Source organism: Eleutherodactylus coqui, chromosome 1 (genome assembly GCF_035609145.1).
Source record: "Eleutherodactylus coqui strain aEleCoq1 chromosome 1, aEleCoq1.hap1, whole genome shotgun sequence".
NCBI lineage: Eukaryota > Metazoa > Chordata > Amphibia > Anura > Eleutherodactylidae > Eleutherodactylus > Eleutherodactylus coqui.
The window spans coordinates 513,651,938-513,796,116 of NC_089837.1; the positions used below are offsets into that span (position 1 = coordinate 513,651,938).

Genomic DNA, 144,179 nt, shown 5'->3' on the forward strand with positions numbered 1-144,179 from the left:
ACAGCAGCGCCTGCGTGCAGCCTTCATGTAAATATTTTTCTGTCCGCAGTTAGTGTAACATCAGCGCTGTCTGCCTCTAAGTCTACGCCAAGAAACCACAAATATTTTACACCGCTCAGTGATACACGCGTGCTGTCTCAGAAGTGTACGGTGTGTCAGACGCCCATAGATTGAAAGTGAAATACACACTGCATAGCCTCAGCCTGCATTGCATCGAAAAAAAAGAAAATTTTAAAAAGAAATCCTTTTTACGGCTGACGGTGACCCAATGCATTTGCCTGCGTGGCCTGTGGGATTTCACGTCCATCCAAACTGCATAGTGCACAGCAAGGCCTGTGTGCAGCCTTCATTTAAATATTTTGTGTTCACAGTTATTTTAACGTCTGCGCTGTCTGCCTCCAAGTGTACGCCAAGAAACCACAAATTTTTTACACCGCTCTGTGTTATACGCCAGCTGCCTCAGAATTGTATGGTGTGTCAGACGGCCATAGATTGAAAGTGCAATACACACTGCATAGCCTCAGCCTGCATTGCATAGAAAAAAAAGGAAATTTAAAAAAGAAATCCTTTTTACGGCTACCGGTGACCCAGTGCATTTGCTTGCGTGGCCTGTGGGATTTCACGTCCATCCAAACTGAATAGTGCACAGCAAGACCTGCATGCAGCCTTCCTTATAATTTATCTCTAGCTTTATTTTGCGTTATATTACCGCTGGCAGCCACCAACTGCACGGCAATAATTCACAAACATTTTTACACCGCTCTGTCTCTGCTCGATTCTTAATCCAGCATGCTGAGGGGTCGGGGGAAGGGTAGAGGACGTACACACGGTCACGGTCGAGGACGCGGAGTTCTAAGTCAGGGTGTGGGCATAGGCCGAGTTCCTGGTCCAGGTGAATCGCAGTCGCTGCTGCGGGAGTAGGAGAGAGGACAGTTTCTGGGGTCCCCAGCTTCATATCACAATTTTTGGGTCCACGTCGTAGACCTTTATTAAAAACCGAGCAGTGTGTGCAGGTCCTGTCGTGGATGGCAGAAAGTGCATCCAGCAATCTATCGACCACCCAGTCTTCTACGCCGTCCACTGCTGCAACTCTGAATCCTCTGGCTGCTGCTCCTCCTTCCTCCCAGCCTCTTCACTCCATGAAAATGACACATTCTGAGGAGCAGGTAGACTCCCAGGAACTGTTCTCAGGCCCCTGCCCAGATTGAAAACAATCACAGAAAATGGCCGTTACTTACTGACTTAGGAGTGCATATGGATGCATCCTTCTCTCACCATGCAGGTAGCTGACTAACAAATGGAGGAGCCAATAACACCTGTGAGGGCACCGACGAACACCCACTCACACTGCCTCCTGATAATGAGGGGGGTGGATGCTTGGTGTACACTCCCACACATAGTGGATACAGGGTGTCAGACCATTCTGATATATGTAGCTCACCATGCAGACCAGCAACCTATTAATGACACCATGATAATTCGGCAGGTTGCCCTGCATATCCATCAGTGAACCACATTGGTACTGCCACTCTGGGCTCCCCCTGGAGTCTTAATGCCACACTGCATGTGAATGATAGATAATGAATGCAAAGCATTGGTTGGATGTTGGCCATCATACATGAGCCCACTAACCACTTCACGGTTCCTTGCGTTGTAGTGGGTCCCTACACTAATATAAATGCATCACAGAAGGGGAAATCAAGAATTAAAAACAATCACAGAAAATGGCCGTTACTTACTGACTGAGGAGTGCATATGGATGCATCCTTCTCTCACCCAGGGGGAGCCCAGGGTGGCAGTACCAATGTGGTTCACTGATGGATATGCAGGGCAACCTGCCGAATTATCATGGTGTCATTAATAGGTTGCTGGTCTGCATGGTGAGCTACATATATCAGAATGGTCTGACACCCTGTATCCACTATGTGTGGGAGTGTACACCAAGCATCCACCCACCTCATTATCAGGAGGCAGTGTGAGTGGGTGTTTGTCGGTGCCCTCACAGGTGTTATTGGCTCCCCTGCCCAGATTGGGCAGCAATGGTTCCTCTCCCACCGGAGGAGTTTGTCGTGACCGATGCCCAACCTTTGGAAAGTTCCCGGGGTCCGGGGGATGAGGCTGGGGACTTCCGGCAATTGTTTCAAGAGCATTCAGTGGGTGAGGAGGACGATGACGATGAGACACAGTTGTCTATCAGTGAGGTAGTAGTAAGGGCAGTAAGTCTGAGGAAGGAGAGCACAGAGGATTCGGAGGAAGAGCCGCTGGACGATGAGGTGACTGACCCCACCTGGTGTGATAAGCCAACTGAGGACAAGTCTTCAGAGGGGGAGGCAATTGCAGCTGCAGGACTGTTTGGAAGAGGCAGTGGGGTGGCCAGGGGTAGAGGCAGGGCAAGAGCGAATAATCCACCAGCTGTTTCCCAAGGCACCCCCTCGCGCCAAGCCACCGTGCAGAGGCCAAGGTGCTCTAAGGTGTGGCAGTTTTTCACTGAGATGGCAGACAACCGACGAACAGTGGTGTGCAACCTTTGTCGTGCCAAGATCAGCCGGGGAGCCACCACCACCAGCCTCACCACCACCAGAATGCGCAGGCATATGATGGCCAAGCTCCCCACAAGGTGGGATGAAGGCCGTTCACCGCCTCCAGCTTGCGCCACTGCCTCTCCCCCTGGGCCCCAACCTGCCACTGAGATCCAACCCACCTTTGACGACACAGGCACGACCGTCTCCTGGCCTGGACCAACACCCTCACCTCCGTTGTCCACGGCCCCAGCGTCCAGCAGTTGCTAAGAGAATCGTTGGAGCGAAAGCTCAAATACGCCGCCACGCTCCCGCACGCTCAAGCTTTAAATGTCCACATAGCCAAATTGATCAGCCTGGAGATGCTCCCCTACAGGCTGATGAAAACTGAGGTGTTCAAAAACAGGATGGCTGTGGCAGCCCCACGCTACTCTGTCCCCAGTCGCCACTATTTTTCACGGTGTGCCGTCCCAGCCCTGCACGACCACGTCTCACGCAACATTGTACATACCCTCACCAACTCGGTTACTGGCAAGGTCAACTTAACAACGGATACGTGGACAAGCACAGGCGGGCAGGGCCACTATATCTCCCTGACGGCACATTGGGTGAATTTAGTGGAGGCTGGGACCGAGTCAGAGCCTGGGACCACTCATGTACTACACACACCCAGAATTGCGGGCCCCAGATCGGTGCTGGTATCTGCGGCAGTGTATGCCACCTCCACTAAACCACCCTCCTCCTCCAACGCAATCTCTACCTCGCAAGCAAGACTTGTCACCAGCAGCACGTCGCCAGCAGCTGGTGTCGCGCGGCGCGGCAGCACAGCGGTGGGCAAGCGTCAGCAGGCCGTGCTGAAACTACTCAGCTTAGGAGAGAAGAGGCACACGGCCCACAAACTGTTGCACGGTCTGACAGAGCAGAACGACCGCTGGCTTTCACCACTGAGCCTCCAATCGGGCATGGTCGTGTGTGATAACGGCCGTAACCTGGTGGCAGCTCTGCAGCTCGGCAGCCTCACGCACATGTCGCTGTCACCCTGCGCACCATGCAACATCGGTTTAATCTGCCAGTGCACTGACTTTCCGACCCTGCGCTTCACATGTTGTCCCAGCTGTATGAGCAGCGTAGAGCTATAGTAGAATACCAACTCCAACATGGGCGGCGAAGTCGGAGTCAGCCTCCTCAATTCTTTACAGAGGAGTGGGCCTGGATGGCAGATATCTTCCAGGTCCTTGAAAACTTTGAGGAGTCCACCCTGATGGTGAGCGGCGATGCTGCCTTCATTAGCCTCACCATTCCCCTGCTATGCCTGTTGAGAAGTTCCCTGCAAAGGATAAAGGCTGATGCTTTGCGGGCGGAAACGGAGGCGGGAGAAGACAGTATGTCGCTGGATAGTCAGAGCACCCTCATGTCTATATCTCAGTGCGTGGAGGAGGAGGAGCCTGAGGAGGAAGAGACAGCTGGGCCCACTGCAAAGGGTACCCATGCTGCTTGCCTCTAATTTATTCAGCATGTATGGCCTGAGGAGGAGGAGGCAGATCCTCAAAGTGATCTTGCTAGTGAGGACAGCCATATGTTGCGTACAGGTACCCTGGCACACATCGCAGACTTTATGTTAGCATGCCTTTCTCGTGACCCTCGCGTTAGACGCATTCTGGCCACTAAGGATTACTGGGTGTACACACTGCTTGGCCCAAGGTATAAGGAGAACCTTTCCACTCTCATTCCTGAAGAGGAAAGGAGTTTGAGAGTGATGCAATACCACAGGGCCCTGGTGGACAAACTGATGGTAAACTTCCCATCCGACAGCGCTAGTGGCAGAAGGCGTAGTTCCGAGGGCCAAGTAGAAGGGGAGGCGCGGAGATCAGGCAGCATGTTCAGCGCAGGCAGGGGAAAACTCTCCAAGGCCTTTGCTAGCTTTATGGCTCCTCAGCAAGACTGTGTCACACCTCCCCAGTCCAGGCTGAGTCAGAGGGAGCACTGTAAGAAGATGGTAAGGGAGTACGTAGCCGATCGTACCACCATCCTCAGTGACGTCTCTGCTGCGTACAACTACTGGGTGTCAAAGCTGGACACGTGGCCCAAACTCGCTTTGTATGCCCTGGAGGTGCTGACTTGCCCTGCGGCTAGCGTCTTGTCAGAGAGGGTGTTTAGTGCAGCTGGGGGAATCATCACAGACAAGCGTACCCGCCTGTCAACTGACAGCGCCGACAGGCTTACACTCATAAAGATGAGCAAAGCCTGGATTTCCCAGACTTCTCTTCTCCACCAGCGGACAGCAGCGCTACCTAAAGACCTTTGTGAATCTGTGTATGATATTCGTCCTCCTCCTCCGACTCCTCCTCCTGAAACCTCACGTAATCACCTTGAATGGGCAATTTTTCGGTGGGCCAAAAGGCTTATAACTTTTCAAAATAATATTTATTTGTTTCAATTCTCATTAAAGCATTGAAACTTCCACCTGAACCAATTTTTATTTTGACTGGGCTGCCTCCAGGCCTGGTTACAAATTAAGCCACAGTAAGCTAAGCGATTAATGAGTTTCACCTGCCCTCTGGGGTGGGCATGGGCAATTTTTCTGGGGTACATTTGTACTGTCGGTACACTAATTTTTCGGGCCCTCGCCTACAATGTAATCCATGTAATTTTTATGGGCTTCGCCTGAACTCATGGTACACCACTGTGTCTGGGGTTGGCCTACACTTGTGCTACAGAAATGTAACTCTGCTCTGCCTACCTATACTTCTGCCACTGTAACGCTAGAGGGGTCTGAGTAGACTTCTGCAACAGAAATGTTACTGTGGTCTGTCGGGACTTCTGCTCCTGAAATTTTACCTTGGTTGGTGTATACTGTTACTGCTAGAATTCTACTAATACTGGGCTCTGCCCATAATGCCTCAACGGAAATGTTACTGGGGCATGTCTATACTGCTATACCAGAAATGTAACTAATAGTGGGCTCTGCCCATACTGCTTCTACGTAAATGTTACTGGGGCCTGTCTATACTGCTACTACTGAAATGTTACAAATACTATGCTCTCCCTACACTGCTGCCAGGGAAATGTGAATCTGCTGCTTTGCCTATACTGCATCTACGTAAATGTTACTGGGGTCTGACTATACTGCTACTACTGAAATGTTACAAATACTATGCTCTCCCTACACTGCTGCCAGGGAAATGTTTATCTGCTGCTTTGCCCATACTGCTTTGACGTAAATGTTACTGGGGCCTATCTATACTGCTACTACTGAAATGTTACAAATGTTGTGCTCTCCCTACACTGCTGCCAGGGAAATGTAAATCTGCTGCTTTGCCCATACTGCTTCTACGTTAATGTTACTGGGGTCTGAATGCACTGCTGGAACTGAAATGTGACTGGGGCATGTCGCAACTGATACTACTGAAATGTTACTGGGGTCTGTCTACACTGCTGGAACTGAAATGTTACTGTGGTCTGTCTACACTGCTGGAACTGAAATGTTACTGAGGTCTGTCTAGACTTATACTACTGAACTGTTACTGGGGTCTGTCTATACTGCTGCAAATGAAATGTTAGTGGGGTCTGTCCTCACTGCTGCCAATATAATGTTACAGGGGTCTGTCCATACTCTTACCACTGAAGTGTTACTAATTCTCGGCTCTGCCTATACTGCTGCTACTGCTATGTTAAAGGGTTGTGGAAATGGAGGCTTCCCAAAGACAAGATGGTGGCGAGGTCGCGCTACTAGGTCCCCAGGCGCGACAACTTTTCAGCGACGCGGTCACTGGGAAGGTGCATATAACCACGGACATGGGGACAGGAGACGTACTGCCTCAAAAACATCCCCCCCTCCTCCTCCAACAATGAAAACATTCTTGGCAAATGCTTTTGCAGTGGTCCGTCAGGCGGCAGTCCAAGAATTTCACCTTAAGCGACACAATAAGAAAGCCCCCTACCACGGCCCACTTAATCCTGGCCACATTCCAAAAACCAATGAAATAAAACCGCGCTAATAGGTCCACAGTTGCGACCACTATCCCACCAAAGCGGTTACTGTTAAGGTGCATATAACCACGGACACGGGGACAGGACACGTACTGCCTCAAAAACATCCCCCTCCTCCTCCTCCAGCAATGAAAAACATTCTTGGCCGAAGCCCAGCTGTATTTAATCAGACGTTAGATCTGCTGTCCAGGGCACTGCAATGGGATGTATTTTTGTACCGCCGGTGGGTTCCAGGGAGCCACCCATGCTGTGGGTCCACAGGGACTTCACATAGGGGAGTTGTTCCTGCCTGTGTCTATGTATTAAAAACCCCAGTCTGACTAGGGCATGCAGTGTGGGCCGAAGCCCACCTGCATTTTATCTGACGTCAGCTTTGCTGTCCAGGGCACTGCAATGGGATTTATTTTTGTACCGCCAGTGGGTTCCAGGGAGCCACCCATGCTGTCGGTCCACGCGGATTTCACATTAGTGAGTTGTACCTGCCTGTGTCTATGTATTAAAAACCCCGGTTTGACTGGGGCATGCAGTGTGGGCCAAAGCCCACCTATATTTTATCTGACGTTACCTCAGCTGTTTAGGGCAATGCAATGGGATTTATTTATGTACCAATGGTGGCTTCCTGGGACCAACCCATGCTGTCCGTCCACACGGACTTCACATTAGGGAGATGTACCTGCCTGTGTATATTTATAAGAAACCCCAGTCTGACTGGGGCATGCAGTGTGGGCCGAAGCCCACCTGTATTTTATCTGACGTTAGCTCAGCTGTGCAGGGCACTGCAATAGGATTTATTAATGTACCGCCGGTGGCTTCCTGGGACCCACCCATGCTGTGGGTGCACATGGAATTCCCATTGCGGAGTTGTACCTTCCTGTGACTACTTATAGAAAACCCGTGTCTGACTGGGGTATGCAGTGTGGGCCGAAGCCCACCTGTATGTCATCTGACGTTAGCTCTACTATCCGGGGCACTGCATTGGGACAAACTACAGGAGCAATACAGCGCTAATGAGACGTTCACAGCTCCGCTAGCATTGGAGTCCGCTGTAGGCCCGCGATTGCTGAGGGTTTGTGCAGAGGCCTATGTCCTGGGCGCAGTGAAAGTCAGCTTCCTGCCTACAATTGCTGAAGCTGTAAGCCGAGGCCTATGTCTTGGGCGTGGTGCAAGTCTGCCATGTTTGGCCGCTCAGATTTATTTTTTGTTCATGTCTTGGGTTGCCTAGGACCCTCCTATGGTGTTGGTGCCCACTTAGTTCCCATCGCGGTGTTTGACCTGTCTGGCACAAAGACACTGACTGACTTGGGTAGGGGGCAGAGTGCAGATGGCTTTTCCCTTGCGGTGTCGATTGAGCTACGCGACACCTTGAAAGAATGAATACTGTGTGGGCACATGGATTCCCCATTGCTATGCCCACGTTTGCAGCTCCTGACGGAGGTGGCACAGGATTGGATTTCTCATTGCTTCTGTCCATCATTATAGGCTATCGCCCCGCCCCTTTTAAAGAGGGTCGCTGCCTGGCCCTGCCAACCCTCTGCATTGTGTGCCTTCGGTTTCTCCTCATCGTAGATGTACTGAGAAATAGACATGAGGGTGGTGTGGCTATGCAGCCAGTGTGTTGCATGAGGGCAGCTGAAGGCTGAGCAGGGACACTTTTGTGAGCGGTGTGGACGCTGGGTTGTTTGGGGGGGTTGGGCACCATGTAACCCAGGAGAAGAGGCAGCGTTGTGTCCCGCAGGCAGTGCTTGTGCTTAGTTGAAGGCAGTGTGGTGCTTAGCTAAGGTGTGCCTTGCTAATGTGGGTTTGTCCGAAGTAAAAATTGTTGGGGGGGGGGGGCGCTCTTGCCGCTATTGTGGCTTAATAGTGGGACCAGGGAACCTGAAATGTAGCCCAGCATGTTGCCCCTCGCCTGCCCTATCTGTTTCTGTGTCATTTCCAGCACTTTCTTGGGTTTTCCAGATTTTCACCAATGAAAACCTTAGCGGAGCATGGGTGATATACAAAAATGCTCGAGTTGCCCATTGACTTCAGTGGGGTTTGTTACTCGAAACGAACCCTCGAGAATCGCGGAAGGTTCGACTCGAGCAACGAGCACCCGAGCATTTTGGTGCTCGCTCATCTCTACAGTTCAGTGAACCCTACTGCATATGAATGGTCACTGCACCTATGCTAAAAAAGGTGCATAGGAAGACAAGGCTTCAATTTGCATGGCGGTACTGGAATAGGACCACCACAGATTGGCAAAGGGTTTCCTTCTCCAAAAAGTTATGTTTTCTGGTGCATTGAACGGATGGACATTGACGTGTCAGGCAAGAAACATCAGAAAACAAATACCCTGCAACCATTGCTGGTAGAAAGCAAGCTGGTTAGCAGAGTTATGGTCTGGGGAATTATTTCATGGCATTCTCTGGTTTTGCTCGTCCATGTGGAAGGCATTCTGAACTGATTTAGTTGTGAATCCATCCTTGCAAATTCTGTTTACCCATACATGCTGTTTTTCTTGTCTGGGGCAGATAGCATCCTCCAGGAAGACAATGCAACACATCACACAACTAGAAATGTACAACAGTTTTTAGAAGAGCACAACCAAGACTTCCAGGCACTTCCCCGACCCCTAAATCCCCAGACTTGAAACTTATTAAGCCTCTGAGGGAGGCCTTCCCCACACACCCTCCGGCAACTGTGGGATGCAGTCAGCATGGCTCCAGACACCTGAGATCACCTGCCAGTACCTTATTGAGTCCATGCATGCCATGTTGCTGCTACCCGTGCAGCACACAGTGGTTACTCTGGATATTAGCTGCTGGTCATAATAATGTGACTTAACTCTGTATTATAACTCGTGTAGCTTTCAGCAGGTCAATGTATCACATATAATCTGTACCTATACAGTCCTGTATCCAACTCTTTTATATATATATACTAGCTGATATACCCGGCTTCGCCCGAGTTAATTTGGTACTGGTGCTTATCTGGTGTTCACACGGAAAAGCTTATGAAGTCGTGGTTACTGAGGAAAAAAATATGTTCACCATTTTGCATAGTTCTCTGCGTTACCCAGGAAATACCACGGGGAGGCAACCATGCGACGTTTCCTTTATATAAAATGACATCAGGAAGTGAGAGAATTAGATTACATATGTAAAATTTGGACACTAATTCTTTTGCGCTTAGAATTGAATAATCAAGTTGGGACCCATTAGCTTTTCCTATGTATGACATAATCAATGCTCGTGCCAAATTTCACGTTTCTATGACACCGGAAAGTGAAAAAAATTACATTCCACACGTAAAATTTGGACGCTAATTCTTTTGCGCATAGAATTATAGAATATATATACCACTGAGTATTGTGGAAGTGATGTAGAGTCTACTATCTACAACTTTCAGCAGCTGGAAGATCCTGTGATGTGCTATGGATGGCAGAATAGAGACAAATTCTCACTGAACACAAAAATACAGGAGCCCAAAAAAATGGTGACAGACTTGACATTGTTCTTACATCAAAAATATCCTGTGCTGCAGATAAAGGGGGATCGTGGATATATTTGGATGTCCTTTTTCTAAAAGCTGCTCAGTATGAAGAACAAACATGGAAAAATATATACTCCCTTGTCGCTAACTCTTCTGCTGGCATTTAGTGTATGCTAGACTTCACTTTGGGGTGTAAGAAGCGCACTGACACCAGGACCATGTGACTGCTGCAGCCAATCACCAGCTCACTTCTGTCAGTGATTAGCTGCAGTGGTAACATGACCTGAGGATCAGCGGTTTGTGGGAGTAGAAGGGATGCGGAGAAAGTTAGTATGTCTTTTTTTATGCTAGCTCTGCATCCTGAGGAACCAAGGAAAACCTGACCCGGGTATAACGGAGTCATCGCTACTGTGACCCTCTCACTCAATCACCCCCCTCCCCCCCCCCCCCCCCAACCTCCCATTACTTGAAATAACCACGGACAATATCTCTTGGATTAAATTTGGCCACAGCAACTATATTTATTAGCAAACACAACATTAATACAATTTTAACATTTTACCCCCGTAGAAAAAAAAACTAAGAAGCGGTCCTTGGAGCCCCCAAAACTACTGTCTCACCAAACACGGGAAATAGTTGTACCTGTCACCCATCACATTCTACCCGACTCGGGCAACACTATTTCCCTAACCACTCCTCCCGCCGCAAGTCGACAACCACTCCCACCGTCTATCCAGGGCACAACCCTGCAAAGCCAAGAGGCGAAAGCCCATGTACTACCAAATTAAAGGGAAAGGTAGCCATGTAGCCCCTGCCTTCCCCCCACTATACTTCTATGTTGACTCCAAGGACCCCTTCTCCCCCTGCCACAGCCAGCACAGCTTGACTCCCTCAAGCCTGCGCTGCCCGCCACAACACCAAGGCTCATTCGATGCCCTCCTGCACTCCTTCCAACCATAGATCTGTCCCTATTTCATTTAAATGAACGCCATCCGATCTCCAATAATTCCCTACCCCCTTTTATATCAATGTGCCTGACTGCAATTCCACCCTTCTGCCACACAAAACGCGACACCTCTCTGTTCAGCTTGACCCACGCTCTATTTAAACCTTTTTTCTGAGCGCATGCCCCTCCACACCTTCCTCGACACTATCTCCGAGCAGACTATAACAAACTCAGGGTATGACGCTAACAACCTAAGTATGTCATACCGGATAACTCTCAAAAGGTCCCTGAATGGCCTCTTTCCTAAATCATTTCCCTCCACATGAAGAACCAACACGTCTGATACGCTATGCAATCTAACCCCTCTTTCAACTTCAGCTAACACACTGCACCATGATATCCCCTTAATTCCCATCCACTGCAGTAATGCCTCACTCCACGCTAACCTTAACTGCCTGCCATTAGGCCGCACCCCTGCCTGCTCAGCTCCCCAAAAAACATACAAATGACCCAAGATCCAGACTAACGCCGGGCGACGACCTGCAAAACAAAAAACACAATTCAGTCATCCCCTTAACAATGCAAAAAACCCAACCTAAACACTCCCCCCGACCTCTAAAGCAAGTGAGGCCACACATACAATTTAAAACGCCCCGAATCCCGCCAACCTATTCTCTTAACCGGTTCTTTTTCCATACCCTACCCTGAACGAATGCGAGCCAAACTGCGAACTGTCTAACCCAGCTGCCTCCTGCGCCTTTTTAAATACCGCTTGAAAACGCAATAAAAACTACCCATCAGCATGACGCAACAATTGGCCTGCGCCAGTGCCTAACACCCGGCTGTACCTCTCCCAGGATCTCAGCGGGCACATACTGGCCCCCGAAACCTCTCCAAGCTGGATCACCTGACCTCCCCCCACCCCCCCTCCCATTGATCCATCTTGGATCGACTAATAAACAGTTCCAACCTCCCCTCCATCAACCTCCCATCCTCCCTCTGCAAACCCCCCCACCCCCCAGTGGACTTGCTTGGAAAAACTAACTCCCCTACCCGTAATGCCCTAAAAAACGCTAGCAAAAAAGCCACTCTAAAAAGCAGGCGTTCAAAATTTTTGCTGCAGATACCATCAACTGCCCCTCCCAATATGTCCAAAATACTAAAGGATACCGGCCACCTAGTGTTCAATCTACCCATACGTCTCCTAAAACCCTTCAATGCCTGTCTCACCAGAAAACTCTTTGTCACATCCCCAACACCTCTCAGCTTACAGCCGAAAGCCCCCCCCCGCTATAAACTGATTAACCCTCGCAACCAACCGCCCCTCCCTTGCACTCCTCCCCAACCAACTCAACAACAACCCTACTCTATCCTGCTCTGACTTGACCCCCCCGCACTGCCTAATCCAGTCCTCCCACTCTCTCCACGCTGCGCAATACACTACCCCGAACCAGTGACTGCTCAATCAGGTCCCCCACTGCTCACTTACCACATTCCAGAGCCGATCCGGGCACTTCCTCCCCTCTTTCTCCGCACCCGCTGGCAGCGGGCAAATATTCAGTGACAATGCCTCCAGCACCAAATGACGCAGCAAGTTAGCAACCAGGGGAGATGATGCTGACAGGTTGTTAATGACCTGCACCACCCCCATATTATCATAATGAAACCTCATCTTTCTATCTCGAAAGTGAGCCCCCATAGTGCGATAGCCACTACTATCGGAAAAAACTCAGATAGCACCAAATTTTGCACTAGGCCATCCTGCTTCCACTGCTCCGGCCACTCCCCCATGCACCATCTGCCCTGAAAGTAAGTTTTAAACCCGGTACTCCCTGCTGCAGCTGTCTTAAACTCCCAGTCAGCATTGTCACTGACCTCCGCCATGATCACTGACCTGCCGTTGTACTTTTCCAAGAAGGTGTCCCACACTGCCAGGTCATCCTTGTGACTTGTTCCCAGCCATATAAAATGGTGGGGGTCACGCACCCCAGCTGTCGCCAAACACCTACAAAACGATTGACCCATCGGCATTACCAGGCAGGCAAAATTCAGCTTGCCCAATAATGACTGCAGACCCCTCAGTGTGATCTTTTTTTGCAGCACATGCAAAAACCAACTCCTGCAGATTCCACAATTTTTCCTCTGGCAGACAGCATAGCATTACCTCAGTGTCATTAGCGATGCCCCAAAAACTCAGGCAGGTTGTGGGCCCCTCGAGCTTTTTGGGAGCCAATGGCACCCTGAAATGCCCAGCCACCCATTGCAACATCCCCAGTAAGGCCACACAAACTGGCGACCCCCCAGGGCCCACACACAAGAAATCGGCAAGGTAGTGGATAATCAACTGAATCGCAGCGGTATTCTTCACTACCCACTCTAAAAACTAACTGAATGCTTCAAAGTAGGCACATGAGATGGAACATCCAATGGACAAACAACGATCCGCAAACTTCCTTCCCAAAAACGCCCCAGCAACCTAATTCTCTCTGGTGCCACCGCAACAGGCGAAAGGCCAATTCAATATCGCCTTTGCCAACAATGGCCCTTCCCATATTTCCTTACAGAGCGAACCGCGGCATCAAACGACGTATACACCACTGAGCAGAGATCAGGGTCTATCCTGTCATTCACCGATGCCCCCTTCGGGTAGGATAGATGGTGAATTAACCAAAACTTGTTCGGTTCCTTCTTCGGTACCACCCCAAGTGGTGATACCACAAAATCCCGCACTGGAGGCTCTTTAAACGGCCCAGCCATGTGGCCTAAACTAACCTCCTTCCTGAGCTTCTCAGTCATGACGCCTGGACAAACCAGCGCCAAACGCAGATTCTTAGTCGAAAAGGGGACCCCATGAACAGGGGGCGGGATGATAAAACCATCCCTAAAACCCTTAAACAACAACTCCGCCTTCTCCCTATCCGGATACCTATTTAGATACGGTACTATCTCTTCCAGTCTCACTGGGGTCATCCCTTTTTGGTAAACCCCCTGTCCCTTTTCCCTTTCCCTTTTTAAAGCACTTGGCTGCTCCATGAGACCCTGCACTGCAATGGGAGCAGGCATGCCTAAACTTGCATGTTGCCCCAAATTTGCATTGGCCCTCGTTGAACTGCCAACAAAGCCGGGCCTATTCCCCCCGCCTGTCCCCCTTGGCCCCCTACTGAACTGGAGGCCGAGCCAGAAGACCCAGCACCTCCCTGAAAGGGATGCCGAAAACGCGCAGGGGCCATTATCCTCAACCACAGCCCAATATCTTTGTGATCACATCTGATCGACGGGCGCACCGCTTTTCGCTGCCTGAACTGCTCATCATAGCGCAGCCAGGTCTGGCCCCCGTATACCCGATAGGCCTCACCTATCGAGTCTAGATAACGGAAAAGCCCGGAACAATTGTCCGGCGCTTTTTCTCCAATTACGCTCGCCAATATGACAAATGCTTGTAGCCAATTTGCGAACGTCTGGGGTATGAGACGCCACCTCCTCTTCTCCTCCTCCTCCTCCTCCTTTTTGAACTCCGTACTCTTCCCCTTGTCCAAATTAAATTTCTCCAAGGGGAGGAGGGAGAATATTTCCACATATTCATCTCTCCAAATTTTTTCCCTAACTTCCTTCTACAAGTGGACCCTATAAGGGTCCCTTGAAGCAAACATAAACTTCACCTTTGGCCCTATCATCCAGGCGATTCCCCTACCCATCTTTCTCTGTTTGCACCGCCACCGTCACACCAGCCGAACGGCTGACCTCTAAACCCCAGTGACGCCTTCATCCTGGGCACTGTCCCTTGTGGATGGCGCTCTCGCCTGCGAACCTCATGTCGAAACCAGCCCCGGAGAGGGCCAAGCCTCTGTTACCTCTACCACCTGTCCTACCCCAGTCCCTCCAGCTAACGTTATGCTCGGAGCGCTGTCTCTGCTGGATGACGCACTACGTGGCATACTCCACGCTGTGACAGGCGACGAGGCATGTGCTACCCCCCGCCTTAACAATTCCCACATAACACCCAGCAGTGCCTCCATCTCACCCCCTACGCCTGGGGGCGGGCAAGAGCTCCTTAGTCGTGGTTGGTGTGTGGGCGCATGCTTGGGGCTCAACCTTGCCGGTGCACGCGCCCTCCGTGGTCTCCGCTCCCCACTGGCCCTGCCGCACCCGATGCTGGCCCTGCCGCTGCTGATCCTGCCACTGCTGCTGGCTATGATCTTGCTCCGGTTGCCTCATATCCCGCTGCACCCAGGGCCTCTCTGGACAGCTGCTCCAGTCAGTTAAACACATCAGGAGTACAGCTATTAGTTCTCATTCCCATCGGCGTATGTGTCTTTCAGTTCGTGGAGCACAAAATGTCACGGACTTAAAATAACCTAGTGCCTATTTTGGTTGCTCTGGTGGGGTTTTGCGAGCGGTTTTAATCATTATCAAACGACCACTTGTCCGTTGGTAGGTAGGTATGTATGTGTGTGCTTATCATGCTCTGCCCCCCTGGTGACATCATTGCAGGTCCTACAACATACATAAAATACAGAGCCTGACAGAAGAACAACAAAATTAGGGCTGTTGGAAGTGGAGGACAAAAATAACAAAATGACAATCCAATAATCCGTTATTATCTCAGACACAACTCAGAGGTCCTGTCAGAAGACACGGACCTACAGCCACCACAGTTATCTGGTGGGCTGAAGGACCTGCAGTGATGCCACTGCTATGGGAGGAACCATTTTGCAGTTTGGTAAAAAGAGATCTGGTGGGCTGAATGACCCGCGGTGATATCATTGCTGTTGGAGAAGCCATTCTGCAGTTTGTTAGAAAGTACTGTATACTGGATAAGCTGATTTCAGCCACCAGAACCAGTGATGATAGGGATCACATGACCAGGGGCTGATCACTGTATTCAGGAGCTGTTGAGCTGGTGATGTCTGGAAATCAGCATGCATGTACCAAAGCTGCGTGTGTGTGATGTGTGTAAATCAGGATGCATGTAGTAGAGCTGTGTGTATAATATGCTGCATGTGTCATGTGGGGTCAGGATGGATTTAACAGAGCTGCGTGTGTTATGTGTGTAATGTGTGGGAATCAGAATGTATGTAGTAGATTTGTTTGTGTAATGGTGTAATGTACTGTGTGTGTAATGTGGGGGTCAGGGTTGATGTAGTAGAGCTGTGTGCGTAATCAGATATGTGTAGGAATCAGGATAGATGTAGTAGAAGTGTGTGTGTAATGTGCTGTGGTTGTAATATGTGAGGTCAGGATGGATGTAGTAGAGCTGTGTGTGTAATGTGCTGTTTGTGTCATGTGTGGGAATCAGGAAGGATGTAGTAGAGGTGTATGTGTGTTATGTGCTGTGTGTGTAATGTGTGTGGTCAGGATAGATGTAGTAGAGCTGTGTGCGTAATGTGCCATGTGTGCCATGTGTAGGAATCAGGATAGATGTAGTAGAAGTGTGTGTGTAATGTGCGGTGTGTGTCATGTGTGGGGTCAGGATGGATGTAGTAGAGCTGTGTGTGTGTAATGTACTGTGTATGTAATGTGTGGGATGAGCACGCATGCTCCATTTCTCTGCATATCATACCCAATACATTGCATATGGGCAGTGTTTCAGTTCTGTTCAGAGCAGGGAATTTAAAAAAAAAGAAAAATCCCACTGCGCATGTGTTTCTCTGCTGGCAGAGCGTATGTGCTGTAATGTGTAAAACTGTGTGGGAGACCTGCAGCACTTTGTGCACACAGCCGTGGGCATGAGCCCTTACTCCTGTTTTAGACTCCTGGCTGATACACTTTGACAAACTGCTGCTGTGTGAGCCAGACAAGGTGACGGCTTCTCAGCCTCTTTCACACGAGCGTGTGTGTCTTCATGTTGGCTACACGCAGCTGGAAATCTAATCCCAAGATTAATTTGTGTTTTCTCATCCATCCACACGGGTGTATTGCGTAAAAAATACGCGGCCGTGCAGAATTCCGTTGATCCGCAAAATGGGTTCAACTAGCTGAAATAGCTTAGAGCCAGCTGTCTTCGTTTCCAAGCGGCAGATGCAGGTAAACTCCACCCCTCCCTTTTTCTTCAGCTCCCATAGGAATATATGGGAGCCTGCAGCGTTTTTTGTCAAAAGATAGGTCAAGACTAGAGATGAGCGAGCATACTCGCTAAAGACAACTGCTCGAGTGAGCATTGTCCTTAGCGAGTACCTGCCCGCTCGTAAGAAAAGTTTCGGGTGCCGGCAGGGGGCGGGGAGCGGCGGGGGAGAGCAGGGAGAACGGAGGGGAGATCTCTCTCCCTCTCTCCCCCCCGCTCACTCCCGCAACTCACCGCTCACCCGCGCCGGCACCCGAACCCTTTCTTCCGAGCGGGCAGGTACTCGCTAAGGACAATGCTCGCTCGAGCAATTGTCCTTAGCAAGTATGCTCGCTCATCTCTAGTCAAGACCTATCTTTTAATGCAGCAAGAAAAATTGGCAACCGATTGGCGGTCGTTGATTTGACGATTTTATGGTGCAATATTTTTCATGTGCCTATAATTCACCCATGTGATTGAAAGCATTAGAATCCAATGCTTCACAGGGTAGCAATTTTTGGCTGACGTTTTATCGTGGCTAAATAGTTGCGATAAAATGCTGGTGTGAAAGAAGACTCTGAATATCAATGTTCTCATTTACTTACAGCAAGCAGAGCTCTTGAAAGCAGAAAGGAAACACAAAACTTAGTAGGAAGTTGTACAAACTTTATTTCCTTAAGGGCTTATTCACATGAGCGTATATCGGCTGCCATTTTAATGGCTGGCCGATATATGCTTCCATCTGATGCACAGGCTCGGTGTGTAGGCCGTCGGGAGGGGAGACAGCTTAGCTCTGCTAAGCTGTCGAACCCTTCCCTCCCCCTTGCCAACTCCTCTCCTCCCCTTTGGCTGTTTGCCAGGGGAGTGGGTGAGATGGGGCGGAGCTAAGCTTCCACTCCCCGCCTCTTGTCCGCAGCCAGCAATGAGAGGTTGCGGAGCTGGGTGGAGCTTAGCTCCACCCCTTTCCCGCCCCCTCCCATTGCAAACAGTGACAAGGGGCAGAGAGGAGAAGGGGGAGGGAGTTTAGCAGTCACGCTGCTAAACTCCCTCCCACCTCCCTTCTCCGAGCGCTGTCATTGGCTCCCATAGGAGTTAATGGTAGTGACCATTGTCCAGCCAGGAAGATAGCTTTTATGCCACGGGAATACGTCTGTGTCATCCAATGCATCAGATGGTAGCCTATATCAGCTGGCCGTGATAACGCTGGCCGATATACGCTCGTGTGAATAAGCCCTAAGACTGACAACATCTTGTAGATCTGTGTAGATACTGGCAGATACTTTCTCAGCTCTTAGATTCAGTTATTTGCTGTGTTTGGCTTCTTGCAGATTCTTCTGCTTGGATCATTTATGATTTGGTTGGTCATGTTTCTAGATGTATCTTTTTCACATACAAGTCCACTCTCACACGGGCAGTAATAATAGAGCTCACCAATAGGCTGAAAGGAGAGATGATAGGGTTAATGAAGACACTCCTGACTCCTAGCCATCTGTTACTAACATATAAGATCAGCGGTGGGAGACGCAGAGTGAGGCCGGGGGTCCCATTACTGAGAACCTCATGTCTGATGCTACACATCCAGTGTGATGTTATTCTGTGAATACTAATGTCACTGTGGGGCGTTTTACATCAGTTTTTGTTTTTAATGCACAAATGTCATCTGATTGCAATCCGGTTTTCAAATGGCTGCAAAAATAATGCGAGGCGACCCAACTGGTAGAATTTAAAACTCTTATTGAATTCAATGAGTGTTAAAAAAACAAGCGCAGAACTCACTCCCCGCCATGCAAGAGCATTGTAAGAGAATCCCACCAGAGCCGGATGTGCCGCAACTATTGTTTCATAAGCACCATTGGTCTGGGACAGAAACTGCTCATGTAAGTGAACCCAGTGACTGCAAGGGTCTGGGAAAAATGCCCCACTATCTCTGTATGTTTGCGCGGGTTCCATACGTTTTTGATGCATGTGTATATTTTTTGCATCCATATTTACTGCATTTTCACGCATGTATAAAACAAAAGTAAGAGCAATTGTTTTAGCGCCCCCCCCCCCATACTGTCTCCTGGCAACATGTATAAAAAAGCAGTGAATGCACATTCCCATTGACTATAATCGATGATAAACACAACAAAAATAGGACACGCCTCAGGGGTTTTCACACATGTAAAATATACCCTTCTGAATCCACCAATGCAAATCAATGGGATTGTATGCCGTCCAGTGAAAATACAGCTGCAATAGGGCTAGATAATATGCCCCTTTGAATTGTTCTAATGGGTCCAAGTCTTGTCCAAATTCTGTCAGTTTTTAAACTGGGATAGAACTTAAATGATAAAATTATCCATGTGAATAAGCCTTTATAGCAGTTTTTGGGCACTCAGCTTGTAGAGATGGAACACAAGATTTTAGGGTGCATCTAAAATTGTGGTAATTTGCAGTAAAAGCTCATGTCACATCAGTGCTGAGTGTACAAGCACCCCACCGTGTATCTATTCATACACTTCCAGGAGGAATAAAGGAGGAACAGCTCCTTGTAGAGTTCCAGTATAAGATACTTCTCGCCTTGCAGCACAAAAAACACACTGAGATATCACTAAATGCTTTTAATGGTTTCAAATAGAGATGAGCGAGCACCAAAATGTTCGGGTGTTCGTTGTTTGGAACGAACTTCCCGCGATGTTCGAGGGTTCGTTTCGAACAACGAACCCCATTGAAGTCAATGGGCGACCAGAGCATTTTTGTATTTCGCCGATGCTCGCTAAGGTTTTCATGTGTGAAAATCTGGGCAATTCAAGAAAGTGATGGGAACGACACAGCAACGGATAGGGCAGGCGAGGGGCTACATGTTGGGCTGCATCTCAAGTTCACAGGTCCCACTATTAAGCCACAATAGTGGCAAGAGTGCGCCCCCCCCCCCCTCCCAACAACTTTTACTTCTGAAAAGCCCTCATTAGCATGGCATACCTTTGCTAAACACCACACTACCTCCAACAAAGCACAATCACTGCCTGGATGACACTCCGCTGCCACTTCTTCTGGGTTACATGCTGACCAACCGCCCCCCCTCCCCCCCACAGCGCACACCAAAGTGTCCCTGCGCAGCCTTCAGCTGCCCTCATGCCACGCCACACTCATGTCTATTTAGAAGTGCGTCTGCCATGAGGAGGAACCGCAGGCACACACTGCAGAGGGTTGGCACGGCTAGGCAGCGACCCTCTTTAAAAGGGGCGGGGCGATAGCCCACAATGCTGTACAGAAGCAATGAGAAATAGAATCCTGTGCCACCGCCATCAGGAGCTGCACACATAGGCATAGCAATGGGGAACCTATGTGCCACACACTATTCATTCTGTCAAAGTGTCTGCATTCCCCAGTTAGACCGGGCTTTTTAATTCATAGACAAAGGCAGGTACAACTCCCTATTGTGAAGTCCCTGTGGACCGACAGCATGGGTGGGTGTCAGGAAGCCACCGGCGGTACATAAAAATATCCCATTGCATTGCCCAACACAGCTGAGGTAGTAATGTCGTGCGTAATACAGGTGGGCTTCGGCCCACACTGCATGCCCCAGTCAGACTGGGGTTCTTTAGAAGTGGACACATGTAGGTTAAACTCCCTGTGGACCCACTGCCTGGGTGGGTGCCAGGAAGCCACCGGCGGTACATAGAAATATCCCATTGCATTGCCCAACACAGCTGAGGTAGTAATGTCGTGCGTAATACAGGTGGGCTTCGGCCCACACTGCATGCCCCAGTCAGACTGGGGTTCTTTAGAAGTGTACAGATGTATTAAAAACTCCGTGTGCACCTACAGCATGGGTGGCTCCCTGGAACCCACCGGCGGTACACAAAAATATCCCATTGCATTGCCCAACACAGCTGAGGTAGTAATGTCGTGCATAATGCAGGTGGGCTTCAGCCCACACTGCATGCCCCAGTCAGACTGGGGTTCTTTACAAGTGTACAGATGTATTAAAAACTCCGTGTGCACCTACAGCATGGGTGGCTCCCTGGAACCCACCGGCGGTACACAAAAATATCCCATTGCATTGCCCAACACAGCTGATGTAGTAATGTCGTGCATAATGCAGGTGGGCTTCCGCCCACACTGCATGCCCCAGTCAGACTGGGGTTCTTTAGAAGTGGACACATGTAGGTTACACTCCCTGTGGACCCACTGCCTGGGTGGGTGCCAGGAAGCCACCGGCGGTACATAGAAATATCCCATTGCATTGCCCAACACAGCTAATGTAGTAATGTCGTGCATAATGCAGGTGGGCTTCGGCCCACACTGCATGCCCCAGTCTGACCGGGGTTCTTTACAAGTGGACACATGTAGGTTACACTCCCTGTGGACCCACTGCCTGGGTGGGTGCCAGGAAGCCACCGGCGGTACACAATAATATCCCATTGCATTGCCCAACACAGCTGAGGTAACGTCAGCTGTAATGCAGGTGGGCTAAAAATTAATTTGATTACACTGTAGGCGAGGGCCCACAAAAATTGCTGTATCAACAGTACTAATGTACATCCCAAAAATTGGCCATGGCCAGCCAAGAGGGCAGGTGAAACCCATTAATCGCTTTGGTTAATGTGGCTTAAGTGGTAACTAGGCCTGGAGGCAGCCCAGTGTAACGAAAAATTGGTTCAAGTTAAAGTTCCAACGCTTTTAAGCGCATTGAAACTTATAAAAATTGTTCAGAAAAATTATTTGAGTGAGCCTTGTGGCCCTAAGAAAAATTGCCCGTTCAGCGTGATTACGTGAGGTTTCAGGAGGAGGAGCAGGAGGAGGAGGATGAATATTATACACAGATTGATGAAGCAGAAATGTCCCCGTTTTGGATGGTGAGAGAGAACGTAGCTTCCATTTGCGGGTGCAGCCTACGTATTGCTTACGTATCGCTGCTGTCCGCTGGTGGAGAACAGAAGTCTGGGGAAATCCAGCCTTTGTTCATCTTGACGAGTGTTAGCCTGTCGGCACTGTCGGTTGACAGGCGGCTACGCTTATCTGTGATGATTCCCCCAGCCGCACTAAACACCCTCTCCGACAAGACGCTAGCCGCAGGACAAGCAAGCACCTCCAGGGCATACAGCGCTAGTTCAGGCCACATGTCCAGCTTCGACACCCAGTAGTTGTAGGGGGCAGAGGCGTCACCGAGGATGGTCGTGCGATCGGCTACGCACTCCCTCACCATCCTTTTACAGTGCTCCCGCCGACTCAGCCTTGACTGGGGAGCGGTGACACAGTCTTGGTGGGGAGCCATAAAGCTGGCCAGGCCCTTAAAGACTGTTGCACTGCCTGGGATGTACATGCTGCTCGATCTCCGCACCTCCCCTGCTACCTTGCCCTCGGTACTGCGCCTTCTGCCACTAGCGCTGTCGGCTGGGAATTTTACCATCAGCTTGTCCGCAAGGGTCCTGTGGTATAGCAACACTCTCGAACCCCTTTCCTCTTCGGGAATGAGAGTGGGCAGGTTCTCCTTATAGCGTGGGTCGAGCAGTGTGTACACCCAGTAATCCGTTGTGGCCAGAATGCGTGCAACGCGAGGGTCACGAGAAAGGCATCCTAACATGAAGTCAGCCATGTGTGCCAGGGTACCAGTACGCAACACATGGCTGTCTTCACTAGGAAGATCACTTTCAGGATCCTCCTCCTCCTCCTCCTCAGGCCATACACGCTGAAAGGATGACAGGCAATCAGCCGGTGTACCGTCAGCAGCGGGCCAAGCTGTCTCTGCCCCCTCCTCCTCATCCTCCTCATGCTCCTCCTCCTCCTCCTGTACGCGCTGAGAAATAGACAGGAGGGTGCCCTGACTATCCAGCGGCATACTGTCTTCCCCCGCCCCCGTTTCCGAGTGCAAAGCAGCTGCCTTTATGGTTTGCAGGGAATTTCTCAAGATGCATAGCAGAGGAATGGTGACGCTAATGATTGTAGCATCGCCGCTCACCACCTGGGTAGACTCCTCAAAATTACCAAGGACATGGCAGATGTCTGCCAACCAGGCCCACTCTTCTGAAAGGAATTGAGGAGGCTGACTCCCACTGCGCCGCCCATGTTGGAGTTGGTATTCGACTATAGCTCTACGTTGTTCATAGAGCCTGGCCAACATGTGGAGCGTAGAGTTCCACCGTGTGGGCACGTCGCACAGCAGTCGGTGCACTGGCAGCTTAAAGTTATGTTGCAGGGTGCGCAGGGTGGCAGCGTCCGTGTGGGACTTGCGGAAATGTGCGCAGAGCCGGCGCGCCTTTACGAGCAGGTCTGACAAGCGTGGGTAGCTTTTCAGAAAGCGCTGAACCACCAAATTAAAGACGTGGGCCAGGCATGGCACGTGCGTGAGGCTGCCGAGCTGCAGAGCCGCCACCAGGTTACGGCCGTTGTCACACACGACCATGCCCGGTTGGAGGCTCAGCGGCGCAAGCCAGCGGTCGGTCTGCTGTGTCAGACCCTGCAGCAGTTCGTGGGCCGTGTGCCTCTTATCGCCTAAGCTGAGTAGTTTCAGCACGGCCTGCTGACGCTTGCCCACCGCTGTGCTGCCACACCGCGCGACACCGACTGCTGGCGATATGCTGCTGCTAACACATCTTGATTGCGAGACAGAGGAGGAGGAGGAGGGTGCTTTAGTGGAGGAAGCATACACCTCCGCAGATACCAGCACCGAGCTGGGGCCCGCAATTCTGGGGGTGGGTAGGACGTGAGCGGTCCCAGGCTCTGACTCTGTCCCAGCCTCCACTAAATTCACCCAATGTGCCGTCAGGGAGATGTAGTGGCCCTGCCCGTCTGTGCTTGTCCACGTGTCCGTAGTTAAGTGGACCGTGGCAGTAACCACGTTGGTGAGGGCGCGTACAATGTTGCGGGAGACGTGGTCGTGCAGGGCTGAGACGGCACATCGGGAAAAGTAGTGGCGACTGGGAACTGAGTAGCGCGGGGCCGCCGCCTCCATGATACTTTTGAAGGACTCAGTTTCCACAACCCTATACGGCAGCATCTCAAGGCTGATGAATTTTGCTATGCGGACGGTTAACGTTTGAGCGTGCGGGTGCGTGGCGGCGTACTTGCGCTTGCGCTCGAACACTTGCGCAAGCGACGGCTGGACGGTGCGCTGAACTACACTGCTGGATGGGGCCGAGGACAGCGGAGATGAGGGTGTGGGTGCAGGCCATGAGGCGGTAGTGCCTGTGTCCTGAGAGGGGGGTTGCATCTCAGTGGCAGGTTGGGGCACAGGGGGAGAGGCAGGGGTGCAAACCGGAGGCGCTGAACGGCCTTCGTCCCACCTTGTGGAGTGCTTGGCCATCATATGTCTGTGCATGGTGGTGGTGGTGAGGCTGTTGGTGTTGGCTCCCCGCCTGAGCTTTGCGCAACAAAGGTTGCACACCACTGTTCGTCGGTCGTCAGGCGTCTCTGTGAAAAACTGCCAGACCTTAGAGCACCTCGGCCTCTGCAGGGTGGCATGGCACGAGGGGGCGCTTTGGGAAACACTTGGTGGATTATTCGGTCTGGCCCTGCCTCTACCCCTGGCCACCGCACTGCCTCTTGCAACCTGCCCTGCTGATGCCCTTGACTCCCCCTCTGAAGACCTGTCCTCCTGAGTAAGCGTTGCACACCAGGTGGGGTCAGTCACCTCATCGTCCTGCTGCTCTTCCTTCGAATCCTCTGTGCGCTGCTCCCTCGGACTTACTGCCCTTACTACTACCTCACTGCAAGACAACTGTGTCTGATCGTCATCGTCCTCCTCACCCACAGAAAGTTCTTGAGACAGTTGGCGGAAGTCCCCAGCCTCATCCCCCGGACCCCGGGAACTTTCGAATGGTTGGGCATCAGTGACTATAAACTCCTCTGGTGGGAGAGGAACCGCTGCTGCCCAATCTGAGCAGGGGCCCGAGAACAGTTCCTGGGAGTGTTCCCGCTCCTGAGCAGGTGTCATTGTAGTGGAGTGAGGAGGCTGGGAGGAAGGAGGAGCAGCAGACAGAGGATTCGGATTTGCAGCAGTGGACGGCGCAGAACTGCGTGTTGACGATAGGTTGCTCGAAGCACTTTCTGCCATCCAGGACAGGACCTGCTCACACTGCTCATTTTCTAATAACCGTCTCCCGCGTGGACCCATTAATTGGGCGATGAATGTGGGGACGCCAGAAACGTGCCTCTCTCCTAATCGCGCAGCAGTCGGCTGCGACACACCGGGATCAGGATCTCGGCCTGTGCCCACACCCTGACTTGGCCCTCCGCGTCCTCGGCCGCGTCCACGTCCTCTAGGCCTACCCCTACCCCTCAGCATGCTGTATTACCAGTGATTTGATTTCACAGGCAGGAAATAAATTGGCGCAAGACTGCAGGCCAAATATAATTTTTTCCCTTTTTGGAAAACGAAAGGCCCCACTGCCTCTAGTGAATGAATAATCTAAGTTTAATAACTGTGCTGTGTCCCTGCTAATGTGTCACAGAACGTGAGGGTAGCAGAGTTATTATAACTCTGGCAGAGCAGGTATTTTTTTCCCAATTAAGGAAAGCAAATGGCGAAGCCAGCAGTAAAGCGTAGCTGGGTGCGTCTGATTTAGCACTGTTCTTCACGCAGCTCGCACGTGTCCACTGCCCTTAGGACGGACAGAGGCTGGACAAATAGATTTGTTTTCAGTTTTTTTCCACCAAAAGGCAGCACTGCGTATATTCAATGAACATGAGAAGTTTAATAACTGTGCTGTGTCCCTGCTTATGTGTCACAGAACGTGAGGGTAGCAGAGTTACTATAACTCTGGCAGAGCAGGTATTTTTTTCCCAATTAAGGAAAGCAAATGGCGAAGCCAGCAGTAAAGCGTAGCTGGGTGCGTATGATTTTTCAATGTTGTTCACGCAGCTCACACGTGTCCACAGCCCTTAGGACGGACAGAGGCTGGACAAATAGATTTGTTTTCAGTTTTTTTCCACCAAAAGGCAGCACTGCGTATATTCAATGAACATGAGAAGTTTAATAACTGTGCTGTGTCCCTGCTTATGTGTCACAGAACGTGAGGGTAGCAGAGTTATTATAACTCTGGCAGAGCAGGTATTTTTTTCCCAATTAAGGAAAGCAAATGGCGAAGCCAGCAGTAAAGCGTAGCTGGGTGCGTCTGATTTTTCAATGTTGTTCACGCAGCTCACACGTGTCCACAGCCCTTTGGACGGACAGAGGCTGGACAAATAGATTTGTTTTCAGTTTTTTTTCCACCAAAAGGCAGCACTGCGTATGTTCAATGAACATGAGTTCCCTGCAGTATCAATGGAGGGTGCAATGCTCTGCAGAGGCGATTTTGAGAAGCAAAAAAAAAGCACAGCTAACAGCAGCCTGGACAGTACTGCACACGGGTAAATATGGCCCTAGAAAGGACCGTTGAGGTTCTTGAAGGCTACACTCACTCCTAACACTCTCCCTGCCTATGCAGCACTTCTGTCCCTAATGCCGGGTGCAACGCTCTGCAGAGCCGATTTTGAGAAAAAAAAAATTTGCCACTGCTAACAGCAGCCAACACACAGCTATCAGTGGCCCTAATAAGGACCTTTGGGGGGTCTTGAAGCCTACACTAACTACCAATTCTTTCCCTACAGCAGCTCCGGTACAAACAGCACTGTCCCTCATCTAACTCACACGGCATCTGAGGCGAACCGTGGGAGGGGCCGACTTTTATGTTCGGGTGACACCTGATCTTCCCAGCCACTCACAGGAGGGGGGTGGTATAGGGCTTGAACGTCACAGGGGGAAGTTGTAATGCCTTCCCTGTCTTTCAATTGGCCAGAAAAGCGCGCAAACGTCTCAGGGAAGTAAGTGAAAGTAACCAGAACACCGCATGGTGTTCGTTACGAATAACGAACATCCCGAACACCCTAATATTCGCACGAATATCAAGCTCGGACGAACGCGTTCGCTCATCTCTAGTTTCAAATCATTGTTATCAGAACCATCACTGTCGCAGCGCAGGGAAAAATATCGCTAGTGGGTAAAAGCCCTTATTTTATGGGCAGTGCAAGTATTTAGTCAATCAGACATGTGAGGAGAGGTGACGGCTCCTCTGTAGGGTTGTCATATGTATAAGGCCGTATTCACACTACTGATACTTCTGTGTAGGTTCTTTCCGTGTCGGAGATGGACACAACATGCACAGAAAATTAACACATTTATTTCAATAGGCTCATTCACATGAGTGAATTTTCTCACAGACTGATGATTCAGGCTAGAAAAATCATTGCGTATCCTACTTTTGTGGAAATCTGGCACAAGAATGAGACCCGTAACCTGCAGTGCACTGCGAGGGGTGTTGCTCCCAAGAATCTCAAGCGTAACTCACTCTCGCCCATTTAAATATGGCCTAACGGCGGCTTCACATGGCAATAAGCATTTTTGCGCATAACTCAGTGCAATACATTTGCGCTATAAATGACTTCTTGTCCGCATATTGGCACATTTTATTGTACTTTTTGCACATGCAGGGATGTTCATCTCCACACGGCAGGCAAACACTGCCCCATTTAAATGGCTATTTATCCTAATGAGTTCCAGAAGTGTTATTTTTTTTCACAGAATTATGCATCTGTGTGCGCGTTGCACATCTTTGATGGACTTCTATGAGGACCCACGGTGCGCAAATAAGCATGTCCTATATTTTTTGTGCGTATGAGAAATGCGTTTAACCCCTTAGTGACGGCCCCATTGCCTTTTTACGTCCTAGATAAGTGGACTTTAATCCTAGAGGACGTTAAAACATGCATCCTCTTTGGATTAAAGCCCTCTTGGCTATGGACGTGACAGCTCCATGCTGTCTGTGTCCGCAGGTAGCCGACAGCATGGAGCTGTCATCCTGGGCTTCGGGCAGTACCCCCCGGCAATGCGATATAGCGCTGATCGCAATAAAGTTAAAAAAAAGTTTTAAAAAGTTAAAGATTCAGCTGCCCTGATGGATCAGATCCATCAGGGCAGCTGAAATTACTCACCCGCCTTGTCTGTTTTGTCCCACGGTGAAGCGGTCCTCCAGGACCCGGCGTCGCTGTTCTGCGCATGCGCGCCAGACGAATGACGCCATGTGCATGGACAGAAGGCCGGGAGCCCCGGTAAATTAAAAATCTCCTGGCTCTCAGCTCATGAAGGTAGCCGGGAACCAGGAGATGTCACCGGGGACCGCGGTGAGTGGTCCCCAGGTCCGTGATCACGCAATCCAATGGATAGCGGCGATCGCGAAAAAGTCTAAAAAAAAGTCTAAACAAAGTTAGTTTCACATCCCCACATGGATAGGATCCATGAGGGGTAGTGAAAATACTCACCCTGGGTCTTCAGTGATGTTCTGGTTCCCTGGAAACTAAAGTCCCCTGCTGCTCATGCGCGCCTGACGTCAATCATTTGGCGTGCACACAGAGGGGCTCAGGACCCAGGAAATTCAAAATCACTCTGCTCCTGGCTACCATGTGTAGCCAGGAGCAGAGAGATGTCACCGGGGATGGTAACACTGTTATCTAACAGATAACAGTGATCATTTAAAATAAAAAAAAAAGTGTAAAAAAGAAAAAAATTTTTTTGGAAAAAGTAAAAAAAAAAGGCTAAAAAGCTGACGTTTCATCTCCCCTCACGGATCATATCCATGAGGGAGGATGAAATTACATACATAAGGCCCCCGGATTTCTCCGCGGACCTTACCACAGCTTATGCACACGAGCCCGTCCCCAAAAGGGCAAACGCATGCGCAAAAGCCGTGTATTGCCAGGGTAATTTAAAATCTCCCTACTCTTGGCTACAAAATTTAGCTGAGAGCCTGGAGCTTTCACAGGCAGCCGCGTTGAGTGGTTCCTGGTCACGTAAAAGTTAAAAAAAACGTTGAAGTTTCATCTCCCCTCACCGATGCGATCAGTGAGAGGAGATGAAACTTTTTACTGGAGGCCTCGGTGTTTGAACCTCGACGCATTCCTCCTCTGCGGACCTCCCGAAATTCTGCGCATGCAACCGCTGGCAAAATGACGGACACATGTACAGGAGGCAGGGAGCGCAGGAAAATCAAAATCTCCTTGCTCCCATCGACCAACGGTTGCCGAGAGCCTGGAGCAGTGAGCGGTCCCCGGTCACATGATAAAATAAGCGATCTACCTCAGGCCGGTCTCCCATGACCAGATAGGAATTACAGATCCCGTATGCGTCTGATCCATGGTAATACGCAGATCAATCGTATTGGATAACACAATTCCGCTCACATTAGCCGGTTGGAATCGCGTAATCCACTCACAGAAAACAGAACACAGCAGGTTCTATTTTACCGCGTATATACCCGCAGACCATACACAACTACATTGTGTACCGCCTGCTGGTACCCATGTGATTGCTAAGCGACGGCGCGGGAAATACAAGCATGAGTGCCAGGCTCACAGCTGGGATTCGCTGCGGCCCTCCACAAGCAGATTCCTCATACGGCCGTGTGAGCCCGGCGTTATTCAGAGCGCTACCTGTAATACTTAATTTACAAGAAGCCCTGGGAACACTCGCCTTCCTGCAGTTCCAGGAGCAGCTTGTTGAGCGCCTTCTGTGTGAGACCACCGCACCTCGGCAAGCTTACGGAGACTCACAGAACGCCACTCTACACCACATCCCCGCCGCTGAGGTCATGAAATACCCTCCAAAACGCATAAGAGGGGGGATACCAGATTTTATTGCCCCATGTATCCATCCCAACCAGGCCCCGTAATCACCCCGGTCTTAAAAAAAAAAAGCACACAGTTTACATTATTACTTTTATCTGAGATTTGGGGAAGGCCAAAAAGACCGCGGAGTGTATATGTGTGTGGGTGGGATTATTTTTAAGGAGTCAATTTTTTTTTTTCCGCACAAGTGGGCAATGGGACCTGGAATTTATTCAGTTGTGCCCTGCAATCCAACGGGTGTTCCTTCCATTATAGGCCTAACCATGTGTCCTGTAAGTAGATTAGGGCAACAGTGGGTATGTTTCTGAACACGGAACAAACAGGGGTATCCATTTTGGGGTGAAAGTCTTCATTCCTATGTACACTGTACAAAAAAAACTGTTTTTAAATTGACACAATTGCCAAAAAAATGAAAATCTTAATTTTTTCCTTCTGCTTTGGTTAGATTCATTCAAAATATGCAGTACACCCCTAGAGGAATTCGTGAAGGGGTCTAGTTTTCAAAATTGGATATTTTGTGGGGTTCTCTATGGTTTTGGCCGCTCAAGGGCTAGTGGGCAATAAGTGGGCAATATTGGCACTTTTAATAAATATACACAAGTTCTAATGGTCTATTTTTACCACCTAAATGAAGTACAATATGTGGCGAAAAAACAATGTCAGAATCACTTGGATACGCAATGCCTTTACGGAGTTATAATATGTTAAAGGGGTTGTCTCGCGAAAGCAAGTGGGTCTATACACTTCTGTATGGCCATATTAATGCACTTTGTAATATACATCGTGCATTAAATATGAGCCATACAGAAGTTATTCACTTACCTGCTCCGTTGCTAGCGTCCCCGTTGCCATGGTTCCGTCTAACTTCGGTGTCTTCTTGCTTTTTTAGACGCGCTTGCGCAGATGCATCTTCTCCCTTCGGCTGGTCTTGGAAGCATCAGCGTTTTGGCTCCGCCCCCTTGTATGCATCATCGCGTAGCTCCGCCCCCATCACGTGCCGATTCCAGCCAATCAGGAGGCTGGAACCGCCACACGTCATGAGGCGGAGCTACGCGATGATGCGTACAAGGGGGCGGAGCCAAAACGCTCCGGTTCTTCTCTTCGGCGCCGCGCCATCCTCTCTCAGCTGCGGCCGGATAATTTTGCTTCGGCCCGGCGCATGCGCGGGGCACGTCACCGACGTCATCGTGCACATCCGCCGAGCCGAAGAATGAAGATGCGGCCGCGACGAGAGAAGATGACGCCGCCGCGAAGAGAAGAAACGGAGCGGATGGGAGGTGAGTTTATTCTCATTTATTCTTATTTTCAGCCCTCATGTCCGCGGGGCAGGAGGGACCCGCTGCAGATTCTACATGTAGAATCCGTAGCGGGCCCGATTTTCCCCGTGGACATGAGGCCTAAGGGGTTAAATCCATTTAAATCTATGGGTTCTGTTTTCCGCATAGTGTGCACACAAATATGCCTGTGAGAGGCTGCCTTGAGGGCTTATTCCGACCTGTGTATATTGGAGGGGCAGGGCGGGGGCGGAGCTAAGTTCTGCCCCATTCCGCCCCCTCCCATTGCAAATAGTGGTAATAGGCGGAAAATGGGAGGGAGCTCAGTGCACTGCTCTGAGCCCACCAACCTCCTCCCTCTGCAGAGAGAGACAGCGTATATTGGCCGGGCGTGAAAACCTAGCCAATATACACAGATCGGAATAAGCCCTAAGGGAGAAACCAGTACAGCAGTCGCTTACAGATACTCACCTCAAGGTTACATTCTTCATTTTCTGCTGCTTTTGGATAACATTTACCAGTCTTGTAAATCAGATAACTGATAGGGCCTCGGCAGCACCCACTCTTACATAGAGTATTTAGAGCACAGTAATCTCCATCGTCCTAAATGTAAAATAGGGGAAATAAGTATTGATATGTGAATTATAATTCTGTGTATAAGGCCTCCTTCACACCACCGTATACAGGATTATGTTTGGCCGTATGCAGTGTTTATTTGCATGAATGAATATTTCACCGGATCTTTGTGTATTTCATGTCATTCATATGGGGTACTGCTGCGTGAATGTTAATAAATACACTGAGGAAGGAAAGACTATTAGGGACAACTCAGACCGTCATTTTTCCCATCTGTGCTGTCCATGTATTTCACGGCACTCGGACACATATTTGCCAATACGGCTATTCACATGAGCGCTATTTCACGTGGACTATGTCCTGTTCTGGTCCGTGTCATGGATGAGGGTAGGATATGTAATGTCCGCTACACGCTGCTCAGACAGTACATGGACCTGCATCTGTGTGCGGTCCGCTGGGAGGCGAGTCCTAGATTGTCACGCACAATTTGCAACTGTCTGTCTGAACGCAGTCTCAGCCCTCATTCACACAGAATGTTTGCCGGTATTTCAAGTGTCCTTTTGCCCCTTTTTTCTGTAGAAGTTCTGTTGAAAGACTGTAAGCGGTGAGAGCTTTATGACAATACCAGACTGATGCTTTTTATTAAAGTTTAAAAATACTTTAACTCATTAGTGTCCACATATACACTTCTTTATGGAGGCTACTAGCAGGTCTTAAGATCCATTTAGACACAATGATTATCGCTCAAAAATCAGTTGAAAGCCGTCTTTTGAGCGATAATCATTGCATCTAAATGCGCGGTCATTGTGCCCTGTTCATTCATTGCTCATTTCTAGCCAGCTATAAATTAGCAATGAGCCTTATCAGCACCACATGCTGATATCTCAGCGGGTAGTACTGATAGCATTCTTTCAGCCAGTATTCTACTGGCAGTTCTTAGCGGGACACCAGCTGAAAGCACTGAGAACAATGCAGCTGTTTGCATAATCAAAACAGCCGTATAGTTCTCCAAGATATCGCTGCATTATCCCACTCTGCCTCCGACCTGAGCCACATCCACACAGGTGTTCACTTATCAATCAGTAGACTTAACCCTATCCCTGCTATCCAGCCCTGCTGGTTATTTGTGATACTGCCTTACCACAGGTGATATTTTTTTATATATATTGAAAAGTATTATAATATTAATGTTATATGGAGAGAAATAATTATGCTTTATAGATTGCATAAAAGGATTAGTGAGGTTTATTATGGATTAATTATATGCTTATTGTAGTTTATATTTTTTTATAAAAAGAAGGCAAAGGAAAAGGAAGGAGAAGGGGAAGAAGGTAAGAGAAAGAGAAGGGAAGAGGAATTGTTTTTCTTTTTTTAATGAAAGCGTAGGGTAATATTATTATTTGCCATAATAGTAAACTAATATGGTTTAAGATAAATTAGGGATAAATCATTCTGGGGTCAACAATAGCCACTAATAAAGTATATGAATATACATGTTTAACTTACTATAAGTATCAATTTTTTAAAACATAGGATAACAAATTTTTCTGTGTTAAACTTTAGAGATAGTAAGAATAAATGTGCAATCTATCTATGATTTGTTGGGAGCGATGGATCTACGTTGCGCATATTTTCTTCAAGTAACGAAGAGGTTAATCATCAGGTAGATTTTAATGATAATTGGTTTAAAGGAAGCAGATTGTATTGTGGCGATGAGGTGAACAAGATCTCTACGGAGATTAAAACGCGTTCTCCATGAACATGTAGCAACTCTGATGTATTGAGCACTATTTATTCTTCCATAAAGCAAAGGAATGTTTTTTCACAAAAGTCCGAGCTCCCGCAACTCTTTTCTATATGTGAATAGAACCACCACTGGGATCGAGTGGTAGTGGACGTGAATTCATTCCTGCACGGCAAAAGAAAACAAGAAAAAAATATAGGAGCGAGCACAACTCAGCGTAAAGGTGGGAACTTTCTTATTTATTCCCAGATATTATTTTTGGAAACTATATGGGATATGAGTTGTACTATAGTTCAGCATCACCCAGATGCTATATAACACAATGAGGGGTCACACAAGAGCAGCATGAGTTGGGCAAAGTTAAGGATGAAGAGCCATAAGGGCATCCAGCGAGCACATGGAACGAGGAGACAGGGAGAAGCGTGTGGGCTTGGTTATTGTCGTTAAGTTTGCCTTTAGAATGGGGGGTAGGCAGTACCTTTCCCCAGCAGATGAAATAATAAGTACAGCTAGGAAGAGTTCAGTGAAGCTTGGACCATCGCTAAGAAACTCTTACCTAGTGAGCATTTAATGGAAACATTATGTGAAAATGAGTTGGAAGTCATGAAGCAGTGGTGAAGTGCTGGCAGAGAGACCATGAAAAGCATGCATAGTCTCAAATCGTAACAGAAAACACGGAGAGCCAAGTAAAGAGACTCCAATGTACAGGGTGGCAAAGGCTGCCATTTAGAGGTGCAGGAAGGAGGACATGGGCACAGGGAATACAGTTTATTCCCACTCGCATTAGCTGAACTTTCTGCCCTCTCACCTATTGTCAACCCTGTAATTGGTCCAAAGTAAGGGCACAGACATAGAGTTCGTGCAAGAAAGGCTGTGCCAGCAGCCAGGTATGGGGTTCCCACATGCACCATTGCAAGGAGCAACCAGGGGGAGGTGGACCAGCCCAGATCTGGAAGAGGAGGATTACCAGCATCAGAATCGTGGCATGACTAGTAATTAACCAGATTTACAGCGGCAATAGGCGTGTTGGGACTATCATCACTGTCTACGACTACAGAGAGAAGGACGAGACTGTTTCAAGCAGATGTGTACCCCACAAGTGCCATTGCAATGCTGGAAGTTGAATTAAAAGTCATTGACTGTGCTTTCATGTACCCTTCGTCACCATGATGAGCCACATCAGAAATGACACCAATGGGAGGTGCCAGGTTGCTGGATAGCATAGAGAGCTCCTGTATGGTGATGGATGCAACTAGCAGGCCAAAACACTTCTTCTTACTCCAGCAAAACCATGACCCAACTCAGACACATCAGACAGGGAAATGATGAGTGCAACCAGGGGAGTTTCCGGCACAAACTAAGACTAAACTTACTAAAAATGCATCACAAAAAGGGGCAATAGCTCATTACATAGTGTTACCCCCAAGAGGGAGGGGAACCATACTCCTGTTTTGGTGGCTATACAGAAATTACGCAATGGAGGAGGATGTATCAAATAGATTATTAGTTGGTCACCACAGAACTCCATCAGCACCAGTATCCTGTGGTGGCAATGAAGGTGCGGAACTAGCCAAAATTACCATTTACATGGGCAGGTGTACAGTTTGCAAAGCCTCTTCCATATACAGTAATCCAATAAACAGGGAATCTGCACTACACGTTCACAACTCACACCCATCTGAATCACAAGGTCTCAATTTAGCACACTGGCTTGTCAACTGCTTATCACAATTCCCAGGGGGGTGCTACTGGTCAATTGCTACCCTGCTGTGTCACTGCTCTCTCGCTAGTAGAATGCAGGAAATATATAACAGGAAGACCCATATACATAACTAAGCGGTATATCACAATAATGGCACTTAGACCTCTTTCACACAACTTAATGCATTTTCTCTCTGGCCACATATCACGTGAAAAGAAGAGAGCCGCCACCAAGTCCCAATCTAAATTAGCATTTTCTCATCCATTTACACAGGCAGCTGCCGTGTATTAGTGAAAATATACTCTGCAGCGCTGAAATCCCTTGGTCGGCATAAATTCTCGGAATAACTTTTAATGCTTTACTAGACCCAGCTGTAATCTTTTCCCAGCTCTGGAGGCTACTAAACTCTCTCACCCTTTTTTTTTAGCTTCCGTTACCTTGCTACTTTTTAGCTGTTGAATTACCTTGTTGGGTTGGGATCTCATCAAAATCCTTTTTTTTCTGGCTGCTTTGGGATGTGATGTATTGCTGAATCTTGGACCATGCGGTTGGAGCTAAAGAATGTCTTATTGTCCAGACCACTAATTTAGAAAAAAAGCCTCATCTGTTAGGAGTGTTAACCATCTGCACTGCAGAGGTGAGCATGTGCAGTAGACTTTTTAGGTGGAGTACACGGTATGCAGTACTTACCCCATCCTTTACACTTGGGATTCATCTGACATGGCCTAACAAGCTAGGACAGTGGCAGTGAGGTCCACAAGTTATAGGTTTTTACATCAGAGTTGTCTTTCTCTTAGGCTTGGTGCCAGACAGGGTGAAAGAGTGCAGTCTTCCTATAATCTGGGTGGATATGCTTAGCCTGGGTCCTTTGTTGAAACCTGTCTGGCATGGGTGGCACTACCAGTAGAATACACTACCACTAGCATAGCTTATAGCCTTATCAGAGCATGTAGACTCCTCCACACAACAATGGGGCATCCATGGAGGGAGTTTCTGCTTCTACTATTAAAGGAAATGCAGTCATTGCTAGACTTATTGAACTTTGCTTGCAGAGTACTTCCAATGGGTAGAGGCTTCTGCAGGTGACTGGAGCAAAGCACCACATGAGTTAGAAAACCATTCTCTAAAGCCAAAAGAACCAAAGCATTGAAAGCGGACCTGTCAGTGAAGGAGGTCTCCCTCAGAAATTTTAATGGGATAATAGTAGGATCAGAAGCCCTGAAATCAAACCGCAATGAGACTTTTCCATGGATGCCTCTGGGGCAATTGTGTTTTGCCATGTATGTGTAGAGTTGTTGATGCATTGGACAGTGGCCAATGATCTGGGAATTCAATGACCTCTGGCACAACATGACACTATGAAAGCCATATCCTATTGTAGAAGCTGGAGATTTATAGACGAGCCACCTAAAGAACCAGCATATAGTTTTCTGGACCGATAACACGAATGCAGTTGATGTGATAAATAACATCCTCAACCTCAGTCCCAGTTATCAATATATTGAAGTATCTGGTAATTAAGTGCATATAGTTCAATATTAGAGATGAGCGAACATACTCGTCCGAGCTTGATGCTCGTTCGAGTATTAGCGTGTTCGAGATGCTCGTTATTCGAAACATTTCTGGCCAATAAAAAGACAGGGAAGGCATTACAACTTCCCCCTGCGACGTTCAAGCCCTATACCACCCCCCTGCTGTGAGTGGCTGGTGAGATCAGGTGTCACCCAAGTATATAAATCGGCCCCTCCCGCGGCTCGCCACAGATGCGTTCTGACATAGCTCAGGGAAAGTGCTGTCTTGCTGGAGTTGCTGTAGGGAGAGTATTAGGAGTATTTTAGGCTTCAAGAACCCCAACGGTCCTTCTTAGGGCCACATCTAACAGTGTGCAGTAGTGTGGAGGCTGCTTTTTGCAGTGTTGCACTTTTTTTTTTTTTGTATATGGGCTGTGCAGAGCATTGCACCCTGCAGTAATTATACATAGTCCAGGGCCAGTAGTGGTGCTGAGGCAGGGACAGAATACATATTTCTTGAATATAGGCAGTGGGTCTTTCCAAAAACTTTTGGGAAAAAAATTCTATTTGGGCTGCCTGTGACCGTCCTCAGTGTACTGGGTCTGTGCTGGGGGTAGTTGTCCTAATTCATACGCAGCCAGCTAAGTGTTACAGCAGGCTTGCGCACAATTATTTCCTGGCTCTGTGTTGGCTGTTACATCCGCGCTGTATTCCCGTCCACAGTGCAACACTCTGCAGTTATTTTACATACTCCAGGGCCAGTAGTGCTGCTGAGGCAGGGACAGAAGACATATTTCTTGAATATAGGCAGTGGGCCTTTTCAAAAACTTTTCGGAAAAAAATTCTATTTGGCCTGCCTGTGACCGTCCTCAGTGTACTGGGTCTGTGCTGGGGGTAGGTGTCCTAATTCATGCGCAGCCAGCTAAGTGTTACAGCACTCTTGCGTTAAATTATTTCCTGGCTCTGCTGTGCGTTCCGTAAGCGAAGTCAGCCTCCAACCACAGGCCAATAAGCGGCACATTTAATTACAGCGTTCTGTTTCTGCACTACTGGTAATACAGCATGCTGAGGGGTAGGGGTAGGCCTAGAGGATGTGGACGCGGGCGAGGACGCATAGGCCCAAGTCAGGGTGTGGGCAGCAGCAGGGCCAGTGCGGTGGCCAGGGGTAGAGGCAGGGCCAGACCGAATAATCCACCAACTGTTTCCCAAAGCGCCCCCTCGCGCCATGCCACCCTGCAGAGGCCAAGGTGCTCTACGGTGTGGCAGTTTTTCACAGAGATGCCTGACGACCGACGAACAGTAGTGTGCAACCTTTGTAGCGCCAAGATCAGCTGGGGAGCCACCACCACCAGCATGCGCAGGCATATGATGGCCAAGCACCCCACAAGGTGGGACGAAGGCCGTTCACCACCTCCGGTTTGCACCACTGCCTCTCCCCCTGTGCCCCAACCTGCCACTGAGATCCAACCCCCCTCTCAGGTCACAAGCACTACCGTCTCCTGGCCAGCACCCACACCCTCACCTCCGCTGTCCTTGGCCCCATCTAGCAATGTCTCTCAGCGCAGCGTCCAGACGTCGCTAGCGCCACTGTTTGAGCGCAAGCGCAAGTACGCCGCCACGCACCCGCACGCTCAAGCGTTAAACGTGCACATTGCCAAATTTATCAGCCTGGAGATGCTGCCGTATAGGCTTGTGGAAACGGAGGCTTTCAAAAACATGATGGCGGCGGCAGCCCCGCGCTACTCGGTTCCCAGTTGCCGCTACTTTTCCAGATGTGCCGTCCCAGCCCTGCACGACCACGTCTCCCGCAACATTGTACGCGCCCTCACCAACGCGGTTACTGGCAAGGTCCACTTAACAACGGACATGTGGACAAGCACAGGCGGGCAGGGCCACTATATCTCCCTGACGGCACATTGGGTGAATGTAGTGGAGGCTGGGACCGAGTCAGAGCCTGGGACTGCTGATGTCCTACCCACCCCCAGAATTGCGGGCCCCAGTTCGGTGCTGGTATCTGCGGCGGTGTATGCTTCCTCCACTAAACTACCCTCCTCCTCCTCCTCCTCGAACGCAACCTCTGTCTCGCAATCAAGATGTGTCAGCAGCAGCAAGTCGCCAGCAGTCGCTGTCGCGCGGTACAGCAGCACAGCGGTGGGCAAGCATCAGCAGGCCGTGCTGAAACTACTCAGCTTAGGAGAGAAGAGGCACATTGCCCACGAATTGTTGCAGGGTCTGACCGACCACTGGCTTTCGCCGCTGGGCCTCCAACCAGGCATGGTCGTGTGTGACAACGGCCGTAACCTGGTGGCGTCTCTGCAGCTCGGCAGCCTCACGCACGTGCCATGCCTGGCCCACGTCTTTAATTTGGTGGTTCAGCGCTTTCTGAAAAGCTACCCACACTTGTCATACCTGCTCGGAAAGGTGCGCCGGGTCAGCGCACATTTCCGCAACTCCAAGACGGACGCTGCCACCCTGCAGACCCTGCAACATCGGTTTAATCTGCCAGTGCACTGACTGCTGTGTGACGTGCCCACACGGTGGAACTCTACGCTCCACATGTTGTCCAGACTCTATGAGCAGCGTAGAGCTATAGTGGAATACCAACTCCAACATGGGCGGCGTAGTGGGAGTCAGCCTCCTCAATTCTTTACAGAAGAGTGGGCCTGGTTGGCAGCCATCTGCCAGGTCCTTGGAAACTTTGAGGAGTCTACCCAGATGGTGAGCGGGGATGCTGCAATCATTAGCGTCACTATTCCTCTGCTATGCCTCTTGAGAAGTTCCCTGCAAAGCATAAAGGCAGACGCTTTGCACTCGGAAACGGAGGCGGGGGAAGACAGTATGTCGCTAGATAGTCAGAGCACCCTCATGTCTATATCTCAGAGAGTTGAGGAGGAGGAGGAGGAGGAGCATGAGGAGCATGAGGAGGAGGGGGAAGAGACAGCTTGGCCCACTGCTGAGGGTACCCATGCTGCTTGCCTGTCATCCTTTCAGCGTGTATGGCAGGAGGAGGAGGATCCTGAAAGTGATCTTCCTAGTGAGGACAGCCATGTGTTGCGTACAGGTACCCTGGCACACATGGCTGACTTTATGTTAGTATGCCTTTCTCCTGACCCTCGCGTTACACGCATTCTGGCCACTAGGGATTACTGGGTGTACACACTGCTCGACCCACGGTATAAGGAGAACCTTTCCACTCTCATACCCGAAGAGGAAAGGGGTTCGAGAGTAATGCTATACCACAGGACCCTGGCGGACAAACTGATGGTAACATTCCCATCCAACAGCGCTAGTGGCAGAAGGCGCAGTTCCGAGGGCCAGGTAGCAGGGGAGGCGCAGAGATCAGGCAGCATGTACAGTGCAGGCAGGGGAACATTCTCCAAGGTCTTTGCCAGCTTTATGGCTCCCCAGCAAGATTGTGTCACCGCTCCCCAGTCAAGGCTGAGTTGGCGGGAGCACTGTAAAAGGATGGTGAGGGAGTACGTAGCCGATCGCACGACTGTCCTTGGTGACGCCACTGCCCCCTACAACTACTGGGTGTCGAAGCTGGATACGTGGCCTGAACTCGCTCTGTATGCCCTGGAGGTGCTTGCTTGTCCTGCGGCTAGCGTCTTGTCAGAGAGGGTGTTTAGTGCGGCTGGGGGAATCATCACGGATAAGCGTACCCGTCTGTCAACCGACAGTGCCGACAGGCTTACACTCATCAAGATGAACAAAGCCTGGATTTCCCCAGACTTCTCTTCTCCACCAGCGGACAGCAGCGATACCTAAGCAATACGTAGTCTGCACCCGCGGATGGAAGCATCGTTCTCTATCACCATCAAAAACAGGGACATTTTTGCTTCATCAATCTGTGTATAATATTCCTCCTCCTCCTCCTGAAACCTCACGTAATCACGCCGAACGGGCAATTTCTCTTTGGGCCACAAGGCTCAGTCATATAGTTTTTCTAAACAATTTTTATACGTTTCAATGCTCATTAAAGCGTTGAAACTTGAACCTGAACCAATTTTTATTTTAACTGGGCTGCCTACAGGCCTAGTTACCAATTAAGCCACATTAACCAAAGCGATTAATGGGTTTCACCTGCCCTCTTGGTTGGGCATGGGCAATTTTTCTGAGGTACATTAGTACGGTTGGTACACCAATTTTTTGGGGCCCTCGCCTACAGTGTAATCCAATTAATTTTTTGCCCACCTGCATTACAGCTGATGTTACATCAGCTGTGCTGGGCACTGCAATGGGATATATTTATGTACCGCCGGTGGGTTCCAGGGAGCCACCCATGCTGTCGGTCCACAGGGACTTCACAATAGGGAGTTGTACCTGCCTGTTTCTATGAATTAAAAAGCCCGATCAGGTTGGGGCATGCAGTGTGGGCCGAAGCCCACCTGCATTTAATCTGACGTTAGCTCTGCTGTCCAGGGCACTGCAATGGGATACATTTATGTACAGCGGGTGGGTTCTAGGGAGCCACCCATGCTGTGTGTGCACACGGAATTCCCATTGCGGAGTTGGGGATTCCCAGTTGTACCTGCCTGTGACTATTTATAAAAAAACGCGGTCTGACTGGGGCATGCAGACACCTTGACAGAATGAATAGTGTGTGGCACATAGGTTCCCCATTGCTATGCCCACGTGTGCAGCTCCTGATGGCGGTGGCACAGGATTATATTTCTCATTGCTTCTGTGCAGCATTGTGGGCTATTGCCCCGCCCCTTTTGAAGAGGGTCGCTGCCTAGCCGTGCCAACCCTCTGCAGTGTGTGCCTGCGGTTCCTCCTCATGGCAGACGCACTTATAAATAGACATGAGGGTGGTGTGGCATGAGGCCAGTGTGTGGCATGAGGGCAGCTGAAGGCTGCGCAGGAACAATTTGGTGTGCGCTGCGGACGCTGTGGAGATGTAGGCCAACATGTAGCCCCTCACCTGCCCTATCCGTTGCTGTGTCGTTCCCATCACTTTCTTGAATTGCCCAGATTTTCACAAATGTAAACCTTAGCGAGCATCGGCGATATACAAAAATGCTCGGGTCGCCCATTGACTTCAATGGGGTTCGTTACTCGAAACGAGCCCTCGAGCATCGCGAAATTTTCGTCCCGAGTAACGAGCACCCGAGCATTTTGGTGCTCGCTCATCTCTATTCAATATCCATTTTAAGCCGAAGCATAATCTTGGGGTAAACAACACTGTAGCTGATGCACTATCCAGAGGAAAGCTAGAGGAATTCTTTTAGCTAGTACCAAATGCTAATGAGGTTGGTGAACATTGGTGTAAGCACTTTTGGCAGGTTGTTACCCCATTATAGGTGACCATGTCAAGAATTCCCTAGCGAGTAGCACATGGACAACATACAGAAGCATTGAGGAAGATGGATAAACTTACAGAAGCACACGACATTCCCTATGGTTTTATTACTATTAGGGCTAATGCCCAAGGCCGGATTTGCCCCGCAGCTATTAGGTTCTATTGAACCTAATAACTGAATATTCACGCTGCGGAATTCCACCATGGAATTCCGCAGCGTAAAATAACCCGCGGAATGTCCTATTTGCCGCGGGAATACGTGCAGCCGGCTTCCATTGTAGTCAATGGAAGCTGGCCATCACGCTATATTTCCGCTGTAGCTCAGCAGAAGTATAGCGTGAATGCGCTTCCCTGCCCACCGCCGGCTGCGTCATATGACACTGCTGGCGCGTCATGTGCTGTACTGTGCATGCGCATCGGCGTGTCATGCAGGACTCCCACAGTGGATCCGGAGGTGAGTATGGGGTCTTTGGGGGGGGGGCGCCATGACGGACTCCACTGGGGTATTCTGCTTGCAGAGCCCATCACAGTCATAGGCATGAGCCCTTGGATTGTAATCCCTAAAATAAAACCTTTATTATGTTTAAATAAAACTACCCGACAATAGAAAAATCTGAATTACAATGAGGGCCCACATGAAAAGCCTAGAGCAACAGACCTAACCATCTCATACCATCCATGTACAATTTATATATATATATACTGATATCTAAGTTATAGAATTAGATTTGATACATCACACAGGGGTGCAAATACTTTTGCACTTAGCATTGCATTTTCGAGTTGTGACCCCTTTACTTTTCCTATATAGGACCTATAGAATACTCCTGCCAAATATCATGCTTGTATGACTTTGGGAAGTTAGAGAATTAGTGGTGAGTCAGTCAGTGAGGACTTTCACCTTTATATACTGTGTATATATATATATATATATATATATATATATATATATATATATATATATATATATATACAGGCTTTTTTTGTACCACACTTTGCCTCACCTTAGGAGGGTGATTTTGCTGTTTTTCGATTTGTTGGATTCTCACCACCGCTGTAAAATCCTAAAATTTGAGCTGGATACACTGAGTGACTCATCGGCCCTGTTAAAGTTCCCCATGTTAAAGTATAGCGGCACTTCAGGATTCAAGCGTTGCTAAGCAACGCTCATAGTCTCACAATATACAGTGGCAGTTCAGGCAATTGAAGCTCACAGGAGGGAGACGGCCACAGCAGAGAGATTCAAGCGACGCACATTGAGGGGGGGATTCAAGCAAGGCCATAGGATGGAGATTCAAACAACACCCATAAGAGGGAGAGTAAATAATCCTACAGGCTTTTTCTTGCACCACTCTTTGACCCTTTTATAAGACCTCTGGTGGCTGATTTTGGTGTCAGTGGTTTTGTAACATCCTCACCACCCCTGTAAAATCCGAAAATTATTCTTTTATACAACAAGTCACCTGTTAGAGGAGGTCAAAGTTCCCAAAGCTAAGTCTATGGGCACGCGGCTAAGCGTGGCGACGTGTTTACGGAGTGTGACGTCATATGAGGAGAACAGCCGATAGCTCTGCTCTCCTCACCAACTAATTCATGCGGACCCACGGATCACTCACCTCCCGGAGCACAGCTGATTCACTGGAGAGGTCAGCATGACCAGAAGAGATCTGGCGAAAGCGCTCCCCAAGCGCTAACAGAGTCCTTCCCTGCACAGGGTTTTGGCGCTCCTCCCTCCTCCTCTGCCAAAGGCACACAGAGCTGACCGCCTGTCAGACTCCCATCAGGTAAGAGCAGGGGATTTGTATGGAAAAAGCTGGCAGGGCTTCCAAGATGGCATCCAGTCAGAGGAAAAATACAGTAAGTGAAGGGTCATGTGCACACACGCACTCAGTACTACTACACTCAGTCACACACACACACAGCACTGCTAAACGCAGGCAAACACACTCAGCACTACTACACACAGGTACACACACTCAGCACTACTACATGCAGGTACACAGCCACTCAGCACTGCTAAACGCAGGCACACACACTCAGCTCTACTACATGCAGGTAACCACACTCAGCACTGCTAAACGCAGGCAAACACACTCAGCTCTACTACATGCAGGTAACCACACTCAGCACTGCTACACGCAGGCACACACAGCCACTCAGCACTACTAAACGCAAGTACACACAATCAGCACTGCTAAACACAGACACACACACTCAGCACTACTACATGCAGGTACGCACACACACACACACACTCAGCACTGCTACATGCAGGCACGCACACACACATTCAGCACTGCTATACGCAGGTACACAAATGCACCCAGCACTACTACATGTAGATACACACACACACACACACACACTCAGCACTGCTAAAGGCAAGTACACACAATCAGCACTGCTAAACACAGACACACACACTCAGCACTACTACATGCAGGTACGCACACACACACACACTCAGCACTGCTACATGCAGGCACGCACACACACATTCAGCACTGCTATACGCAGGTACACAAATGCACCCACCAATACTACATGCAGTTACACACACACACTCAGCACTGCTATACGCAGGTACACAAATGCACCCACCAATACTACATGCAGTTACACACACACACTCAGCACTGCTAAAGGCAGGCACACACACTCAGCACTACTACATGCAGATACACACATCCACACACACATACTCAGCACTGCTACACCCAGGTACACACACTCAGCACTGCTACACGCAGGTACACACACTCAGCACTGCTACACGCAGGTACACACATGCACTCAGAACTGCTACACACAGGCACACAAACACTCAGCAACGCTACATACAGGTACACATGTAATGGCCCAGTACATTATCCTGGTCCCCTCCATAAATGTCAAACATGTAATGTCTTATGTAGATGCACTGTGCAAAAATGTCTTGCCATTCTAGTATGTGTATTGCACAGCTGAAGCAAATGAGTTAAAGGGGTTGTCTCGTGAAATCAAGTGGGGTTCAGTACTTCTGTATGGCAATATTAATGCACTTTGTAATGTACATTGTGCATTAATTATGAGCCATACAGAAGTTATTCACTTACCTGCTCCGTTGCTAACGTCCCCGTTGCCATGGATCCGTCTAAATTCGCTGTCTTCTGGCGTTTTTAGACGCGCTTGCGCAGTCCGGTCTTCTCCCTGGTGAATGGGGCCGCTCGTGCCGGAGAGCTGGTCCTCGTAGCTCCACCCCGTCACGTGTGCCTATTCCAGCCAATCAGGAGGCTGGAATCGGCAATGGACCGCACAGAGCCCATGGTGCACCATGGGAGAAGACCCGTGGTGCATCGTGGGTGAAGATACCGGCGGCCATCTTGGTAAGGGAAGAAAGAAGTCGCCGCAGAGCGGGGATTCGGGTAAGTAATCTATATATTTTTTTTTAACCCATCCCTTTGGTTTGTCTCGCGCCGAACGGGGGGCCTATTGAAAAAAAAAAAACCCCGTTTTGGCGTGAGACAACCCCTTTAATGTCTGCAAACATGAGCTGACTTTCTGTAAATGTATTCATTATGTCTTGTCACGTGGTATAAGAGAGAACCTATGTGAGTCCTTGAGAGCGGGAAAAGATAGTTGGTCCATCTTCTGGAGCTGAGAGAGAGAAAAGCACAGAGGCACATGGAGGCACCTTCAGCCCCCATGTGTTGAAGTATGGAAGAAGAGGAGAGGCTTTCCCAGAGTGCGTGGTTAAGGAATGACGATGGAGTGAGCTCCCAAAGAGAGAGAGAGTGAGCAGCAAGCGAGTGCAGAGGTACTCAATTATTTGTTTCATGTCCGCATGTCCTGAAGCCTTGGACTGCCCAGTGGAGGTACTCTACAGTCATTGTTCCCACTCAAGCATTTGGAAGCCTTGGTCCCACTGAGTGGAGGTACATGTCTTTAGTTAGTCACACACAGGCGGCCTGAAGTCTGGATCTGCCATGTGGAAGTACTCTAGCTTCTTTAATTCCTGCACTTGTCAAACCTGTCATTAATGCCTTATTAAAGTTTATTCTGCAAGTAAAGGTTATTCCAGGCCCTGACCGTTCCTGGGGACCTGAGATACTATATCTCCTGTATGTGGCTCGTTTATTTCCTCGCTGATGTTCATGCCCGGAGGGAAGAGGGTGGACAGGAACGGTGGCATCACCCGTGACAACCACAACCCCTGGTCCCCAGTTTATTGGGCAGGCAATAAGAACAGTTACCCCAGGGTTGGCTACCAGGAGAGTCCTCTATAAGGGTGGGATGTTATATCAATGTGGCTGTGGACAAGAATCTTTCTAAGGGTCTGACCCCTCCTGTATGTAATACTAGGTTGTTTAGTTATGATACTTTCCAATTAAAGAGCCGCTGGCAAAATTGGCCAGTATTTTTTCAGGATTTCCATAATTTTGCTGCTATGTCCATCAAATGTACCAACGCTTCTAATGATCTTCTTACCATCTGCCTCATTTTTGACATAGAATACAACTATAGTTTTGGAACCGTACATGGATCGCTGAGCATTACAAAAACCATTAAAGCTTTAAAATCAAAATAATTTGTAGATAACATGGACAATGACAGTGTTAAATATCTTATTGTAAAGAGGAATTACCAATGCACCTAGCAACAAAAGGCTGACCTCGGTATGACAATATGCAATAGGGCTGCCATCTTGAGGTACTGAAATCACTGTGCCGCACGGCTAAAAATTAGTGTAGCTCTGGACTTCAGCATACTATCATGTCATATGAACTGTTTGATTCATCTCAGTTAGTTCTACATATGGTGAAAACAAGTAAATTGTCAACATTTGAGAAAATTCTGGGGCAAAGCAGTGCAAAAAATATCTTCCGTTTGCAAAATGTGGCTAAGAAATAGCTTCAAAATTAGATGCTAAGCCAGAGCTTTAGCCACAGCCAGAATATAGGTGTCAGGTTGTGCTGCTAGGATCTGTTGTACTACTGGGTTCCAGGAGCACACCTTCACAGGTGGGGTTAATTGAGCTGGCAGGTGTGGTATTCTCCAGCAGCCAATCCTTTTTAATCTGCAGCTTATAAAAAAACAGCATCTCTCAGTAGTTGAGGCTGGTCTTTGGATGTCATCTGTCTTGGATCCACTCAGAGCTGTGTTTCCATGTAAGTCTGTTGTGTCTCTCTGCTTTCCAAAGACATTTTGGACACCTATAGTCCTTGTCTGTATCATATGCAGACCCCCTCTTCCCTTCCCCTGACAGGTGTGGCCTCCAAAGGTCTTATGTCTTGTTGTGTGTCAGATGGGTGAGGTCTGACTCAGTTCTCTATGTCAGCATGGTGGCTGACTGTCTGTCCCCCTGGTATGAGGACCCTTTAGACTTGCTGTGGAGTTTCATCTGTGTGCATGTGAGCTCTGGGTGGAGTCCGTGCTGTAAGCACTACCTGTTGTAGTCTGGTGTGAACAGTAACTAGTGTTGTATGTCTGCTCAAGTGGCCAGACATGTTGTGTGAGCAGTCCTGTTCTGTGTACATGTACAGTGTGTGTGTCTACAGTGTCATGTCAATGTGTGTTGTAGTGTCTTGTTAGAGTAGGGACTGCAAGACACAAGTAGTCTTGAAGTGGCTTGCAGGTTAAGTTCATTGGCCAATGCACAAGCTAATTCCTCGCTTTTTATATTCAGCTTTTCCATCTGCTGTAGAGTGCGAGGTTTGTGTGGTGAGTTTGTGCATTCTGTCAGTTCCACTTGGTTGCGAGTGTCCCCCCTGCAGGGAGAGCAGGACCAAGGTTCCAGCGTGGGGCTGCCTTTATTGAGGTGATCGTCCTGCTTTTTTAGGTAGGGCCATGTCATCCTTGCCAGCAGTATAGGGCCAGTTGTTCCTAAGACCGTGCTTTCGGGTCACGTTCGTTTGGACCCGTTGCTTAGTTGCCCACACGAACATAACAATTGGCCAGCAAGCATTCCATGGGCATTGTTTTGGGGCATAGTGCCACCCTCTGCCTTTCTTTACATATAAAATTTTAAGAAACAAGCTGGGGAGGAAAACAGAATATCTACAAGAGGGACAGAAGAAGCACGAGGCACTCTGCCTAGTTAAGTCTGTGTTTTGATTTCTCTTCTTTGTCATCTTTGTCCGTTTTTTAAAGGGGGAGCATCATTTTGTTGTTTGCATTAAGCTGTCAAACACATGTGGGAAAAAAAAACAAAACAATGTGGAATCTGACACTTTAAAGCCCGTGTGAATGAGGCCTTATACTGTATGTACAGAGGAGAAACCAGTACAGCAGCTGGCAGCAGGTACTCACCGCACCAAAACATTCACCTCCTGATTTTGTTAAACATACAGGAACGTTCCTGACAGTGAACTTATTGAAGCAACACCCGCTATGACACTGGTCACTAGAATAACAGAAATCTTCAAAGTTCTAAATGTAAATCAAAGGAAAGAAAAGTTTTATCAATTCATTTATAAGCTTTCACATTTATGTCACATAAAGAAGTGTGTTTTACAAATATTTTTAACATGTCACACAGACGTGTGAAAAACTTTAATCACAAGGGCTGCAGATAATGAGACCCCACTGATTTGCTAAAAATAAAGCAGCCAAAGCACTCATACAAGCGCTGTCACTGCTTGTCCGCTGAAGGTGAGCCCATAGACTTTGTATTGAGCCAGTCTTCAGTTAAATAGCAAGGACAGCAATCTGATGAGCCCTTTAGCTGATTTGTTCTAGCAATCTTTGGGAGTCTCAGCAGGGGCATATCTAAAGGTCCAGGGTCCTGGGGGCAAAAGTTCAGCTCAAGCCCCTCCCACCTTTACTTGTACCAGGACCAACAGCAAGCTGCATACAACTGCAAAACAAATTTGCATACATGATGTAGCCCCTTGCATAAACTTTGCAAACATGACTCATTTCTTGGACTACTTGAAAATTTGTTTGCAGCCTCTTAAGCTGTGTTCATGATTTTCGTTACATTTTAGAATCATAGTTAAAAAACACATAAAAAAACTGCATGCAGTATTCAAAAACAGAGTTACACCAGTATGCTCCATATTACTACATACAAGGAGCTGTACATACATAATTATTATAGCTTTTACCTGTGACTGTCCACATGAAATTTGTACACTTTCTAGATGATACAAATTGTAACTATCTTCAGAATTATTATGCTGCTAATCCATCACTAATTATATTATGTTATAAACCTTTAGCTTTCATTATCAAATATCTTTGGTGTTTCTAATTATATAAACCCTTCTCATAATATGTGTATTATGTAAGGTGCTTTAGTAATCCAGATTAGTGAAGGACCTCTTTGTAAACTACATTCTCATTATTACATTTGCATTATCTGTAGAACTGAATCTTTAGATTTATATTGCAATTCTTCTCCTTTAAATTAATTCAACAAATGATTATTAGTAGCTGCTTTGTCACTTTTGGGAGTTACAATCCCACGCTCACATAACCAATTTATGGCTTCACTTTGATGTCAGAGATGTCAGGGTACACCTTAGCAGTCCATTCTGTTAGAGATGTCCCCACTATGGCTAAATTTGGTGTTATGATGATCTTACCTTCAAGTGTAAAGTGTTCTCAATCTCCTATTTTAAGTAGCATGTACGAAAAATGGCCATTAAAAGCATGACCTCCTAAAAGAACTCTTATATTTGGTATTATGGTGAGCTTCTGAATATGAGGCCACAAATATGAAGATTTTAAACATAACCATACTCCTTCAGCTTGTGTTCCCCTGGGCATGACTGGTAAAGTTTTCCTAAAGTCTCTAGCTGAGAGAACCGTAACACTCCTCATTAAGTTATCATTTCCCCTTTTATCTTTCAGTGTTCTACTGAGAACTTCAACTCCACCTTTATGAGCCATGGCGCATCCCTCTTATACTATTAGCTTAGTCTCCTTAGCATCTGTGCCATATTACTCCACTTTGATCTGTTGCACAGAGGTATCATTACATGCATCAGATTTAAGGGCAGTTTAAGAGCAGAATAAGCTACATTACCTCCATTTAGTAATGTGGCAGCAATGCCAGAAGAGGCAAAAGCCAAGGCTAACCCACAATCCATATTCTAGCTATTAGTAGATTTAGGAGCATCCAGGGAAACTATAGGACTAATGCCCTTCTAGTGCACTTTCTAAAATCTGGTTGTAAACTTGAAACTGTTCTTCAGTTAACAAACTTTCATTGTTAGACACATCTTGTGCCAAGAAAATTGTGCTGTGACTGATTTCTCTAAGATAATCTCTATTTTGTAAGACTGTATCACATTTTGTTGGTTGAGGTAAGCCATAGTGTTCCAAAAATTGTCCTACGAAAGACAACACAGCTTCTTCAATAGAAATCAGGCATATATGTATATAAATTTATTCCATAATGTGGTTACCATTTTCTTACAATTCTGACCCTATATGATGCTTTATGTCCTCTAACATAATATCCTTGTATTTTTCCCAAAGACATAAAGCATCTGATAGTTGACAAAATATCAACAATACTGAGAAAAGTTCCAGTAGTCTGAATGGAGAATCACAAAGAAAAACTTCTTCCATAGTGGCATTCCAGTGCTTGTCATCCTACAGACTGATATGTCAGGTGAACAATACTATTAACAGTCCTCAAATCCAAGAATGACATTGGGCCTCTAATTTCATGAAGTTCAAGGTGAAGATAATAGCACTCAGCATCATTATGGTGGATGATGTACACTCTGCCCAAAGCTTGATCCCTTTTTACGTCTGGGCAGCCATTGATGTCATTTCCACATTCTTCTCCTCTCAAATCCGTTACTTTTCCATGCATAGTAGGAAGGAACTTCCACATAAAGCGGAGTTTCTGCAAAATCACGTGTTTTGCATAGGTAAAAAAATACTAAAAGTGTAGTTTTCTGGGGGCTGTTAACGTTCTGCAGCAAATTATTGTCGTCATTTGGGTTAAAATAGATATACTGAACATCTTCCAGTTGCACAGCAAAATGGACTGTTGGAAACTAGAGATGAGCGAGCACGCTCGGATACAGCATCGCTCTTCTTAAGTAACTGCTTACTGGTCCGAGCGTGGTCGGGGGGGGGGGGGGGGTGAGCTGCAGGGGGGCGAGGGGGGGAGTGAAAGATCTCTCTCTTCTCCTCGCTATCCCCCACAGCCCGCCGTTCCCCCCCCCCCCCCGAGCACGCTCAGACCAGTAAGCAGTTACTCAAGAAGAGCGATGCTCGCTCGAGTAACTGCTGTATCCGAGTGTGCTCACCCATCTCTATAGGAAACCTTTCGTGTATGAGAAATGCCAGAATCATTCAGATGGCTACAGAAATGCAAATATATCGGTCAGTTTCATATCATTTTGATCTGATCACGATCATTTTCAAGACCAAATGAAGCCTGATCGCTGTTTATTAAGATATTTCTATGTATTTAATAGATTTTACAGAACCGCAATACTCTGTGTTAATATAGGCAACAGGATTATAAGGCATTACCCAGCAGTTATCCAGGCTTACACCATTTTCTCATACAAGTTTTCATTGTCCCATGTTTAAGTTTCTTTTAGGAGTGGTCGATGATACTATTTGCTGAAGCGACCTTCTTTCATACAGGGTGCATTAGTGTTTAACTTCTTAAGGACATAGCCTATTTTAGGCTTAAGGACACAACAATTTTAGGGGGATTTTCATTTCCACTTTTTCATTTTTCCGTCGACACGGCCCTATAAGGGTTTCTTTTATGCATTGTGAAGTATAGTTTTTATTGGTACCATTTTTGGGTGTGTGTAATGTATTGTAAAACTTCTATTATTTATTTTTTTGAGCAGGGGGAGAAAACACATGAATTCTGCAATGTTGTTTATTTTATTTTAGTCAATCAAACAGCATAAATGACACAATACATGTTTCTGCGGGATGGTACTATTATAACAATACTAGAGATGAGCGAACGTACTCGTCCGAGCTTGATACTCGTTCGAGTATTAGCGTGTGCGAGATGCTCGTTACTCGAGGCGAGCGCCACACGATATTCGAGTTACTTTCACTTTCATCTCTGAAACATTAGCGCGCTTTTCTGGCCAATAGAAAGACAGGGAAGGCATTACAACTCCCCCCTGTGACGTTCCAGCCCTATACCACCCCCTGCAGTGAGTGGCTGGCGAGATCAGGTGTCACCCGAGTATATAAATCGGCCCCTCCCGCGGCTCGCCACAGATGCATTCTGACATAGATCAGGGAAAGTGCTGGTGATGCTGGAGCTGCTATAGTGAGAGTGTTAGGAGTTATTTTAGGCTTGAAGAACCCCAACGGTCCTTCTTAGGGCCACATCTGACCGTGTGCAGTACTGTTGAGGCTGCTTTAAGCAGTGTTGCACTTTTTTTTTTTTTTTTTCCGGCTGTGCAGAGCATTGCGTCCTCAGTCTGCAGTCATTGTACATAGTATAGGGCCAGTACTGGTGAGGCAGGGGCAGTGGAAAAGGTGAAACAGATATACTGTCTATATAGGCAGTGGGCTTTTTCAAACAAATTTGGGAAAAAAACTATATTTGGGCTGCCTGTGACCGTCCTCAGTGTACTACGTGTCTGCTGGGGGTAGTAGTCCTAATTAATACGCAGCTAAGCGTTACAGCGTAAGTGTTTCCTGGCTCTGCGGTGCCCGTTACATCACCGCCGTCATCCTGTCCAGAGAGAAACAGTATACATATATACGCTGCCTACAGTATCTGTCTACTGTCTCAGCTCTGCCGTTCAAAAAATAGAAGCAAAATATTTAAGGCCTACTAGTGGCGTTTGCCAACTTGACTGCTTCTAAGCTGTGAATTCCACTATCTCAGTCCTACGCACCTACGTCTCACTACAGGCGTGCGCAAAAGTGTTTCCTGGCTCTGCGGTGCCCGTTAAATCACCGCCGCCATCCTGTCCACATTGAAACAGTACACATATATACGCTGCCTACAGTATCTGTCTACTGTCTCAGCTCTGCCGTTCAAAAAATAGAAGCAAAATACTTAAGGCCTACTAGTGGCGTTTGCCAACTTGACTGCTTCTGCGCTGTGAATTCCACTATCTCAGTCCTACGCACCTACGTCTCACTACAGGCATGCGCAAAATTCTTTCCTGGCTCTGCTGTGTGTTCCGTAAGCAAAGTCAGCCTCCAACCACAGGCCAATAAGCGGCACATTTTATTACAGCGTTCTGTTTCTGCTCTACTCGTAATACACCATGCTGAGGGGTAGGGGTAGGCCTAGAGGACGTGGATGCGGGCGAGGACGCGGAGGCCCAAGTCAGGGTGTGGGCACAGGCCGACCTCCTGATCCAGGTGTATCGCAGCCGACTGCTGCGGGATTAGGAGAGAGGCACGTTTCTGGCGTGCCCAGATTAATCTCACAATTAATGGGTCCACGCGGTAGACCTTTATTAGAAAATGAGCAGTGTGAGCAGGTCCTGTCGTGGATGGCAGAAAGTGCATCCAGCAATCTATCGACCACCCAGAGTTCTACGCCGCCCACTGCTGCAACTCTGAATCCTCTGGCTGCTGCTCCTCCTTCCTCCCAGCCTCCTCACTCCATTACAATGACACATTCTGAGGAGCAGGCAGACTCCCAGGAACTGTTCTCGGGTCCCTGCCCAGAATGGGCAGCAATGGTTCCTCTCCCACCAGAGGAGTTTGTCGTGACCGATGCCCAACCTTTGGAAAGTTCCCTGGGTCCGGGGGATGAGGCTGGGGACTTCCGGCAACTGTCTCAGGAGCTTTCAGTGGGTGAGGAGGATGATGACGATGAGATACAGTTGTCTATCACTCAGGTAGTAGTAATTGCAGTAAGTCCGAGGGAGGAGCGCACAGAGGATTCGGAGGAAGAGCAGCAGCACGATGAGGTGACTGAGACCACCTGGTTTGCTAAGCCTACTGAGGACAGGTCTTCAGAGGGGGAGGCAAGTGCAGCAGCAGAGCAGGTTGGAAAAGGCAGTGCGGTGGCCAGGGGTAGAGGCAGGGCCAGACCGAATAATCCACCAACTGTTTCCCAAAGCGCCCCCTCGCGCCATGCCACCCTGCAGAGGCCGAGGTGCTCAAAGGTCTGGCAGTTTTTCACTGAGAGTGCAGACGACCGACGAACAGTGGTGTGCAACTTGTCGTGCCAAGATCAGCTGGGGAGCCACCACTACCAGCCTCACCACCACCAGCATGCGCAGGCATATGATGGCCAAGCACTCCACAAGGTGGGATGGAGGCCGTTCACCGCCTCCGGTTTGCACCACTGCCTCTCCCCCTGTGCCGCAACCTGCCACTGAGATCCAACCCCCCTCTCAGGACACAGGCACTACCGTCTCCTGGCCTGCACCCACACCCTCACCTCCGCTGTCCTCGGCCCCATCCACCAATGTCTCTCAGCGCACCGTCCAGCCATCGCTAGCGCAAGTGTTTGAGCGCAAGTGCAAGTACGCCGCCACGCACCCGCACGCTCAAGCGTTAAACGTGCACATAGCCAAATTTATCAGCCTGGAGATGCTGCCGTATAGGCTTGTGGAAACGGAGGCTTTCAAAAACATGATGGCGGCGGCGGCCCCGCGCTACTCGGTTCCCAGTCGCCACTACTTTTCCCGATGTGCCGTCCCAGCCCTGCACGACCACGTCTCCCGCAACATTGTACGCGCCCTCACCAACGCGGTTACTGCCAAGGTCCACTTAACAACGGACACGTGGACAAGCACAGGCGGGCAGGGCCACTATATCTCCCTGACGGCACATTGGGTGAATTTAGTGGAGGCTGGGACCGAGTCAGAGCCTGGGACCGCTGACGTCCTACCCACCCCCAGAATTGCGGGCCCCAGTTCGGTGCTGGTATCTGCGGTGGTGTATGCTTCCTCCAATAAACCACCCTCCTCCTCCTCCTACGCAACCTCTGTCTCGCAATCAAGATGTGTCAGCAGCAGCACGTCGCCAGCAGTCGCTGTCGCGCGGTACAGCAGCACAGCGGTGGGCAAGCGTCAGCAGGCCGTGCTGAAAATACTGAGCTGAGGAGAGAAGAGGCACATGGCCCACGAACTGCTGCAGGGTCTGACAGAGCAGACCGACCGCTGGCTTTCGCCGCTGGGCCTCCAACCAGGCATGGTCGTGTGTGACAACGGCCGTAACCTGGTGGCGGCTCTGCAGCTCGGCAGCCTCACGCACGTGCCATGCCTGGCCAGCGTCTTTAATTTGGTAGTTCAGCGCTTTCTGAAAAGCTACCCGCACTTGTCAGACCTGCTCGGAATGGTGCGCCGGGTCAGCACACATTTCCGCAAGTCCAAGACGGACGCTGCCACCCTGCGGACCCTGCAACATTGGTTTAATCTGCCAGTGCACCGACTGCTGTGCGACGTGCCCACATGGTGGAACTCTACGCTCCACATGTTGGCCAGGCTCTATGAGCAGCGTAGAGCTATAGTGGAATACCAACTCCACCATGGGCCGCGTAGTGTGAGTCAGCCTCCTCAATTCTTTACAGAAGAATGAGCCTGGTTGGCAGCCATCTGCCAGGTCCTTGGAAACTTTGAGGAGTCTACCCAGATGGTGAGCGGCGATGCTGCAATCATTAGCGTCACCATTCCTCTGCTATGCCTCTTGAGAAGTTCCCTGCAAAGCATAAAGGCAGACGCTTTGCGCTCGGAAACAGAGGCGGGGGAAGACAGTATGCCGCTGGATAGTCAGAGCACCCTCATGTCTATATCTTAGCGCGTTGAGGAGGAGGAGGAGGAGCATGAGGAGGATGAGGAGGAGGGGGAAGAGACAGCTTGGCCCACTGCTGAGGGTACCCATGCTGCTTGCCTGTCATCCTTTCAGCGTGTATGGCAGGAGGAGGAGGAGGATCCTGAAAGTGATCTTCCTAGTGAGGACAGCCATGTGTCGCGTACAGGTACCCTGGCACACATGGCTGACTTCATGTTAGGATGCCTTTCTTGTGACCTTCGCGTTACATGCATTCTGGCCACTACGGATTACTGGGTGTACACACTGCTCGACCCACAGTATAAGGAGAACCTTTCCACTCTCATACCCGAAGAGGAAAGGGGTTCGAGAGTGATGCTATACCACAGGACCCTGGCGGACAAGCTGATGGTAAAATTCCCATCCGACAGCGCTAGTGGCAGAAGGCGCAGTTCCGTGGGCCAGGTAGCAGGGGAGGCGCAGAGATCAGGCAGCATGTACAGCACAGGCAGAGGAACACTCTCTAACGCCTTTGACAGCTTTCTGGCTCCCCAGCAAGACTGTGTCACCGCTCCCCAGTCAAGGCTGAGTCGGCGGGAGCACTGTAAATGGATGGTGAGGGAGTACGTAGCCGATTGCACGACCGTCCTCCGTGACGCCTCTGCTCCCTACAACTACTGGGTGTCAAAGATGGACACGTGGCCTGAACTCGCGCTGTATGCCCTGGAGGTGCTTGCTTGTCCTGCGGCTAGCGTCTTGTCAGAGAGGGTGTTTAGTGCGGCTGGGGGAATCATCACGGATAAGTGTACCCGCCTGTCAACCGACAGTGCCGACAGGCTTACAATCATCAAGATGAACAAAGCCTGGATTTCCCCAGACTTCTGTTCTCCACCAGCGGACAGCAGCGATACCTAAACAATACGTAGGCTGCACCCGCGGATGGAAGCATCGTTCTCTATCACCATCAAAAACGGGGACCTTTTAGCTTCATCAATCTGTGTATTATATTCATTCTCCTTTTCCTGCTCCTCCTCCTGAAACCTCACGTAATCACGCCGAACGGGCAATTTTTCTTAGGGCCACAAGGCTCAGTCATATAATTTTTCTAAACAATTTTTATACGTTTCAATGCTCATTAAAGCGTTGAAACTTGCACCTGAACCAATTTTTATTTTAACTGGGCTGCCTACAGGCCTAGTTACAAATTAAGCCACACTAACCAAAGCGATTAATGGGTTTCACCTGCTCTCTTGGTTGGGCATGGGCAATTTTTCTGAGGTACATTAGTACTGTTGGTACACCAATTTTTTGGGGCCCTCGCCTACAGTGTAATCCTAGTAATTTTTTGCCCACCTGCATTAAAGCTGACGTTACATCAGCTGTGCTGGGCACTGCAATGGGATATATTTATGTACCGCCGGTGGGTTCCAGGGAGCCACCCATGCTGTCAGTCCACACGGAGTTGTAACTGCATATGTCCACTTCTAAAGAACCCCAGTCTGACTGGGGCATGCAGTGTGGGCCGAAGCCCACCTGCATTAAACATCACATTACCTCAGCTGTGCTGGGCACTGCAATGGGATATATGTATGTACCGCCGGTGGGTTCCAGGGAGCCACCCATGCTGTCGGTCCACACGGAGTTGTAACTGCATGTGTCCACTTCTAAAGAATCCCAGTCTGACTGGGGCATGCAGTGTGGGCCGAAGCCCACCTGCATTAAACATCACATTACCTCAGCTGTGCTGGGCACTGCAATGGGATATATGTATGTACCGCCGGTGGGTTCCAGGGAGCCACCCATGCTGTCGGTCCACACGGAGTTGTAACTGCATGTGTCCACTTCTAAAGAATCCCAGTCTGACTGGGGCATGCAGTGTGGGCCGAAGCCCACCTGCATTTAATCTGACGTTAGCTCTGCTGTCCAGGGCACTGCAATGGGATACATTTATGTACAGCCGGTGGGTTCCAGGGAGCCACCATGCTGTGGGTGCATCCGGAATTCCCATTGCGGAGTTGTACCTGCCTGTGACTATTTATAAAAAAAACGCGGTCTGACTGGGGCATGCAGACACCTTGACAGAATGAATAGTGTGTGGCACATAGATTCCCCATTGCTATGCCCACGTGTGCAGCTCCTGATGGCGGTGGCACAGGATTATATTTCTCATTGCTTCTGTAGAGCATTGTGGGCTATTGCCCCGCCCCTTTTAAAGAAGGTCGCTGCCTAGCTGTGCCAACCCCCTGCAGTGTGTGCCTGCAGTTCCTCCTCATGGCAGATGCACTTATAAATAGACATGAGGGTGGTGTGGCATTAGGGCAGCTGAAGGCTGCGCAGGGACACTTTGGTGTGCGCTGTGAACACTGGGTCATGTGGGGGGGGGGGGGGGTTGGGCAGCATGTAACCCAGGTGAAGTGGCAGCGGAGTGTCATGCAGGCAGTGATTGTGCTTTGTTGGAGGTAGTGTGGTGCTTAGCTAAGGTATGCATTGCTAATGAGGGCTTTTCAGAAGTAAAAATTGTTGGGGGGGGGGGGGCACTCTTGCCACTATTGTGGCTTAATAGTGGGACCTGGGAACTTGAGATGCAGCCCAACATGTAGCCCCTCGCCTGCCCTATCCGTTGCTGTGTCGTTCCCATCACTTTCTTGAATTGCCTAGATTTTCACAAATGGAAACCTTAGCGAGCATCGGCGATATACAAAAATGCTCGGGTCGCCCATTGACTTCAATGGGGTTCGTTATTCGAAACGAACCCTCGAGCATCGCGAAAATTTTGTCCCGAGTAACGAACACCCGAGCATTTTGGTGCTCCCTCATCTCTAAACAATACCAAAAACATTATAATTTTTTCCACTTTTGCAGAATTAAAATCCTTTTTAGGGGGAAATTATATATTTTGCATTGTTGCATTCAAAGTCACATACCTTTTTTATTTTTCCATGGACAGAGCTTTCTGTGGGCTTATTTTTTGCGTCACTACCTGAAGTTTTTATTTGTACCATTTCGGGGTGCATATGGCTTGTTTGATCTTTTTTATTGCACTTTATTGGAGTTAAAATGAATAAAATAAACATTTTACCTCCATTTTTCTTTACGGTCTTTGTTGTGCAGGATAATTAGTGTGCTCAAATTATAGTACAAATTACAGTACAGATTGTTACAGATCCAATGATACCACATATGAGTGGTTTTTCTTCCATTTTTTAACTTTTTTCAAACAAATAGGGGAAAATGAGCAAAAAAGGTTTATTTATTATCTTTTTTTTCTATTGCTTTAGTTGTTTTTTTTTTTGTTTTTTTTTTTACACAATTTATGTCCCTGTAGGAGACATGTACCATAACACCAATGATCGCTATGGTAAGGCATTGCAGGACCTATGTCCTGCAATGCCTTATCGCTGGTTATACCAGCAGGGAAGACACCGGGCTGCCGCTGCATTGAGTGTGCTGGACTTCCAGGGACACTGACAAGGATGAGCACCAGGGAAAGGTGAGGGAGTACACCGCGGACATGTCTCACCTGCCACTGCTATTGCCCCTTCCTGCTGTATCTTGTCTCCCAATCAGAAGCTAGGGGTGCGACAGGGGTGTTCACTCATGCTGACAGCTGTCACACCCCTAGCTTCCGGTGGCATCAAGATACAGTACCATGAGTTGATTTTGTATCAAAAATGTTTTGCATCACTTCAGGGGAGTAGCTGTCAGCCGCGGGATGAGATCAGAGTGCCTCCCCCCCCCCCCCCCTCATTGTATTCTATGGGGAAACCTCACATTGAAAACAATGGGCCATGCAAGAGCACTCCCAAAGATAGGACATGCCGTGATACGGCGGAAAAAAAATCACTTATGTGTACGACCCCATTCAAAAGAATGGGGTTCATATTCGTGTGAGGTTTGTGCGTCTTGCACAATTCTCACGCGACAATCTCGGCCATAGGAAACCGGCCTTAGTGTGCATTTACACATGACTGGTTTGGTATAGATTGTGCAGAGCTAAACATTTACAATTTCTATGTCAAAATTTGCACCTTTGGTGCAGTTTTAACGTTGATTTTGATGCTGACCTGCAGCAAGTTTCACACCTTCAAGTTTTAACCCTTTAGTGACCAAGCCTGTTTGCGCCTTAATGACCAGACCAAATTTTGGAAATCTGACGTGTCACTTTAACACAGAATATCTCTATAAAGGTATTGCATATCCAAGTGATCCTGACATTGTTATTTCGCAACATATTGTACTTCATTTAGGTGGTAAAATATTTATTTTACCACCTAAATATTTATATATATTTATTTATTAAAAGCACCAATATTGGGAAAAAATTTTTAAAAATTGTAATTTATTTCACAATTTTCAGTTGTAATATATCAACTATGTGCAAACATGCTGTACAAATTTTTGATAAGATATATATTTCTATCTGTTTACTTCATTTTGGATGCATATTTTTTTTAACCATTTAGGAGATGTACAAATTTAACATTGATTATCAACATTTTGAGGAACACTTTGTTTTCCTGCACCAAACCAAGGTCGCAAATGCTCATAGGTGTCAGAATGATAAATACTCCCATGCATGACCCCATTTTAAAAACGTCACCCCTTAATGTATTCACTGAGGGGGGGGAGTCATAAGTATTTTGACCCCACAGTTTTTTTTTCAGGAGTTAATGCAATTTAGAGGAGAAAAATACCATTTCATATTTATGCAAACGTGATTATAAAGGATTTTTTTTTCTATAGTGAACATGAAGATGAGAATTTACACACCAAAATGGATACCCCTGTTTGTCCAGTGTTCAGAAACATACCCATTGTGGCACTAATACTATGCCAATATGCACAACGGGACCCAAACCGAAAGGAGCAGCCGATGGCTTTCAGAACAGACCTTTTGGTTGAAGGTGATGTAAGCCCCATTGCTCACTTGTAGAGCCCTTGAGCGGCCAAAATGATGGATAACTCCCACAAATAACACCATTTTGAAAATTAGACCCCTTAACAAATTCATGTAGGGGTGTACTGCGCATTTTGACACCAAAGTATTTGAATGAATCTAAGCAAAGCATAAGGAAAGAAATGCGATTTTCATTTCTTTTGGCAATTATGTCATTTTAAAAACATTGTTTTTGAGCAGCGTATATAGGAACTAAAACTTGCGCACACAACAGTGGATCCCCCTGTTTGTTCTGTGTCCATAAACATACCTACTGTGGCCCTGGGGGGACGAACCTCTTGAGGAGCGATTTTTGGAAAACTCGCCACGTGTCTGATAGTGCCAGCTTGTACACCATAGGACTAATCACTTTAGTGACAGGAAAAGGGCCCACAAATTGGGGAGCCAGCTTCAAAGAAGGCACTTTTAACTTCAGGCTTTTTGAAGACAAGTACACCAACTGGCCCACAAACAAAGGTTTAGAGATAGTGTGCGTACTTCTACTCCTCCTAAGCATGGCATCCCTGAACTGCTCCAAGTTGCCATGCACCTTCACCCACACATCTCGCAGGTCCTGAACCTGAGCGTCTGCAGACGGTTTGTTAGAGGAGGAGGGGAAGGACAATGCAAACCTGGGATTAAATCCAAAATTACAGAAGAACAGAGACATGCCGGACACCGAATATGTATAATTATTGATAGCAAATTCAGCCAACGCTAGATAATTAACCCAGAGACTCTGACAATCACTCACATACATTCTGAGGTACTGAACCAGTTCCTGGTTCATACGTTCCATCTGCCCATTAGACTCCGGGTGGAAGGCAGAGGAAAATGACAACCCGATAGTCTTACAAAAAGCACTCCAAAACCGGGCAACAAATTGGACTCCCCAGTCGGAAACAATATCCTTAGGGACCCCATGCATGGGCAAATCTCCCTGATAAAGATGGTGGCTAACTCAGGAGTAGACAGAAGCTTCTTTAGAGCAGTAAAATGTGCCATCTTGGAAAATCTGTCGACGAGCACCCAGATGACCGAGCACCCCTGGCACTTGGGCGGGTCGGTAATAAAATCCATTGACAGATGGGTCCATGGCCTCTCCAGAATGGGGAGAGGACAAAGCAGACCCTCAGGTTGTCTCCATAGACTCTTCCCTGGAGCACAAATAGGGCAGGACTTGACAAATTTCCTGACATCCCGAGACATTTGTGGCCACCAATACAAATTGCCAAACAGCTCCAAGGTGCCTCCGGGAGGCCTTAGGGAACAGACTGCTGAGCCGACCGGAGTACAACAGAAGTGTCAGACATAAGAGTGACTACAACCATGCCCGGGCCTAGGATACTCTCTCGCTGAGACTCCTCTATCTCAGAAACCCCGAAGCGCATCAGCTTTGACATTCTTGGACCCAGGCACATATGTGACTACAAAATTGAAACGCGAAAAAAAGCAATGCCCACCTTGCCTGACGAGCGTTCAAGCACTTTTCGGACTCCAGATAAACCAGATTCTTTTGGTGCGTGAGGACCGTAATAGTATGACGAGCGCCCTCTAAAAAGTGTCTTCACTCATCAAATACCCATTTTATGGCTAATAAATAGTTGCGTTCTGCCTGATTAAACTTCCTGGAAAAGAATGCCTGGAGATTCTTGAGAGAGGGCTGCCCCCCCCCCCCCCCCCCCATGCTCAAAGGCATCCACTTCCATGATGAACGGGCGATCTAGCTCCGGCTGAGCCAACACCGGCGCTGTGGAGAGAGCCCCTGTGAGAAGTGCTAAGGCCTTCACTGCCTCTTGAGACCAGGAATCAACCCTAGCCCCCTTCCTGGTCAAATCAGTCAAGGATTTGGCCACCACCGAAAAGTTCTTAATGAATCTCTGATAGAAGTTTACAAACCCCAAAAAGCATTGTAACGCCTTTAAGTTGGTGGGTTGCACCCAATCGGTGATGGCCTTGACCTTTGCCTTCCTCTGGATCAACAACATAGGAGGATAAACAGGCTGAACTAGATGGACATTGTCTTCATTCGACCTTACATACTATGTTACTATGTTATTATGTTGTCCGAGTCCATCAGGATGGCCGATGGAGAAATGACATCCCAGAAAAGCAATTTCCTGTACACTAAAATGGCATTTCTCCAACTTAGCATACAATTGATGGGCGCGAAGGTGGGAAAGCACTGTCCGTAAATGCCTGACATGGCTTTCCCAATCAGGAGAGAATATCAGAATGTCATCCAAATATGCAACCATGAACGTGCCCAGTATGTCAGGAAAAATGGTGTTCATAAAACCTTGAAAAATAGCTCGCACGTTACATAACCCAAATGGCATGACTAGACATTCAGAATGCCCCAACGGAGTATTAAACGCTGTTTTCCATTTGTCCCCCTCTCTGATACGGATGAGATTATAACCCCCCTGAAGGTCTAGCTTAGAGAACCAACGGGCCCCAACAACCTGGTTGAGGAGGTCAGGAATCAGGGGTAAAGAGTACTGGTTCTTGATAGTTATCCTATTCAAGGCTCTATAATCAACACAGGCTGGAGGCCACCATCCTTCTTCTGCACAAAAAATAACCCAATCCCTGCGGGTGATTTGGAAGGACGTATATGTCCCTTGGCGAGACTCTCAGTAATATACTTCATTTCAGCGTGTTCAGGAACAGTTACATTATATATTCCTCCCTTAGAGATATTACTCCCGGGAATAAGATCGATCTTGCAATCCCATTCCCGATGCGGAGGTAATGTCTCCGAAAGTTGTTTGGAAAACACGTCAGAAAAATCCTCAATATAGGGAGGTAAGCCCTTTACCTTATACTCTGTGGAATGCACCTGGATGGAAACTAAATGCTCACCACAACCTTGCCCCCACTGTACTAGTTCAGAGGTGGACCAATCAAACTGGGAGTTGTGCTGCCAGAGCCGGAGTAACCCAAAGACTAAATCCAAGGAAAGGCTCTCCATCACCATGAATGAACACACCTCAGAATGTAGCGCCCCCTACGGAAAAAAAACTAGTTCAGGGGTCCTCTTACTGATTAACCCCGTTGACAATGGAGTGGAATCGATACCCGAGACCCGGATGGAGGGATTTACTGGTAAAAGACATGCAGTCATAGACTTGACGAACTCAAAATTAACAAAGTTTGCACCAGCCCCTGAATCAAACAAGGCCCAACTATTAAGGAGATTAGCATTATACAAAATAGAGAACGACACTAACAATTTAAAACATTCCGGAATTTGATTCCTCTGGACATCGCCTAGGAGGAAGTTTTCCCACGGCTGTTTCATGGGGCAGCTGGCAACTGAATGACCTGGACCTCCGCAATAAAGACATAATTGGTTCCTGAGATGAAATTCCTTGTGCTCCTTTAAGGACAAGAAGCCCACTTCCATTGCCTTGACTCCGTTGGTAGCTGAGGTCAAGGGTGGATTCTCGGACCGGGTCACAGTTGGTTTGGTCTGAGTCTTGCCTCGGGGCCTAAGACTACGGTCGACCTTCACCGTGATAGTCATAGCCTGTTCTAACGTCTTGCGTTCTGGGTGCAACAACAACAGATCTTTAACAGACTCAGACAACCCAGTCAGAAACAAATCTTTCAGAGCGCGGTCATTCCATCTAGACTCCACACAAAACTGCCAAAACTGGGAGCAGAACTCTTCTGCAGGACATCTTCCCTGATGACTCAATAACTTACTCATGGCATATCTCGCCCTATCTGGCTCGTCATAAATCTGTCCAAGGGCCATAAAAAAGGCATCAACCAATTGGCGGGGCTGTGAGTCGGAGGGCAGCGAGAATGCCCAGTTTGGGGGGTTGCCTCTCAAGCATGAAATTACAATGCCTACCGTCTGGTGTTCCGGACCCAACGAGTGGTGGTGTGATCAAAATATAACCTGCACGCTTCCCGGAAAATGGAAGAATATCCTAAGGTCACCCGAAAAAAACGTCAGGTAGCGCAATCTTGGGTTCGACTCCCGAGCCCGGGTCAGCAGCAATAGTGACAGAAGTAGCAGCAGTGGTCTGCTCGTAATGCTTGAGCCGAGCGGACAGATCTTGCACCAACCCTGTTAAGGCTTGCACCTGATTAGCAAGGAATGCAACAGCCTCCATATCAGAGTTCAAACGGGAAGGTCGAAACAGGTTCCCAGCAACAATATGGCCAGTGTTTCTGTTAGGGCTGGCCAGGGCAGATGGACATGGAATTCCTACGTCAACCCTCTCCAGTGTCCCTACCTACTTGCCTCACTGGGATAGGCTCCTGGGTGACAACTCGGCGACAGTCCCTGTGCTGCACTAGTGTCAGGGACCCCAAGAAGAAGGGACTGGGAGACTGACAGGTGGGAACCATGAGCTGACTAGGACAATAATGAGCTAACCAGAGAATAGTCAAGACAACAAGCTGGGCCAAACCAAGTCATGAGCGGAGTACAGGAGGACAAAAACAGAGTCAGATGCAAGCCGAGGTCAAACCAAAAAAAAAACCTTTGAGGTACAGGAGGGTAAGGCAGAAGCAGAGCCAAATGCAAGCAGAGGTCATACACACTATGGTCAGGTCAAAGATTGCTGGTGTAGTCAGAAACAAGTCAAAACAAACACTGGCACTGGAGTCTGGTCCAACAGGGTTTATATGCAGACCTCCCCGCCCCTCTGGAGGGAGTCAAAGTCACCTCCCCCTGGCGGCGTGCACCCACCTGAGCACCGCGCGGCTGACCAGGACATGGGACGTGCCTTCGGCAGCCATGACCAACCATCAGGGTGGGGGAACCCCGGACAGAGCCACCAGCCCGGGCCCCAGGCACGCCAGGACGAGCAGCCCATACCAACCAGACCCTGGCGCCCCTAGTGTTAACCCCATCTCTAACAGCTAGGCCTATAAAGGAGGGAACACCCGTTGGATTTCAGGGCACAACTGAATAAATTCCAGGCCCTATTGCCCATTTGTGCAGAAAAAAAATTGACTCCCTACAAATAATCCCCCCTCCCATCTGCACCCTTTTTGGCGTTCCCTAAATCTTAGATAAAAGTAATTATGTAAACTGTGTGTTATGTCTGAAGACAGGGGTAATTACGGGGGCTGGTTGGGATGGGCAAATGGGTCAATAAAACCGGGTATCCCTCCTTTTTTGGGGGGTATTTCTTAACCCCAGTGGCAGAGATGGGGTGTAAAAAGTGGAACTCTGTGATACTTTGTAATCTTGCTGAGGTGGGGCGGTCTCAAACAGAAGGCGCTCAACAAACTGCTCCTGGTACTGCAAGAAGACGAGTGTTTCTGGGGTTCTTGTAAATTACGTATTAAGGTAAAGATTTGAATAACGCCGGGCTCACATGGCCATATGGGGAATCTGCTTGTGGAGGCCTGCAGCAGATCCCAGCTGTGAGCCCGGCCATGGTGCTGCGTATGGCCATGTACTGTGCATAACTACGTAATCACACAGGCAGTCATGCGCAATATACCACATGCTTTTGTTTGTATTTCCCGCGGCATCGCGTACACAATGTAGTTATGTATGGGCTGCTGATATATCTGCGACCATGGAGCACAAAGAGCTCTATGTCGCGAATATCCGCGGTAAAATATAACATGTGCATTTTCTGAGAGTGGATTATGTAATTCCGACCCGCTAATTTGAGCTGAAGTGTGCAATCCAGTGCATTTGATTGATGCGCGGATTACCGCTGATCAAACGCATGCGGAATCTGCAATTTCTATCCAGTCATGTGAGACCGGCCAAATGGTAGATCGCTACCTTTTTATCATGCGACTGGGGACCGCTCCACGAGGCTAACGGTCACTACTCCAGGCTCTCAGAGACTGTTGGTCGCCGGGAGCAAGGAGATTTAACCCCTTAGTGACAAAGCCTGTTTGCGCCTTTGTGACGGAGTCAAATTTTGGAAATCTGACATGTCACTTAACATAGCATAACTTTGCAAAGGCTTCGTATATTCAAGTGATTCTAACATTATTTTTTTGCCACATATTGTACTTCATTTAGGTTGTAAAAATAGACCAATAGAATTTGTGTATATTTATTAAAAGTGCCAATATTGAGAACATTTTGAAAAAATTGTCATTTTTTTCACATTTTCAACTGTAATATCTCAAATATAAATTTAACACCCCAAAATGGATACCCCTGTTCTCCCATGTTCAAAGACCTACCCATTGTGGCCCTAATCCTATGTCTGGATACACCACGGGGCTCAAAATGAAAGGAATAGTTGGTGGCATTTAGAACAGAAATTTTACTTGAAGGTGGTTTAGGCCCATAGCACACCTGTAGAGCCCTTGAGCGTCCAAAACGACAGACAACCCCCACAAATGATCCCATTTTGAAAATTAGACCTCTTAACAAATTCATCTAGGGGTGTACTGTGTATTTTGACCCTAGAATTTTTGAATAAATCTAAGCAAAGCAGTAGGAAAAATTATAATTTTCATTTTTTTGGCAATCGTGTCAATTTAAAGATTTTTTTGTTTCTACAGCACACATATGAATGAATACTTTCATCCCAAAATGGATCCCCCTGTTTGTCCCGTATTCAGAAACATGCCCATTGTGGCCCTAATCTACTTACAGGAGACATGGTTAGGCCTATAAAGGAAAATGCTGAGAGCTAAAAATCCATATCTCCTGTTCTCTAGGCAGGCACCTTAACCAACCAAGCCACCGTGCCACCTCCTCAAAGTCCGCTCAAACATGCCATCCAATTCGCCAACTTGTCGTCCAGAATTGCCACAAATCCTGACCAGAATACCAGTATTAACTAGAGCCACCCCAAACCAGACGGCACCCGCTGCCTATGACAATAATTTTATCTCCATGTTAGCTAACTCCTCTCTGTCACAGAACCTGGCCTTTGGAAGTTCTGAAAATAAATAAATAAAATTCTCTGCAGATGAAGACCGATTAATGTCTGCACTCTGCGCCCACAATCTCCTTGCAAAAACACGCCTCATCATAACCTTGTCTGACTTTCCTTGAACATAAAGAGATTTACTATCTTAAATGTCGATCTGATTCCCAAGAAAAGGAAAACCGGCCCCACTGTATTCTCTTGCAAACAGTAGGGTGCCTCCCATCATACATCAGCCTGTGAAAAACAAACAACTGAAATGCTCGACTACTCCGGGACAGGAAATAAAACTTATACCACTCATGGAATGCCTACTGAGCTGCCACTCTGGCTTGCCCTTTTTACTGGTTCTACGGTATGCCAAAAAAAGCCCCCGATGAGAAAAGACAAACCGTATCAACCTATCTTTACCCTTATATCCTCTGATATCTTCTTCCCCATCAGCTATGACTCCTGTTGGGGAAACAGACAGCGGTCTCCCGCATGACAGATGGGCATACTCTCATTATAAGAACAACAACTGGCAAGAAACACACTACACTAAAATCCCTCTCTCATCACCAAAGGGTTTTTATTAATAATAATAATAATAATAATAAGCCACACTTCAACCTCAAATCGAGCGAAATAACCGAAGGGGCGCGACTGCACTTCACTCATAATTTTCAAGCTTTTGATAACCACCCTCTGTTCCTCTTTCCATTGGGTGCGCCCGAGCCCCCCGGATAACATCCGGGCCACTGAAAGCTGCTCTTTTATACTTAAAACTTATTCCCAGACGACCATAAAATCATCACCAGACTTGATATGCTTTCCGTCGGGCAGGCCTGAGACCCCCAGAGAAGGCTGGATAACCGCAAGGACACTAGAAGCCCATGTTTAATACCAAAAACTGTCAGGTGGACTGACCCCGCCCCCTGGATAACCTCAGGACACTAGAAGCCCTTGTTTAATAACAAAACTGAGGTGGAACCACCATACACTAAAAACTCAATCATCAATACCCAATTATCGAAACCATCATTATTAATAAAAAAACATCAGTAAATAAACCATCACTATCAATAAAATTGATTATCCACGAAACCATCAGGCAGGCTGACCATGCCCCCTGGATAACTGTATTTATTAACAAAAAAAAAAATTGCCACTGCCCATGGACTTTCTTTATTATCATATGTAAGGTTTTATTAATCAAACATCGGGTGTTCTCAAACCATCAGAGAAGCGTGTTTTTTAACCAAAAAACTGAAGGTGTTATTAATCAACCAAATCATCTGTCGGTGCTGACCACATCCCCAGGAAAACCGTATTTACTAACCAGAAAAAAAAGACGTCAGACGGGCTGACCACGCCCCCTGGATGACCCTGGACCTTTTTTTTATTTTCAAGCGTAAAATGTTATTAACCAACCATTCGGTGGGGCTGACCATGCCCCTTGGAAACCGTATTTATTTACCAGAAAAAAAAAATATCAGGTGGGCTGACCACGCCCCATGGATGACTTTTTTAAAATTTATTTTCAAATGTAAGGTGTTATCAACCAACTGGAAAACCGTCTTCATAAGAAAAAGCAACTGCAACTTTAAAAAAAAAAATTTTAAATTATGAGTGTATAGACTTTTAATTTTTTCCTCGCTAGCTGAACAAAATACCCACGTTTTTTGATGCTTTTTTATTTTTTCTCTCCACCAAACCTTCCAACAACACCACAAATAATGAAGAGAACATATAAACTCCATGCAGGTTTTGTCCTTGGTCAGATTTGCACATAGTATTCCAGCATTGAAAAGCAGCGGTCCTAATCAGTAAACTACGCACCCTGCAGAATCAACAATCTTTAGACCTTTGGTGGGATCTCCATCTGCCATGATCATCGTTGCGAAAGAAAAAACTGCCCTATCCATCAAGTCAGGCAGGCCCGCGACTGGTGCCTGGCTGGTCAGTTTTTGATCAATTTGTACAGTAATAATCTTAAGACCGTAACCAAATCTCCGTCACTCGTTTCTCCTGCAGGCTCCAAAAACTTTTTCCAAGCATTCTAACATGATGACTTACCAGCTCGACCGACCTCCGGCGCTGCCAAGGGTAGGATCCTCGCCAACCTGCCCCGTTGACTGCCGCGTTGACTCCTTCTATGTCAGGCTGAGTGCTGCCGCCCGCTCCTAGACAAAGCCCCTCGAGCCCATTCCCTCTGCGATGCTCCTGCCTGGACCTGACCTGGCGACTCCCGTGAGTGTATCTCCCTCCTGCGGCTAACTTGTCCGCAACTTGGAGTATGACGACAAAATCGAAGGCGGACAGTGGCGACCCGACTGGTAATGCCGTTCCTGATGCCTGCTCTCAACATCACCGCTACCAGCCTCGCGTGCCCCTGCATTTCTCCTACTGCTCACCGACCTCCTCCTCCATTCACCTTCAAGCAGAGAGTGTGTTCCCTTGCGACCTCCATCTACCTACTGCCTATGCTGTGTTGGCTAAAAGACTCCTTGCCTTCTGCAAGCCCCCCCCCCCCCCCCCCCCCGCAGGCTCTCAATACCAAACTGGGCTATCTGCCTTGCATGCGGGCAGCCCGTGCAGGGGAGAGTGGGGCAGCATGCCGTATGCTATCAGAAGGCTAAGGCAGGGGCGTAACTGCAGAGGATGCAGGGGATGCGGCTGCACCCGGGCCCTGGAGCCTCAGGCCGCCCTAGAGGTCTCTCTTTTCCATATAGGGAACCCAGTTTTATGAGTAAAGCATTATAGTTGGGGCTCTGTTATAGGTTTTGCATCGGAGCCCGGGAGCTTCAACTTACGCCTCTGGGCTGAGTATGCGTGTCTCAGCACCCCCTGCACGCCCTGCAGCTGAACCTCTGCTTTTTTTAACCCCTTAATGACCGCCCCATCGGGAAACTACGTCCTCAGCAAGTGGGCTTTAATTCTAGAGGACGTAGTTTTATGCATCCTCTTTGGATTAATGCCCCCTTGCCTGAGGACGTGACAGCTCCATGCTGTCGGTGCCCGCAGGTAGCCGACAGCATGGAGCTGTCATCCCAGGAAGCGGGCAGTCCCCCCCGGCATAGCGCCGATCGCAAAAAAAGTAAATAAAACAGCATAAAAAGGCAGATATTCAGCTGCCCTGATGGATCGGATCCATCAGGGCAGCTGAAAATACTCACACGGCTTGTCCGCGGTGTCCCCCGGCGATCTGGTCCTCCCGGACCCGCCGCCGGCCTTCTGCGCATGCGCGCCAGACGATGACGTCAGGCGCATGCGCAGAAGCCCGGGATTCCCCGGCAAATTTGAAATCTCCTGGTTCCTGGCTCCTGAAGGTAGCAGGGAGCCAGAAGGTGTTACCGGGGACCGCGGCAAGCGGTCCCCGGGCACGCGGTCGCCGCTATCCATTGCATAGCGGCGATCGCGAAAAAGTTTAAATTTTTTTTTTTTAAAGTCAGTTTCACCTCCCCTCATGGATCAGATCCATGAGGGGAGGTGAAAATACTCACCCCCGGTCCTCCCCGATGTCCCGAGACCCGAAATCCCCGTCTGCGCATGCGCGCCCGATGATTGACATCGGGTGCGTGCACAGAGGGGCTTGAGCCCCGGGAAATTTAAAATCCCTCTGCTCCTGGCTGCCATGTGTAGCCTAGAGCAGAGGGATGTCACTGGGGACATGATCACTGTTATCCAATGGATAGCAGTGATCATATAAAGTAAAAAAAAGTGTAAAAAGTTTTTAAAAAGTTAAAAAAGGTTGCATTTCATCTCCCCCCACGGATCATATCCCTGAGGGAGGATGAAATGACGTACCTAAGGCCCGCGGATTTATCCATGGACCTTACCCCAGCTTCTGTGCACAATGGCGGACGCATGCGCAAAAGCTGTGGATTGCCAGCATAATTTAAAATCTCCCTGCTCCTGGCTACAAAACTTAGCCGAGAGCCTGGAGATTTCACGGAGAGCCGCAGTGAGTGGTTCCTGATCACGTCTTTGCCGTTATACAATGGATAATGGCGATCACGTAAAAGTAAAAAAAGGTGAAGTTTCATCTCCCCTCACCGATACGATCGGTGAGAGGAGATGAAACTTTTTACCGGAGGCCTCCGTATTTGCACCCTAACGCGATCTTCTTCCGTGAACTTTCCCGGATTCTGCACATGCTACCACTGGCAAAACACCAGACACATGCGCAGGAGTCGGGGAGCCCAAGAAATTTAAAATCTCCTTGCTCCCAGCGACCAACGATCGCCGAGAGCCTGGAGCAGTGACGGGTGGCCTCGTTGAGCGGTCGCCGGTCACGTGATAAAAAAGTAGCGATCTACCTTTGGCCGGTCTCACATGACCGGATAGGAATTAAGGATTCTGCATAGGTAAGATCCGCGGTAATACGCAGATCAATCGCATTGGATTAAACAATTCCGCTCACATTAGCGGGTTGGAATTGTGTAATCCACTCGCAGAAAAGAGAACGCAGCAGGTTCTATTTTACTGAGGATATCCGCAACGTAGAGCCCATTTTGCTCCATGGTCGTGGATATACCCGCAGCCCATACACAACTACCTTGTATACGGGCTGCGGGTACCCGCGTCATCGCTAAGCGAAGGTGCGGGAAATGCAAACAAAAAAAAAGTACTGCGCATGACCGCCTGTGTGAGTAGGCAGTTATGCGCAGTACATTACGCGGCCGTACGCAAGGTCACAGCTGGGCTCACAGCTGGGATCTGCTGCGGGCCTCCACAAGCGGATTCCACCTACGGCTGCGTGAGCACAGCGTTATTCAGAGCGCTACCTGTAATATGTATTTTACAAGAAGCCCCAGGAACGCTTGCCTTCATGCAGTTCCAGGAGCACCTTGTTGAGCGCCTTCTGTGTGATACCGCCGCACCTCCACAAGCTTACGAAGACTCACAGAGCGCCACTTTTTACACCCCATACCCACTACTGAGGTCACGAAATACCCCCAAAAGGCATGAGAGGAGGGGGGATATACGGTTTTATTGCCCCATGTACCCATCCAACCAGCCTCCATAATTACCCCTGTCTTCGGAAATACCACACAGTTCACATTATTACTTTTATCTAAGATTTGGGGAACGCCGAAAAGGGCGCGGAGTGTGTCTGTGTGTATGTGGGGTATATTTTTAGGGAGTCAATTTTTATTCCTTACAAATGAACAATGGGGCCTGGGATTTATTCATTTGTGCCCTGCAATCCAACGGGTGTTCCCTCCATTACAGTCCTTGCCATGTGTCCTTTAAGTAAATTAGGGCCACAAGGGGTATGGTTCTGAATACGGGAAAAACAGGGGCATCCATTTTGGGGTGAAAGTCTTCATTCCTATGTGTGCTGTACAAAAAAAACTGTTTTTAAGTTGATACAACGGCCAAAAAAATGAAAATTTTAATTTTTTCCCTACTGCTTTGCTTAGATTTATTCAAACATTGTAGGGTAAAAATGCACAGTACAGCCCTAGATGAATTTGTTAAGGGGTCTAGTTTTCAAAATGGGGTCATTTGTGGGGGGTTTCTGTCACTTTGGCCGCTCAAGGGCTCTACAAGTGGGCAATGGGGCCTAAATCACCTTCATGCTAAATTTCTGTTCTGAAAGCCACCGACTACTCCTTTCATTTTGGGCCCTGTTGTGCATCCAGACATAAGACTAGGGCCACATTGGGTATGTCTCTAAACACGGGACAAACAGGGGTATCCATTTTGGGGTGCAAGTCTTCATTCATGTGTATGCTGTACAAAAAAAGCAGTTTTTAAAACAACAGAATTGCCAAAAAAACGAAAATCACATTTTTTTCCTTTTGCTTTGCTTGAATTCATTCAAAAACTGTGGGGTCAAAATGGGCAATACACCCCTAGATAAATTCGTTAAGGGGTCTAGTTTTCAAAATGGGGTCATTTGTGAGGCTTCTCTTAGGTTTTGGCCGCTCAAGAGCTCTACAAATGTGCTATAGGACATAAAACGCCTTCAAGGAAAATTTATGTTCTGAAAACCACCGACTACTCCTTTCATTTTGGGCCCCGTTGTGCATCCAGTCATAAGATTAGGGCCACAATGGGTATATTTATGAACACGGGAGAAACGGGGGTATCTATTTTGGGGTGTAAGTCCTCATTTTCATGGGCACTATAGGAAAAAAATATGTCTTTAAAATGACATATTTGCAAAAATATGAAATTTTATTTTTTCTCCTCTAAATTTAATTAATTCCTGAAAAAAAACGATGGAGTCAAAATACTCATGACCCCCCTCAGTGAATACATTAAGGGGTGTAATTTTTAAAATGGGGTCATTTGGGGGGTATCTATTATTCTGACACTCATGAGCCTTTGCAAACTTGGCTTGGTGCAGGAAAACAAAGTGTTCCTCAAAATGCTGAAAAGTAATGTTAAATTTGTACGTCATTTAAATGGTTAAAAAAAAAACCACAAAAGTTTTTCAAATGTGCATTCAGAATAAACTAAGCAGATGGAAATATATATCTTATCAAAAATTTGCACAGTATGTTTGGACATATTTAAGATATTACAGTCGAAAATGTGAAAAAATGACAATTTTTTAAAACATTTTTCCAATTTTGGCGCTTTTAATAAATATACACAAATTATATCAGTCTCTTTTTACAACCAAAATGAAGTACAACATGTGGCGAAAAAACAATGTCAGAATCACTGGGATATGTAAAGCCTTTACGGAGTTATGCTACGTTGAACGACGCATGTCAGATTTCCAAAATTTGGCTCCGTCACTAAGGCGCAAACAGGCTTCGTCACTAAGGGGTTAATGACTGCGGGAGCCTTATAAGCCGGACCTGCAATACCTCCCTCTGCTAAGATCCAACACTGGGCCCAGCATGACCTCATGGTCAAACCTCCCCTCCTTCTTGCTGCACAGTGTGTGTGGCTGGCTCCGCTCCCTGCCCACTGAGCTGCACCCTCTCCCTACCGCCCCCAGCTGCAGACAGCGCTCCTGTGCTCTGTGGTTCGCTGCCACCTTGGATAACGTGGTACTCCCTCTACTCTGACATCCTCTCGCACGCATTGTTCCTCACTTCTGCTGATTCCGGCTGTCCTGTGCGCGCTGCATCGCCCACACAGAGCCGTCCTGTCCTGTTCTGCCTCATGGACTCCTATAACTTTATCTGTAAGTCCTACACTATGTCTGGTTATATACAGGGGTCTGGGGATTTACAGTACACTATGGCTGGTTATATACAGGGGTCTGGGGATTTACAGTACATTATGGTTGGTTATATACAGGGGTCTGGGGATTTACAATCCATAATGGCTGGTTATATACAGTGGTCTGGGGATTTACAGTACACTGTGGCTGGTTATACACAGGGGTCTGGGGATTTACAGTACACTATGGTTGGTTATATACAGGGGTCTGGGGATTTACAGTACATTATGGTTGGTTATATACAGGGGTCTGGGGATTTACAATCCATAATGGCTGGTTATATACAGTGGTCTGGGGATTTACAGTACACTGTGGCTGGTTATACACAGGGGTCTGGGGATTTACAGTACACTATGGCTGGTTATATACAGGGGTCTGGGGATTTACAATATATTATGGCTGGTTATATACAGGGGTCTCTGGATTTACAGTACACTATGGCTGGTTATATACAGGGGTCTGGGGAATTTACAGTACACTATGGCTGGTTATATACAGGGGTCTGGGGATTTACAGTACAGTATGGCTGGTTATACACAGGTGTCTGGGGATTTACAATATATTATGGCTGGTTATATACAGGGGTCTGGTGATTTACAGTACACTATGGTTGGTTATATACAGGGGTCTGGGGATTTACAGTATACTATGGCTGGTTATATACAGGGGTCTGGGGATTTACAGTATACTATGGCTGGTTATATACAGGGGTCTCTGGATTTAGAGTACACTATGGCTGGTTATATACAGGGGCTTGGGGATTTACAGTACACTATGGCTGGTTATATACAGGGGCTTGGGGATTTACAGTACACTATGGCTGGTTATATACATGGGTCTGGGGATTTACAGTACACTATGGCTTGTTATATACAGGGGTCTGGGGATTTACAGTACACTATGGCTGGTTATATACAGGGGTCTGGGGATTTACAGTACACTATGGCTGGTTATATACATGGGTCTGGGGATTTACAGTACATTATGGTTGGTTATATACAGGGGTCTGGGGATTTACAATCCATAATGGCTGGTTATACACAGGGGTCTGGGGATTTACAATATATTATGGCTGATTATATACAGGGGTCTCTGGATTTACAGTACACTATGGCTGGTTATATACAGGAGTCTGGGGATTTACAGTACACTATGGCTGGTTATATACAGGGGTCTGTGGATTTACAGTACACTATGGCTGGTTATATACAGGGGTCTGGGGATTTACAGTACAGTATGGCTGGTTATACACAGGGGTCTGGGGATTTACAATATATTATGGCTGGTTATATACAGGGGTCTGGTGATTTACAGTACACTATGGCTGGTTATATACAGGGGTCTCTGGATTTACAGTACACTATGGCTGGTTATATACAGGGGCTTGGGGATTTACAGTACACTATGGCTGGTTATATACAGGGGCTTGGGGATTTACAGTACATTATGGCTGGTTATTTACAGGGGTCTGGGGATTTACAGTACACTACGGCTGGTTATATACAGGGGTCTGGGGAATTTACAGTAGACTATGGTTGGTTATATACAATGGTCTGGGAATTTACAGTACACTAAGGCTGGCTATATACAGGGGTCTGGGGATTTACAATACACTTTAGATGGTTATATGCAAGGGTCTGTGGATTTACAGTACACTATGGCTGGTTATATACATGGGTCTGGGGATTTACAGTACACTATGGCTGGTTATATACAGGGGCTTGGGGATTTACAGTACATTATGGCTGGTTATATACAGGGGTCTGGGGATTTTTACAGTACAGTATGGCTGGTTATATACAGGGGTCTGGGGATTTACAATGTATTGTGGCAGGTTATATACAGGGGTCTGGGGATTTACAGTACACTGTGGCTGGTTATATACAGGGGTCTGGGGATTTACAGTACACTATAGCTGGTTATATACAGGGGTCTGGGGATTTACAGTACATTATGGCTGGTTATATACAGGGGACTGGGGATTTACAATACATAATGGCTGGTTATATACAGTGGTCTGGGGATTTACAGTACACTATGGCTGGTTATATACAGGGGTCTGGGGATTTACAGTACACTATGGCTGGTTATATACGGGGGTCTGGGGATTTACAGTACACTACGGCTGGTTATATACAGGGGTCTGGGAATTTACAGTACACTATGGCTGGCTATATACAGGGGTCTGGGGATTTACAGTGCACTATGGCTGGTTATATACAGGGGTCTGGGGATTTACAGTACACTATGGCTGGCTATATACAGAGGTCTGGGGAATTTACAGTACACTACGGCTGGTTATATACAGGGGTCTGGGGATTTACAGTACACTATGGCTGGTTATATACAGGGGTCTGGGGATTTACAGTACACTATGGTTGGTTATATACAGGGGTCTGTGGATTTACAGTACACTATGGCTGTTTATATACATGGGTCTGGGGATTTACAGTACACTATGGCTGGTTATATACAGGGGCTTGGGGATTTACAGTACATTATGGCTGGTTATATACAGGAGTCTGGGAATTTACAGTACACTATGGCTGGTTATATACAGGGATCCGGGGAATTACAGTACACTATGGTTGGTTATATACAGGGGTCTGTGGATTTACAGTACACTATGGCTGGTTATATACATGGGTCTGGGGATTTACAGTACACTATGGCTGGTTATATACAGGGGCTTGGGGATTTACAGTACATTATGGCTGGTTATATACAGGGGTCTGGGGATTTACAGTACATTATGGCTGGTTATATACAGGGGACTGGGGATTTACAATACATAATGGCTGGTTATATACAGGGGTCTGGGGATTAACAGTACACTATGGTTGGTTATATACAGGGGTCTGGGGATTTACAATACACTGTGGCTGGTTATATACATGGGTCTGGGGATTTACAGTACACTATGGCTGGTTATATACAGGGGTCTGGGATTTACAGTACACTATGGCTGGTTATATACAGGGGTCTGGGGATTTACAGTACACTATGGCTGGTTATATACATGGGTCTGGGGATTTACAGTACACTATGGCTGGTTATATACAGGGGTCTGGGATTTACAGTACACTATGGCTGGTTATATACAGGGGTCTGGGGATTTACAGTACATTATGGTTGGTCATATACAGGGGTCTGGGGATTTACAATCCATAATGGCTGGTTATATACAGTGGTCTGGGGATTTACAGTACACTGTGGCTGGTTATACACAGGGGTCTGGGGATTTACAATATATTATGGCTGGTTATATACAGGGGTCTCTGGATTTACAGTACACTATGGCTGGTTATATACAGGGGTCTGTGGATTTACCGTACACTTTGGCTGGTTATATACAGGGGTCTGGGGAATTTACAGTACACTATGGCTGGTTATATACAGGGGTCTGGGGATTTACAGTACAGTATGGCTGGTTATACACAGGGGTCTGAGGATTTACAATATATTATGGCTGGTTATATACAGGGGTCTGGTGATTTACAGTACAGTATGGCTGGTTATATACAGGGGTCTGGGGATTTACAGTACACTATGGCTGGTTATATACAGGGGTCTCTGGATTTACACTACACTGTGGCTGGTTATATACAGGGGCTTGGGGATTTACAGTACACTATGGCTGGTTATATACAGGGGCTTGGGGATTTACAGTACACTATGGCTGGTTATATACATGGGTCTGGGGATTTACAGTACACTATGGCTGGTTATATACAGGGGTCTGGGGATTTACAGTACACTATGGCTGGTTATATACATGGGTCTGGGGATTTACAGTACAATATAGCTGGTTATATACAGGGGTCTGGGGATTTACAGTACATTATGGTTCGTTATATACAGGGGTCTGGGGATTTACAGTACACTGGCTGGTTATACACAGGGGTCTGGGGATTTACAATATATTATGGCTGGTTATATACAGGGGTCTCAGGATTTACAATACACTATGGCTGGTTATATACAGGGGTCTGTGGATTTACAGTACACTATGGCTGGTTATATACAGTGGTCTGGGGATTTACAGTACACTATGGCTGGTTATATACAGGGGTCTGGGGATTTACAGTACAGTATGGCTGGTTATACACAGGGGTCTGGGGATTTACAATATATTATGGCTGGTTATATACAGGGGTCTCTGGATTTACAGTACACTATGGCTGCCTATATACAGGGGCTTGGGGATTTACAGTACACTATGGCTGGTTATATACAGGGGCTTGGGGATTTACAGTACACTATGGCTGGTTATATACAGGGGTCTGGGGATTTACAGTACACTACGGCTGGTTATATACAGGGGTCTGGGGATTTACAGTACACTACGGCTGGTTATATACAGGGGTCTGGGGATTTACAGTACACTACGGCTGGCTATATACAGGGGGCTGGGGATTTACAATACACTTTAGATGGTTATATGTAGAGATGAGCGAACACCAAAATGTTCGGGTGCTCGTTATTCGGAATGAACTTCCCTCGATGCTCGAGGGTTCGTTTCGAACAACGAACCCCATTGAAGTCAATGGGCGACCAGAGCATTTTTGTATTTCGCCGATGCTCGCTAAGGTTTTCATGTGTGAAAATCTGGGCAATTCAAGAAAGTGATGGGAATGACACAGAAACGGATAGGGCAGGCGAGGGGCTACATGTTGGGCTGCATCTCAAGTTCACAGGTCCCACTATTAAGCCACAATACCGGCAAGAGTGGGCCCCTCCCCCCCTCTCAACAACAATTTTTTTTTCTGAAAAGCCCTCATTAGCATGGCATACCTTTGCTAAGCACCACACTAGCTACAACAAAGCACAATCACTGCCTGGATGACACTCCGCTGCCACTTCTCCTGGGTTACATGCTGCCCAACCGCCCCCCTCCCCCCCACAGCGCACACCAAAGTGTCCCTGCGCAGCCTTCAGCTGCCCTCATGCCACACCACCCTCATGTCTATTTAGAAGTGCGTCTGCCATGAGGAGGAACCGCAGGCACACACTGCAGAGGGTTGGCACGGCTAGGCAGCGACCCTCTTTAAAAGGGGCGGGGCGATAGCCCACAATGCTGTACAGAAGCAATGAGAAATAGAATCCTGTGCCACCGCCATCAGGAGCTGCTTACGTAGGCATAGCAATAGGGAACCTATGTGCCACACACTATTCATTCTGTCAAGGTGTCTGCATGCCCCAGTCAGACCGGGCTTTTTAATTCATAGACACAGGCAGGTACAACTCCCTATTGTGAAATCCCTGTGGACCGACAGCATGGGTGGGTGCCAGGAAGCCACCGGCGGTACATAGAAATATCCCATTGCATTGCCCAACACAGCTGAGGTAGTAATGTTGTGTGTAATACAGGTGGGCTTCGGCCCACACTGCATGCCCCAGTCAGACTGGGGTTCTTTACAAGTGTACAGATGTGTTAAAAACTCAGTGTGCACCTACAGCATGGGTGGCTCCCTGGAACCCACCGGCGGTACATAAAAATATCCCATTGCATTGCCCAACACAGCTGAGGTAATGTCAGCTGTAATGCAGGTGGGCTAAAAATTAATTGGATTACACTGTAGGCGAGGGCCCACAAAAATTGCTGTATCAACAGTACTAATGTACATCCCAAAAATTGGCCATGGCCAGCCAAGAGGGCAGGTGAAACCCATTAATCGCTTTGGTTAATGTGGCTTAAGTGGTAACTAGGCCTGGAGGCAGCCCAGTGTAACGAAAAATTGGTTCAAGTTAAAGTTCCAACGCTTTTAAGCGCATTGAAACTTATAAAAATTGTTCAGAAAAATTATTTGAGTGAGCCTTGTGGCCCTAAGAAAAATTGCCCGTTCAGCGTGATTACGTGAGGTTTCAGGAGGAGGAGCAGGAGGAGGAGGAGGAATATTAGACACAGATTGATGAAGCAGAAATGTCCCCGTTTTGGATGGTGAGAGAGAACGATGCTTCCATCCGCGGGTGCAGCCTACGTATTGCTTAGGTATCGCTGCTGTCCGCTGGTGCAGCCTACGTATTGCTTACGTATCGCTGCTGTCCGCTGGTGGAGAACAGAAGTCTGGGGAAATCCAGCCTTTGTTCATCTTGATGAGTGTTAGCCTGTCGGCACTGTCGGTTGACAAGCGGCTACGCTTATCTGTGATGATTCCCCCAGCCGCACTAAACACCCTCTCCGACAACACGCTAGCCGCAGGACAAGCAAGCACCTCCAGGGCATACAGCGCTAGTTCAGGCCACGTGTCCAGCTTCGACACCCAGTAGTTGTAGGGGGCAGAGGCGTCACCAAGGATGGTCGTGCGATCCGCTACGTACTCCCTCACCATCCTTTTACAGTGCTCCCGCCGACTCAGCCGTGACTGGGGAGCGGTGACACAGTCTTGGTGGGGAGCCATAAAGCTGGCCAGGCCCTTAAAGACTGTTGCACTGCCTGGGATGTACATGCTGCTCGATCTACGCACATCCCCTGCTACCTTGCCCTCGGTACTGCGCCTTCTGCCACTAGCGCTGTCGGCTGGGAATTTTACCATCAGCTTGTCCGCAAGGGTCCTGTGGTATAGCAACACTCTCGAACCCCTTTCCTCTTCGGGAATCAGAGTGGGCAGGTTCTCCTTATACCGTGGATCGAGCAGTGTGTACACCCAGTAATCCGTCGTGGCCAGAATGCGTGCAACGCGAGGGTCACGAGAAAGGCATCCTAACATGAAGTCAGCCATGTGTGCCAGGGTACCTGTACGCAACACATGGCTGTCTTCACTAGGAAGATCACTTTCAGGATCCTCCTCCTCCTCCTCCTCCTCAGGCCATACACGCTGAAAGGATGACAGGCAATCAGCCGGTGTACCGTCAGCAGCGGCCCAAGCTGTCTCTTCCCCCTCCTCCTCATCCTCCTCATGCTCCTCCTCCTGTACGCGCTGAGAAATAGACAGGAGGGTGCCCTGACTATCCAGCGGCATACTGTCTTCCCCCGCCCCCGTTTCCGAGCACAAAGCAGCTGCCTTTATGGTTTGCAGGGAATTTCTCAAGATGCATAGCAGAGGAATGGTGACGCTAATGATTGTAGCATCACCGCTCACCACCTGGGTAGACTCCTCAAAATTACCAAGGACATGGCAGATGTCTGCCAACCAGGCCCACTCTTCTGAAAGGAATTGAGGAGGCTGACTCCCACTGCGCCGCCCATGTTGGAGTTGGTATTCGACTATAGCTCTACGTTGTTCATAGAGCCTGGCCAACATGTGGAGCGTAGAGTTCCACCGTGTGGGCACGTCACACAGCAGTCGGTGCACTGGCAGCTTAAAGTTATGTTGCAGGGTGCGCAGGGTGGCAGCGTCCGTGTGGGACTTGCGAAAATGTGCGCAGAGGCGGCGCGCCTTTACGAGCAGGTCTGACAAGCGTGGGTAGCTTTTCAGAAACCGCTGAACCACCAAATTAAAGACGTGGGCCAGGCATGGCACGTGCGTGAGGCTGCCGAGCTGCAGAGCCGCCACCAGGTTACGGCCGTTGTCACACACGACCATGCCCGGTTGGAGGCTCAGCGGCGCAAGCCAGCGGTCGGTCTGCTGTGTCAGACCCTGCAGCAGTTCGTGGGCCGTGTGCCTCTTATCGCCTAAGCTGAGTAGTTTCAGCACGGCCTGCTGACGCTTGCCCACCGCTGTGCTGCCACACCGCGCGACACCGACTGCTGGCGACATGCTGCTGCTAACACATCTTGATTGCGAGACAGAGGAGGAGGAGGAGGAGGGTGCTTTAGTGGAGGAAGCATACACCTCCGCAGATACCACCACCGAGCTGGGGCCCGCAATTCTGGGGGTGGGTAGGACATGACCGGTCCCAGGCTCTGACTCTGTCCCAGCCTCCACTAAATTCACCCAATGTGCCGTCAGGGAGATGTAGTGGCCCTGCCCGCCTGTGCTTGTCCACGTGTCTGTAGTTAAGTGGACCGTGGCAGTAACCGCGTTGGTGAGGGCGCGTACAATGTTGCGGGAGACGTGGTCGTGCAGGGCTGGGACGGCACATCGGGAAAAGTAGTGGCGACTGGGAACTGAGTAGCGCGGGGCCGCCGCCTCCATGATACTTTTGAAGGACTCCGTTTCCACGACCCTATACGGCAGCATCTCAAGGCTGATGAATTTTGCTATGCGGACGGTTAACGTTTGAGCGTGCGGGTGCGTGGCGGCGTACTTGCGCTTGCGCTCCAACAGTTGCGCAAGCGACGGCTGGACGGTGCGCTGAACTACACTGCTGGATGGGGCCGAGGACAGCGGAGGTGAGGGTGTGGGTGCAGGCCAGGAGACGGTAGTGCCTGTGTCCTGAGAGGGGGGTTGCATCTCAGTGGCAGGTTGGGGCACAGGGGGAGAGGCAGGGGTGCAAACCGGAGGCGCTGAACGGCCTTCGTCCCACCTTGCGGGGTGCTTGGCCATCATATGTCTGCGCATGGTGGTGGTGGTGAGGCTGTTGGTGTTGGCTCCCCGGCTGAGCTTTGCGCGACAAAGGTTGCACACCACTGTTCGTCGGTCGTCAGGCGTCTCTGTGAAAAACTGCCAGACCTTAGAGCACCTCGGCCTCTGCAGGGTGGCATGGCGCGAGGGGGCGCTTTGGGAAACACTTGGTGGATTATTCGGTCTGGCCCTGCCTCTACCCCTGGCCACCGCACTGCCTCTTGCAACCTGCCCTGCTGATGCCCTTGACTCCCCCTCTGAAGACCTGTCCTCCTGAGTAAGCGTTGCACACCAGGTGGGGTCAGTCACCTCATCGTCCTGCTGCTCTTCCTCCGAATCCTCTGTGCGCTGCTCCCTCGGACTTACTGCCCTTACTACTACCTCACTGCAAGACAACTGTGTCTGATCGTCATCGTCCTCCTCACCCACAGAAAGTTGTTGAGACAGTTGGCGGAAGTCCCCAGCCTCTTCCCCCGGACCCCGGGAACTTTCGAATGGTTGGGCATCAGTGACGATAAACTCCTCTGGTGGGAGAGGAACCGCTGCTGCCCAATCTAAGCAGGGGCCCGAGAACAGTTCCTGGGAGTGTTCCCGCTCCTGAGCAGGTGTTATTGTAGTGGAGTGAGGAGGCTGGGAGGAAGGAGGAGCAGCAGACAGAGGATTCGGATTGGCAGCAGTGGACGGCGCAGAACTGCGGGTAGACGATAGGTTGCTCGAAGCACTTTCTGCCATCCAGGACAGGACCTGCTCACACTGCTCATTTTCTAATAACCGTCTCCCGCGTGGACCCATTAATTGGGCGATGAATGTGGGGACACCAGAAACGTGCCTCTCTCCTAATCGCGCAGCAGTCGGCTGCGACACACCTGGATCAGGAGCTTGGCCTGTGCCCACACCCTGACTTGGCCCTCCGCGTCCTCGGCCGCGTCCACGTCCTCTAGGCCTACCCCTACCCCTCAGCATGCTGTATTACCAGTGATTTGATTTCACAGGCAGCTAATAAATTGGCGCAAGACTGCAGGCCAAATATAATTTTTTCCCTTTTTTGAAAACGAAAGGCCCCACTGCCTCTAGTGAATGAATAATCTAAGTTTAATAACTGTGCTGTTTTCCTGCTAATGTGTCACAGAACGTGAGGGTAGCAGAGTTATTAACTGTGGCAGAGCAGGTATTTTTTTTCCCAATTAAGGAAAGCAAATGGCGAAGCCAGGAGTAAAACGTAGCTGGGTGCGCATGATTTTTACAGGTTGCACACGCAGCCGACACGTGTCCACCGGCGTTAGGACGGACAGAGGCAGGACAAATAGAATTATTTTCCGTTTTTTTGCACCAAAAGGCAGCACTGCGTATATTCTATGAACATGAGAAGTTTAATAACTGTGCTGTTTTCCTGCTAATGTGTCACAGAACGTGAGGGTAGCAGAGTTATTAACTGTGGCAGAGCAGGTATTTTTTTTCCCAATTAAGGAAAGCAAATGGCGAAGCCAGGAGTAAAACGTAGCTGGGTGCGTATGATTTTTACAGGTTGCACACGCAGCCGACATGTGTCCACCGCCCTTAGGACGGACAGAGGCAGGACAAATAGAATTATTTTCCGTTTTTTTGCACCAAAAGGCAGCACTGCGTATATTCTATGAACATGAAAAGTTTAATAACTGTGCTGTTTTCCTGCTAATGTGTCACAGAACGTGAGGGTAGCAGAGTTATTAACTGTGGCAGAGCAGGTATTTTTTTTCCCAATTAAGGAAAGCAAATGGCGAAGCCAGGAGTAAAACGTAGCTGGGTGCGCATGATTTTTACAGGTTGCACACGCAGCCGACACGTGTCCACCGGCGTTAGGACGGACAGAGGCAGGACAAATAGAATTATTTTCACTTGTTTTACAAGCAAAAGGCAGCACTGCGTATATTCAATGAATAATAACTGTGTTGTGGCCCTGCCTATACAATTCTTTCCCTGCAGTATCAATGGAGGGTGCAATGCTCTGCAGAGGCGATTTTGAGAAGCAAAAAAAAATGCAGCACAGCTAACAGCAGCCTGGACAGTACTGCACACGGATAAATATGGCCCTAGAAAGGACCGTTGAGGTTCTTGAAGGCTACACTCACTCCTAACGCTCTCCCTGCCTATGCAGCACTTCTGTCCCTAATGCCGGGTGCAACGCTCTGCAGAGCCGATTTTGAGAAAAAAAAAATGGCACTGCTAACAGCAGCCAACACACAGCTATCAGTGGCCCTAATAAGGACCTTTGGGGGGTCTTGAAGCCTACACTAACTACCAATTCTTTCCCTACAGCAGCTCCGGTACAAACAGCACTGTCCCTCATCTAACTCACACCGCATCTGAGGCGAACCGCGGGAGGGGCCGACTTTTATATTAGGCGGACACCTGATCTTCCCAGCCACTCACAGCAGGGGGGTGGTATAGGGCTTGAACGTCACAGGGGGAAGTTGTAATGCCTTCCCTGTCTTTCAATTGGCCAGAAAAGCGCGCTAACGTCTCAGGGAAGGAAGTGAAAGTAACCAGAACACCGCATGGTGTTCGTTACGAATAACGAACATCCCGAACACCCTAATATTCGCACGAATATCAAGCTCGGAAGAACACGTTCGCTCATCTCTAGTTATATGCAAGGGTCTGTGGATTTACAGTACATTATGGCTGGTTATATACAGGGGTCTGGGGATTTTTACAGTACAGTATGGCTGGTTATACACAGGGGTCTGGGGATTTACAATATATTATGGCTGGTTATATACAGGGGTCTCTGGATTTACAGTACACTATGGCTGGTTATATACAGGGGTCTGGGAATTTACAGTACACTATGGCTGGTTATATACAGGGGTCTGGGGATTTACAGTACACTATGGCTGGTTATATACAGGGGTCTGGGGATTTACAGTACACTATGGCTGATTATATACAGGGGTCTGGGGATTTACAGTACACTATGGCTGGTTATATACAGGGGTGTGGGGATTTACAGTACACTATGGCAGGTTATATACAGGGGTCTGGGGATTTACAGTACACTATGGCTGGTTATATACAGGGGTCTGGGGATTTACAGTACACTATGGCTGGTTATATACAGGGGTCTGGGGATTTACAGTACACTATGGTTGGTTATATACAGGGGTGTGGGGATTTACAGTACACTATGGCTGGTTATATACAGGGGTCTGGGGATTTACAGTACACTATGGATGGTTATATACAGGGGTCTGGGGATTTACAGTACACTATGGCTGGTTATATACAGGGGTCTGGGGATTTACAGTACACTATGGCTGGTTATATACTGGGGTATCGGGATTTACAGCACCCTATGGCTGGCTATATACAGGGGTCTGGGGATATATAGTACACTATAGCTGGTTATATACAGGGGTCTGGGGATTTACAGTACACTATGGCTGGTTATATACAGGGGTCTGGGGATTTACAGTATAGTATGGCTGGTTATATACAGAGGTCTGGGGATTTACAGTACACTATGGCTGGTTATATACAGGGGTCTGGGCATTTACAGTACACTATGGCTGGTTATATACAGGGGTCTGGGGATTTACAGTACACTATGGCTGGTTATATACAGGGGTCTGGATTTACAGTACACTATAGATGGTTATATACAGGGGTCTGGGGATTTACAGTACACTATGGCTGGCTATATACAGGGGTCTGGGGATTTACCGTACACTATAGCTGGTTATATACAGGGGTCTGGGGATTTACAGTACACTATGGTTGGTTATATACAGGGGTCTGGGGATTTACAGTATACTATGGCTGGTTATATACAGGGGTCTGGGGATTTACAGTACACTATGGCTGGTTATATACAGGGGTCTGGGGATTTACAGTACACTATGGCTGGCTATATACAAGGGTCTGGGGATTTACAGTACACTATGGCTGGTTATATACAGGGGTCTGGGGATTTACAGCACACTATGGCTGGTTATATACAAGGGTCTGGATTTACAGTACACTATGGCTGGTTATATACAGGGGCTGGATTTACAGTACACTATGGCTGGTTATATACAGGGGTCTGGGGATTTACAGCACACTATGGCTGGTTATATACAAGGGTCTGGGGATTTACAGTACACTATGGCTGGTTATATACAGGGGTCTGGGGATTTACAGCACACTATGGCTGGTTATATACAAGGGTCTGGATTTACAGTACACTATGGCTGGTTATATACAGAGGTCTGGGGATTTACAGTACACTATGGCTGGTTATATACAGGGGTCTGGGGATTTACAGTACACTATGGCTGGTTATATACAGAGGTCTGGGGATTTACAGTACACTATGGCTGGTTATATACAGGGGTCTGGGGATTTACAGTACACTATGGCTGCCTATATACAGGGGTCTGGATTTACAGTACACTATGGCTGGTTATATACAGGGGTCTGGATTTACAGTACACTATAGACGGTACAGTTTGCTTGTACAGCTGTTGTTTTCATGGTTTTTGTAAGTATCTCCCAGTTTACACAAGACAACGTGATGCCGGCAAACAAGGATCTTCATATCCACATAGTAAATCAGATCTGCTGACAAGGGAGCGTTTGCTTGTTTGTCAACTGATTGCGGGTAAAATTTCATAAGAGAACAATCAGCAACGAGCATTCATATTAACCCTTGTGCTGCTGATCATCAGCCCATGGTAAAGAGTTTTAGATAGAACATGAGTCCGTGTGGCAAATTCAGCCCCGTGTTAAGTTAGGGCTAATTCCCACGGGCGGATTTCCGCTGTGTTGCCCCGCAGCTATTAGGTTCTATTGAAGCTAATACTGCAATCCTCACGGTACGGAATTCCGCACCGTGAAATCACATGTACTCACCCGCGGCATGTTCTCTTTTGCCGCGGGGCGGACGGCTTCCACTGCAGTCAATGGAAGCTGTCCGTCAAGCTATCTTCTGCTGCAGCACAGCGAAAGATAGCGTGAAATTGCTTCCCTGCCTACCGCCAGCCGCGTCATGTGACGCTATGGGCGTGTCACATGACGCGGCCGGCGTGACACATGACACTGTCGCGTGTCATGCGCTCTACTGCGCATGCACTCGGGAGCATCATGCGGGACGTCGGGTGGTGGATCCGAAGGTAAGTAGAGGGTCTCCGGGGGGGGGGGGGGCGCCGTGATGGACTCCACTGCAGAATTCCGCTTGCGGAGCCCGTCATGGCCGTGTGCATAAGGCCTTACCTTTACATGGGACAGCTATTGTCTAAATAATCTCTGGAAGCAGCAATTTCTGTGATAACGGTTCATTATCAATATGGCCACTGACAGGGCAATGAGTGATAATTTGCTCACTACTTGCTGGTCGTCTCATTGCAGCTCACTGAAATAATAGTCGCTGGTTTATCAAAAGTCCTCTTGTGTAAAGTAACAGTCGTTTGTGCATTTATTTAAATGGCTGTCTCCTATGATGATAAGTCAGCAAAGAACGATTGAACAATAAGTTATCTGCGTAAATGCAAATAATAACTCCCACTTGTACACTTCAGTGACACTTTCTGAGCTGGAGCCTGACAGACACTTCCTTCATGCAAGGGTGCATTTACACGAGTGTGTGCCTGTGCATACATATGTGTGCACAAAAGCGGCGCACCCACATACGTGCACAAACATGCATGAATTTATGTCCGGTGGCCCCATTGAAAGCAATGGTCTGCTGGCAACGGCTGCAGTGATTTTCAGGGAAGGGCTTTAAATATAAGCTCTTCCCTGAAAATCATTCCTATCTGGTGTAAAAAAAAATTAAAAAAACACATAGTCACCCCTCCGCCGCTGGAAGGGGCTCAGGCGCAACTAGTCGCTTGGGTCCCATTACTGTAATGAAGTTCTTCCAGCAGGCGGGGATTTAAAATCCTTGCCTGCTGAAAGGGCTCTGTCTGACTGGCTGAGCGCTTAGCCACTCATTAAATGACAGCTGAGCGCTGCCTGTGATTGGCTAAGTGTGACCAATCACAGGCAGCGCTCAGCTGCCATTCAGTGAATGGCTAAGTGCTCAGCCAATCAGACACAGCCCTTTCAACAGGCAGGGATTTTAAATCTCTGCCTGCTGAAAGAAGTTCATTACAGTAATGGGACCCAAGGGGCTAAACACGTCTGAGACCCAGCAGCGGCGGAGAGGTGATTATGTATTGTTTTTTTTATTTTTTACTACAACTAGGATTGATTTTCAGCGAAGGGCTCATATTTAAAGCCCTTTCTCAAAAATCACTGCATGGGTGCTGGCATCCTATTGCTGTCAATTGAAATCAATCGGAGAGCTTTGCAATCCTCTGTCACAGCTGCGGCAGAGGATTCTTTGCTCCCCGCGGGGAGTCCCCTTGTCACTGAACACTGTGACAGTGCTGTCAGTATTCAGTGGTGAGGGGACTCCCCGCGGGGAATATTGACACGCACCACTGACCTATGGTGCACGCATGTCCTATCTTTTACAAGTACACACGTTTTCACGCCTGTAAAACACGGACATGTGAACACACCATAGGGAACCAATGATTCTAATAGACGAGTGGTTATGTGCGCACATATGTATGGACATAAACACGCTCGTCTGAATGCACCCTAAAGGTACCTTTCAGCATCACAGACTGAATTCCCGACCACTTTGTCCGGAATATGAAATTGTCTTTTTATTTAACTCCATTTTCACAAACAGCACAAAATTTATGCTGCAAATCTACCTTAATTGCATTAAGATCTGCAATCAAATCAGCCCATTATTAACAGACCCCTGGGACCTGCACCTATCTCTAGTTGTGAACCCCACTGCCCCGGACTGACTGTATGTAGTGGCCAGGTGTGGTCAGCAGTTACGGAAACAGCCGAGTAGTCCTATAATATGGCTTTTGCTTCAGCCATAAATAGTGACATACATACAGCAGTCTCACTGTACTACTGGTGGGCTTCTTAACATTACTTCTACATAACATGGTATATGGGGATCTTCTTCCGGAACCTTGTACGCCATACTACAGAGGCCAGTCACCAACTGCCATATTGTGACATAACTATAGGAGTGGACAAAAATATGGAAGCACCATACAAAATGCATGCCAAAAATTACATGGAATTATAAATCATATTTCAATAAGACATGTAAAGACCAATTTTAAGTGGAGATAATATGACATAGATGCTGCCAGGCAGAAATGAACATCTGCCTGAGCAACAAGGTCCCATTAGTCAGGCCTTTGAGTCAAACAGCTTCTGTTACCAGCTGGTTCCCAAAACCCTTCAGAACACAACAAAAGGTGAAGTAAACACAAATTTGGTGGGAAAGCTCTCAGCCAAGCAAGGGTCAGAAGAGCAGCTCAGTACAAATAATTAAAACCCCATACATTTCATACAGTGTTTCCATATTTTTGTCTACCCCCTGTATGTACTGTATTTGCAGCGCCATCTAGCAAAAAGATCAATATAAATGACATTGAGGAAAAGCTCTGTAATACTTTGGCAAGACACCCTGTCCGTCATACATGTAATATAAGAACAAGTGACAAAGCACCAGACTGGAGGAGATGGGAGGATTCATGATACACACACCATCACATGGCACGCTGTGTAAGAAATGAGCTCGTTAAGGTACAGTCACAGCCGGCAGCACAAAGGAGGCACTATCACTGTGTGTGAGGGGGGGGGGGGCAAAAAGGGGGCAGTATAATTGTGTGTAGGGGTACTACTAGTGTGTAGGGGGCCCAAAGTGGGCACTATTGCCATGTGGAAAACCAGTGAATATATAACTCCAGCACTTCTCATAAAAAATAAAACTTTGTTAGAATATTTTCACAGAAATAGAAAAACGTCTCACATGTGCGCACTTCAGCAAGAAACTAAACCTCAGTCATAGCATATAGCCCGTACAAGAAGAAAGCAACTTAAACTGCTTTATTCTAATAAAGATCAATTTTTGATAAGTGCTGCAGCTATATAATATACATTGTTTTTTGCACATTGCATTCCTGAGACACCGGGTCGGCGTTGTCCTCCGTGCCCTCCCCTTAGCAGAGGTTGGCTCTTTGGCTTAATGCTGTGGATCAAGAGATTTTTGGTGAGCTGTATTTTACCTTTTACTGCTTATATTACTATGTGTGGTGGCATAGAGAGGGTGCTATTACTGTGTGTGGGCACAATGGGGCTCTACTAGTGTGTATGGGGGCACTATTACTGTATGTGATAGTCCTGACTATAAATCTGTTTACTTCACATATAAGTCCATGTTCCCACTGGCAGTAGGGATTGTGAAAGCCTCTAACAGGCTAAAGAAACAAATGAAAGGGTTAATGAAGACACTTATGACTTCCAACTCCACTTGCCAGTAAAATTCAAAATTGAAAAAAATCACGGAAGGCGGACATATTTACTGATATCGAGATACAAGCACAGGAACCCCCCAGCTCCCTGCAGTAGGCAGAATGCTATATGGGGGGGGGGGAGCGTTGGTGCAGAATACTGATGTACGACCGCTCTCACACCTACCGTACACTGGGGGGGCTGCTTAGTATTATACCTGCACATAGATGAGGCTTGTCACACAGATATGTGTAGTGCGCCATGCAGGCAGCAGCCTGGCCCTTAAATTCTGGGGGACAGGTTGTCAGTGCTTTGTACACTTAGGGCTCGGTCAGACAAGCGGAGATTCGCATGCTTTTCTGCAAGGAAAAAAACACAATGCATGTGCAGGAAAAAATCTGCATGACCACGTCCATTTCCACCCACTGCTTTCTCCTGGTTCTCCTCCTATCTCTCTGACCGCTCTTTCAGTGTCTCCTTTGCTGGCTCTATCTCCTCTCCACTTGCTCTCGCTGTTGGGGTACCCCAGGGCTCGGTCTTTGCTCCCCTTCTCTTCTCTATCTATACTGTCCCAATTGGACAAACCATCCACAAATTCGGCCTCCAATACCATCTCTATGCTGACGACACCCAACTATATACCTCCTCTTGTGAGATCTCTGGACCATTCCTCCAAAATATCACCGACTGTCTGTCCATTGTCTCTAATACTATGTCCTCCTTTTTTCTTAAACTAAACCTCTCTAAAACTGACCTCCTCATTTTTCCACCTTCCAACCGACCTCCCCTCAACATCTCCATTCCAGTGTCTGGCACCATCATAACCCCCAGACAACATGTCCTCTGCCTTGGGGTCACGCTGGACTCTGACCTCTTCTTTACTCCCCCATATCCAATCTCTGGCCCAAACAGGCCACATGCACCTCAGAAATATTGCTTAAATATGGCCGTTCCTCACCAAGGACACGATAAAGACACTCGTGGTCGCCCTCATCCACTCCTGACTTGACTACTGCAACTCGCTACTCATCGGCCTCCCCTGCACCAGACTCGCTCCACTCAAATCCATACTAAAGGCGGCAGCTAGGCTCTTTATTTTATCCAGTCATTACTCAGATGCCTCTGCACTATGCCAGTCGCTGCATTGATTGCCCATCCACTGCAGAACTAAATTTAAACTCCTCAACCTCACCCACAAAGCATTGCATGGCGCTGTACCACCATTCTTCGCCTCCCTCTTGTCCGTACACCACCCAACAGAGCAGCACCCATCCTCTGGAACGCTCTAGCCCAAGGCATCCGGACAACTGCCGATGCACGAAATTTCAGATGTGCCTTAAAAATGCACCTTCTCCCTTGCACCTCCTGTGACACCCCCACCCCATTTGTTTCAAACTGAATGTACCTCACATTGTAATTGTTGTATTGTTTTGCATTTATCCCATGCCTGAAAGCGCTGCGGAATAAGTTGACGCTATACGAGCCCTTAAAATGTGCAGGACAACGTGCTTGATGTAATAGTAGGGGCGTCACTAATAGCTGTAAGCCTGCATGAGGCACTACATGTATCTGTGTGACTGGCCCCCTATACAAGCCTCATCCATGTGCAGGTATAATACTAGCAGCCCCCCAGTGTACAGTAGGTGTGAGAGCGGTCGTCCATCAGTATTCTGCACCTGTGCCCCTCCATATAGCAGTGTCTTTCTGCCTGCTGCAGGGAGCTGCTGTGTTTCTGCTCTTGCATCTTTGTATCAGTAGGTTTTCTGTTTTTTTTTTTGTCGGATTTGATCATTTTTAGTGAATCGTTTGAAAAATTTAAACTCAGTGTTTGGAAATGCAGCGTGAGGCATCAGCAATTGTATTGTTTTTTTCCTTGAATGACAACAGTATTTTATGTCGTCTTTAGCTGCGCGGCTCGTATGGATGAAACAAGGTTTTAATATCTTGTATTTGTAAAACCCATGCATCCAAACACTGCATTGGAAATGTGATATGCAGTAAAAGTGCGCGGCGCACTAATGCTACATGTACAAGCACTCCGAGAGTGGATTCAGCTATACATTTCCAGGAGGGATAAAAGAGGATCAGCTCCATGTAAGGTTAGAAGATAAATTGCTCAGGATTTTTTTTTATGGGCAATGCAAATAGTTACTTAGACAGACAGAGGTCTTATGGTTCTTGCTCTCATGGGGTATTTTGCCTTAGAATTAGATACAGATTCTGCACCCAATGTTATGCCCTATTCACACCATTTTAGCATTCCATGGATTGGCAGGCAGATCCCGGCTGCAGATCATATAGCATACATTTTTCTCCATGCAGATTTTCAAATCCACATTGCAGCAATAATATTGGCTTGATAAAGGTGTTATTATTACACCGAAACGCGTTGCCTATGCCTCCTAGAAATAAAGTGAAGACCTGACCCGCTTGCCGTGCAGTAATATTTGCGACCCGAGGGATTTAGAAGAGTCAGCACTTGTTCTATACATCCCCCTCCTCCGGAGTAAGTGCCGTTCTTATTTCTTGCTTGTCTTGGATTGAAGACCTATTTGGGTTATCTTCTTGCATATTCTACGAGCGCAAACCTTTTTTATTTAAAACTTGTTGTTTGCTTCTTTTCTGGGGGCCATTCTCCTTGAGAGAAACCCCCATACTGTCGTTGCAGCTCTCCTCGACTATGAAGGATATGAAAATGCTAAGACGGATAACCCACCATTAATCCTTTGGCGCTATCTGAACTGTTGTGATTTTTGAACATTACAGCAATAAGAATTGACATGACAATCACACGGAAACCAGATCCGGCGGGCGAATGCGTATTTACCCCATTGATAAGAGCTGCAGCAGAATTCCAAACTATAACTTCAATATTCTACCATGGATTAAATGGACAGACCCATGGAAAAAAATCTAGCATGGATATGGCACTTTGAAACCCGTGTAAACGACACCTTAGGGCTCAGTCACACGGGCGTTGTACCGCACGAATTTTTGAATGCATCAGTTATGCGTTCAAAAATTTGCATGCCCGAAGCAGGCGACATGGCGGAAAAATTCTGCTAGCAGCGTTTATCAGCTCAAAAAGTGCGCTGCCCGCTATCCCCTGCTGTGGATGTGAAACCCCTGGATGCTGCCACATCCAGGGGTTTCACCTGTGGTCAATGGGGCTAGCGGCTGCTGCGACGGCCCCATTGACATACAGAGAACATTGTGATCCTCTGCTACAGCTGTGGCAGAGGATTTCTTCATCTCCGTGGGGAGTCCCATTGTCACTGGACACTGACAGCATTGTCACAGTGTCCAGTTAAAAATGGGACTCACCGTGGAGATAAAGAAATCCTCTGCCACAGCTGTGGAAGAGGAGAGCAATGCTCTCCCATTGAATTCAATGGATCTGGCAATATTGAATTTAATGGGAGAACATTGCTCTCCTCTGCTGCAGCTGTGGCAGAGGATCGCGATCTTCACTATATGTTCTCAATGGGGGTCGGCGCTGCTGCCGCCGGCCCCATTGAGCGCAAGGTGTTTCACATCCACGGGTTTCACATACACAGAACACCGGTTTGCTGCAGTTACATGCATTCTGCGAACCGGTGTCCTATAATTTTTGCCACGTGCATTAATGCACATGTAAAATTCGCACATGTGCACACTCCCATTGAAAAGCATTGGCTCTATTTAAATGCAGCCGGCAAACACAACTGACAGACGTGCATACAAACGCCCGTGTGACTGAGCCCTTATACTGTGTGTGGATGAGAAACCAGGACAATAGCTGGTTACAGGTACTCACCGGGCCGAGACATTTCCGAGTTTTGTCATATTTTGGTACACAAAATGCTTTGTACACAGAGCTCCCAGGATAGCAACACCCGCTGTTACATTGGTGACTGCGAAAACATGGATCTCCATAGTTCTAAATGTAAAACAGACAAAATAGGAGTTAGTGAAGATTATTACATGCTTGTCAACTCTTCCATAATGTCCATGAGCCTCCCAGACAAAGGGGAGAACTCCCAGATTTACGACAGGGTTGTCAAACCTGCCATATGTCACCAAAGCCTCTTGAAAGATGTCAAGACAAAAATATCCTATGGCCCTGGCGGCAGATGTATGGCAGGCAGTCAGGGACATGCAGACTTCCTGCTTATCTCTCCTCAGGGTTCCCAATCTGAATTTTAAAAATAATAATTAGAGATAAGTGAGCACCAAAATGCTCGGGTGCTCGTTGCTCGAGTCGAACTTTCCGCGATGCTCAAGAGTTCATTTCGATTAATGAACCCCATTGAAGTCAATGGGCGACTCGAACATTTTTGTATATGACCCATGCCCCGCTTAGGTTTTCACTTGTGAAAATCTGGAAAACCTACGAAAGTGATGGAAACACCATGGAAACAGATAGGGGAGGGGAGGGCCAGCATGCAGGGCTGCATCTCAGGCTCCCAGGTCTCACTATTAAGCCACAATAGTGGCAAGAGTGCACTCCCCTAACAATTTTTACTTTGGACTAACCCTCATTAGCAAGGCACACCTTAGCTAAGCACCACACTACCTCCAACCAAGCACAATCACTGCCTGCGGGTCACACCGCTGCCTCTTCTCCTGGGTTACATGCTGCCCAACCCCCCGCACGACCCAGCGTCCACAGTGCACACAAAAGTGTCCCTGCGCAGCCTTCAGTTGCCCTCATGCCACACGCTTGCTTCATAGCCACACCACCCTCATGTCTATTTCTAAGTGCGGCTGCCATGAGAAGGAACCAGAGGCATACACTGCAGAGGGTTGGCAGGGCCAGGTAGCGACCTTCTGTAAAAGGATGGGGGGGGCGATAGCCCACAATGCTGTTGAGAATCAATAAGAAATTGACGTTCGATCTTCATTCCAATAAAGTGCCAACCTCCGTCAGGAGCTGCAAACGTGGGCATGAGTTACAAAGCTATGGGGAATCCATGTGCCCACACAGTATTCATTCTGTCTAGGTGTCGGATAGCTCAATCGACACCACAAGGGGAAATCCATCTGCACTCTGCCCCTTACCCAAGTCAGTCAGTGTCTTTGCGCCAGACAGATAAATCACTGCAATGGGAAGTCTGTGTGCACCCACAGCATAGGTGGGTCCTAGGCGACCCAAGACATGAACCATGAAGAAATCAGAGTGCCCAAACATGGCAGACTTTCACTGCATCGAGGACATAGGCCTCTGCACAAACCCTCAGCAATCAAGTGCATGAAGCGGACTTCGATACTAGTTCAGCTGCGAAGGTCTCAGTAAATCACTTACGTTTTCTTTCACCGCTGCAATGACTGGATTAGCAGGAAGAAGTTCCACAGGCCCAACCTTGCGCAGTTGCAGTTCCCCCGGGACCTAGGAACCGGCCAACAGCTTCAGCAATCGTAGGCATGAAGCGGACTTCGATGCTACTTCATCTGCGACGGGCTCATTAAATCAGTTATGTTTGCTTTCACCGCTCCAATGACTGGATTAGCCTGGAAAAAGTTCCACAGGCCGAACCTGGTATACTGCAGTCCCGGCGGGACCTAGGCCTCGGCCAAAAGCTTCAGCAATCTTAGGCATGAAGCGGACTTCGATGCTAGTTCATCTGTGACGGGCTCATTAAATCAGTTATGTTTGCTTTCACCGCTCAAATGACTGGATTAGCCTGGAAAAAGTTCCACAGGTCGAACCTGGCGTACTTGCAGTCCCGCCGGGACCTAGGCCTCGGCCAAAAGCTTCAGCAATCTTAGGCATGAAGCGGACTTCGATGCTAGTTCATCTGCGACGGGCTCATTAAATCAGTTACGTTTGCTTTCACCGCTCCAGTGACTGGATTAGCCAGGAAAAAGTTCCACAGGCCCAACCTGGCATACTTGCAGTTCCCCCGGGACGTAGTCCTCGGCCAACAGCTTCAGAAATCGTAGGCATGAAGCAGACCTCGATGCTACTACGGCATTGAATGTCTCAATGCAGTTACGCTCCTCTTTTTTTGCCCAAAGCAGTGTATCAGACAACTGTCGTAACACGACAGCAAATACATGATGCCCAGTGCTGATCCCCTGACCCCAAGCAGGAGGAGGAGGTGGCCTTACAAGGCCAAGAAACCATGACCAGGACCCGCTGTAGCCTGTGTGGGAAGTATGTGAGCGGGCTCTTGGTCAGGCTCGGTCCCAGCAAACAAACTGTGTGACCCAAGGTGCCGCGAGTTACATAGCAATGGGCAATCCGGTTCCCCTCACACTATTCATTCTGTGTTGGTGTCGGATAGCTCAATTGACACTGCCAGGGAAAAGCAATCTGCACTCTGCACCCTACCCAAGTCAGTCAGTGACTTTGTGCCCGACAGGTAAAACATCGCAATGGGAAGTCTTTGTGCACTCACAGCATAGGCGAGCAGAAGGAACCCCAAAAAAGTAATAAACATAAAGAAATTACAGTGCCCAAACATGGCAGACTTTCACTCCACTGAGGACATAGGCCACTGCACACACCCTCAGCAAACTCGGGCATAGAGCGGACTCCGATGCTAGTACAGCTCATTAAGCCAGTAACGCTCCTCTTCAGTGGCCCAAACGAGTTTCACAGATAACTCTGGTAACACGAGAGAAAATACATATTGGCCTCGCCCCACAATTCATGACCTAGTCAGTGAGTGTTTTTGGGCCTGATAGGTAAAACACCGTGATGGGAAGTCTTTGTGCACCCATAGTATAAACAGACCCCTGTAACATTCCAGTAGAAAAGGTATAAGTACACCCCAGTAACATTTTGGTTGCAGTAGTATAAGCAGACCCCGGTACCATTTCTTTAGTAGAAGTATAGGCAGACCCCTGTAACGTTTTTGTAGCAGCAGTATAGGCAGACCCCTGTAACATTTAGGTGGCAGCAGTATAGGCAGACCCCTGTAACATTCTTGTAGCAGCAGTATAGGCAGACCCCTGGAACATTTACGTGGCAGAAGTATAGGCAGACCTCTGTAACATTTAAGTGGCAGCAGTATAGGCGGACCCTAGTAACATTCTTGTAGCAGCAGTATAGGCAGACCCCTGTAACATTTACGTGGCAGCAGTATAGGCAGACCCCTGTAACATTTACGTGGCAGCAGTATAGGCAGACCCCTGTAACATTCTTGTGGCAGTAGTAAAGGCAGACCCCAATAACATTTTTGTAGTAGCAGTATAGGCAGACCCCTGTAACATTAAAGTGGCAGCAGTATAGGCAGACCCCTGTAACATTCTTGTGGCAGTAGTAAAGGCAGACCCCAGTAACATTTTTGTAGTAGCAGTATAGGCAGACCCCTGTAACATTTAAGTGGCAGCAGTATAGGCCAGTGAAGGCGAACGTTTTAGAGACCGAGTGCCCAAACTGCAACTCAAAACCCACTTATTTATTGTAAAGTGCCAACATGTCAGGGGGCGGGGCTTATCGCGACGTATGATTTTTACCTCCGTCGGTCTTAAAAGGACCAGGCTGTTTCAAAATAGACTGGGGGCAGATTTTGACTTCTTTTGAATGCGGAAATGCTGTGGAATTTGCCACGGAAATTTCCGCTGAGGACATTCTGCAGCATTTCCACTTCGTGTAAACATATCCCAGAAGTGATATTAACCCCCCCCCCCCTAACAGAGCGGCCCCAGCAGGAAGAGTGACAACCCCAGAGCAGCCCCAGCGCTAATAGTGACCCCCCCACCCCAAAGTGGCTTTAGTGGTTATAGTGACCCGGCACAGCGGCCCCAGCAGTAATTGTGACACCGCACCGTGGCCCCAGTCGTAATAGTGACATCACACAGTGGCCCCCCAGTAGTAATAGTGACACCACACAGTGGCCCCGGTGGTAATAGTGACATCCCACAGTGGCCCCAGTAGTAATAGTGACATCCCACAGCGGCCCCCAGTAGTAGTAGTGACATCCCACAGCAGCCCCAGCGGTAATAGTGACACCCCACAGTGGTCCCCAGTAGTAATAGTGACACTTCACAGCGTTCCCAGTAGTAATAGTGACATCCCACAGTAGGCAATGGTAAGTGACATCTAACAGTGGCCCCCAGTAGTAATAGCAACATCCGTTAGTGCCCCTGGTAGTAATAGCGCCCCCCCCCTCCTCTGCTTGGCGCTGCTCCTGTCACTGATCCCAGGAGAACACTGTGACGTGCTGCCGGACACCTCCTCCCCTCCCCTGCTCTCGCGTAACTAAGGAGACGTCAGAGGAGGGAGGAGGAGGATCCTGGCTGCACACTGACATCACAGTGTGCGCCGGGATCAGCACCTCTAGCAGTGCTGCTGAGTGCATACAAGCAGGGGAGCTGCGGCACCCCTGCTGGTATTTACTAATGTGGTGAGCGGCCGACGGTGGCGAGTGCCAGCTGGGAAGGCTCTGAGTGCCGCTTCTGGCATGCGTGCCATAGGTTCGCCACCACTGGTATAGGCAGACCCCTGTGACATTTACGTGGTAGAAGTATAGGCAGACCCCAGTAACATTTACGTGGCAGAAGTATAGGCAGACCCCTGTAACATTTACGTGGCAGAAGTATAGGCAGACCCCAGTAACATTTACGTGGCAGAAGTATAGGCAGACCCCTGTAACATTTACGTGGCAGAAGTATAGGCAGACCCCTGTAACATTTACGTGGCAGAAGTATAGGCAGACCCCTGTAACATTTACGTGGCAGCAGTATAGGCAGACCCCTGTAACATTTACGTGACAGAAGTATAGGCAGACCCCTGTAACATTTACGTGGCAGAAGTATAGGCAGACCCCTGTAACATTTAAGTGGCAGCAGTATAGGCAGACCCCAGTAACATTCTTGTAGCAGCAGTATAGGCAGACCCCTGTAACATTTATGTGGCAGCAGTATAATGAATGAGAGTGGAAAGGTTCTCCTTATACCGTGGATCAAGAAGGGTGTACACCCAGTAATCCGTGTTGGCCAGAATGCGTCTAACGCGAGGGTCACGGGAAAGGCAGCCTAACGTAAAGTCAGCCATGTGTGCCAGGGTCACAGTACGTAACACATCGCTGTCCTCACTAGGAAGATGCCTTTCCGGATCCTCCTCCTCCTCTACAGTCCATACACGCTGAACAGATGAGAGGCAAGCAGCGTGGGTACCCTCTGCAGTGTGCCCAGCTGTCTCTTCCCCCTCCTCTGGCTATCAAGTGACATACTGCCATCCCCAATCTCCTGTTCCAACCACAAAGCGTCGGCCTTTCTGCTTTGCAGCAAACTTCTCAGCAGGCAAAGCAGCAGGATGGTAACGCTAATGATTGCCGCATCGCCGCTCACCATCTGGGTAGACTCCTCAAAGTTTCCGAGGACCTGGCTGATATCTGCCATCCATGCTCACTCCTCAGTAAAGAATTGTGGAAGCTGACTACCACTCCGCCGCTCATGTTGCAGCTGTTATTCCGCTATTGCTCTACGCTTCTTGTACAGCCTGGCCAACATGTGCAGCGTAGAATTCCAGCGTGTGGGCATGTCGAACAGCAGTCGGTGCACTGGCAGCTGAAACCGACTTTGCAGGGTTCTCAGGGTGGCAGCATCAGTGGCGGACTTGCGGAAATGTGCGCAGACACGGCGCACCTTGCCGAGCAGGTCAGACAAGTGGGGGTAGTTTTTTAGAAACCGCTAAACCACCAGATGAAAAGATGTGGGCCAGGCATGGCACGTGTGTGGGGCTGCCGAGCTGCAGAGCCGCCACCTGGTTACGGCCGTTGTCACACACGACCATGCCCAGTTGGAGACTCAGCGGTGAAAGCCAGAGGTCGGTATGCTCTGTCAGACCCTGCAGCAGCTCGGGGGCCGTGTGCCTCTTGTCACCTACGCTGATTAGTTTCAGCACGGCTTGCTGACGTTTGCCCACCGCTGTGCTTCCACGCTGCGTGCCACACGACTGCTGGCGACGTGCTCACACTTCTTAATTGAGAGGTAGAGGTGGCAGAGGAGGAGGGGGAGGGTTTGGAGGAGGTGGCATAAAATGCCGCAGATACCAGCACCGAGGTAGGACCCGCTATTCTGCGTGTGGGTAGGACGTGAGCGGTCCCAGGCTCTGACTTGGTCCCAGCCTCCACCAAGTTCACCCAATGTGCCATCGGAGATATAGTGGCCCTGCCCACCAGTACTTGTCCACGTGTCCGTCGTTAAGTGGACCTTCCCAGTAACCACGTTGGTGAGGGCACAATTTATGTTGTGGGAGACGTGCTGGTGTAGGGCTGGGACGGCACACCGGGAAAAATAGTGGCGACTGGGGACCGAGTAGCGCAGGACTGCCGCCGCCATCATGCTTTTGAAAGCCTCCGTTTCCACAAGCCTGCACGGCAGCATCTCCAGGCTGATTAATTTGGCAATGTGCACGTTTAAAGCTTGTGCGTGCGGGTTGGTGGCGGCGTATTTGCGCTTTCGCTACAACGCTTGTGTTAGCGACAGCTGAACGCTGCGCTGAGAGACATCGCTGGATAGAGTGCAGAACCGTGGAGGTGAGGGTGTGAGTGCAGGCTGGGAGTTGCTCGTGCCTGGGTCCTGGGAGGAGGATTGGATCTGTGTTGCAGGCTGGGGCACAAGGGAAGGGGCAGTGGTGTGACCGGGAGGCGGTGAATGTCCTTTGTCCCACCTTGTGGGGTGCTTGGCCATCATATGCCTGCGCATGCTGGTGGTGGTGAGGCTGGTAGTGGTGGCTCCCTGGCTGATCTTGGTGCGACACAGGTTGTACACCACTGTTTGTAGGTCATCCGCGTTCTCACTAAAAAACATTCACAACTTTGAACACCTAGCCCTCTGCACAGAGGCTTGCCGCGAGGGGGTGCTTTGGGAAACAGTTGGGGGATTCTTTGCTCTAGCAAACCAGGTGGGGTCAGTCACCTCAACGTCCAGCTGCTCTTCCTCCGAATCCTCTGTGCGCTCCTCCCTCGGACTTACTGACCTTACTACTACCTCACTGACAGACAACTGTGTCTCATCATCATCGTCCTCCTCATCCACAAAAAGCTCTCGAGACAGTTGCCGGAAGTCCCCAGCCTCATCACCCGGACTCCGGAAACTTTCCAAAGGTTGGGCATCGGTCACGACAAACTCCTCAGGTGAGAGAGGAACCATTTTTTCCCACTCATGGCAGGGACCCGAGAACAGTTCCTGGGAGTCTGCCTGCTCAGAATATGTCATTTTCATGGAGTAAGGGGGCTGGGAGGAAGGAGGAGCAGCAGCCAGAGGATTTGTCTCGGGAGTAGTGGACTGCGTAGAAAACTGAGTAGTCGATACGTTGCTGGACGCATTTTCTGCCATCCATAGCAGGACCTGCTCACACTGCTCTGATTGTAATAAAGGTCTACAACGCGGACCCGTAAATTGTGATATGAAGCTGAGGAGCCCAGAAACTTGCCTCTCTCCTAATCCTGCAGCAGCTGGCTGTGATTCACCACGCCCAGGAACTCGGCCTGTGCCCACACCTTGACTTGGACGTCCGCGTCCTCGACCCTTACCCCTACTCCTCATCATAGCGGATTAATAATAGAGCAGGGCCCAAATAAATTACCCCACTGTACAGCACTGACAACTGTGGCTTAATTCACCACACATAGAGACTTGTAGATAGCGGAGACTCTATGCTGTGACTTGAAAAAATTTGCTGATACCCAGGGGTAATTTACCGCTCGCAGAGACTTGTAGATAATAGATGCTGTGTGGAGTGGGAGAAGACTCTAAAGCCAGAGGATAGTGCTGGTAACTGCGGCTATCTCAACCCCACCAAGGAAAGAGTATTGTGAGATGCTCTGCACAGCGGAAGAGCTGAAACACTTTGCAGTGGCCCAGGAAATATTACAGTACTGTTTAGTGGTGAGACCTCTTTCTAATGCACTGCAGACACAGAAAGGTATAACTAATGTCGTTTGCAGTAGGCTAGGAAATATAAGAGAGCAATTTCACGGTGAGAGCTGGCTGTACGGCACCGCAGGCTGAGTACGCAATTACTGAAAGGCTGGGAACAGGCCTAGCTGCGTAATACAAAAATGGAAGCACTACTACTCCCAGCCAGCCATAACTATAATGCACACGGTCAGATGTAGCCCTAAGAAGGAGCGTTGGGGTTTTTGAAGACAGGATCCTACTCTAACACTTTCCCTATATAAGCAGCTCTTCCCTTAGACTCTGCATAATACACTGCAGACTGAGAACGCTATAGATAAAATGGCCTGCACAGCCCGAGATGCTTAAAAAAAAATTGGTGCACTACTGTTCCCAGCCAGCCACAACAGTAATGCACACTGAGGAGTAGCCTAAGAAGGACCATTGGGGTTCTTGAAGACAGGATCCTACTCTAATACTTTCCCTATATCAGCAGCAGCACTTTCCCTCACCTCTGCTAGCATGCGTCTGAGGCGAGCCGCGGGCGGGACCAGTTTAAGTACTCGGCGGTCACCTGATCTCGCCAGCCACTCACTACTGTGGGGTGGGATAGGGCTGGCACGTCACAGCAGGAAGTCGTAATGCCTTCCCCACTTCTATTGGCTAGAAAATGGCGCTAAACATGCGGGGAAGGAAATGCAATTGACTCGAGTACCGCGTGGTGTTCGTCTCGAGTAACGAGCATCTCGAGTACCCTAATGTTCGAACAAGCATCAAGCTCGGACGAGTGTGCTCGCTCATCCCTATTGACTATCTGTTTATCTTTGAAAAATGTATTCAAACGATCGCTGGACTGGAGGTGGGATCAATTAGAATTTTAGATCACACTCCAATTTCTTTGAAAATTTCAGTGCAAGACCTACCAGCTAAGGAATAGACCTGGCAGCTCAATCCTACACTCACTGCAGATGAAAAACACAATAGCCTACTCTCAGAGAATTTAGAGGGATTATTTAAACTAAATGACAGGCCGGAAAGCTCCATTCCAGTAGTCTGGGAAATACAAAAAGGCAAGTTGATTGCTATGGGATCCAGAATTTAAAAACAAAGAGAACTTGAAATTAACTCCATTCTATCCCAAATTTCTAGGGCAGAGAATCTATACAAAAGTCCATAAACTCTGATTTGCTACCTGACTTTAATAGTCTTAGAAACAAATTAAGGGATCTACTAAATGTTAAAGCTGCTAAAACATTTCAACTCTCTAAATTCAAAATATATGCACATGGAGCCAAAGGCTCTAAAGCCATGATCATCTACAAAATCCAATCCCCCACAACTAATACAGTTACAGCTACCACAGAGATCACCAAAGAATTCTGAACTTACTTTGAAGCTTTTTGTATAATTAATAGAGATGAGCGAACGTACTCGTCCGAGCTTGATGCTCGGGCGAATATTAGGGTGTTCGGGATGTTCGTTATTCGTAACGAACACCACACGATGTTCGGATGTTCGTCTATATGCGCTCAATGGGGCCGGCGGCAGCAGCGCCAACCCCATTGAGAACATATAGAAGACAAATCCTTCTTCTCTGCCACAGCTGTAACAGCTGTGACAGAGAAGAACGATGTTTGCCCATTGAATTCAATGGAACCGGCAATACAGCCGACTCCACTGAATGCAATGGGCTGCCGGCGATCGCGGGATGAATTGTCGGAAAGGGGTTAAATATATAAGCCCTTTCCTGCAATTCATCCAGAAATGTGTAAAAATAAAAAATATATATATACTCACCTGGTGCGGGCAGATGGAGTTCAGCGCGGCAGGCTGCAGTTCTCCTGAACTGCTCTGAACAGCTGTGAGTAGTATTCAGCAGCCGGGGATTTAAAATCCCCGCCTGCTGAATAAGATGCCCCTGAATGGTCACAGCCTGACCAATCAGAGGCCAGCCCTCACTCACACCCATTCATGAATTCATGAATGGGTGAGTGAGGGCTGCCTCTGATTGGCTCAGGGGCAGGAGAGCTGCCCCTGAGCCAATCAGAGGCAGCCCTCACTCACCCATTCATGAATTCATGAATGGGTGTGAGTGAGGGCTGGCCTCTGATTGGTCAGGCTGTGACCATTCAGAGGCATCTTATTCAGCAGGCGGGGATTTTAAATCCCCGGCTGCTGAATATTACTCACAGCTGTTCAGAGCAGTTCAGGAGAACTGCAGCCTGCCGCGCTGAACTCCATCTGCCCGCACCAGGTGAGTATATATATATTTTTTATTTTTACACATTTCTGGATGAATTGCAGGAAAGGGCTTATATATTTAACCCCTTTCCGACAATTCATCCCGCGATCGCCGGCAGCCCATTGCATTCAGTGGAGTCGGCTGTATTGACGGCTCCATTGAATTCAATGGGCTAACATCGTTCTTCTCTGGCACAGCTGTTACAGCTGTGGCAGAGGAGAACTTGCTGTGTCGTTCCCATCATTTTCTTGAATTGCCAAGATTTTCACACATGAAAACCTTAGCGAGCATCGGCGAAATACAAAAATGTTCCGGTCGACCATTGACTTCAATGGGGTTCGTTATTCGAAACGAACACCCGAACATCGCGGGAAGTTCGTTTCGAATAACGCGAACCCGAACATTTTGGTGTTCGCTCATCTTTAATAATTAACAAATATTTCCCTCCCTGACTCCCTATCTGCAATCTTATCTGCCAACATCCCTTTTCCAGATTCAATAACTCTTCCTGAGGTTACGGAAGAGGACAAAGCACAGTTACTCAACCCATTAACAGCTCCAATGTTACGATTATTAAAAAAAATAAACAAATTGCTAGGTCCCAATAGCATACACCCCCAGGTTCTATGGGAATTAATTAGTGAGATATACAAACCATTGTTATATTTAAGGACTCTATAGTGACAGGGTCTGTGCCACTGGATTGGCCCATCGCAAAAGTGGTACCAATATTAAAAAAGTGAAGTCAGAAAGCAAACTTGGAAACTACAGGCTGGTAAGTCTAACTTCTATTGTGGGTAAAATGTTCGAAGGGTTTTCTAAGAGATGCTATCCTGGAGTACCTCTAGGAAAATAAATTTATAACTCCATATCAGCACGGGTTTATGAGAGATCATTCCTGTGACACCAAACTGATCACACCAAACTATGAGGCGGTAAGTTCTAGATTAGATTAGGGAGAGTCATTGGATCTTGTATACTGTGCCACAATGAGGGTGGCTTCTCACAAGCGTGTTTTTCTGCGTACATAAGTGCACACCCATGTACGTGCAAAAACACGTGAATTCAGATCCGTGCATTGTTTTCCATGGAGCCGCGGCTGCTGCCGGTGGCTCCATTGAAAACAATGATCTGCCGGCACCCCTGCATTGCTTTTCATGGAATGGCTTTACATATAAACACTTCTCTGAAAAACAAAAATTTTAGTGTAAAAAAATAAATAAATAAACTTACCTATCCACCCCTGCCCTGTCCCCCACGGGGATGAAGAACACATCTGCCGCATGCCGCAGATGTTTCCTTCATCCCTGCTAGTAAAAAGATTCCCTGCTACTACATCTGCCACATCTGTGACAGATGCAGCAGAGGAATTCTTCAATTCTCTACCGCAGCTGTCACACATGACAGCTGCGGTAGAGGATTCTGCTGCCGGCACCCCGTCAATTGATTTCAGGGAAGAGCATTAAATGTAAGCCCTTCCCTGAAAATCCAGTAAAAGTGGTGTAAAAAAGCATACATACTCACCTCCCTTCAGCTGCCAGGGCTCAGCCGCGTCTTCTCCTGCTGTCCCCTGCTCTGAAGTGCTCATCTATCAGCAGGAGGGTATTTAAAATCTCCGTCTGCTGAAAGAGCTGATTGTGATTGGCTGAGATGCTCAGTCAATCACAGGCAGCTCTCGTCAAATGAATGATGGGCGAGAGCTGCCTGTGATTGGCTGAGCACCTCAGCCAATCGCAATCAGCTCTTTCAGCACGCGGGGATTTGAAATCCCCGTTTGCTGAAAGATCAGCACTACAGAGTAGGGGACAGCAGGAGCCCCGGCAGCTAAAGGGAGGTGAGTATGTATTTGTTTTGTTTTTTACACCACTTGTACTGAATTTTCAGGTAAGGGCTTATATTTAAAGCCCTTCCCTGAAATCAACTGACAGGGGGCTGGCAGCAGAATCCTCTACCGCAGCTGTCATGTGTGAGAGCTGCAATAGAGGATTGAAGAATTCCTCTGCTGTATCTGTCATAGATGTGGCAGATGTATCAGCAGGGAATTCTTTTTACTAGCGGGGTTGAAGTAAACATCTGCCACTTGCGGCAGATGGGTTCTTCATTAGAGATGAGCAAGTATACTCGCTATGGGCAATTGCTCGATCGAGCATTGCCCTTAGCGAGTACCTGCCCGCTTGGGAGCAAAGATTTGGCTGCTGCAGGGGAGAGCGGGGAGGAACGGAGGGGAGATCTCCCTCTCCCCCCCCCCCCTGCTCACCCCTGCTGACTGCCTCAACTCACGTGTCACCCGCGCCGGCAGCCGAACCTTTTCTCCCGAGCGGGGAGATACTCGCTAAGGACAATGCTTGATCAAGCAATTGTCGTTAGCGAGTATGCTCGCTCATCTCTATTCTTCATCCCTGCGGGGCACATGGCAGCGGTGAAGAGGTAAGTTTATTTCTTTTTTACACTAAAATTTTTCTTTTTCAGGGAAGGGCTTATATGTAAAGCCCTTCCCTGAAAAACAATGCAGGGGTGCCGGCTGCAGCCATTGAAAAGAATGCGTACATGCACTATGGTGCACACATGTCCTATCTTTGCAGGCACATACCTGTAAAGCATGGACCTGTGCACACACCATAGGGAATGCATTGGAGCTAATAGACGCGTGTTTTTGTGCGCGCGTATGCACACACAAAATACACGCTCTAAGGTTGGTATATAAAATGAGAATGCTTGGTTTGGGTCAGAATGTAAGTCGGAACTTCTATCGTTATAGTCCTATACTTATTACATACTATGCTTGAATGTTTGTAAAGAAGGAATTACAGAGTATCTCCATGTGGGGAGAGTATATAGTAATGTTGTTTAAAATTGTAAAATACCAATAAAAATCGGATTTTAAAAAAAAAGAATGTAAGTCGGTAAGTAACTGGTTCAGTAATAGAAGGCAGAGGGGAATTATAAATGGTACATATTCTGATTGGGTCACCATTAATAGTGGGTAACCACAGGGGTTGCTTTTGGGTCCTATTCTTTTAAATATATTTATTAATGACTTGATCGAAAAATTGAACAGCAAAATATTAATATTTGCAGATGATACAAAAGTCTGTAAAGTAATTAACACCAGAGAGGACACTGGTCACTGGTCAGACCACACATGGAATAGTGTACAGTTCTAGACACCAATAATCAAAGGACATATTAGAGCTTGAGGGGTCCAGAGGTGGACAGCCGAATTTAATAAATGAAATGGGCGGACTACAATACCCAGAGATGTTATCAAAATTGGAGTTATTTAGTTTAAAAAAAGAGATGGCTGAGGGGCAACCTAATAACTATGTATAAATATATCAGGGGACAATACAGCAATCTCTCCCATCATCTGCTTACACCCAGGACTGTGACTGTAACAAGAGGACATCCACTGTGTAGAGGAAAGGAAGTTTCTACACCGATATAGAAGGGGGTTCTTTACTGTAAGAGCAGTGAGACTATGGAACGCTCTTCCTGAGGACATGGTGATAGAAAACTCAATAGAAGAGTTCAAGTGGCGCCTAGCCACCTTTCTTGGATGTACTATTCCATGTTATAATTACTAATAACTTCAGAAGGATCGGTAATTTGGGAGTTGTTCTGATTGCCTGTCTTGGAGTTTCAGAAAAATGGAGAAAAGTGGTCTTTTTGCTTTTCTCTGGATCAACACTGGGGGTTAATAGGCTGAACTGGATGGACACAAGTCATTTTTCACCCTAAAATACTGTTATTATATGTTAAGATTTATTCTGCTATTTATTTAGACACACAATGTGATCTTTGGTGTTCAATACGGCAAAGAATTATTCCACATGCATCTAAAACTGCAAAGCCATCTATTAGGCGATGCTGAAGGATCAGTCTAATAATCACACAATGGTAGCCCGCTTGCAGGCCTTTCCTACGTTTCTGCCTTTCTATCTAATCACCTAGATACCATGGTCGTTGTAGACCGTGGCATGTAAGGAGTTAAATAATTGGGATCAAAGCACAGAATGTCACTGCTGACACGCCGACTCTGCTCTGCGCAAGCGTGGCTGTGCGCCTGCCGGCACATCACAGAGCGGAGAGAGAAGATGCCGACAGGAAAGCGGGAGGTCAATGCCAGGGCACGGCTCGGATTCCCCTGAATGAATCTTGCAGTCAGAATCTGACCCAGCCGTGGGCATGAGACCTTCCTTTCACATCTTCCTGCGTGGGCTCTGGTGCTACTTCCAATCAAGCCCTGCTTCCCAACTGTCACCCCACCATCAGATAGGCAATCAAATTGTTCAACTCTCCAGACAGATTGGCCAATTAGAGCTCAGACTGCCAGCAGCCAATGAGAAATAGCTGCTTGCCAGGCAGATAACATCTAGCTCTGTTTCAGGGCAGATTAACCCGTACTTAAGCCTTGCATGCACTGCGTGAATTTCAAATCTACATGAATGTAGTGATAGTGCTTTTGTAGGACCCTTCTGGAACCCACTAGTCCTGCCCCCTCACTTGGCTAGAGAGAGATTACTATATCCCATCTAGCCCCACCACTCTCAAGCCCCACCCCTCTTGGGAAACCCACTAGCCCCGCACCCTATCTCTCCAACTATGGGGAGATATATCACAGATCCCCCTGTAGCTCCACCCCCACTCTCTTTTCTCTCTCGGGGGGAATTCCTAGCCTGCTTTGTGATCCTCTATTGATTTCAATGGGGCCAGCACTGCTGCTGCCGATCCCATTGACAACAATGGGCGATATCCCACATTCTTCTTTGTGATGCAAGGTTAGTGTGAAAACATCGCTAATGAGAGTGAAACCTTCGAAAACCTTCATTGGTTTCATTATCATGTATTTTCACTAACTCTCGCATCGCTGCTAAGTCGGATCGCCAGTGGGTGTGAGCCCTTAGGAATAAAATACCAACCCATCCATGTATAGTTCTCATATAAGATGTCCCGGGTTTTACATTGCATAAGAAACGGCCTCGTTCACATGGTAAAATATACTTGCACAATTGGGCACAGATTCCACACCCAAATCTGCGGCTAAATCAGCATTACTTTAGGATTGTATTGAATGCTCTGCCAATCCGAGCTGCAGGTCATCTAGTGGGAATTCTCACTCATGCAGTTTCACATTGGAAGGATGACACGGATCTGTCAGTTCAAAGCCTCTCTGAACCAGAAATTAGTCCTCAATCACGCGACCGTATTTGAATTGCGTATTACGCAGCATTATACACGGTGCATCGTAGCAATTCAAGTACGTTGATTTTCGCATGTCCCACTCACACTGGTATTTTTCATTGCGTATAATACGTGCGTATAAAAGACGCAGCATGTTCTATTTTAGGGTGGATTCAGATGATCGCGGTTTTGTCCCCTTTTACTGCCGTGATAATCACAGCCATATAATGGGACAAAACAAAACCACGGATCTCTATGGGATTTCAGTGGTTTCATTTTCACCACCTCTTTTCCCGGCCGTAATTTGTACTTTTGGGAAAAGATGGGCCTGCCCTATCTTACCAGCACGTAGTGCATACCATATACACAGCGATACCCCGGCTCACACATTTTATGCATACATCCATGAAAATGAGCCCTTATACTGAGTGCATGGGAGAGAAACCAGTACAACAGCGGCTTACAGGTACTCACCGGGCCATAACATCTCACACCTCTCATTGATTTTTGGACACATTTCCCAGAGCCCTTAGGGGAATCCCTGTGGCAACACCGGCTCCCACAATCAGCACTGTATATACATGGATCTCCATCCTTCTAGATGAAAAACACAGGAAATAAATGTTTAGTGAATTTGTTTATAAGGTTTCATATTTATGTCACAGCAGGAAGTAAAGGCAAGTCATACTTGTCACCCGGAATGTCCTTAAGGTTCCCAGAAGGAGGGGCGACCTACCGGATTCCATGAAGAATCTACTGCATGTCACTGAAGCCTCTTCAAAGGGAGCTTTTATAAAAGGTTTCCCTGGATGTATGCAGCACCCTGGACTTCCTGCTGATCTTGTTGCCACATGCCTGCCCTCCCTAGGAGATCAGCAGTTCCCCCTGCAGGTGGCCCCAATGAAAAATACATTGTTCAGCACGATGAGTGAGCCCTTGGTCAGACGACCGTTTTTTGCTGCGATTTGCGGATACGCATGCGATCTTCGCATATATAGAACCATTGCTTCATAATGGGATCGGTCGCATGTCCGCTTTTTATGTGGATATGCGATAAATTATAGGACACGACGAATTGCAGATCGCGCCTATCTGCGTTCTGCGATTCCTCGTGTTCTATATATGCGCTCAATGGGGCCGGCAGCAGCAGAGCCGACCCCATTGAGAACATATCCTATAAAGATCATTCTCCTCTGCCACAGCTGTGACAGCTGTGGCAGAGAAGAACGATGTTCGCCCATTGAATTCAATGGAGCCGGCAATATAGCCGGCTCCATTGAAAACAATGGGCTGCCGGCGAGCGCAGCATGAATTTTCGGGAAGGGATTAAAAATATAAGCCCTTGCCTGAAAAGCATCCAAAAATGTGTAAAAATAAAAAATATATATATACTCACCTTGTCCCTGCAGCCGGAGTTCAGCCGCGGCCGGCCGGCAGTTCTCCTGAACTGCTCTGTGTAGTATTCAGCAGGCGGGGATTTAAAATCCCCGCCTGCTGAATGGGCTGCCTCTGATTGGTCACAGCCCTCACCAGCTCTCACTCACCCATTCATGAATTCAGCTGTAGCGCCGGCCCCTTTGAAATCAATGGGAGAAGATCGTGGAACAGCCTTGTATTCCAGCGTGGCTGAATGAATCCCCCATAGAGAGAACAGAGAGGGGGTGGAGCTACAAAGGATTTCCTAGAGATCATCCCACATTTGGAGAGACAGGGGTGGGGCTAGACCGCTCCCCCAGGGCATTCATGAGAGCAGGGGTGAGAGAGGACTGGGCTAGATGTGGTTTTTACAGTGATTCCTCTCTACCCAGAAGATGGGCAGGGATAAGGAATCTAGACCCACCCTATATCTCCAAAAATGAGATCTGTAGAAGATCCTCTGCAGGTCTGCGTCCCTCTCTCTTCTTGCTTTGGGGTATTCCTTCAGCCCCACAGGGATGCAATGCTGTTTCCATGCATCCATGAGTTTTGGAAGTTTTGTGAGAGTGATATCGGGACGTGAATCACAGCCCGATATCGCTCTCGCCAGTGTGCAGGAGGCAGTAGAAATGCTTCTCCAGCCTCTGTCGGGGTGTATATATAATATTTTTGCTCAGCTTTTTGTAATAAATGTTCCCTATTGTTAACACAGAGAGAATCTAAATATAGAAGCCTGAACTATCTATATAACTGCTAATATACAATGTGTAAAATACAAAATCTGATGTAAAGAATTTACTTTACCTTCAATTTAGGCTGGCTTCACACGAGCATGTTTTTGTGCGTACATAGGGGCGCACCTATGAACGTGCAAAAACACGCATGTATGAAGGTCCTCTTATTGCCTTCAAGGGAGCCACGACTGCTGCTAGCGGCTCCATTGAAGGCAAGGGTCTTCCTGCACCCCTGAATTGTTTTTCAGGCACCCCTGAATTGTTTTTTTGGAGAAGGGCTTTACATATTAGCCTTCCCTGAGAAAAAAGCATTTTAGTGTAAAAAAAAAAAAAAATTAAAATACTTACCTGTCCGCCGCTGCCGTGTTTCCCGCAGGGATGAAGAACACATCTGCCGCATGCGTCAGATGTTTTCTTCATCCCCGCGAGGAAAAAGAATTCCCTGCTGCACCTGCCACATCTGTGACAGATGCAGCAAAAGAATTCTAAATCTCCGCGGGGAATGAAGAATTCCCTACCGCAGCTGTCACAGCTGACAGCTGCGGTAGCGGATCCAGCTGCCGGCACTCAGTAATTATTTTTCAGGGTAGAGCTTTAAGTATAAGCCCTTCCCTGAAAAACAAGGAAAAATGGTGTAAAAAAATAATAAACACCACATACTCATTTTCCTTCAACTACCGGGGCTTAGCTGCATCCTTCCAGTGCTGTCATCAGCTATATAATGCATTTCTTTCAGCAGGCGGGAATTTAAAATCCTCACCTGCTGAAAGAGCTGCTTGTGATTGGCTGAGGTGTTCAGCTAATTACAGGCAGCCCTCGCCTGCTATTCATTCAGCGAGAGCTGCCTGTGATTGGCTGAGGTGCCCAGCCAATCACAGACAGCTGCTTCTGATTGGTTGAGCACCTCCGCCAATCACATGCAGCTCTCACTGAATGAATGACAGGCGAGAGCTGCCTGTGATTGGCTGAGCACCTCAGCTATTTGCAAGCAGCTCTTTCAGCAGACGGGGATTTTAAATCCCTGGCTGCTGAAGGAGCTGCATTACAGCATCAGGGACAATGCTGAAAAGATGCAGCTAAGCCCCGGCAGTTGAAGGAAGGTGAGTATGTGGTGATTATTATTTTTTACACCATTTTTCCTTGTTTTTCAGGGAAGGGCTTATACTTAAAGTTCTTCCCTGAAAAACAATTACTGGGTGCCGGCCGCTGGATCCCATAACGCAGCTGCTATCTGTGACAGCTGCGGTAGGGAATTCTTTATTCCCTGCGGGGATTTAGAATTCTTTTGCTGCATCTTTCACAGATGTGGCGAGTGCAGCAGGGGATGAAAAAAAAACCATCTGCTGCATGTGGCAGATGTGTTTTTCATCCCTACGGGGGATACAGCAGCGGCGGAGAGGTGAGTTTAGCTCTTCCCTAAAAAACAATTACAGGGTGCTGGCAGACCATTGTTTTCAATGGAGCCGCCTGCAGCAGCCGCGTCTCCATTGAAGACAATGCCTGCATTCCCTATTGTGCACGCATGTCCCATCTTTACAGGCACGCACCTGTAAAACACAGACATGTGAACACACTATAGGGAATGCATGTGTTGTAATAGACAAGTGTTTTTGTGCGCGCGTATGCATGCACAAAAGCTCGCCTGAAGCCATCCTCAGACTGTGCGACCTCAAAGCAGAGCGATAGGCACACAAACAGCAAGATGGTCATAATCCTGTGTTGTGCCATTTCTGTGGCAATGAAAGCTACAGCAAGCCTGCAGGCAGAGACAAAAGCAAACCGCCCGGAGCTTACTGTCCCACGCTGCATCCAAACTGCTCTTCCAGTTGATAAAGTTTAAATATTCTTGGCTCTCTCTGTGATGGGAAAACAGAAATATGTGATGCTTCATGACCGCCTGAACTCATATCACATGTAATGACAGTATACCAGAAATGTATTTATATTAAAAGCTACGTGCGCAGCTGATTTCAGGTCAAAATCCTCATTGAAGCCGATTTTGAATCTGCTTTGGATGCAGAATTTGTTGCAGATATTCAGCAGCTTTTTGCGCCCCATGTAAAGACACCCGGGTAAACAGTAGTTTTCGGTGCAGATTTTGGTGTAGGTCTGTACCAGAACATGCTATGGCGCCGGGCCCAGTGAGAACAATTGGAGAAGATTGTGAAACAGCCTTGCATTCTCCAGCCTCTGTCAGGGTGTATATATAATATTTTTTCTCAGCTTTTTGTAATAAAAATTGTTAACACAGAGAGAATCTAAAAATAGAAGCCTGAACTATCTATATAATTGCTAATATACAATGTGTAAAATACAAAATCTGATATAAAGAATTTACTTTACCTTCAATTTAGACTGTGCGACCTCAAAGCAGAGCGATAGGCACACAAACAGCAGGATGGTCATAATCCGATGTTGTGCCATTTCTGCAGTGATGAAAGCTATGGCCACGACTTGAACGTTTACAGCAAGCCTGCGTGGAGACAGGGAGACTGAAGAATGCTGTCTATAGATGGCACGTATATAATTCCCTCAGCCACACGTCAGAAAGTCTTATGATCAGGAAGAAGGTAAACCGCCCGGAGCTTACTGTCCCACGCTGCATCCAACCTGCTCTTCCAGTTAGTAAAGTTTAAATATTCTTGACTATCGCTATGATGGAAAACAGAAATATGTGATGCTTCATGACCACGTGAACTCATATCACATGTAATGACAGTATACCAGAAATGTATTTCTATTAAATGCTACGTGCGCAGCTGATTTCAAGTCAAAATCCTCATTGAACCCGATTTTGAATCTGCTTTGGATGCAGAATTTGTTGCAGATATTCAGCAGCATTTTGCACCCCATGTAAAGACAAATTTTGGTGCCGATTTTGGTGTAGGTCTGTATCAAAACATGATATGTGTGAATGTACCCTAACAGAAGTGTCCTTGGCCTGATTCCCTCTTCAAGTAATAATGGCTCCTGGTTTATTTTTTAATTTTTTGACAAATACACCAGCGGAGTGAAGGGAAGGGGGGCATGACTGCACTGACAGTACGCGATCCCATACTTTTAAATTGTAAATGCAGTGTCCGAGGAGCAGGCCATCAGCCTAGGAGACAGCGTTGTAGAGTTTGGGCCTTGTCACGGGCCCTATCATCTCCCACCCTGAGGGTAGCAAGGGGACCCGACCGAGGAACCGAGGGCCGGCTATTGAATAGGTGGTACTCCCACTGAGGTTTACCCCAAGTCCAATGTCATATGTGATGCCACCGTTCCATCCACTGCAGGGAATACAGATGATGTTGCAAATAAAACAGTCCACACACAGGGATAACTTTTACGGAGCAGAGACGGGAACGGACGGACCGCTCGTTTACTGAACAAACAGTCCAAGACGCTTTACATCCACCAACAATTGAATAAGCAAATTGGTATGTGGTGTAACAGGGAGGATTCACAGGTAGGTAGGAGAAACCACAGTCCTGTAATCTGTGGGCCCTGGTCCTAGCAGCACTCTTCCTTTTCTTCAGCTCTCTAACGGTACACACTCACAAGTCCCGTTGCACTTTGTGTTGGCTGGCAACTCCTATCACTTCTTTCTCTCTCTGTCTCCAGGCTCCAAACTCCTGAGGGTAGTAGTCCCCAAGCAGCCATTAGGCCATCCTCTTGGCCTCCTCCATTCTGGGCCTCAGTAAGGCTTATTATGCCACCTCCTCCTTCTTAGGGTCTGGGGATCAGTGTTGGTCGACATGTATTTGCTCTCGTGTTACCACAGTTATCTGAGACACTGGATTGGATCAATCAAAAGAAGCGTAATGAGATGTTCATAGCTGTACTAGCATCCAAGTCCGCTTTATGCCCATGATTGCTGAGGTTATGGGCAAAGACCGAAGTCCGGGGGGGGGGGGGGGGATGCAACTGCGCCAGCTTTGGGTTGTAGAACTTCTTTCTGGTTCATCCAGTCTTTGGAGTGATGAAAGCAACCGTAACTGATTCAATGAGACATTCACAGCTGTACTAGCATCCCAGTCTGCTTTATGCCCACGATTACTGAGGGTGTGGGCAGAGGCCGAAGTCCTGTGAAGGGGAAGGGGGGTGCAATTGCGCAAGGTTTGGCCTGTGAAACTTCTTTTTGCTTCATCCAGTCTTTTGGAGCGATAAAAGAAACCGTAACTGATTTAATGTGACGTTCACAGCTGTACTAGCATCCGAGTCCGCTTTATGCCCAAGATTACCAAGATTACTGAGGGTGTGGGCAGAGGCTGAAGTCCTGGTGGGGGGGAGCAACTGGGCCAGGTTTAGCCTGTGGAACTTCTTTGTGGTTCATCCAGTCTTTGGAGTGATGAAAGCAACCGTAACTGATTTAATGAGACATTCACAGCTGTACTATCATCCGAGTCCGCTTTATGCCCACGATTACTGAGGGTGTGGGCAGGGGCCGAAGTCCTGGGGGGGGGGGGGGTGCAATTGCACCAGGTTTGGCCTGTGAAACTTCTTTGTGGTTCATCTAGTCTTTGGAGCGATGAAAGCAACCGTAATTGATTTCATTAGTGGGACTAAAATATGCTGGGTAAGAAAGGGTTAAAAACAGTTAAGAGAGGTTGATGCACATAGTAGGTATATACCATCTGTGGAATTATCCACTGCTATAAACTAGATTAGGATTGCATTGCATATACACTCTTATAAAACATTAATTCATTCACACAGACTCGGGTGCTCTATCAATTGACTTTTATTTTGATATACACTGTAGAAGATGCCCTGCTCTCTCTGTGTTACACTGTGAAGTCTGACGTAGTATATGGGGGCGTGGCTATGCCTCTTGCCCCGTGACAGCTGAGAAGTCTCGTGGGATTTGGACTGCTACAATCCGTGACCAGCATGTGATATGCTCGGGAGTTCTGAGACATTACGGCAGCCGGGAGAAGTGTCCATGCGCTGTTGAACATAGGAGACTGTAATGGGTATGACAGATCCCGCGATAGTATAAGAACCTGCGCATGCGCCCTGGAGTACTTCCTATTCAACCCATGTCCAGCAATGGCGTCCGCACATTATGTGCTACTGATTGTCGGCTCAGTGAATCAACACAACTACGTTCAAGGTATGCCTCACCTGTTTTATATTTTTTAATTAATGTATATGTTGGTGATTGGTTTAAGGGTTGCATATATAGCACATAGGATTGGTATCTGTACTAGCTTGACAAAGACCTTCTATGTAATGGTCGAAACGTCACATTCCTTATGATGATGTGATGTTCCTATGGAGGCATAAAACTTCTTTTTGCACTTGAAAAACTTGGACTCTGCTGCCTGTTTTCTACTTCTTGGATTTAACCCTTGCGACTAGGATTCAGTCCCAGTGCAGGCGTGCAGTTCTTTTCCTGTGGGAAGAAGCCCCCCCCCCCCTTATGGGTTGTGGTGAGTGCTGCTGAGTGCCAATTTCTTTCACTATTCCCTGTCCATATGACCATTCCCAGCCACCCCCTAGAGGTTTGGCATCTCTTCCCGCGACTGCGCATGTGCACATAGCATAGTGATCTCAGCACGGTGTGAAGTAAAGCCCTGGAGGCACATATTACATGCAGCAACCACAACATTGCCACGGCCAGCCAACCAAATGTGTGTTGGGTGGTGGCCAACCACAAGATGGCGCCTGCAGAGAATGTGGGTATAGCCCCAACTACAAGATAGCCCCGGCCAGCCAGCCAAATGTGTATTGGGCGGCAGCCAACCACAAGATGGCACCTGCAGAGAATGTGGACGTAACCCAAACTAATTATGTTAAGTAACTAAAAAAACAACTAGGGTATAGGACAAATAGTAAACTAACAAAGAGGGGATACAGAAAAAAGAGAAAGGGCTAGACAATTACAATATTAAGAAGGGAGGTGATCGATCAAAAAATACTATCAAGTCACCAAATATGGAAAGGCAATCACTTTACAACAGAATGAAGAGAGAGTATATTAGATAAAAGGTGCGAAATTATAATCCATGTTTAAACCAAACGGATGCATGGTATTTAAAGTGTGTATCCACTAAATGTCCTTCTTTTTTAGCAGGGACTCCCTATCACCTCCTCGTGTCAATGGAGGAACATCTATAATCCTAAACCTGAATTGGCTGATGCTATGCTTCATGTCATGAAAATGTGTAGGAATAGGAAGATCAAGACACTTAGTACGGATGGTGCTCTTGTGTTTGATCATGCGGGTTCTTGCCTCCAGTGTTGTCTTACCTACGTAACCTAGACCACAGGGGTAGTTACCAGGTAGACAATGTACAAAGAGGTACAGGTATATCGTTTGCAAATTTTGAACTTCTTGCCTGTATAAGGATGACGGCAGGTCCATTGTCCTACTAGTTGGCATGAAGTAAATACCTCGGCACGATATGGGCTTACTTTGGAGTGCTGCAGGACTTCCTCTTTGAGACATTTTAACCCAATACAATGTGTCATTTAGTGTGTTCGGTTGTGAGATATATGTGTCTTTAGCACCATTATAGCATTAACCCCTTTTGTTGAAGTCAGTAATGCATCCCCATCCACACATTTTCTGCCTTGCTTGGCTTTTTTTAAATTTTTTTTCTTCACAATGCAACATTGGCCATCCTGCTACTTGTGTAAAGCAGATTAGGATGGGATTATCTCATTTTTGGCCTTTCATTGTCTGCATTGAAAACCACACAAAACACATTTTTTTCTGGCCAACAACTGTTCTATTTGTACCTTTATGCAATAATTTTATGTGTAACTAAAGGCTTGCCTTAACCTGTTGTTACTGCATCGCTACTACAGCTGTGTGTCTAAACCTGCTTGTAGTGCAGAGCACTAGTTTGCTTGGCAATCGCACACACAGCCATCTTTCTGATAAATGATGAGCCTGCACTTGCACAACTAAAAGGCCAGCCATTGGACACTCACCTGACAGCTCTGCGGTGTTGCGCTGTCCCTGGTGCTTAACACAGGCTACTCTGGTTGCCGTGTAAGCACTCAACCAGCACCATCAAGCTGCTCCAGGGTCGTCAAAGCAGCTATTTGTTCCCATTTTTTGCAAGCGTGTCCCAAGCATGTTTTAACACGTTGAGTTGCAATTAGAGATGAGCGAGCACCAAAATGCTCGGGTGCTCGTTGCTCGAGTCGAACTTTCCGCGATGCTCGAGAGTTCGTTTCGAGTAATGAACCCCATTAAAGTTAATGGGCAACTCGAGCATTTTTGTATATGACCGATGCTCCGCTTAGGTTTTCACTTGTGAAAATCTGGAAAAACTACGAAAGTGATGGAAACGCCACAGAAACAGATAGGGAAGGGGAGGGACAGCATGCAGGGCTGCATCTCAGGCTCCCAGGTCTCACTATTAAGCCACAATAGCTGAAAGAGTTCCCCCCCCCCCCAACAATTTTTACTTCGGACAAACCCTCATTAGCAAGGCACACCTTAGCTAAGGACCACACTAACTCCAACCAAGTACAATCACTGCCTGGGGGGGTCACACTGCTGCCTCTTCTCCTGGGTTACATGCTGCCCAACCCCCCGCACGACCCAGCGTCCACAGTGCACACAAAAGTGTCCCTGCGCAGCCTTCAGCTGCCCTCATGCCACACACTTGCTTCATAGCCACACCACCCTCATGTCTATTTCCAAGTGCGTCTGCCATGAGGAGGAACCGGAGGCATACACTGCAGAGGGTTGGCAGGGCCAGGCAGCGACCTTCTGTAAAAGGGGGGGGCGACAGCCCACAATGCTGTTGAGAATCAATGAAAAATTGACGTTCAATCTTTATTCCAACAAAGTGCTAACCTCCGTCAGGAGCTGCAAACATGGGCATGAGTTACATAGCTATGGGGAATCCATTTGCCCACACAGTATTCATTCTGTCGAGGTGCCAGATAGCTCAATCAACAGCGCAAGGAGAAAGCCATCTGCACTCTGCCCCCTACCCAAGTCAGTCAGTGTCTTTGTGCCAGACAGGTAAATCACCGCAATGGGAATCTGTGTGCACCCACAGCATAGGTGGGTCCTAGGCGACCCAATACATGAACCATGAAGAAATCAGAGTGCCCAAACATGGCAGACTTTCACTGCGCCGAGGACATAGGCCTCTGCACAAAACCTTAGGAATCGAGGGCATGAAGCGGACTTCGATGCTAGTTCAGCTGCAAAGGTCTCAGTAAATCACTTACGTTTTCTTTCACCGCTCCAATGACTGGATTAGCAGGGAAAAGTTCCACAGGCCCAACCTGGCGTAGTTGCAGTTCCCCCGGGATGTAGGCCTCGGCCAACAGCTTCAGCAATCGTAGGCATAAAGCAGACTTTGATGCTAGCACAGCATTAAACGTCTCATTAATGCAGTAACGCTCCTCTTCTTTTGCCCAAACCACTGTATCAGATAACTGTCGTAACACGACAGCAAATACACGATGCCCAGTGCTGAACCCCTGACCCCCAAGGAGGAGGAGGTGGCCTTACAAGGCCAAGAAACCATGACCAGGACCCGCTGTAGCCTGTGTGGGAAGTATGTGAGCGGGCGCTTGGTCGGGCTCGGTCCCAGCAAACACACTATGTGACCCAAGGTGCCGTGAGTTACATAGCAATGGGCAATCCGGGACCCCTCACACTATTCATTCTGTATTGGTGTCGGATAGCTCAATCGACACCGCAAGGAGAAAGCCATCTGCACTCTGCACCCTACCCAAGTCAGTCAGTGACTTTGTGTCCGACAGGTAAAACTCCGCAATGGGAAATCTTTGTGCATTCACAGCATAGACGAGCAGAAGGAACCAAAAGAAAGTAACAAACATGAAAAAATTACAGTGCGAAAAACATGGCAGACTTTCGCTCCGCCGAGGACATAGGCCACTGCACACACCCTCAGCAAACGCGGGCATAGAGCGGACTCCTATGCTAGTACAGCTGTGAATTGCTCATTAAGCCAGTAATGCTCCTCTTCAGTGGCCCAAACGAGTTTCACAGATAACTCTGGTAACACGAGAGAAAATACATATTGGCCTCGCCCCACAATTGATGCCCTAGTCAGTGCGTGTTTTTGGGCCTGATAGGTAAAACACCGCGATAAAAGTCTGTGTGCACCCATAGTATAAACAGACCCCTGTAGCATTTCAGTAGAAAACGTATAAGCAGACCCCAGTAACATTTTGGTTGCAGTAGTATAGGCAGACCCCGTATCATTTCTTTAGTGGAAGTACAGGCAGACCCCTGGGACATTTACGTGGCAGCAGTATAGGCAGACCCCCGTAAAATTCTTGTAGCAGCAGTATAGGCAGACCCCTGTAACATTTAAGTGGCAGCAGTATGGGCAGACCCCAGTAACATCTTTATGGCAGCAGTATAGGCAGACCCCTGTATCATTCTTGTAGCAGAAGTATAGGCAGCCCCCTGTAACACTTTTTGTAGCAGCAGTATAAGCAAACCCCAGTGACATTTAAGTTGCAGCAATATAGGCAGACCCCAGTAACATCCTTGTGGCAGCAGTATAGGCAGACCCCTGTAACATTTACGTGGCAGAAGTATAGGCAGACCCCTGTAACATTTCAGTGGCAGCCGTATGGGCAGACCCCAGTAACATCCTTGTGGCAGCAGTATAGGCAGACCCCTGTAACATTTACGTGGCAGACGTTTAGACAGACCCCTGTAACATTTACGCGGCAGCAGTATAGGCAGACCACAGTAACATCCTTGTAGCTGCAGTATAGGCAGACCCCTGTATCATTCTTGTAGCAGAAGTATAGGCAGACCCCTGTAACATTTTTGTAGCAGCAGTATAGGCAGACCCAAGTGACATTTACGTGGCAGCAGTATAGGCAGACCCCAGTAACATCCTTGTGGCAGCAGTATAGGCAGACCCCTGTAAGATTTACGTGGCAGAAGTATAGACAGACCCCTGTAACATTTACGTGGCAGCAGTATAGACAGACCACAGTAACATTCTTGTAGCAGCAGTATAGGCAGACCCCTGTATCATTCTTGTAGCAGAAGTATAGGCAGACCCCTGTAACATTTTTTTAGCAGCAGTATAGGCAGACGCCTGTGACATTTAAGTGGCAGCAGTATAGGCAGTCCCCAGTAGCATCCTTGTGGCAGCGGTATAGGCAGACCCCTATAACATTTACATGGCAGAAGTAAAGGCAGACCCCTGTAACATTTAAGTGGCAGCAGTATAGGCAGACCCCTGTAACATTCTTGTAGCAGAAGTACAGGCAGACAGACCTCAGTGAAATTTCTGTAGTAATAGTATAGGCCAATGTCTGAAACATTGGGGTACCATGAGCTTAGGCGAAGGCCGGAAAAATTTGTTGGATAAGAGTGCAGGCGTGGGCCCCAAAAATAAGTGTACCAAAAGTACAAGTGTACCTCTGAAAAATTTATCAACCGAGAGGGCAGGTGAAACCCATAAATATTTTTTTAAAGATACAGCTCGGTGTTGCTTAATTTGTAACAGAGCCTGTAGGCAGCCCAGTTGAAAAAATTGTTTAAAGGGGTTGTCCCGCGGCAGCAAGTGGGTCTATACACTTCTGTATGGCCATATTAATGCACTTTGTAATGTACATTGTGCATTAATTATGAGCCATACAGAAGTTATCAAAAGTTTTATACTTACCTGCTCAGTTGCTGGCGTCCTCGTCTCCATGGTGCCGACTAATTTTCGGCCTCTAATGGCCAAATTAGCCGCGCTTGCGCAGTCCGGGTCTTCTGCTGTCTTCAATGGGGCCGCTCGTGCAGAATGCCGGCTCCGTGTAGCTCCGCCCCGTCACGTGCCGATTCCAGCCAATCAGGAGGCTGGAATCGGCAATGGACCGCACAGAAGCCCTGCGGTCCACAGAGAGACAGGATCCCGGCGGCCATCTTCAGCAGGTGAGTATGAAGACGCCGGACCGCCGGGATTCGGGTAAGTACTACCCGGTGTGTTTTTTTAACCCCTGCATCGGGGTTGTCTCGCGCCGAACGGGGGGGGGGGGGGGGGGGGATGGGGTTAAGAAAAAAAAAAAAAAACGTTTCGGCACGGGACAACCCCTTTAAGGGTAAAGTATCCATATTTTTGAAACTTTGAAAAATTGTAAAAAAAATTGTTAGACGAGCCTTTTGGGCCACAGAAAAATTGTCCGTTCACATGTTGTTTTAGGAGGAGGAGTAGCAGGAGGATGACTAATGTCAGAGACAGATTGACAAAGCTAAATGCACCGTTTTTCCGGTGATAGAGAAGAGTGCTTTTATCTGCGTTTGCAGCAAAAAGAATCTTTAGGTTCCGCTGCTCTCCGCCAGTGGAGAAGAGAAGTCTGGGGAAATCCCAGAGGAATGGTGACGCTAATGATTGCAGCATCGCCGCTCACCATCTGGGTAGACTCCTCAAAGTTTCCAAGGACCTTGCAGATGTCTGCCATCCAGGCCCACTCCTCGGTAAAGAATTGGGGAGGCTGACTAGCACTACGCCGTCCATGTTGGAGTTGGTATTCCACTATTGCTCTATGCTGCTCATAGAGCCTGGCCAACATGTGGAGCGTAGAATTCCACTGTGTGGGCACGTTGCACAGCAGTTGGTGCTCTGGCAGATTAAACCGATGTTGCAGAGTCCTCAGGGTGGCAGCGTCCGTGGTGGACTTGCGAAAATGTGCGCAGACACGGCGCACCTTGCCCAGCAGCTCAGATAAGTGCGGGTAGTTTTTCAGAAATCGCTGAACCACCAGATTGAAGACGTGGGCCAGGCATGGCACGTGTGTGAGGCTGCCGAGCTGCAGAGCTGCCACCAGGTTATGGCCGTTGTCACACACAACCATGCCTGGTTGGAGGCTCAGCGGCAAAAGCCAGAGGTCGGTCTGCTCTGTCATACCCTGCAACAGTTCGGGGGCCGTGTGCCTCTTGTCACCTAGGCTGAGGAGTTTCAGCACAGCCTACTGACACTTGCCCAACGCTGTGCTGCCACGCCGCGTCACACCGACTGCTGGCGACGTGCTGCTCACATTTCTTAATTGAGAGGTAGAGGTTGCGTAGGAGGAGGAGGAGGAGGGATTAGAGAAGGTGGCATAGACCGCCGCAGAAACCAGAACCGAGAAAGGACACGCTATTCTGGGTGTGGGTAGGACGTGTGTGGTCCCAGGCTCTGACTCAGTCCCAGACTCCACCAAATTCACCCAATGTGCCGTCAGGGAGATATAGTGGCCCTGCCCGCTGGTACTTGTCCACGTGTCCATGGTTAAGTAGACCTTCCCAGTAACCGCGTTGGTGAGGGCACGATTGATGTTGCGGGAGACGTGCTGGTGTAGGGCAGGGATGGCACACTGGAAAAAATAGTGGCGACTGGGGACCGAGTAGTGTGGGACTGCCGCCGCCATCATGTTTTTGAAAGCCTCCGTTTCCACAAGCATCTCCAGGCTGATCAACTTGGCAATGTGCACATTTGAAGCTTGAGCGTGTGGGTGCGTGGCGGCGTATTTGCGTTTTCGCTCCAACGCTTGCGCTAGCGACAGCTGGACGCTGCGCTGAGAGACATTGCTGGATAGGGTCGAGGACAGCGGAGGTGAGGGTGTGGGTACAGGCCGGGAGGCGCTCGTGCCTGTGTCCTGAGAGGGGGGTTGGATCTGAGTGGCAGATTGGGGCACAAGGGGAGAGGCAGTGGAGCGACCCAGAGGCGGTGAACGGCCTTCGTCCCACCTTTTGGGCTGCTTGGCCATCATATGTCTGCGCATGCTGGTGGTGGTGAGGCTGGTAGTGGTAGCTCCCCGGCTGATCTTGGCGCGACACAGGTTGCACACCACTGTTCGTCGGTCGTACGCGCTCTCACTGAAAAACATCCACACCTTTGAACACCTAGGCCTCTGCACGTTGGCTTGGCGCGAGGGGGTGCTTTGGGAAACAGTTGGGGCATTCTTCGCTCTGGCCTTGCCTCTTCCCCTGGTCACCCCACTGCCTCTTCCAACCTGTCCTGCTGCTGCACTTGCCTCCCCCTCTGAAGACCTGTCCTCAGTTGGCTTAGCAAACCAGGTGGCGTCAGTCACCTCATTGTCCAGCGGCTCTTCCTCTGAATCCTTTGTGCGCTCCTCCCTCGAACTTACTGCCCTTACTACTACCTCACTGATAGACAACTGTGTCTCATCATCATCGTCCTCCTCACCCACTGAAAGCTCTTAAGACAGTTGCCGGAAGTCCCCATCCTCATCACCCAGACCCCAGGAACGTTCCAAAGGTTGGGCAGCGGTCACGACAAACTCCTCAGGTGAGAGAGGAACCATTTTTTCCCAATCAAGGCAGCGACCCGAGAACAGTTCCTGGGAGTCTGCCTGCTCATCAGAATGTGTCATTTTCATAGAGTGAGGAGGCTGGGAGGAAGGAGGAGCAGCAGCGAGAGGTTTCAGAGTTGCTGCAGTGGACGGTGTAGAAGACTGGGTGGTCGATAGATTGCTGGATGCATTTTCTGCCATCCACGACAGGACCTGCTCACACTGCTCTGTTTGTAATAAAGGTCTACCACGTGGACCCATAAATTGTGATATGAAGCTGGGGACCCCAGAAACTTGCCTCTCTCCTAATCCCGCAGCAGCCGGCTGCGATTCACCTGAATCAGGAACTCGGCCTGTGCCTACACCCTCACTTGGACCTCCGGAATTATTGGCATACAGTTGGAGGCTGACAGCGGTATTGTAACGCTAATTCCAGGCAGAAGCAAAGAATACGGAAGGCTGCAGACAGGCCTAGCTGTGCAATACTGATGCACTGCAACTCCCACCAGACACCCAGTAAATTTTAGACCGTCAGAGGTAGCCGTAAGAAGGAGCTTTTATTTTAATTTTTTGACAAAAGAATACAGGCTATATAGCATGTATATGACTTTCCCTCCATCAGTGGCTGTGGCCGTACGCTGTGCGTGAATTTCACGGCAGACACAGACCGGTGTAAAAAAGGCTGACAGCGGTAATGTAACGCAAACTGCAGAAAGAAAGAAAATTATACAGAAGGCTGCAAAAAGGTCTGGCTCTGCAATAGTGATGCACTACAACTCCCACCAGCCAACCAGTAAAATGCACACAGTCAGAGGTAGCCCTAAGAAGGACCGTTGGGGTTCTTGTAGAGAGGATTCTACACTACCACTGTCCCTCTCTCAGCAGCACTGCCCCTTTACTCTGTATAATTGACTTCAGACTGAGAACACTATAGCTGTAATAGTCTGCACAGCCCAAGATGAAAAAAAACAATTTTGGTGCAAAACTGCTCCCAGCAGCCACAACATTAATGCACACGATCAGATGTGGCCCTAAGAAGGACCGTTGGGGTTCTTGAAGACAGGAACCTACACTAACACTTTCCCTATTGCAGCAGAGGCACTCTCCCTGATCTCTCCCAGTGTGTGTCTGAGGCGAGCCACGGGCGGGACCACTTTAAGTACTCAGCGGTCACTTGATCTCACCAGCCACTCACTGCAGGGGGGTGGGATAGGGCTGGCACGTCACAGTAGGAAGTTGTAATGCCTTCCCTGCATTTCTATTGGCCAGAAAATGGCGCTAAACATGCAGGTAAGGAAATGGAATTGACTCAAGTACCGCGTGGTGCTCGTCTCGAGTAACGAGCATCTCAAGTACCCTAATATTTGAACGAGCATCAAGCTCGGACGAGTATGCTCGCTCATCTCTAGTATCAATGTGTTAAAACACACTTTTTTAAAAGACTCATCATTTCAAACATGCCCTTCCTTTATACAATTACATGGCAAATTGAATTAGGATCATGGCACAATATAATTTTTTTTTTCTATCAATAAATTTTTATTGTAACTTACTTTGCAAGATTATACAGATATTGCTTGAACTTTAGTGGCTAAATAGATGCAACAGGTGGTTACATCCTTGTTCTCTGTAGATAGTCAATTCTCAGTATGATACATTTTGTAAATAAGAAAGAGGAGAAAGAGTTACAGTTAAATTCAGTGAGAGCAAAAGGGGGATGAAAAAGAAAAGGGGAGGAGGAAGAAAGAAAATTAAAATCAGGCAAGGCATAAGGTTAGTATCACATTTCAGACAAGTCAACCTTACTTGTCAAACGTAACTTTTAGACATCACGACGGAAACATTTTGTTCCAAGGATTCCACATATCTTCATAATTAACCAGATTATTGTTTTTAAGGGCGATGATTTTCTCATATATGCTATGTTCTGAGATCAATTGTATCTGCTCTTTCATTGTAGGGAGCTCCGCAGCTCTCCACTTTCTGGCTAACAATAGTTTTGCTCCCATCAAAATGTGTCCAATCAGCCGTCCACTCACGGGTTCTATTTTCTCTAGATCCAAGAATAGCAGAGCCGTGGCTGGTGTATTTGGGACCGTCTGTTTCGTCAGTTTGTTTAAGATAACATAGATATCCTTCCAAAAGTTTAAAATTAAAGGGCAGGACCAGAATATGTGTGAAAGTGAGCCATCTTGGCCACAATTCCTCTAGCACAAGGCCTCTGAAGTTAAGTGTCTAGTTTTAAGTTGTAAAGGGGTGTAGTACCATCTCATTAGTATTTTCAATTGTACCTCTACCAAATTTGCACATCTGGAAGCTTGTTTTGTGTATCTGAAAGATTTTAGCCATACTTCTGTTGGATAATTTACCCCCTGATCTCTTTCCCAATTTAGAAAATGGCACTTCCCTGTTTTCATATCTCCCACCATAAAGTCATAGAAGTGTCTTGTTGTAGGGTTTTTAATTTGTCTAGTCATCGTTAGACTTGTATAGATTGATCTTGGGAATTTAAATGTATGTATGGGAGCTTTTGTAGAAAAGAGCGAATTTGGAAGTATTTGAATAGGTCCACTTTTGGAATTCCGAATTCCTCCATTAAAGGTGTAAAGTACCTAAGGATATTGTCTTTAAACAGGTCTGCTATATATCTGATTCCCCTCTTGATCCAAGGGTCAATTTGCAGGTTGTGGATAAGAGTTCCTAGAGTTTCCACAGGGATTTGTTTTAGTTGGTGGGAACCCGTGGCTTCTTAAGTTTTAAGAAGTCTGCCCCAGGCCTCTAAAGTTGCTTTCATGGGGAGCGAGAGGGGCATCCTATTTAGATTCGCTGAAAGATATGGATTTTTGCATAAATCAGGGAGGATAGGGAAGAAATGCCCGCCACTTCGAATTCTATATTAGGCCAGCTAATCATCCCGAAATTTTAAAACCATGGGAGAGATTCTTTTAATAGTAAAGCATTACAATATGCCTCTAGGTTAGGTAGATCAGCTCCTCCCTGGGTTCTATGAAGACACAAAATAGAGAGGGACTTGCTGGGGGTTTTTCCCAACCAGACGTAATTTGCCAATTGTTTTTGAAATTTTGAAATTATTGATTGAGGAATTGGTATTGGCAGAGTGCGAAAATAATATAGTATTTTAGGGAGAATTAGCATCTTATAGAGTACCAGGTGTCCGAGCCAAGTAGTCTGTTGTTTTTTGAAGGCATCTAATTCCTCCTGAATCTTTTTCAATAGCGGAAGAAAGTTATTAGGCACCAAGCTCAACAAGGGAAAGCAAATATTAATACCTAAATAAGGAATACTCAGATTTTGCCATTGAAAAGGAAATTCTCTTTTTATCTCACCTTTTTGTTCTGCATTGACATGTATCCCTAAAATTTGTGATTTAGATACATTCAACTTATAGAAGGAGACTGCTGAGAATTGTGTAAGAATTGAGTATACACTGCGGAGAGAGACTAAAGGCTTAGTTAATGTTAGTAGCATGTCGTCTACAAATAGGCTTACCTTGTGAGGCCTGGCGCCAGCGTGAATTCCATATATATTGGGATGCTGTTTAATAAATTCCACCAGAGGTTCTATTATTAAAGTAAAAAATAATGGAGACAGTGGGCAGCCTTGTCGAAGGCTGTAGAAGGAATCAGACAATGTTCCATCTACTAAAACTCTAGCTGGGGGGGAGGTGTAGAGTGTCTTAATTGCTCTGAGTATGTTTCCTATAAAGCCAAATTTTTCTAGGGTTGAGAAGGCATAACCCCAATGAAGCCTATCAAAGACCTTTTCAGCGTCCAAGGCCAGAAAAATAGCCGGGGTTTGGGAGGCCTATAATTTTGATATAAGATTTAAAATTCTCCTTGTTCCATTTGGCGCTTGTCTCCCTTTGGTAAAGCCTACTTGGTCTGAATGTATAACATCTGGCAGGACTTTGAGGAGTCTCTGTGCTATGATTTTTGAATAAAGTTTCGTATCACAATTTAAAAGAGAAATAGGCCTGAAATTAGCCAGAGAGGAGGGATCTTTACCGGATTTGGGAATGGTGACAATCGTAGCTGCCAGCATTTCTGTTGGCAATTTGCCTTGTTCTATACTTTGATTAAACGCCAGGGTCATGTGAGGAGTCAAAATATCAGCAAAATATTTATAGTACTCAAAGAATCCATGTGGTCCTGGGGATTTTTGGGATGTTAGTAATTTAATTGTGTCTAAGATCTCTTTATGTGAGATAGGCTCACTCAGGGAGTGCTTTTGGGTTTCTGAGATGGTCGGGAGATTAATTCTAGCCAAAAAGGACCAGATTTCTTTTTGTGTTGGTTGAGGAGTAGAGGCATCATCTTTCAGGTTATATAATTTTTCGTAAAATTTACGAAAACACTCAGCTATCTGTTTTGGATGATGTATTTTTGTTCCCGTGTTATTTGGGCATAGGATGTAAGGAACTTTTGCTTTTAAAATTTTCTTTTTCACTAAGCTAGCCATCAGTCTGGAAGGTTTGGAGAATCTTTTCCGTATTGGAAATTTGTGAGAGCATCTCAGTTATCTGTCCTTCTTTTTCTTTTTTATGGTTGGCGCTCATCTTGATGAGGACCCACCCTAATAAAAGCCTTATGTGCATTCCAGACCGTAAGGGGTGAGACTCCCGGAGTGGAATTGATAGCAAAGTACTCTAGTAAGGCCTCAGAAATACCTTTCGGGTGTTGCGGGATCCCCATCAAGAAAAGATAGTTTCACCAGGTTCTGGCTCCCCCCGCATATTGTCCCCACGAAAAGATAGCTGATATTGGCGCGTGATCCGACCAGGTAGCGGTGCCAATCTTTGCTTCTGTAACGAAACATAATGACCATCTGTCCACCAAAATTAAATCTATCCGAGAGAATGTTTTGTGTCGAGGGGAATAGAAAGTATATTCCCTAGAGGAAGCATTTAAACACCGAAATACATCGTATAGCGCTTTTTTGCGGAACCAAGGCTGTAAGGTAGACGTTTTCCTAGGAAGATAGCAGGAAGAATCCATATCCCGATCTGGTATGAGATTAAAGTCTCCACAAACTATTAATCTTCCCATTGCATGCCTCCACAATTTCTTAATGGTTTTATTTAGTATGCTTATCTGTGCGGAATTGGGCGCGTAAACATTCAATAACGTAAACGGGGTGGAGTTTAATTTACCCGAGAGAAGAATGTATCTTCCTGTAGGATCTTGTTCCAAAACAGTGATCTCTGTAGTGACCGTGTCTTTGAACGCAATCAAGACACCTGCTTTCTTTTCAGATGTACAGGCTTGGTAAATATTGGGAAACCTCCTATGGGACATTTTTGGACAAGCGGAGGCATCAAAATACATCTCCTGGATATAGAGGATATCAACATTGCTAGTGAGGGCTTCTTTCCACAACTGAACATGTATTTAGGGGTGCGCAAAGTTCATCTGAATGAGAACTGCAGCAAAATATCAGGAAGTCCTTCATGGATAAGATTTCAGAGATTCAACGGCCCATATCTTCAGGCATGGGGCTCTTCTCCTGTGTTCTAGGACACCTAGATGGACTGCCGTAACTGGCTCTACAATATGTATGTCCCAAGTGGACAGCAAACTAGACGCTTCTTCCGGTTTGGAGAGAATATAGGTTGTACCATCTTTCTGGATTATTAGTTTGGGGGGAAAGCCCCACTTATATGGAATTTTTTCTTGTCTAAGGGCGTTAGTGATGGCTGAAAATCTCCTCCTCGCCTGAAGCGTAGCTTGAGAAAGATCTACGTAGAGACATACATCGCTGACTGGCATTGGTAGCTGATCTGTTTTCCGAACTGCTTGCATGACAGCCTCTTTGATATGGAAGAAGTGTATGCGCGCGATCACATCCCCTGGTGTTTTTTCGGGTATAAATTTTGGTTTAGGCAATCTGTGGGCTCGGTCAATAATTAAATCAGTAGTGGCCACACCTGGCAAGAAAGCTTTTATCAATTGTTGTTGATATTTAGTAAGCTCCATTGGCAAAACCGACTCTGGTATTCCCCTGACTTTAACGTTATTCCCACGGTTTCGGTCCTCCATGTCAGCTAGTTTGATTTTTAGTTTGTCCACCTCGTCAGATAGAACATAATGAGAGTTAATAAGGTCATTATGGGAGTGTGTTAATTCTCCCGTTTTGCTTTCAGTATGGGTAATCCTCTCATCAAACTAGATTTCAGTGTAGATGTTAGTGAGTCGAAGTTAGCCTGAAGAGAATTTTTTAGTGCCACTACCATCTCCTTCATAAAGGTTTCCGTCACTGTTTTCTCCGAGGTGGGCATATCAGAGATCATGTCCTCTACATTAGATGAGGGAACGTTCTCTGGGTGCCCTTGCATAAGCCTCTGCTTCTGTTTAAGCGGGCTAGCAGAGGGAGACATCTGCGTTTTTTTCAGGAGAAGGGGAGCCGGCGCCATCTTAGACACATGCAGTGTCCCTCTGTGGGAGTTCTTCCCTCTAGAGGCCATTATAAACTCCTCTGCAAACAAAAAAGATCTAACAGAGGGGTCCTGGATGGGGCTCACCTGAGTTTGCCCCTTCTGGGTGGGCTGTGTGATCAGCGGTGCGGGGCTCTCAGGTGTAGAATACTCACTCCCTTCCTCCGACGGAGCGGGTGCAGAGGCCAGGATCTCGGGAGCAGCGCTGCGCGTCCTGCTGCGGGCTGTGAAGAAGTTCTCCAAGCATCCCGGCTGAGCGTCAGAGGACTTGCAGTGGTTCATCAGCTGATGGAAGAAGCTACAGCAGTGTCGGTGAGAGGGCTGAAGAATCGCTGTAAGTTGCTTTTCAGGCAGCAGGTTCTCGGAGCTCTGGTATCAAGCGGCCATTCCGGTGCTCAGTCAGACCATGCCCCCCACAATATAATTTTTTTTAAAGGGAATTGTATTTGTACCCAAAAATAAGTCTTCCACAACAATGTTTTGTGTTAACAATTCTTTTTATAATCAAACTTAAAATGTAGTCAACACAAAATGCCTTCATTGGCTGTATATTTAATAAGGAAAATAAATGTTTGTTTCTTGTGCAAACTAGAAAGGAAAACACAAAGTAAAAAAAAAATATATATATATATATATATGTTCCTAACTTTCCCCGGCAGCCCCGGCTTGCTCGAGGCTTGGATGCGCTTTGGGAATGACCCCTTTTTCGTGGGCGACCCCGTGGCCTTTGGGTAGTAGGGCTGCCCTGCCCCACACCTTCTGGGACTGGCCTTCTCCAGGATCATTTTCTCCTGCCTCAACCACACATTCCTGGAGTGGTACTGGGAGTGGTAGAGGCTGCAGAGATGCCTCATCAGCCTCTCTTGCTTCTGGGGCGCCTTGTACATCACCCACAATGTTGGGCCCAACAAAAGCAGGTTCTGCCTCAGAGACCCTGCCTTGCCCTGGCTGCCTGCTTTCACTAGGCTCTTTGGGGGGGCCTGGCAGGGGCACAATCCCTGAAGGGCCAGGAACCGGGGAGGGCCAGGGGGTTGGCACAGGAGGCGCGGGGAGAGCTGAGTCCTCTGTTGGAGGTGCTGCCCCAGCAGGTGGCTCTTGAGAGGGGATTGTGTGCGCATCATTCTCCTCACTCAAAGAGCTAGGACCCTGACCTACATGCCTCAAGGAGGCATATTCGGAGGGACTGCCACCAAAGGGTGGTGGTGTATACGTATCCTCCTCCGAATCCTGACCATATAGGTCAGGAGAAAAATCAGTCCTTCGATCCTTTGCATCGTGGAGCCAGCGTTCATAGGCCCGCCTCTGGCGGTGCCTTCCCCTGCCATTGAGGCACCACAGGTCCAGCATCCAGAACACTTCATGGGCTGGTTCTGGCTGCAGGGCTACCTCAAGGACAGCCTCAAGGGCCCTTCTCACTGTCCCCTGCAGCATTGGGGGGACCTCTCGACAATGAGGGGCTAGCCCCCGGCAGAACTTGTCCTCCCAATCCTCATCCGCCCGAAGTCTCAGGGGTTGCAAGATTAATCCCTAGTTGCACTATGTTTATATCTGTTGAGTTGAACCTCACAACTGAGTTTAGAAAAAATGTATATATAGAGGACCATAAAAATTTCCCTTGCTATGCGATGGCATTATATTTAGCTCCCCTTTATAAAGAAGTTAGCCTGCATGTTAAGGAAAAACAAAACAAAAACAAAAAGAAACCACAAAAAAAACTTTTCCTTATTTCTCTTTGTGAAAAGATAAGTAAAAACATGAGCATATATGTTGTTTCTATGTACATGATATTAGTCTGACTTGCAGTATAGCCCACATAAGGGATCTGATCCCAGAGGGAGAAAAAAAAAAAAAAAGATTTTAAATAAATAAATTCCATTTATTTTTTACTCTGGATAAATATACTCATATTGGTTTTCTGCATGTGTGATGTTTCTATATATATATGGTGCAGGTTTGACTTGCAGTATAGCCCCCCAAAAGGGGTCTAGTTTAAATGCACTTTCTTCTCTATGTTTGATTCCTGTATATGCAATGCAGGTCTGACTTATAATTTAACCCCTGAGGGGATCTAGTCCCCAGTTTGTGGATCCAAAAGGACTCTCTGATCAGTATATCATTGAACGTTGCCTTGCCACGCCTGTGATTGGTTACTTTCTCTATACCAAAACATGTGAAACTAGCGGTACTGCATGAGTGGGAATTGATAAAATGATTGGCTAGATTTCAGCTACCAGTTTGGCCTTTTGCTATATATTGTAGATGGTCTGATATTCTGATGTGGTACATCCAATATATTGTAACTTACATGACGAACAGCCTGCCATATAAACAACTTCCGTTAATTTGCAATTTATATATGACAATACTGGTATTGTCGCTACCAAACTCCTTGACACTTCTTGGTGCAAATTTACAGATAGGGCACCGTGATTGCATGCATCTATAAAAGCCATTGTTTTTTAGCCAATTGGTGTCTGTCCGTTTGTTACTGTTTCTGTTTGGGTGAACTCTATTTTGCCTGAACATGAAATCAATCGATTTCGCCCTTCTAGACACACATCTAGTGCCTGACTCCAATATAACTTTTAATTTGGGATCTTGTTTTAAACTGGCTAGATTGTTGAAAAAAATCTTTTTGATCTGTGTGAATTGTCTGCTGAACGGGGTTGAACATGTGATGCATTCTCTGCTTTTTAATTTGTCTGACTACTTCTCATTTGAACTGATTTCTCTTGTTTGTCTGGAAGCTACTGTTTTTTTTGCCTGTTGTAGAATGCGTTTTCCGTATCCCCTGTTTTGTAACCTATCACAGATTTCTTTTTCTGCATGTTGGTAATCTGTACTTAAAGTGCAAAGGCGCTTTGCCCTCAATAGCTCCCCCAATGGGATTGCTTGTATAGTTTGCATCGGATGGCAACTTGATGCGTGTAAAATCGTATTACCAGCATCTTTTTTTTCCTATACAATACACTGGTGATGGACCCATCCTGACTATTTCCCTTAATAAGAATATCCAAAAAAGGGATCTGTTTGTAATCAAGGTCCATGGTAAATTCTAGGTTGCAATCATTTTCATTGATATAAGTTAACAAACTGGTTAGTTTGATCTTGTTTTTGGTTTCGTATTTGTCTCTGTTCATACCATCACTGGTCATGTGCCATATAATAATGACGTCATCAATATAATGCCCATACCAACATATGTTGTCGATAAAGGGGCTGCACTGATCATAAACATATCTGGATTCCCACCATGACATATACAATATTGCTAAAGAAGGGGAGAATCTAGAGCCCATTGGCGCCCCCACCAATTGAAAGTATTGTGTAGAATTGAACTTGAAAACATTGTGTGTCAGTAGGAATTCAGTTGCTTCCATCAAAAAAGCTCTTACAGAATCATTATATTGTGCATGAGACCTTAAGTGAAATGCAAGTGCCTGTAGCGCCAAATGGTGTGGGATAGAGGAATACAATGCTTTGACATCACAAGTTACCCAGGTTTTATCCGCCCCCATTTGTGTCCTGCCAATATTTGAATGACTTTGTTGCTATTAGGAATATATCCGGGGATTTGAACTACCAAAGGCTGTAATTTTCTATCTACCCAATTGCTGAGTCGCTCACATAGGGATCCTCATCCCGAAACTATTGGGCGCATAAGAGGTGGAAATACATTCTTGTGAGACTTGGGAATCCCATAAAAATTTGCAAGAATAGGATTTTTGGGAACTAGATAAGCCATTTCTTTGTCACTTAATACCCCCATTGAGCCCCCTCTGGTAATCAAATCAGACAATGAATGGGTGAATGTTACGGTGGGGTCAATCTCTAATTTTCTATAAGTTTTATCGTCATTGAGTATTTTTTCAACACATAAACTGTATAATGCATTGTCCATTATGACAATGGTGCTCCCTTTGTCTGATTTCTGAATTATTAAATCAGTGTCGTTAATGAGATTCTGTAAGTCACGCCTCTGAGACACTGAGATGTTGACATTTTTATATTTGGATGCATCTTTCTTTTGACTGGATCTATATAGGTCATTAAGATCTCTTTCCATACTGTTTTGAAAATCATCCACCCATCTAGTTCTGAGATAATTGGGGTAAAAAGAGGGATTGGGAATCCTCATATCTGACGGCATTGCAATTGAATCTGGTGCCATATTAGTGTCCATCTGTTCTTTTTCTAGTTCTTCAAAGTCCCAGAGAAAGGCAATGTCCCTTGTTGTTAGGTCTGCATGTTTATCGTCTTGTTTCGCAGACTCATAAGAAGCTATTCTGTTTGACTCATTGATTCTGGTTTGTTTGCAGAAATTCTTCTTTACAAAGAGGTCCCAAATAGAGATGAGCGAACGTGTTCTTAACGAACACTTACGCACCCGGACACCGGCTTTGCCGAGGACTTCAGTGTCCGCGCGTAAAGCTTTGGCGGGCGCCGGGGGGCGGGGAGAGGCGCGGCGGCGCGGGCGGCAGCAGCGGGGAACAGGGGGGAGCCCTCTCTCTCTCCCTCTCCCCCCCACTCCCCGCCGCACCCCCCCGCGCTGCCACGGCGACCCCCGAACTTTTTTCGCCCGAGCACGGAATTGCTCGCAAAGTTCGGTGTTCGGGCGAAAAGGGGCGGAGCCGAACACGTTCGCTCATCTCTAGTCCCAAACAAATTTGTTTAGGTCCAGCATAGTATTGAAAGGGTCAAATGTGCAGTCAGGTACAAAATTCATACCCTTATTGATAATTTCCAATTGCTGGTTAGATAGAATACGGGGTGTGAAAAAAAATTATATTGTCCGCTAATTCCGAATGGTTGGTCTGCGGCTGGGGTAAAGAAGTATTTCTGCGAACAAACCCCCGCGCCTCTCGCTCTCTCCCCCCGCGCCTCTCGCTCTCTCCCCCCGCGTCTCTCGCTCTCTCCCCCCGTGTCTCTCGCACTCTCCCCCCGCGTCTCTCGCACTCTCCCCCCGCGTCTCTCGCACTCTCCCCCCGCGTCTCTCGCTCTCTCCACCCGCGCCTCTCGCTCTCTCCCCCCGCGGGAGACGCGGGGGGGGGGGAGAGAGCGGGAGACGCGGGGGGGAGAGAGAGCGGGAGACGCGGGGGGGAGAGAGCGGGAGACGCGGGGGGGGGGGGGAGAGCGGGAGACGCGGGGGGGGGGAGAGAGCGGGAGACGCGGGGGGAGAGCGGGAGACGCGGGGGGGAGAGAGCGGGAGACGCGGGGGGGAGAGAGCGGGAGACGCGGGGGGGGAGAGAGCGGGAGACGCGGGGGGGGGAGAGAGCGGGAGACGCGGGGGGGAGAGCGGGAGACGCGGGGGGGGGAGAGCGGGAGACGCGGGGGGGGGGGGGAGAGCGGGAGACGCGGGGGGGGGGAGAGAGCCGCGGGGGGAGAGAGCCGCGGGGGGGAGAGCCGCGGGGGGGAGAGCCGCGGGGGGGGGGGGAGCCGCGGGGGGGGGGGAGAGACGCGGGGGGGGAGAGACGCGGGGAGAGACGCGGGGAGAGACGCGGGGGGGGAGAGACGCGGGGAGAGACGCGGGGGGGGAGAGACGCGGGGGGGAGAGACGCGGGGAGAGACGCGGGGGGGAGAGACGCGGGGGGGAGAGACGCGGGGGGGGAGAGACGCGGGGGGGAGAGACGCGGGGGGGAGAGACGCGGGGGGGAGAGACGCGGGGGGGAGAGACGCGGGGGGGGAGAGATGCGGGGGGGAGAGACGCGGGGGGAGAGACGCGGGGGGGGGGAGACGCGGGGGGGGGAGAGACGCGGGGGGGAGAGACGCGGGGGGGAGACGCGGGGGGGGAGTGACGCAGGCGGGGGGGAGACGCGGGGGGGAGACGCGGGGGGGGAGGGAGGCGGGGAGGGGAGGGACGCGGGGAGAGGGACGCGGGGAGAGAGGGACGCGGGGAGAGAGGGACGCGGGGAGAGAGGGACGCGGGGAGAGAGGGACGCGGGGAGAGAGGGCCGCGGGGAGAGAGAGCCGCGGGGAGAGAGAGCCGCGGAGAGAGAGAGACGCGGAGAGAGACGCGGAGAGAGAGAGACGCGGAGAGAGAGAGAGACGTGGAGAGAGAGACGCGGGGAGAGAGAGACGCGGGGAGAGAGAGACGCGGGGAGAGAGAGACGCGGAGAGAGAGAGAAGGAGAGAGAGAGACGCGGAGAGTGAGAGACGCAGAGAGAGAGAGAGAGACACGTTTCGGCTAGTTGTGCAGCCTTTTTCAACAGCTATGCACACACTAACAAACAGTCTTATATAACAAAAAAAGTCCAAAAACAAACAGATGTACAGCTTGATTGCTTGTGTTGGTTGCAGACTAATTGCTGGGTGGATCCACATTCGATTCATTCATGCCCAGGTTAGTTGCAGGTTTTCAATAAATATATTAAAATATATCTGGAAAGAAACATATGTTACTAAATCTCATATTAAACTTCATATGTCAACTTACTAGATGTTGCAGCAATCGATTTTGTTTCGGTTGAGAAGTGGATAACAGAGCACTTTAGGATATTGGGTTAAATCGTTGCATCTTATTTTCCCATACATACCCCTGCTCCCTCTGGACAGTACATTTTGTGCTCTAATAGTTTATTTGAGATTATTTTTTTATTATATTTTGTTACTGAATCCAGTTATTTCTTTTACACCCATAAAAGCCTTTTTCAATTCTCCTCTATGTCACTATTCACATGCTGTCCTAATTGAGTGCATGAAAAACACGCTATTGCGTACTACTGAGTAGTCAAAAAGGCTCACTATGTATGAGCCCGTGCATGCCTTTCAGGTCAATGCTGTGTGTCATTTTAATATACTCCTTTTTTGTGTATTTTCTTTATTATATAATATTTTTTCAGTAGAAAATTATTGACTTAAAGGGGTTGTCTCACGCCGAAACAGGTTGTTTTTTTTTGCATAGGCCCCCCGTTCGGCGCAGGACAAACCCAAGGGATGTGTTAAAATAAAAAAAAAATATATTACTTACCCGAATCCCCGCTCTGCGACTTCTTCCTTCTTCCTACTTCTTCCTTCTCCAAGATGGCCGCCGGGATCTTCACCCACGATGCACCGCGGGTCTTCTCCCATGGTGCACCATGGGCTCTGTGCGGTCCATTGCCGATTCCAGCCTCCTGATTGGCTGGAATCAGCACACGTGACGGGGTGGAGCTACGCAATGATGCGTAGAAGGGGGCGGAGCCAGAACGCCGCTCGTGCCCGGACCGTCCAGAAGGAGAAGACCCTTCTGCGCAAGCGCGTCTAAAAAAGCAAGAAGACCCCGAAATTAGACGGAGCCATGGAGACGGGGACGCCAGCAACGGAGCAAGTAAGTGAATAACTTCTGTATGGCTCATATTTAATGCACGATGTACATTACAAAGTGCATTAATATGGCCATACAGAAGTGTATACCCCACTTGCTGCCGCGGGACAACCCCTTTAAGTTACACCTTGATTTATTGCTACACTTTTCCCAATAGTGTGTCAACAATACAGATAAATGGGAGTGGCAGTGAAAATGGGAATGAGAATAAATATTTCCTTCATAGACACATCTATGGTTATTTTATCCCCAGATCCCCCATCATTCCTTGTGCATCCATGAAACCCCTTCCAATTCTTCTCTTTTTCAAGCAAACACATGCAAAACATTGCTATGCTACTATTTACATTCTAACTATGCATAAAAATATATATATATATTTATTTGTGAGAATGAAAATACTACCTTATGGTGACCCGACAATATCTGTGCATTACACGTGTTCTACATGTATATTTACATGTGTGATATTGATTTGCATTTATATCCCAGAAACTCACAATGGAACGCAATGATGATATACTAAGAAATTGCCCCTCTTTTTACTCACCCACAGGTAATGTAGATTCATGAATCTGTGGGTTAATGACAAATAGTCACTGATAGTGTTTAGCAAAAAAAATAAATAAGGTTAATAAATAGAGATGAGCGAACGCGTTCGTCCGAGCTTGATATTCGTGCGAATATTAGGGTGTTCGGGATGTTCGTTATTCGTAACGAACACCATGCGGTGTTCTGGTTACTTTCACTTCCTTCCCTGAGACGTTAGCGCGCTTTTCTGGCCAATTGAAAGACAGGGAAGGCATTACAACTTCCCCCTGTGACGTTCAAGCCCTATACCACCCCCCTGCTGTGAGTGGCTGGGGAGATCAGGTGTCACCCGAACATAAAAGTCGGCCCCTCCCGCGGTTCGCCTCAGATGCGGTGTGAGTTAGATGAGGGACAGTGCTGTTTGTACCGGAGCTGCTGTAGGGAAAGAATTGGTAGTTAGTGTAGGCTTCAAGACCCCCCAAAGGTCCTTATTAGGGCCACTGATAGCTGTGTGTTGGCTGCTGTTAGCAGTGGCAAATTTTTTTTTCTCAAAATCGCCTCTGCAGACCGTTGCACCTGGCATTAGGGACAGAAGTGCTGCATAGGCAGGGAGAGTGTTAGGAGTGAGTGTAGCCTTCAAGAACCTCAACGGTCCTTTCTAGGGCCATATTTATCCGTGTGCAGTACTGTCCAGGCTGCTGTTAGCTGTGCTGCATTTTTTTTTGCTTCTCAAAATCGCCTCTGCAGACCATTGCACCCTCCATTGATACTGCAGGGAAAGAATTGTATAGGCAGGGCCACAACACAGTTATTATTCATAGAATATACGCAGTGCTGCCTTTTGGTGGAAAAAAACTGAAAACAAATCTATTTGTCCAGCCTCTGTCCGTCCTAAGGGCGGTGGACACGTGTGAGCTGCTTGAACAACATTGCTAAATCAGACGCACCCAGCTACGCTTTACTGCTGGCTTCGCCATTTGCTTTCCTTAATTGGGAAAAAAATACCTGATCTCCAAGAGTTATAATAACTCTGCTACCCTCACGTTCTGTGACACATAAGCAGGGACACAGCACAGTTATTAAACTTCTCATGTTCATTGAATATACGCAGTGCTGCCTTTTGGTGGAAAAAAACTGAAAACAAATCTATTTGTCCAGCCTCTGTCCGTCCTAAGGGCGGTGGACACGTGTGAGCTGCTTGAACAACATTGCTAAATCAGACGCACCCAGCTACGCTTTACTGCTGGCTTCGCCATTTGCTTTCCTTAATTGGGAAAAAAATACCTGCTCTCCAAGAGTTATAATAACTCTGCTACCCTCACGTTCTGTGACACATTAGCAGGGACACAGCACAGTTATTAAACTTAGATTATTCATTCACTAGAGGCAGTGGGGCCTTTCGTTTTCCAAAAAGGGAAAAAATTATATTTGGCCTGCAGTCTTGCGCCAATTTATTTCCTGCCTGTGAAATCAAATCACTGGTAATACAGCATGCTGAGGGGTAGGGGTAGGCCTAGAGGACGTGGACGCGGCCGAGGACGCGGAGGGCCAAGTCAGGGTGTGGGCACAGGCCGAGCTCCTGATCCCGGTGTGTCGCAGCCGACTGCTGCGCGATTAGGAGAGAGGCACGTTTCTGGCGTCCCCACATTCATCGCCCAATTAATGGGTCCACGCGGGAGACGGTTATTAGAAAATGAGCAGTGTGAGCAGGTCCTGTCCTGGATGGCAGAAAGTGCTTCGAGCAACCTATCGTCAACACGCAGTTCTGCGCCGTCCACTGCTGCAAATCCGAATCCTCTGTCTGCTGCTCCTCCTTCCTCCCAGCCTCCTCACTCCACTACAATGACACCTGCTCAGGAGCGGGAACACTCCCAGGAACTGTTCTCGGGCCCCTGCTTAGATTGGGCAGCAGCGGTTCCTCTCCCACCAGAGGAGTTTATCGTCACTGATGCCCAACCATTCGAAAGTTCCCGGGGTCCGAGGGAAGAGGCTGGGGACTTCCGCCAACTGTCTCAACAACTTTCTGTGGGTGAGGAGGATGATGACGATCAGACACAGTTGTCTTGCAGTGAGGTAGTAGTAAGGGCAGTAAGTCCAAGGGAGCAGCGCACAGAGGATTCGGAGGAAGAGCAGCAGGACGATGAGGTGACTGACCCCACCTGGTGTGCAACGCTTACTCAGGAGGACAGGTCTTCAGAGGGGGAGTCAAGGGCATCAGCAGGGCAGGTTGCAAGAGGCAGTGCGGTGGCCAGGGCCAGGGGTAGAGGCAGGGCCAGACCGAATAATCCACCAAGTGTTTCCCAAAGCGCCCCCTCGCGCCATGCCACCCTGCAGAGGCCGAGGTGCTCTAAGGTCTGGCAGTTTTTCACAGAGACGCCTGACGACCGACGAACAGTGCTGTGCAACCTTTGTTGCGCAAAGCTCAGCCGGGGAGCCAACACCAACAGCCTCACCACCACCACCATGCGCAGACATATGATGGCCAAGCACCCCACAAGGTGGGACGAAGGCCGTTCACCGCCTCCGGTTTGCACCCCTGCCTCTCCCCCTGTGCCCCAACCTGCCACTGAGATGCAACCAACCTCTCAGGACACAGGCACTACCGCCTCATGGCCTGCACCCACACCCTCATCTCCGCTGTCCTCGGCCCCATCCAGCAGTGTAGTTCAGAGCACCGTTCAGCCGTCGCTTGCGCAAGTGTTCGAGCGCAAGCACAAGTACGCCGCCACGCACCCGCACGCTCAAACGTTAACCGTCCGCATAGCAAAATTCATCAGCCTTGAGATGCTGCCGTATAGGGTTGTGGAAACTGAGTCCTTCAAAAGTATCATGGAGGCGGCGGCCCCGCGCTACTCAGTTCCCAGTCGCCACTACTTTTCCCGATGTGCCGTCCCAGCCCTGCACGACCACGTCTCCTGCAACATTGTGCGCGCCCTCACCAACGCGGTTACTGCCACGGTCCACTTAACTACGGACACGTGGACAAGCACAGGCGGGCAGGGCCACTACATCTCCCTGACGGCACATTGGGTGAATTTAGTGGAGGCTGGGACAGAGTCAGAGCCTGGGACCGCTCACGTCCTACCCACCCCCAGAATTGCGGGCCCCAGCTCGGTGGTGGTATCTGCGGAGGTGTATGCTTCCTCCACTAAAGCACCCTCCTCCTCCTCCTCCTCCTCCTCTGTCTCGCAATCAAGATGTGTTAGCAGCAGCATGTCGCCAGCAGTCGGTGTCGCGCGGTGTGGCAGCACAGCGGTGGGCAAGCGTCAGCAGGCCGTGCTGAAACTACTCAGCTTAGGCGATAAGAGGCACACGGCCCACGAACTGCTGCAGGGTCTGACACAGCAGACCGACCGCTGGCTTGCGCCGCTGAGCCTCCAACCGGGCATGGTCGTGTGTGACAACGGGCGTAACCTGGTGGCGGCTCTGCAGCTTGGCAGCCTCACGCACGTGCCATGCCTGGCCCACGTCTTTAATTTGGTGGTTCAGCGCTTTCTGAAAAGCTACCCACGCTTGTCAGACCTGCTCGTAAAGGCGCGCCGGCTCTGCGCACATTTCCGCAAGTCCCACACGGACGCTGCCACCCTGCGCACCCTGCAACATCACTTTAAGCTGCCAGTGCACCGACTGCTGTGCGACGTGCCCACACGGTGGAACTCTACGCTCCACATGTTGGCCAGGCTCTATGAACAACGTAGAGCTATAGTCGAATACCAACTCCAACATGGGCGGCGCAGTGGGAGTCAGCCTCCTCAATTCCTTTCAGAAGAGTGGGCCTGGTTGGCAGACATCTGCCATGTCCTTGGTAATTTTGAGGAGTCTACCCAGGTGGTGAGCGGCGATGCTACAATCAATAGCGTCACCATTCCTCTGCTATGCATCTTGAGAAATTCCCTGCAAACCATAAAGGCAGCTGCTTTGCGCTCGGAAACGGGGGCGGGGGAAGACAGTATGCCGCTGGATAGTCAGGGCACCCTCCTGTCTATTTCTCAGCGCATACAGGAGGAGGAGGAGGAGCATGAGGAGGATGAGGAGGAGGGGGAAGAGACAGCTTGGGCCGCTGCTGACGGTACACCGGCTGATTGCCTGTCATCCTTTCAGCGTGTATGGC

The 144,179-nt window shown here is 48.1% G+C and overlaps 1 protein-coding gene across 3 annotated transcripts; it reads right to left on the bottom strand.

The window, feature by feature from the left end:
- Positions 1–17,611: 17,611 nt before the first annotated feature.
- On the bottom strand, positions 17,612–115,074 carry LOC136588658 (leucine-rich colipase-like protein 1). Of its 3 annotated transcripts, XM_066588056.1 has the most exons (6): positions 114,894–115,071; positions 110,875–110,997; positions 94,942–95,064; positions 48,009–48,128; positions 31,357–31,488; positions 17,612–18,404 (listed from the first exon to the last, which is right to left on the bottom strand). In XM_066588056.1, the coding sequence occupies exons 1-6, from the start codon at positions 114,972–114,974 to the stop codon at positions 18,264–18,266; spliced, it is 720 nt and encodes a 239-aa protein (XP_066444153.1). In that variant the 5' UTR covers positions 114,975–115,071; the 3' UTR covers positions 17,612–18,263. The 3 variants fall into 3 exon arrangements, with proteins under 3 accessions (XP_066444153.1, XP_066444168.1, XP_066444160.1); XM_066588071.1 differs by lacking the exon at positions 31,357–31,488 and having other exon boundaries at positions 114,894–115,074; XM_066588063.1 differs by lacking the exon at positions 48,009–48,128 and having other exon boundaries at positions 114,894–115,073.
- Between the last annotated feature and the right edge of the window lie 29,105 nt (positions 115,075–144,179).

Coding starts and splice junctions, on each gene's coding strand:
- LOC136588658 (XM_066588056.1), bottom strand. CDS start 114,974: ATGGCACAACATCGGATTATGACCATCCTGCTGTTTGTGTGCCTATCG. Junction 110,998..114,893: donor TCGCACAGTCTAAATTGAAG/GTAAAGTAAATT, acceptor TTTTTCATCTAG/AAGGATGGAGATCCATGTAT. Junction 18,405..31,356: donor ATGAAGAATGTAACCTTGAG/GTGAGTATCTGT, acceptor CTCTCCTTTCAG/CCTATTGGTGAGCTCTATTA.